We start from the raw sequence: 130,001 nt of genomic DNA, 5'->3' as shown, positions 1-130,001 counted from the left end.
TTTAAATCTCAATGTGTAATCTTAAAATCTCAGTATGTAATTTTAAAATCTCAGTGTGTAATTTCGATTTCTCAGTGTGTTATTTTAGATTCTTAAATCTCAGTGTGATTTTTTAAATTTTCAGTGTGTAATTTTTTCGAAAAAATGGTTTAAACATAGTTTTTGACGAGAACGGCTTGCCATAAATAACGTTTTATCAAAATGCAATCTTGTTTTTATATTACATGATGTCCTCAATATATACAGCAACCAACACACAATTCAGCCTGAGGACACACTCGCTTGTTTACAATTCGTATTAACTTACATAAAATTGTGAAGTTCGTAGCCTGAAGACATAACTTTAGAAAAGAGTAATTATTTGGCCTTTATCTATTTAATTTTTTTTATATATGTATTTCTCTCGTCATTAGAACATACTCGCCCCTTCTCGTCCAATGGAACATCAGTATTTTCCCTTCTATTTTTTTTTTTATAGTATATGACTTTCAAAACACTATAAAATGCAAGACAAAATGGATGACTTTTCATTGTAGATTAATTATGAAAGTGAACTCTTAAAAACTGCACTAACGAGGAACTGGTTTCCGCCCTTCCTTTTTGTTTGGGGGTACGGTGCATTTATCATTCCAAGAGTAAAAGTTTGATATCTGTCACTGGACATTACAGAAACAATCAATCAATAAGTCAATAAACACGAAATATGCATCTCTTTATATGACAAAAAAGTCAATCAATAAATCATTCAATCAAGAAGACGACCAAACCTTTCAATCGATTGTATTATCGATTAATGAATGTGAAATTTTAACCAATCAATAAACCTACCTATCTATGGCACGGTATTGGTTGCAAAAATTTGATATTTTTCATTTAAATGCAATATTTCTTATTTAATTCGTATATTTCTTCATTTAAATGCAATATTTTTTTATTTGAATGGTAAATTTTTCATTTAAATGCAAGATTTTTTATTCAGATGGTATAATTTTTCATTCAAATGGTGTAATTTTTCATTCAAATGGTACAATTTTTCATTCAAATGGTATAATTTTCGATCAAATGCAATATTTTTTATTCAATTGGTATAAAATGTAATTTGAATGCAATATTTTTTATTCAATTGGTATAGTAGCTTTTTTATTTATATGCAATAATTGCATTATGGGAAATTCTTTGACGTCATAAGGTCAGATTTGCAACAACGTTTGTGATTGGTCGGTAATTGTTTGGATTTCTCCCCTTTCTTTCTAAACTTGAGTGACCAAGAATTAAAAAACGCGTCAGAATATCGCCCTTGAACTAATTTTGGCGTTCTTGCGAGTTCGTGCACTGACTGTTAATGCCAATAATGGCCAGGACGAGCAAAAAATGCGAGTGACAAGTAGTAATAATTAATTTGACACACAACTTGTTCATGGATAGAAACAGATGCATGGCAAAAACACCTCCAATGAAAACCTTTTCTGAAGAAACTCTCCTACAGTCTACACATTTAAATAAAAAAAAATACATAGCTAGCCCCCTCCCCCTTCTAAGTCCAGATACATGTAATCATGACGTTCTTTAGTGCTATATCATTTTTTTACTTTTCTTGATCATCAGAGACATTGCAGGAAGGCACCAATGAAAAAAGAATAAAAAGCATCCAGGACGTTACAATTATTTGGACTAAGCCCCCTCTTTTTTACTACATGTAGAAAAAAAATCACCTAATTACGACAGCAGAACCAGAAACCCACAAGTAGAGACATAAGCTGTTATACTCCGGAACTAATTCTTTATATATATGTGTGTGAAGGTTGAAAATATTTTCAATGTCATGGGTATCAATTTTCTGAATTACATTTAAAGCTCTCTTCAATTTCTTCGAGAAAAATGGAAAACAATACGTCAGACATGTTTCATAATTTTTTATATACATAAAAATATGACTGACTGATGTTAAAGTTGTTAGTATTTTAATGATTGTATCAAAGAGAAAGTTTCGCTTCATCAGTTCTGTGGACATTGATTCAATCGGCATGAAGGAAAATCAAAATTCTTTCTTCTACGAGCTTTCGTGGCTCTTAAATTTAAATTCACTGCCAATAAAAAAATACGTTTTTCAAAATATGCAAAGATTGTGGTTCTCTTCAATGATAAAATAACAAAAGGAAAAAAAATATATTTGTTTAAAGACAACTCTCTTGCAGGACTGTAGCCTCACACTACAGAATAAGTAATGTTAAATACAGTCCTATTGTTCACCGTGCTTGTAAAGCGACACTAATTTTGATTATTCCATATTGGTATAATATAAGTAGGTTTCTCTATATGAATTTGATTTTGAATATGGAATAAAACAATTATTGTCTTTTGTTTCGGTAAACATGTGGTTTAATTGACTTTTGAAAAACTGATATTCACTTCGGCCGTCGGCCTCAGTGAATATCAGTTTTTTTCAAAAGTCAATAAAACCGCATATTAACCTCATCAAAAGACAGTAATTGTATAATATTCCTAGCAAACATACATGGTTAGTGGGTGAATATTTCTATCTTTTACACCCAACCTAGTTTGTAATAGCAGGATTAATATCTAAAGCCTATTATTTTTATAATAATATACTAGTACTCGGAAGCTCAATAACAATTTACACGGAAGTCCAGTAGTAATATTAATGATGCTTGTTTCGATTGTACTTCTGTTTATGCAGGTGAAGAAGCGCCTCTCCAATCCAAGAAACTGAAGACTCCAGCGACGAGAATAATGATCGAAGCTATTATCACAAAAACAAACGCGAATCCATAGCTAGTTATAGTACTTTTGGCACCATATATGATCACACCTAGAAGGATTAGACCAACTGAAATAAAGAATTAGATAAATTATTTATTTATTCAAAAAGCTCTGAATCTTATTAAAAAAACAATGAAGAAAAAAGAAAACAACTTAAAATTGTTAACCGTGGCATCTATTTTAATTTAAAGATAATTACGCCTTTTCATAATCTAAGGACTATGGGCAATCTCATTGTTTGTGCACCGAAATGAAAATAACGCTACGTCATTGGTTGAATTTCCATTGTTTATGACGTTTTAAACCGATCACAAAGTTTTAATGTACTTTTTTTTCAAAATAATACCCAGATCGATTAGATTCTGAAACGGCGTGACCTCTTGATGAATTTTGGTTCATGGTGTTGTAGTGTTGTGGTCATACTGACGTATACGCAACATTTAGAAAATTTAGAATAAAAGGAAAAAAATAAGAATAGAGAAAATAGGCCAATACAATTAAGAATAGAGTATATTGATCAAAATCAATAGAGAATAGAGAAAGCTGCCTAAATAATAAGGAATACAGAAATGAAGAACCCCATTCAGACCCTCTTTTATAAATTGGTCGGTGAATAGATTTACTAGTTGACATAGACAAAATTTACAGAAAATTTGAACTATGTGCACAAAGGATTGACTTAATTAGTGACCTTAAAAAGTTTGTTATCAATCAACTAAATCTATTTAGCACATACTTACAACTTCTCGTCCAATCATATTGCTTGAATTTGCCTTCTAATTTTCATAGTACATACTTTTTCCGTGTACTAAGTAACCACGCATGAATGACCACAAGGTTAAGATTTCATTGTATCGTAATCGAGATATGAAAACAAAAATTGCCACTGGCTATTTTCCAAATAAAATGTTCCAAATTAAATTAAATAGTTTGTAATTAGTTTTCACGTTGATTTTTACATATCCTGCTATTAAAATCTTTGGATTTAAAAAATGTTTTTGACAATTGCAAGTTTTTTTTCATTTAAATAAAGAGTAACAAATATGGCTCTTTATACCTTGATTAGAGAGCAGGGCTATCTTAAAATTGTAATATAATTTATCATCAATGCAACTACTTTGTACACAAAACAAAAGTGTGTACTATGAATTATTGTGAAGGGAAATTAAGGCAATTTGGTGATTTTATTAACTTTCTTGGGGAAATTGATCTATTTCGTCATGAATTGATTGATTGATTACTGGTTGCTTAATGTCCAGTGGCAAATATTTCATGCATGTCTTGAATTGAAAAACCGTGATAATGTCTGAAGAGAATGTGCCACCCATATATATATATATATATATATATACATATTCTGATTAATCTTTTAGTTTTTACTTTGAAAAAAAAACACATAAAAAACACAAAACCTATAATCTCTGATCTATTGGTAGTTTCTTTTTAATGCTATCCGCTATACTATCTATGGGGACAAACTATCTATATGTTTCAAATAATCTTAATTTATTATAACTTCAGTTTTACTGTGAAATTGAAAAGTGTTTTCAAAACATGTAAAGCTTCCACTGCAATTTAATTATTGTCTGCTTTTGGTCAATTCATTTTGTCATCTTACCATGTAAAGAAGTACATGTATAGTAAAACACCGCTTTATATCAATATACATACTTACACCAGCAGCTATCATCTTTTCATTCTAGAGTCACTAGGGCCTTTTGAAATCACATATTTTACAATGATACTAGTGAGTACATTTACAAAACATAAAATTCGATAATGAGCTCCGTTTTACAAACACCTGTGACACAAGAAGTTAGCCAAAATAAACTATCAATAGACCAATTAAAAGATTACTCGAGTTGTAAATATGTGCTAAATTGGATAGTCTATGAAAAGGTATATACTATGAAGTTAAGAGCTCGGGGCAAGCCCCTCGCTCTAAATTTCATAGTATATACCTTTCCATAAACTAACCTAGACATAAAAAAACAGGTAAATGTTGGAGGCAGTTCGGTGATTGCTTAACCTCGACTCCTTAAACGCTTTGCATGGCAATGCCATTGAAATGAATACAGAAATATGGAAATTATGTTGCTAAATTTATGTATATGTGTATTATTTGTTAACACATTAACGCTTTAATAAGGCGAATTTTCTGTAAAAAGTAAATAATAAAAGACCAAACTTTCTGTTCACAGGCATGTGTTTCTAAAAAAAATGTCCTAAATACTTTTATCAAGGTAAACATGAAAAAAAATAACAGAGACAAGTGCCTGTGTTTCTGTTGCTTACAATACGCTAATGAGACATTTGAAATCTAATGATTTGAGACACAAAATAATGTCAATGCTAAATATAAGGTTAAAGTCCGAGTCAGCCTTATACCGCCATTACTTTTAAATTAAATCTCTCGAAAAGGAGTTACAAACTTATTTATATCTTCAGCTTATTTTGTTCATTAACTAATGCTTTTCTGATTTAAAGTAAAAATTTTAAATTCAATATTCTTTTTATTTCACCTGACTACACCCTGAAAAGGACAGTTACACTCTGAATTTAAAAAAAAAAAACTATTGTCTGTTTTAATTTTTTGACAATTAATGGTTATGATTGGATTTTGTTCAGTGTTTCTTCTTTACTACTAGTAAATGCCCAGAAATTTGAGAAACTTTGCAGATCACGTGTTTTCATCCTTTGAAAAGGTTATTATTTTAAAGAGAATCATTGATGAAATATACTTTACGCACATCTACACGCTTGTGTATTTTAACAAATCATAGCATTTTTCAGTCTTATTATACAGTAAATTGATTAACTAATTAATTGGTGATTGCTTTACGCCGCATCAGCACAAAAGGCTATATCGCGGCGAGAGCTATTTCAAATATTTTAACAAAAACAGCTTTAAAAATCAGACAAGCGGTCTTTCAGTTCACTAAAACTTTAGTTTAAAGCTAATTATATATTACTGTTAAAGTTATTTTCCCAATTTAACCCAAACGAAAGCAGTGAGTAAATGAAGTAAAATATGCCCGATCTGCCTATTTTTAGCATAAAAATATAAAAATAAGAAGATGTGGTATGATTGCCAATGAGACAACTATCCACCAATGTTCAAATGAAGTGGATGTAAGCAGTTATAGGCAACTGTACGGCCTTCAACAATGAGAAAAAGTATATTTGATTATTCAAAGCCCGGGATCGTTTACCTCGCACAATCTTGTGAGACAATTAAGAAAAGACGGTGACCGGTAAAATATCAGAGGAACTAAAAAATAATTTACGAGAAACATCACAAAGCTTAAAGTAACACAAATCACACATAATGACCCAAAAAGCTCAAACTGTTAATTGTAATGTGGTGTATATAGTTGAATACAGATTTCAATGTCATTACAAAGGTTTCAACTGAAGAGCTTCATCAGGTGGAAATACACAAAGATTGTCTGATAAAGGTCGGTTCAAACGAAAGTAAAATAAAAAAAAAAAAAAGATGTCAGTGTTCGGTCAACTAGCACAGACCCGTTAGAAATGTTCCGTCTATCTAAATATTACATATACAACCTGAAGCAGACTGAAATATTAAGATGACAATTGGCAATATCTTCTGCTCTTTCATGACTGTAAATTTTAGTCCCATAACCACTATCGTTGCAAGTATGGCTAGAAAGGCAAGTGTCTCGAAGGCTTGGACTGCCTCCAACCATCCTAAAAGCAAGAACTGTACGTGTAGTTATTTTCACTTCAAATTAAGACCATTTTGGGTCTTGTTAAGCCTCCTTTTTAAGTCAATGACTTAAACTCAGCTTGAAATTAACGTGTGTCGCCAAAACAAACTATATAATCATCTGATCTTGCAGATCTGAAGCAATGTTTCAAACATCGACAATAAAGAGTGAGTTATATTATAGAATACTTGTAAAATGATTTTTTTTTAAAAGACGCTTTCAACAGAAATTCGAAGAAATTAAGACGAAAAGAAAATTGTAATCATTTCTTTGAGATACAGTTATTGTCGACTTTTATCTTTCAGAAAACATATGCATTTCTTAAAAAATAAATTTAGTTAATAAAGGAATACAAACCTTCAATTGTAAATTTATCGCTAACGATGTCAATACACTCGCTTTTAAAACAATATTTCCAAAGTCCAATATTAAAAGTACCACTTTTTACCCAGTATGGTGCTCCATAACCGATCAAATGTACAAGAAATCCAACAGCAGTCAAAATTGCTGATATAAGAGCGAATTTCGAAATTCCTTCAAATAACCCCATTGTCCGATGTTGATTGCGTCCACACAAAATTATTTAAAGACCTGAACGAGCTTGTTCAGTAGATATTTATATTATTTAAATAAGTTAAAAATAGTAAAGAAGCGCGAAGAATAAATACTTCCTTATACTTGGGTTTTGTAATAGTTACATGACCGAGTTTTCCCGTCCGTAATAATAATAGTCGAAGAGTTGTCCTAGGTTTGAGAAAAAATTGTTTGGATCACATTGATTGAAGTAACAAATACCTTGCACTGAAGTAAACCATGGCAAAATAAAGGACTGCTTAGTCTGCAAAATCTGTTCCGATGAGTGGTTTGATATTTCAAGGCAAAATTTGTGTTTTACTAGTTAATACTTAAAACACCTTGCTCAAGGATATTTCCAAAAGCCAAGACGAATAACTATGGCAAGCCGTTCTCGTCAAAACTATGTTTAAACTATTTTTTGAAAAATTTACACACTGAGAATTTAAAAAAAACACACACTGAGATTAAAAAACCTAAAAATACACACTGAGAATTAAACATTACACACTGAGATTTTATAAAAACGCACTGAGATTTCAAAAAATGAAAAACACACACTGAGAATTGAAAATTACACACCGAGAATTGAAAGTTACACAATGAGATTTCAAAAAGAGACACTGAGATAAAATAAACTGAAAAACACACACTGAGAATTTGAAACTACACACTGAGAATTTAAAATTACACACATAGATTTGTGCGCACTTTTTATGCGCACATATTTAATTAGAATACTTAATTTGAATCTATTACAAGCTGAAAACAACTAGGGGACAGAACTCGTTAGTCCTTCAATTTGGCGCTATATGTTTTATAAAAAAACATTAAAAATACAACGTATAGAAAAACTACGTTATCAAAGACCAATAGAACAAGAAAAATACCCACTTACTCTCATTACAAAATATAACCAAATGGTGAAAAACTTTATTAAAATTATAAGAACACATTGGAACAATCTGCAAAAATACAAACAATGCAATGAATATTTTCCCAAGTGCCTATTATAGCATATAGAATGCATTCTAAACGTAACAAAAATATAAAAAAAGATTACCTTGCGAAATCAGGGTAACAGTTAAAAGACTTTTGAAAAGGGACCATGCTTAAACAGTTTATAGCAAAAACATCCCAATATACTGTTAGTATAGGCAACAAACTTATGAATATGAATTAGCAAAAAAGTTGTTAAGTCTTGAAATTTATTACGAATGTTGGTTGTAGGAACCGCATTTCTTTATAATGACAAGAGATCGGGAGACGAAGATATTAATCTGTTGAATTATTCATCTCATAGATAATCATTAGTAATTTGCATATTAATCTCAGTGTGTATTTTTGATATCTCATTGTGTAATTAACAGTTCTCAGTGTGTGTTTTTCAATTTATTTTATCTCAGTGTGTCTTTTTAAAATCTCAGTGTGTAATTTTAAAATTCTCAGTGCGTGTTTTTCATTTTTTTAAATCTCAATGTGTAATCTTAAAATCTCAGTATGTAATTTTAAAATCTCAGTGTGTAATTTCGATTTCTCAGTGTGTTATTTTAGATTCTTAAATCTCAGTGTGATTTTTTAAATTTTCAGTGTGTAATTTTTTCGAAAAAATGGTTTAAACATAGTTTTTGACGAGAACGGCTTGCCATAAATAACGTTTTATCAAAATGCAATCTTGTTTTTATATTACATGATGTCCTCAATATATACAGCAACCAACACACAATTCAGCCTGAGGACACACTCGCTTGTTTACAATTCGTATTAACTTACATAAAATTGTGAAGTTCGTAGCCTGAAGACATAACTTTAGAAAAGAGTAATTATTTGGCCTTTATCTATTTAATTTTTTTTATATATGTATTTCTCTCGTCATTAGAACATACTCGCCCCTTCTCGTCCAATGGAACATCAGTATTTTCCCTTCTATTTTTTTTTTTATAGTATATGACTTTCAAAACACTATAAAATGCAAGACAAAATGGATGACTTTTCATTGTAGATTAATTATGAAAGTGAACTCTTAAAAACTGCACTAACGAGGAACTGGTTTCCGCCCTTCCTTTTTGTTTGGGGGTACGGTGCATTTATCATTCCAAGAGTAAAAGTTTGATATCTGTCACTGGACATTACAGAAACAATCAATCAATAAGTCAATAAACACGAAATATGCATCTCTTTATATGACAAAAAAGTCAATCAATAAATCATTCAATCAAGAAGACGACCAAACCTTTCAATCGATTGTATTATCGATTAATGAATGTGAAATTTTAACCAATCAATAAACCTACCTATCTATGGCACGGTATTGGTTGCAAAAATTTGATATTTTTCATTTAAATGCAATATTTCTTATTTAATTCGTATATTTCTTCATTTAAATGCAATATTTTTTTATTTGAATGGTAAATTTTTCATTTAAATGCAAGATTTTTTATTCAGATGGTATAATTTTTCATTCAAATGGTGTAATTTTTCATTCAAATGGTACAATTTTTCATTCAAATGGTATAATTTTCGATCAAATGCAATATTTTTTATTCAATTGGTATAAAATGTAATTTGAATGCAATATTTTTTATTCAATTGGTATAGTAGCTTTTTTATTTATATGCAATAATTGCATTATGGGAAATTCTTTGACGTCATAAGGTCAGATTTGCAACAACGTTTGTGATTGGTCGGTAATTGTTTGGATTTCTCCCCTTTCTTTCTAAACTTGAGTGACCAAGAATTAAAAAACGCGTCAGAATATCGCCCTTGAACTAATTTTGGCGTTCTTGCGAGTTCGTGCACTGACTGTTAATGCCAATAATGGCCAGGACGAGCAAAAAATGCGAGTGACAAGTAGTAATAATTAATTTGACACACAACTTGTTCATGGATAGAAACAGATGCATGGCAAAAACACCTCCAATGAAAACCTTTTCTGAAGAAACTCTCCTACAGTCTACACATTTAAATAAAAAAAAATACATAGCTAGCCCCCTCCCCCTTCTAAGTCCAGATACATGTAATCATGACGTTCTTTAGTGCTATATCATTTTTTTACTTTTCTTGATCATCAGAGACATTGCAGGAAGGCACCAATGAAAAAAGAATAAAAAGCATCCAGGACGTTACAATTATTTGGACTAAGCCCCCTCTTTTTTACTACATGTAGAAAAAAAATCACCTAATTACGACAGCAGAACCAGAAACCCACAAGTAGAGACATAAGCTGTTATACTCCGGAACTAATTCTTTAATAAAGACTATTCAGGATAAATTGGAACCAGTTACTAACCCATGTTACAACAATAGTCCTATGACATAGGACTTCACTATATGAGGCGTGAACTTCATATTTAATACTATCTATAATATGTGCTCTCATGTCTTATGCTGCAAATCATTTTACATTTAGGATTCGTTGCAGAGCCTTTTTTAACTGTTCTCGTCTCCGAATCCCTTAAATAGATTTTTTTTCAAGCCCCACAGTAGTTCAATAATTACTATATGTCTTTGTATAAATAAGTATGCAGGGCATATTTCAAAACATATTTTATCTTCAGGACTTTTAAATGATTTACTTTTCAATACTGCATTGGGAAGGGGGGTATACAAGTTTATTTTGTGACACATTATATAATATAATTAGGTATCCAACAAATTATATGATTGTACGTTTAGCTATTATCTAGACCCGTACAAAATGTATATAATTAGACACATTTAACAGGGGCGGATCCAAAACCTCGGTGTCTAGAAGGAGGGGGGGGGGGGGGGGGGGGAGTATGTTCAAATTTAGATATTTGTATAGAGATGTATATATGCGAGTATTGGCAGTAATGGTTATGCTGTGTGTGTGAGAGTAGGGGTTTCAGATCAAAGATCGTTTCTATAATTCTATATCTTTTAGTTTTTACCATTTCACTCTATTCTTTATCCTTTGATCTCTATTATATTTGTCCTAAACATGCGTGACATATTTGCCACTGGACATAAGGCAACCAAAAGTCAATCAACGTATTCTGTATATTTCATCATTTCTTTATTATGTTATCTATAGGTTTGGTCCCTTCCCCTTGTCTATTTTTTTGCACATTAGGGACGACATCAAAAGTTCAATGTAGGATAAAAAAAACTTAATTCATATAGTTTTTTTCACTGACCAACTACCCCCCCCCCCGCCCCCCCCCCCCCCCCCTTTCCCCCCTCTTAACTTAATTTGGGAAAAATCGATTGACCAATAAGGATATATATAAAATCGATGTTAATTAAACAAAACTTGCAGCAATTTTGACCCCCCCCCCCCCAAAAAAAAACTATTTGAATTAAGTCTTTTATCCTCATTGATTTTCTGATGTCGTCCCTTATCCTCTCTATGTAAACCCAATTTATGTCCTGATAAATGGTGACTCATGAATAGCATCATATGTGGTTATTAAAACAAGAAACATATTCATATTATAATAATTAATGTATGCTAGGACTTATAGATAGATGTCATTAGTCCCAGGTCATGTAATAAAGTAGGTCTTATAAAAATACAATAGCATTTTAATTTTGATGATTATATACATGTTTATATATTTGATAATGCCATTTTTTTGGAAAAAAGGGTAGGGGCAAGGCGTTTTTAAAACATATCAATTGGGCGCGTTTTTTTTGTTCTTCGGAAGTGAGCCAGAAGAAGTCCATTTCTGTATTTTTTTGGCATTGGGAAGATCTTCTGGCTCTCTTCCACCTCTTCTTTTTTGATAGGTTGGCGGTAGAGGCACATAACAAACATGGCGTCGTTTAGTCTAAATGAAATTAATAAATTTATGAATGCAGATATATTAGAATGTGAGCTGTTTTATAAACGTTTTTATGGTATGACAGCCTTAGTAGGACATCCCTGTAGGACGATAAGCTGGATAAATATAAGAACTACACGGACAATAACAGTTAAGGGACGATTATTTGATATTCTAGGGAAGGGATTTTGATTGATTGAGGTTTAACGCTACTTTCAACACTATTGGGCTATTCCGTGGTGGTCAGTTTAAATTTATAGATGAAGGATTGGAAAGGGAAGAGAAGGCATTATTATTCATTTCAATCTGTCGCTAATCATGCCTATTTTTCAGATCTTACCAGGCAACCATATTCATATATGAAATCCTTCTGTCCCCCGCCCCAACAAATAAATAAATATCACATGGTTTTCCTCTTATTTAACATAAGTTCAAATTGATTGATTGTTTGTTGCTAATTTTAACGCCCAGTGAAAATTATTTCATGCTTGTTCAGGAAAACACGAGTGTAGAAGTCAGGTATATAATATAAAAATGAAGAGATGGTATATGATTGCTAATAAGGCAACTATCCACCGGAGTTCAAATATGAAGTGGATGTAAGCAATTATAGATAAGATAAGATAAGATAAGATAAGATAAGATAAGATCAGAAAAATTTATTATTTATTATTAACAGCCTAATTATACATTACAAAACAATTCACAAAATATCAAATATGAGTCGAGACAGGAACCAACGACAACCACTAAACTACAGGCTCCATCCCTGGGACAGGCAAATAAAGAATATGGCAGGGTGGATATAAAAACGAAGATGTGGTATGATTGCAAATGAGACAACTCTCCACAAGAGATCAAATGACACAGAAATCCACAGCTATAAGTCACCGTAAGGCCTTCGACAATACGCAAAGCCTACACCGCATAGTCAGCTATAAAAGGCCCCGAAATCAAAAATGTAAAAAAATTCAATCGAGAAAACTAACGGCCGAATTAATGTACAAAAAATGAACGAAACACAAATATGTATAACAAAGCAACAAACGGCAACCACTGAATTACAGGCTCCTGACTTAGGACAAGCACATACATACAGAATGTGGCGGGGTTAAACATGTTAGCGGGATCCCAATCCTCCCCCTAATCTGGGACAGCGGTGTAACAGTACAACAACATGTTTGTGAGCAACCCATCCCGAAGCTGGGACAGTGGTGTAACAGTACAATAAAATAACAACCTGCACAAATCAGCAAATTAATTCAAAAGATCGGTACGAGACACACAAAAAAACTAACATTAAGACAATAGACACAAAGCACCGACATAAGAGTATTTGCAATTACTGGAAGTTTGCTCAAACCTAGTTACAACTGGTACTGAAATAAATCTTGTTCTCCCAGACTGAGTTATCAATCAGTACACAACGCGCGACAAAGGAGTTATTAAATAAAGAAAATAGTCTGAGAAACGTCTGGTTTACGTTGTATATAGATATAAGAAGATGTGGTATGAGTGCCGATGAGACAACTCTCCATCCAAGTCATAATTTATAAATGTAAACCATTAAAGGTCAACGTACGGTCTTCAACACGGAGCCTTGGCTCAAACCGAACAGCAAGCTATAAAGGGCCCCCCAAAAAATAAGTAGTGCAAAACCATTCAAACGGGAAAACCAACGGTGTCTAATCTATTTAAAAAAACGATATACTTGCATATAAATCCATATATAATGAAACGGTTTTTGAAAAGTGGACCGAACGTTTTGACCATCGAAATTTTGCAATAGAAATACTAGTTATGACCACAAGATTTTAACAGCCAGTGCAGGACTCGCACGAACGTTAGATTTAGTTAGAGGGGCAATATTCTGACTCGTTTTTTAATTCTTGGTCACCCATGTTTAGAAAGAAAGGGGAGAAATCCAAACAATTTCCGACCAATCACAAACGTTGTTGCAAATTTGACCTTATGACGTCAAAGAATTTCCCATAATGCAATTATTGCATATAAATAAAAAACTACTATACCAATTGAATAAAAAATATTGCATTCAAATGACATTTTATACCAATTGAATAAAAACTATTGCATTTGAATGAAAATTATACCATTTGAATGAAAAATTATACCATTCGAATGAAAAATTATACCATCTGAATAAAAAATCTTGCATTTAAATGAAAAAATATAGCATTCAAATAAAAAAAATATTGCATTTAAATGAAGAAATATACCAATTAAATAAGAAATATTGCATTTAAATGAAAAATATCAAATTTTTGCAACCAATACCATGCCATACCTATCAACCAATCTATGTGAAACATGTGTCTCTTTATGTTATGCAACCAATTTATCAACTAACCTACAAAACAATAAATAACCATGTTATAAAAGGTGGAATGACCTTCACTCCCAATTTTTTTTTTATATTCATTGGTGTGCCGAGTAAAGCAATAATACGATCCCTTATTTAAATTTCTCGACTCTAAGACTATTGACTCTCACTTGTCAATTATCTAACATGTCTAATGGAATTTATCCCTTATGAATTGTCTAGATTATATAAATTATTCTTTTTTTTTCAAGTTCTATACAGAACAATTTTCAATTGGAAGTTTATGGTTACACATTCTGAATTTACAAAACGTCAAAAACTCTTTTTCGTCAAAATATTGAAATATTCTTCAAAACAGAAAACAGTACATAAATGCACATTCGATGTTTTTTTACTGCGAATTCTCTTCAGAAGTTAAAACAGAGAATGCAACAATAAAAAAATATCCAGATATGTATAATCTTGCCTAAAACCACATTGAGTTTCATGTAAAATCAGGAAATCGTCAGAATATGTGTTCAAACGCTTGGTCATCTTCGCTAGTCCAGGGTAAACTTCCACCCCCTTTCTCACCAGGAAGATCGTAACCCATGGCTAGCGGAGATGACACTTGGTTAAAACAGTTATACACACTTTACCTTAGCAGCCAACAATTGTTAACGGCCGAAAACATTTAGGATTAATTCTATATTTATTCTTTATTCTAATTCTTAAATACTGGTATAATACTACTAACTAGCCAATTTGCCCGTGCAAATCCGGTATCAAATATCAAATTGAATAACAAGTTTTATCATTTTTCATTTTTTTTTTACGTTTCAAAATTTCTTTCTTTTTCATACATTTCTACTCAGATCATAATTCGGTTAATTAACCTAATCTTAATCAACTCCATTATCATCCGTCGTAGCAGCATTTAAATCTTTAAATAAATAGAATAATTTCCTTCTTGGGATATTCAGTTGCTTTTCACACTTATCTTGGTTATGTATTCACCATTACACCTTATTGTTATTTGTCCGCCATTACTGGACACCACAAAGGTTCCAGTAAAATTGTGTCGTCACAATAGAAAATGTCTAAAGCCATAAAAGGAAAAGTGATTGTTGAATAACGTCAACAGAGCTGGAAGGTATCATTTATCAGTTTATGATTTCTAAATATTAGAAATATAACCCCGTTGAATTTGACAATATACACTAAAACTTTTACGAAAGTTTTTTTTTTTTTTTTAAAGTAGTACACTAAATCAAGTACTACCAAGATAGCACTCTCTGGTATCTATACTGTACATAACTGCAAAACATGAACACTTACAATTTATTACACACAAAAATGTCAAAACAATACATTAATCTTATAGATCCTAATTATACATACACGGTAATACTATATATATTTTTCTTCTAGAAGTAAGATTAAGAATCTTTTATAATATAAGTGAAGGTGCTATCTTTAGTCAAATTCAATATACAGAGAATCACAATTTACCAAGGACGTACGAGCCGCGGTATAATTGTATTAATGTATATACCATGTACGGGAATATGTCAGACCCCTTCTAGGATTTGCATATTTGGAAAAGTCAGATATGTCTATCCAAGAGTATTTGATACTTACAGTTCTCATGTATAAACAACAAACACACCTACTTACCAAATCATTTAATATTTATAAACAAAGCAGGCTATGTTACAAATAACAGAAAAATAAATCCACAATTTTTTTTTTCTTCTCACTATAAATTAACCACAAGATAATTAAGATAATTAAAATACACACCATAGTTCAGATTTAAATATCAAGATTAAATTTAAGGAAAAAAAAAAAAAAAAAAAAAAAAAAAACTCACAATTTACTATAATATGAATACATAATACAGGTTAAAACTTAAATAATAATAAATTTTAAATTTTAAAACATTTATTTGAAATGTTTTTATATAAGGTAATCTGGCGCAATACCCGCAAGGGTAGTCGCCATTAAACTCTATTTAGTAGTAGAATAACGTCAACAGTTTTTAAAGTGTCGCAGATTATCGGATCAAGTGTCGCAGATTCCCAAATAGCGATAAGATATTTTGAATAAAAATACATGGCAGGAAAGCAAATTACATGGAATTGAAGTGTTCAAAACCAAGATGGCTTAAAATGAACAAAATGTAGAATGATAGTATAATACACACCGTTTACTATACAAGGGAATAAAACGAATTTCAGTGCAATCGTCAATAAAATCATCAAAACAAAGCGCAAATACAGGGACTTATGTTAAGTTAAAAAGTAAATTTATTCATTTCAACATTGAATTCGAAATTGCAAAAAATATAACTTTTGAAATCAACGTAAGATACTAATATCCTGATTTATTACATGCTATACATGTGTTTTTGTTATTTTTGATGTCCCATTGACAACTACCCCCCATCTCATTTGTACACAGTATTTTCTGATATATTCTATTTATCCCAAACAGCATGTTATTATGTAAGTATTCATTAATTCTTTTTCCTGCTCTGGAATTCTTTGTTCTCAATTCTTTCAGATCTTTTTTTTTAAAGGTTATGCCGGCCGTATAATCTATGATTCTAGCTAAAGTGTTCTTATGTATTTGTTTCTGATTCAGCCAAATTTATTTTATTGATTGATTTTCGACTTTAAAAAAAATCATCTATATTTTCAATAATTTTGACTGATTGAACCAGTGTTTATTTATGATTTCAGCAAAGACACCAGGTTTATAATTTAATACGACAACTCAAAACTCACCAGAAGCGCTCGAACCAAACAGTTGTAAGAACAAATAGTTCCAGTCGTTTCTCCTTTTTTATAGATATTATTACTTGAAACTATTAGTTTCAACATCTCTTGGTATGTAGCTCTCCTGGCCCTATGGGACAAGTGATCTACTGGCACCACTTGGAGCAGTTCGTCTTAAACATTTTCAAAAAATTTTCTCTCGTGAAACAAATGGACCAATTTCAACCAAACTTGAAATGATTGATCCTTAATGTATCTTATATATAGTTTGTGTTTTTGTTCCGGTCAATCAACAAACATGGCCGTCATGGCTAAAAATAAAACATAAGCGTAAACAACATTAATTGTCTAATATCTTGAAACCATTGTATGACTCCATACTGCAATTATTGCCCTAAAATGACGCCCTTTTCACTACTTTTGAGTTTCTTTCTCTTATCTCGAAAACTATAATAGATATAATAACGTAGAAACTGTAAGCAACATTAATAATCAGCAAATGCTACATGTAGATCTAGAAAATTGACAATGTTACCGAACCCGTTTGATGACTCCTTATAGGAGTTATAGTCCTTAAATGATTTTTAAAAAAATAAATATTTTCAAATTTTTATTTGTCTTTTATCTCAAAAACTATAAAAGACATATATATATTCATAGAAACTATAAGCAGCAAAATTACGCAGCAATACTAGATCTTCAAAAATGTTTGTATGATCGAGATCATTGGAATTCCGATGACTCTTTATAGGCGTGCTTGAGTCGACAAAAATTAAATATTTTGAAATACCTTTGTTTTAACCATCACAACAGAGAAGGCGTGTTTTAAAAACGAAAAAAGCTTCGTGCTAATACATATGTTTAAACTTAAGATTCTTTCTTACTCGTTTTTTTTTAAATTTTGAATTCGTTCACTCATTTTTAAATGAAGTTCAAGCTTTTAAATTATGGTATTCGTAAATTGTACTACTAACAGAAAATTCATGTTCACTGATACCCCTTAAAATTTTGCAAAAAGCTCTTGTCGAGAAACTTTGCCTTTGGATTTTTAAGGTGTTGAACTTGAAGTGAACTTTTTTGTGTATGTTATTCAGGTAAGTAAGTATTCAATCTCTGAAAATTTCTTGGCTGCCCTTTCTAGGTATATTCAAATATATATTTAGTGTTTTATTAAACTTTAGGAAATTTCCCCTGACCACCAATCAGGCAAAATAATTAAGTTGACAAAATGCAAAACAATTTTGCTGAATGGCGTCTGTTTATCAAAATTATGTGATGTATATAACCAGGTTCAAGCTAGTAAAACAATCAAACTGACGTACAAATTTGCAATTAGCCAGTGAACAATTCGGAAAACGTGCAAAACTGAACATGCCTAAAAACGAACCTGAAGGCAATCTTTCCAAAAGGAAGACAAAATGCAATTAATTTTCATAAAGACAAAAATGATAATTTATATATTTATTCAAACCAACTTTTTAAGTTTTAACAGCTACATAACAGGGAATAGACACCATTCCTTATGGTCATGAATAAAGGGCTGTGAAAGGATATAATGTAAATAAAACCAAGTGTTGTTATATAGATGATGGCAAAGGAAATGATACAGATACAGATATTTTCATTAAAGTCACATGAAACTTCAAATTTAAAAAGTAAAGTTGAATATATTTTATACAGTTGAATGTCTAAGTTTTACTACAAAACAAGTGTACGTGAACTTTCTTGTAAAAGAAAATCCTTTATATTATCATAATCTTCATAAATGTGCTGTTCTTGAAATATTGTCTTCCTGTACACTAATTCACCGATATTTTTTCGTATGCAGTTACCTTAACTACCAGACCTCTCGAAAGAACTACCTCACAGCACAAGTGCGAAGGGACAACCGTGCTGAAAGAACGTTAACAAACGTGCACTGGAAGGTTAATAGTTCTTAACCATTCTTAAAGAACACTGATATTAAATATACCAAATAATTAACAACTGTTAAGGACATGCTTAATTAACAAATAGGAACGCATGGAAAATATCAAAATGAATTTCATGGCTTTTGGCAATTCGCTTTTTGTTTTCATGTGCTCCACTTGCTCTGTGTTGATTGTTTATCTCGATCCTGTAACCTTCGTCAACAATCTCGAAAATTTGAAATTAGCTTGCGATCAACAATCACTGAATGAAATATTATTTGTCGATGATACGTTATAGATTCAAAATATAAGTAATAAACGTGCATACAGGACTTAGTTTAGTATATATGCATGCATTGGTTCAATACTTTTGATAACATTATAATTACAAGAAACTCGTTTCTTACGACAATAACCAGTCAAGGTGCCCTTTGAAGGACAGATTGATTACAATCTAATTATTCTTAACATAACAAACTAACCAGACAGTAAGCTAATTAGACAATAATGGTTCATTAGAGTAATAATTGTATAGATTGTATAAAAACTTTTAACATATTAATGAAATATAAAAAAATGTCGACATTAATTATTAATGTATATGTCTTGACTATACTTCAATAACAACTTACAAAATGAATGCATTTAACCGCAAGACTGACTGAGCCGGCGTTTAATTATATATTTTATATATCAATATATATATGAAGTACATGTACATTTCAAAATATGAACATATATAAATATAAATTAACATATGAACAATGGCAATCATGAAGCACAAAATGCCCTTATCTCTATAAATGTATGTATATATCCGTCTTTAACGTAATCTCGTCTCTCAGGAAAAATTCGGGCAAATAAGAGTACGGAAAGACAAAAATTCAAAAGCAGTACAAGTCTGAATATTTGTTAACAAATAAGGGATTTTCTTTTAACTTTACTAAAAAATTCGATATGGAAAAAAATAAAATAACAAAAATACCGAACTCTAAGGGAAATTCAAAACGGAAAGAGTCCTTTAAAAAATGGCAAAATCAAAAGCTCAAACACATCAAACGAATGGAAAACAACTATGTTACGGGGCAAGTGCATATGGCAAGCCGTTTTATATTTATTCAATTCCAAGATATTTTATAAAGTAACCATTCTACAAAATTCGCAAATTGAATTTACAGTAATGAATATAGAAATAGAGCCAAAAAGCTTATTCTATAATCCAATACATGTAATACAACGTCAGATTGTACGATTGAATCCTACATGCTACCACCATTTCAAGGTTCGAACTGTCACATTAATGATTTAATAGTTTACAATTTTGATATATTCAGAGGGGTAACCATCTGATGTTGTCTCTAGTATGCATTTTGTACTTTACTTTTACAATGTAGCAGCCCGTTAATTTCTATTTTAATTTGTGTATCCTAATTTTCGCATTATTAAGATGAACTGCATATGATTTTGGAAGTTCCGACCTGTTTGTTCTGCTTTTTTTTCAAATTGTTACATGTGATATCAATTTCAATAAGAAAGGTCTTGACATGTAAAAGAAAGGTTCGTGATAACATTCTATAAAAAATAACTAATCCGAATGAAGATGTTTGTGACCCTAATATTGTTTCGGTTTGCATGCTTTATTTCTCTTTACAAAAATGGTATTTCTGCAAAAAGGGATTATAACTATAATTGGGACAGTCTGCACCATTAACCACAAGTCCAAAGGTCCAGACTAGAAAAATTTTATTCAGGCTAGTAAGTTTTTGCAAACTTAAATATTGGAATATTTGTCTTCGGGCTATAGTGAAGTCGGAAATGATTTTGGTGCAGACTGTTCAGGTTTAATTGGCAAAAGACTTACTCTGCACCATCACTTAACAAAAACCTAATAGTGGAATAACTCTAATAAAGCAAAACCCGTCCTTGGTACTTAAACTTGATCAAATGGTACCAAGATTTATTTGAAGTGTGCAATAGTAAACAGGTTAACTTGGAAGGAAGAAAAATACCCCAATCATTTAATTTCTTTATTTAAATTTATTTAGAATTTTGGCATATATAAAAGTTTTTATTGATTCTAAGTAATGCTTAAGCGTTGAAATTATTATCATTTACTTTTTGTTATGACTGCAGCCTGTCCCAATTAATGCTGCCATGATGTTGAGGCTGAGATGCAAGTGCAGGTTCAGCTTCATCAACTTAATTACCAAAGATTCCGAAAATAGCAACCTGGGTACGCTTTTAAGATTGAGGTTTATTCAACCTGCGTATCTTTACCATCTTTAATTTCATCATAGTACTTTTCCTTACATAAAACGTTCCCACTGCACACAGGGAACGTTCTTATAGTACCCTCAGTACACGTTCAGAACGTTAGTTGTGAATAAGTTCGGTAAAAAATTTAAACATACATGAATTGTGTTTTATTACCTTATTGGTGTACTTTCCTTACACTTATAGTGAGGCAACACTTTAAACAGTTAAAGAGATACATGTTTTCAAGGAGACGATTTGTTGACTCACTAGAAATTCTGTAATCTCAATATTCAATCAACATTCCAGCTGAATAAAGATATATTTTTGTAACCCATTTCAGAATTGAAAGAACAAAGTTCTCACCAATCCGTTAGTGTTTTAGTTGGTTCGATTTACTTTTGAAACGATGGCCTATATATTTCTCCCTAGATTATTCTGTCAGTTGAGGTTATTCCGAAGACCGCTGACGCCATTCAATGCATTCCGAAAAGTGAATTTCAACTAATTAGCGGAATTTTAATTTTGACCATAACTGTTTTTGATACAGATATTCAATGCGTTCCGAAAAGTAAATTTCAACCAATCATACGTTTAACCATATCTAGTTTTGGTGCAGATATGCTTTTAGTAGATATAAAACAGGGAATAATGAACTCTTTTAGCAAATAAAAAAGGATTGGATCGGGGTTCTGTTATTCACATGATTTGTATTCCTCTCCCTATTCTTGGATTTTTGGTGGTATTTTCCGACCCAAATGGTTCACCACAACATTTATCTTTATATATAGTATAGTAATGGTATATAGTATAGTAAGTAAGATATCTTATAAGATATATAAGACATCTTGTATTATATTTGAGATATCTTATTCAATATGAAGTTGATAAGATATCTTATGTACTTGAAAGGATATCTTATATACTTGAAAAGATATCTTATATACTTGAAAAGATATCTTATATACTTGAAAAGATACTTAATATACTTTAAAAGATTTCAATTAAATTTATAAGATATATTGTAAACTTCATAAGATATCTAATACAGTCTAAAAGATATCTTAATATATATTTTTAAAGATATCATTTAAACAAATGCTTTAAGAGATATCTTGTAAAGTTTATAATATATCTTTAAGAGTATATAAGCTATCTTATTTATTTTATAAGATATCTTAGTTAGTTTATAAGATATCTTATTTAGTTTATAAGATATCTTATTTAGTTTATAAAATATCTTGTAACCAATACATGATATCTTATATGATTGATTTATCAGATTTCTTATTTAATATATAAAATATCTTCTCTAATATACAAGATATTTTATCTGATAAATAAGATATCTTATTTAATATATAAGACACCATTTTTAGTTTTAAATATGTCTCTATAAGTTTATAAGAAATCTTATTTAGTTTTTAAGATATCTCATTTAGTTTTTAAGATATCTTATTTAGTTTTTAAGATATCTTATTTAGTTTATAAATTACCTTATTTAACAAACAAGATATCTGATTTAATATATAAGATATTTTATAAACTTCAGATTAAAGAAGATATTTCTTGAAGAATACAAGATATCTTATACACTTTATAAGATATCTAATTCAGTTTATAAGATATCTTTAAAATTAAATATATATAAGTTATCTTTACCACATAGTCCGTTCGACCCGGCAAACCTTAGTCAAAGGCCCATCATTTGTACCTAGTATGGACAAAGCTTTGCCGTAGCGATTTAAAAAAAAAATCAAAATTGAGAGGGTGTAGTATCGCGAGACCAAAACTTTGAACCAATAATGCCTGCCTTCGTTAGCATACCTTGGCCCTTTTGCAAGACAGACTTGGGCCACTGCCTATCATTTGTACCTAGTATGGATGAAAACTTAGACATAAGGATAGTTTTGTACTTTCTCGAATGAATTTAAAATTATTTATCGATAAAAGTTATTACCTATAATTTTTTCCCATATATTTATTGAAGGCTTATAATTTATGTACACAATCTATATTACGATTTTTAAAAAGTAAACACCATTTCAATATAAAGAAAAGAAGGATATGGGGTATTCCTCAAGGACACAAAATCAGTACATGCACAGCAAAAAAACACAAGAAAAACCTTTTCCTGTTAATTTTAAGAAGGAAGTAGACAAAACGGAAGAACAGGAAGTACTGTTCCTTTGCTTTTGATATCTTTTTTTAGTTTTAAATAGAAATAGAAAAATAGACAATGGTACTAGTATAAATATTCTTTGTCATAACCTTGAAGAAGATTGAAATATTTCCTTCTGCCGACTAGGACGAGAACGAACTGCTTCAGCTATCGCCACAGCTAAGTCACTTGTGTGTATTTAAGTCTCATTGTTCAACACCTCTTACAGAACTTATAAGATATATAACAAGTACTTACAATCTTGCCATGGATTGGAAAAGAAAGAATATAGAACTATTAAATGCGGAGAGAAACAGTCCCGTAGTCAGCACTTTTCAGTGTTGACAAGAAACATCATTTCTGAAAATTAACTGTTTATAGAATGTAAAAAAATTGAAGACTAAGGTTTTCTACCGTAAGGCATAGATTACTATAGTTGTATTTGGCACAGCGTTTAGAAAGAAATTTTAGGGTTTCAGTGCTCTTCAGTTTCGTATTTGATTGGACGTTCTAACAGTTTTGATTCGAGCGCTACTGAAATTCTTTGTCACGTGCTAGATAATGTTTGCCATGTTATTCGTAAGTCCTATTAATCGATTTTCGGTAGGAAGAAAGACAACTTTAATTCATTTAGTTTGGATTATACCACAATTCACTTCTAATGTTTAATGCATTATATAATTGCAATAGAAAATTATATCTTACCTTTTTACTAGGATGAGGTCATCCGAAGTAATGTTTTGGCAGTTTCTCGATGTGCTTTTAACCACGCTTTACTGCATATAAATAAGCAAAATTGAATTCTTTATCACTTCATTTCTATACATATATTAATATTATCAATGAAATTTCATGAAAATATATTTTCAAGACCATTTATTTGTTATCGACATATTTTGTCCGTAGAAATATATGTCAGTAAAAAATCATGAATATGATAATAACGAACAGGAACCTAATTAAGGATGTGCTATTGTTTGGTGTAAGTTTTTAAAGTTTTTTCGTCGGACAAAGTAGCATAACTCAGATCTAAATTGTGTGTTGCTACTATGGTTGTTATTCTCTGTTTAAGAGGTATCCAAAATGAAAAAAATTGAAGCAAAAATATTCTAAATCTGTGTGAAGGAACAGAATGATAAATAAAGGCAACAGTAGTATACCGCTTTTCAATAGTCATAAATCGATTAAGCGAAAACAAATCCGGGTCACAAACCAAAACCGAGGGAAACACATCAACTTAAGAGGAAAACAACAGAAACACTCACTTGCAACAAAAACTAACGATAATTTACATAGAAACGGACTATTTGATAACAACTGCCATATTCCTGAATTGGTACGGGACATTTTAAGAAAAAATGGTGGGTTGAACTTGGTTTATGGCTAGCCAATTTGAAACCTACCGCTTATATGGCAATGTTAAAAATACCGCTAAAATGACAACATGTCGTGACAGGAATACAGTACGAATAAACGCAAAAACACTCAGCACAGAGAAATACATAAATGAATAATATTATAGTACATTACAACATGTAAACCACAGAATAACAACAAACACCTCCCATGAATTAACGACAGTATACCAGGACACCACAATATAATTATAAACTGTGCGTCTCACTAATGTATGAATGCCACAAAAAGTGACGTTTTTTTTGTGACGTTTAAATTTCTAAGAATAGAATATAAAATTTGGATTGAGTTTGTAATGGTGTTATTTTATGTATTTTCTAACCATGACAAAAATATTAAAATGGAACTGTGTTTGTAATGGTGTAATTATTTGTATTTTCTAACCATGTCGGGTTTTCTTTTAAATCAAAACGGTGTATAAACAAAAAAATCCTCTGGATATAGTTGCTTAAGAACTAAAAATCATATAGATAAAGTTTGAAAAGCCACTATGTATTTTCGGTTCAGAATGCTTTCTATCAACACCATTTTGCTATTCCTGTTTTAACCTTTGAAGATTGAGTATACTTAATATCTTTTAATACTAAAATCTTACACTAAAAAATAGATTACCATGTTTGTTTTCTAGAAAATGAAGTTTTGCTATTTAGCTGACAGTTTCAGACAAATTTTACATTTTAAAAAAATAGATGGTTTTAATTCATGTTCATCAGGAAATAAAATAAAATTACATGTAAGTAGTCCTGTTTCATTTCAAAACTTGATTAATTTTCTAATAACATGCCAAAATATGTTAACTTTATCGACCTTTTATAAGTTCGTGTAATGTAATTTTCTTATATTTAATAGGACGTGCTTTCATGGTGTTTTTCTCAAATAATAACATAAAGAATATGCGTTACCTTGCTTTTTTCTCTATACCGATGTAATGCAATGGCTGTATGGGAATACAGATATTATAAAGAAAACGCTAAAACTTGTTCTTCAGAATACTTAAAAAAAATAAATATCCATGGAAACATAGTTTTGCTAAATTGTTGCAATTATGTGGTTTCATTTTTGCTCAAAGTAGTTCCGAAATGAATGAATCAGAAGATGAGCATAATACGGCGCCACATGCGTTGCTCTCATGCAATAAAATATCATGAATTTTGTCAAACACGGCATAACTATGTATTTAATTATGAATGAACACATGTTACAACCCAATCCATCCTGGATAAAAATAATCTTTGTAGTTGATTCTTTTCGCATATCCTGATCCTGGCTTGGCTGGCCATTTAAAGTATGACACCCTCCAGCTAACCATCCAGACCACCAACCAAAGCTTCCAACTCTCATGATTAAAATTGAGAATGGAAATGGGGAATATGTCAAAGAAACAACAACCCGACCAAAGAGCAGAAAACAGCCGAAGGCCACCAATGGGTCATCAACACAGCGAGAAAATCCCGCACCCGGAGGCGGGCTTCAGCTGGCCCCTAAATAAAAATGTGTACTAGTTCAGGACGTCATACTAAACTCCAAAACATATAAATGAACTAAAATTAAAAAACATACAAGACTAACAAAATCCTGGCTCCTGACTTGGGACAGGCGCAAAAATGCGGCGAGGTTAAACATGTTTTGTGAGATCTCAACCCTCCCCCTATATCTCTAGTCAATGTAAAATAAACAAACACACATCAATACGCACAGTAAAACTCTGTGAGATCTCAACCCTCCCCCTATATCTCTAGTCAATGTAAAATAAACAAACACACATCAATACGCACAGTAAAACTCTGTTTAAAAGTAGTCCGAGTCCGATGTCAGAAGAGGTAACAAAAGAAACTTAGCAAAATGACAATGATACATAAATTAACAAAGGACTACTAGCAGTTACTGACATGCCAGCTCCAGACTTCAATTAAGCTGATTGAAAGAATATGTCTTCATCATATGCAAATCAAGCACAATCCCTCCCGTTACGGGTTTAGTATCATACCATCATAAAATATATGAGAAGAACATAACCCGTATCATGCCAACAAATGGTTTTAGAACACATGTGTGTATTTCCGATGCAAAGACCCTATGAGTGAATCAATATTAATACCAAAATATGCCATTGTATGGTTGCAAGTTGCCAATGTTACCATGTCGGCAACAGCACTGTGTTGTATAAATTCTACAGATATATTTGAAGGCATATTTCTTTGTGCCCAAGACATGCCATTTGATGCAACAATAAATATGATATTTTGATATCTGTCCTTGAAATAATTGACAGCACTTGTGAGATATTCCAATGATGCAACATTAAAACTATTGTCACCCATATTAACCATATCACCTCTTCGTATATGTAAACCTACTAATGTTATATTAAAGCTAAAAATATTTTCGAATTTATCGAGAATTTTTGCTATATTTTCATTTGCAATTTTCAAAATTTCTTTTCGAAACGTAAGTTGCTCTCTAAGCTGTTTTCAAAAAGGAAAGAAATATTTCCATGATTGTAAGGCATTCTGTACTCTAAAACTTTTTTCTGGATTAAAATTTAAAAGATTATCATCGTATTTAGCTGTAAATTTTTCGATGCGTGTCATAAAACCGTTACAATCGCTTGAATCGTTTCTCACATCAACAGTCAGTTTGAAAACTATGCTAACGTTTACTTTTTCATTTACAAGGATATTCATATTTTTGGACTTGGCTATTCCGAACGTATAAGCAAATTGGAAAATATGATTTCCGAAACCTCCTTTAAAAACAGGACACAATGCACCATTGTTTTTCGGAAAGGAATTAACAAAGATTGCAGAAGGTTCTCCTTTTAAATAAATCGGATATTGTTGTCTACAAAATTTTTACCACTGATACTAAAAATGTATAAGACTACTACAACTACACAACCTGAAAAAAAATTAAGTAAATTTTCACGTTGATATGTAGTTTGCGGAAAGAGGATTGTACTAGTATTTAAATGAATTCTATCAAAAATTGTATTGGTTTGATTTTAGAATGAATTTCATAACAGTATGAACATGGACACCTGATATTTAAATGATATCGTGTCGGTCACTGGCTGTCGACAACAAATACTTCACGCAATTACAGTATGCCAGGGGCCTTTCAATGGGGATATACATAATTACTATTTTACACATTTCCATTCATAAAATCATTTTTTTTGCATGAAAGTTTATAAGAATTTGTTTGGAATAAATTTATATACTGACAGCAAAAAGTTTCTTTTGAAAAAATTCGTATATTCATAGATGATATCACCAAGTAATCGAGAGAGAAAAAAAAAACGTATATCCCCATTGAGAGGCACCTGACATACTGTAATTGTGTGAAGTCTTTATCGACAACCAGTGATAAACACGATAACATTTCCATGTCCACGCTGTTATGAAATTCATTCTATGTGTGCATACTGATAAGCGTCCGATATTTGTAAAAGGTTCATACCATGATTTGATGGATAGTTTCAGTAGGATAGTCATTTAGTAAAAAAATAAACTTATTTGACAAGCAAAAAGTGGAAATGTCCAACGTGACATCTATAATTAAGTTTATACTTTGATTCGAATATTGGAAAGCTAGTGATTGCCAAATGCATCCTCCGTTCCTGTTAATTAATTTTGAAAAAAAGCGATGAAAAATTAGAAACATGTATATTTTAAATAAATTGTATTTCTATAATGAATATTTAGATAAAATATGTTAATATTGTACGGATCTTAAAATGCGACGTGAAAGTGTATGGACTCTCGTTAATGTGTAATATTGAACTTTTAACTGTAAAGAAATAAATAAACGGGTATTCAAATAAGTTTTACTATTCAGTTCTGTCCATTACATTTTTAGTATCTTGTCGCAGATAAAATATTCCAACATAGTCTACTTCTGTACTGTAAGCAAATTTAGTATTACTAACTTGAGACATTTGCATTTGGTATCCTGAAATAATTTTTGCTTTATATTAGAATAGAAATTAATGTTTACAGATAAAAGCAGTCTTCAGAAAGAATATAGTCAAGAGATTTATCTTCTATTCTTCAATGGTCCGTGAGACTTCAATAGTGTTTTCATCAGGCACGAGAACTCAGTTATTTTGTAGTGCATTTCTTAAGACAATAAGTGCAAATTGAGATATATCCTTCCTACATTTTCTTAATAAAATTTTTACTGTGTAGTTTACTACTTTTCGGACAAATTATATCAAAATAGTAGACAAATCTACCTGCTCTAATTCAAAATATGGACAATTTTATGTTTAGGGGTCTATAATTGAGTTTGACGGCTTCAGACATATATATTTTATGTCACGTAAACAAGGGAAAAAGCTTAATTGCTAAGTAAAGTACATCAGAACTTTATTAATATTAGCCATTGCAAAACTTACACACGTAATGCTTTTTGGTCAAGTTCCCACAAAGAATCTGAAACAAACAAACGTATTTTTGAAAGATTCCGCTGTGCATTTTCTTCATTTATGGAAATTGTTTAACGTGTCTGGTATACCAAATTATACCGTATTTGTCGCAACTTTTTTGAAATTTTGGTATTTAATGCTCTACAACTTTGTATTCGATTTGGTCTTTCAGCTGTTTTGATTCGAGCGCCACTGATGAGGTTATGCAAATGAAATGCGCATCTGGCGAGAATAACTATAAGCCTGGTATCTTTGATCAGTTTTTGTACCTTTAAGGCAAAGAACCGTCCAGTTTATTAACATAGTTCCCAAATGAAAGATTGCAAGCCTGAGTTTAAGTTATAAGATATGTATGTTATGGAAGATACGTTAGGACATCGTTACTCCCCAAAAAAGGGGGCTCTCGGGGAATTGTGATATAAGCACAACAGTGCATTTTATCGTAAGCATCATGGACTTTCATTTCATTTTCAAAGTTTTCCCAAACTTTAAATGGTGTACGATTTGTATGTACCTTTCATCCTATACATTTACCGTGACTGGTTATTCTCAGATATTTCTTCCGAGAGCCTCCATTCCAAAATTTATTTTTAAACATGAAACATTTGTAATTTCAACCTTCAACCTTCAACTAAAAGGGTGAAAGGTTTTTGTGTCCCCGAAAAAGATGTTTATAAACTCATTATTAAGACGGTTTGTCAAAAAAATAATTTTGCAAACAATCACTGACGAGGTAGTAATCTCGGAACCGTCGCATACAAGAAGGGGCGAAACCAAACTTACTTTTATAATTACTCAAACCATAACAATCGGGTTCTTAATTAGGAAGAAGTAAATTGCCGAAAATATGAAGCCTAAAATTATCAAAGAAATGATATTAAAATTGAACTAGGAGAGTGAAGTGATATTCCACATGATGTCAGAGTTCAAATATATCAAACAAAAAAAAACCTCTAAAACAGAAGATTATATTACTTGGTTTAAGCTAACATTGACGTTTTTTTTATCAGTTGTTTAAGTATGATAGATTTACGTTATGGCCTTTTGCTGTTTATTGTTTTCATTGTGACTGCAATGGAGTCTTCTACGCTAACCATTGGATAATATCAGTATGTGCGGAATATACAGGTAAATACAAAGATTGGTATGTGTTTCTTAAAGTCCATGAATGTCTCCTAAAAGTTATTGTAGTTCTCCTTCTAACTGTCACTTGCTTGTTCGTTATGAGCTATACAGTTGTGAAGAGCTTATATGGATGGTACTATAGATTGCAATTTCTGTAAACAGAACTATCAGCTGGTTAACGAATATAAAACTAAACTTCCGGTGTCAATCGGGGTCAGTCGAATATAAACAAAATACATCCGCTGCAAACCAAACCTAACTAAACTGAAGATGATGCTATCGATGAGTGATCAGCATATGGGATTGGATTGCTAGAAGGGCTTATGTTATGTTTCTGACTACTCCTTATGCTTATCCATGTGAGAAAAGAACTAATTTACCTCAAAGTATATTATATTTTGAAAATATACCTAGCTAGTAGGCCTGAAAGTGAGGAATACAATTATCATTTGTTATAATGCATTTCTCCGCTATGATATTACACATATTACTGATCATTACTATTTTACGTTTTGACTGAGTGAGGATTCGCATGACGGATGATGCATGCATATCATAAGATGCGTACCCTGTCGATCCACACCGTCTAGCTTCTTTTTGAGTTCATGCGATTCCCCCACTTTGTGTGTTTTACCTTGAGTTGTCTTCTTAATCGATTAAGAAGCTTTGAACATCGGTAAACGACTGTTGTCTATATTACGTATTTGACTGAACTTGACCGTTTGTATTATTATAAAGTGTAAACGGTTATAGAATAAAGTTTTTGCAAAATCTGGAATTATTTTATGCTTGCAAAAATTGAACTTCAAAAAAGTGTCCTCGGACGTGGATGAGATTTTCACTTTGAGAAGCCGTTTCACAAAGGACTTTTCGGGGTTTGCTAAATTGACGAAAATTCAATCTCATAAGGTACACCAAAAATCGAACCTCGTACGTGAAGATGTCTCAAAGCATTTCTTAGTTTACAGATTGACATAAGTATTGTAGAGCACTTTAATAAACTATTAGAATTCAGATCTCTAGGGTTTAGTTAAGCACTTACCATCCAATAAATTTTTTTTTCACTATAAAAACTGACATAGACGAGGAGTTTGTATAATTAAAGAATTTATGTCATACATGGGAAATACATTCTAGCTCAATGTTGACTTAGAAATATCCAAAGCAGAACTAAAATCGATTTCTGGTGTGTAATTGTACACACAAATTTTTATATTCTCGACATTTAAGTTTATTATAGAAGTAAACGCCTTTTTAAATAAATTTATTTGTGTATAAACTGCAACTGACTAAAGTTGTCGTCAATTTATTTCCCAGGGAAACCATATAAGAAAAATTTCCCTGGGAAACTATTAGATTTCTGGTACAAAATAGCGGAAATACTTACACGTAATTTTTTTTTTTTTTGGGAAACCATTTATAAATACCACTTGAATATGTATAGTTTCCCAGGGAAATATTTTTCTTATCTAATTACTAAGGAAGTTATTCATTTTCATAAAAAAAAATAATCCTATATGAGATATTCCTTTTTGTATCACTGATTGTTCGTGTTATCCTCTGAAATTAAACTTTTACGGTAGAGATGATTTCATTAAGTAGTTTTGAATCATGTTCAGAAATCTATGCATTTTTCTTACATTGTATATGGAGGAAAGTCGAATTTTTATTGGTTTCCCACACAAAGCACGTTCTATTTGGAAATTAGTCCTTTTCTCAACAACAAAGAAGTAGTTTATTGGTGTATATTTTTTTCAAAAGTGTCTTTTACCTATTTCCAGTTCGTTATAAAATTCATCTCTTTGTATCCCTCTGAAATGATGGGAAACTAGTCAGTCAGAGATAATCGACGAACATGTATTATTTTCCAGGGAAGTTTGTTACCTGGGGAAACTAGTCAGGGGTAATAGATTAAAATGTATTGTTTCAAATGTTTTTGTTGTCTGTTTCTTGGGGAAATTATACATTTTCTACTATTATCCATGTATAACTCCCTTTGATACAGTAACAAACACGATTCCTTTGGAAACAATATATATTCATCCATCATCCCTGACTAGTTTCTCCAGGAAACCACCTAAAAAATATCCCTGGGAAACAAAACATATTCATCTATTTCAGGTTCCCCAGGAAACAATCCACCAAAAACACATTTACTTTGGACCGGTTAAATTTTCATCTCTTGTCCCTGACAAGTTTCCCCGGGATACTAAAATGTAATCAAACACATTTCCTTGAGAAACTTTGCATGTTCATTTTTTTATTAATGAATACATTCTCAAGAAAAAACAACGCAAAAAGTTTCTTTGGATAACAATACATTCTTAACTAATATCCATGTATAATTTTCAGTTAATCTTCATTGGAAACAGACAACAAAATATTTTTGTTTAACGGAAACTGTGTAGATTCAAATTTTGCTGGACCCAGATTCTGTCTATCCTTTAGAGTTTTCAAGATAATTAGCAAAAAGGATAAATGGGTTAAAATAATGATTATGGGGCAACAACTCCACTAAGGATCTCATGACAATTATTTGTGATGCTGAAGATTATTCATGTTTAAAAAGTTTCATTTCATCTACGATCATTTTCAAGGTATTCATTAAAAGCACTCAAGTTTGTCAAAAAACATCAATAAAGGGCAATAACTTCTATATGGAGTCAACTGATGATTTATTTGTGGACTTTATTTTGCTGATATTTTTTGCTTATTAAAGATAATATATTTATTATACTTTTCAAGTAAATACAGTAGCAAAAATTAACAAATTTTGATAAAAATCTTCATGTATGACAATAACTCCAATAAAATTGACAGCAGGTTGATGTTGAGTGACATTCTGAACATTTATGTAACTGTCAAATTTTCTCTATTTATAACAGTTTTAAAGTTAAGGATAAGGTTCACTTATGGCACAAAATGGCCTAAAATATCAACTTTATCATTAAACACCAAAAAGGTCACAATTTGGTTCGTAAATGGGTCTATTTCAAAAAAATAAAAAAATGTGACCTTTTTGGTGTTTAATGATAAAGTTGATATTTTAGGCCATTTTGTGCCATAAGTGAACCTTATCCTTTGTATCCTAAACTTTGATTTTTATCCATTATCCCTGACTAGTTTCCCCGGAAAATCGTTTCTTTGACAATACATTTTTAATTGTTATCTATGTATAACTTCCCATAAACACTGACAACACAAACATTACCTTTAACACAATACGTATAAATGTACAATCCCAGAAGATTCCACGTGAAACTTACAACAAAACAGCATTCCCCTTGGAAACAATACATATTTATCTATTATCCCTGACTAGTTTCCCCGGGAAAACAACAACCATAAAAACATTTCCCTGAGAGACAATACATATTAACCTATTATCCCTGACTAGTTTCTCCGGGTACTACCAACAAAAAAACACATTACCCTGTGAAACAATATATATTAATCTTTTATCCCAGACTAGTTTCCGCGGGGAACCAACAACCCAAAAAATATATCCCTTGGAAACAATACATATCAATCTATTATCCCTGACTAGTTTCCCCGGGTACTACCAACAACAAAAACCATTTCCCTGGGAAACAATACATATCAATCTATTATCCCTGACTAGTTTCCCCGGGTACTACCAACAACAAAAACCATTTCCCTTGGAAACAATACATATCAATCTATTATCCCTGACTAGTTTCCCCGGGTACTACCAACAACAAAAACCATTTCCCTGGGAAACAAAACATATCAATCTATTATCCCTGACTAGTTTCCCCGGGTACTACCAACAACAAAAACCATTTCCCTGGGAAAGAAAACATATTAATCTTTTATCCCTGACTAGTTTCCCCGGGAAAGTAACAACCAATAAACATTTCCCTGTGAAACAATACATATTAATCTATTATTCCTGCCTAGTTTCCACGGGAAACTAACAGCCAAAAACATTTCCCTGGGAAACAATACTTATTAATCTATTATCCCTGACTAGTTTCCCTAAGAAACTTACTGACAACCAAAAAGCATTTCCTTTGGAAAATATACATTTTCAATTTTTATCAATGAATAAATTCCCTAGAAAAAAAACAATAAAAAAGCGTTTTTTTGTGTAATGTTCAGGACCATATGAGTATTCGAACCATACGTGTATGGTCATGACCATATGCTTAAACTGGTATGGTCGGACCATATGAGTATTATACTCTTTTCGATATTAACGAGCCGAACTATGTGAGTATTTAGCGCACAAACTATGTATTTTAGAATAAATTCTAGCTTCCTTCGCTGGAACACATAGCTCATTCTCTGAACCAAGAAAGTTTTTAACTGAATTCCTTTATCTTTTACACATTGTCTGAATCTAGATGTATCTGTAATTTGGCCTTCACCAGAGTCAATGTAAATATTTGTTCGTCCGTAAGTAAAACCACAGAAATTTGGGGCATGGGCTTTTTTTTTCTTTTTTCTTCGTGTTTAAATTATCATTTCAGAAACAAAATTTCTTCTTATTTCTATTTATATTTTCATTATTTAATGTGCTATTGTTCCTATAGAAGCAAGAAAACATTAAAAAACTAAAAACATATAGAAATATTTAAGAGAATTGGATTTAATAAAAACAAATTAAAATACCAAAATAAATTAGTAAAATATGAGTTGAGCAGTTGACTTACTGTTCATTTAGATATTTCCAAAGTCGACATGTTGCGTTTCGTAAGGACAAATCGGTAATGACCATATTTTACTATAACTCTTAATTGTAAGTAAAATTTACTTTATTTCATTCATAATGTAATAATGATTACCAAATGATTGAATAAGTCAAAATTTCATTTTTTCAAACTCTTATAATTCAAAGTTTGTCATGTCAATTACCCTGACCATACGCGTATGGTCCAAATACTCATATGGTCCGGAACAATAACAATACATTTTCAACTGTCAGCCATATATGATTTCTTTTGAAAAGAGACAACAAAAACATTCTCTCTCAATTAACACACTAAACCAGTAGCGTTAAGTTGAGTTGTATTAGTAGTACTAAATCATAATCACAAATCTCTGCATATATCCTACATCATAACATGACAGTTGCAGAAAAATACAAGTCTAACAAAGGCCAGAGGCTCCTCACCTGGGACAGGCACAAAAATGCGGCGGGGTTAAACATGTTTTGTGAGATCTCAACATATTTAAGATAAATCATTTGTCTTAAATGTGAGGAAGTCTTTGAATCAGATACTACTTTCACTTTTACCAAAGGAAGAATAACTGTTCAACTAGTCAGACCAAATATCATTTGAAATATTTGCAAAGCATGTGACCATTATTAATGGACTTTGATAGTTAACAAGAAACATGAAACTGCTGTGAAAGACAGCAGAAGTATGTGTAATAAAATACAACACAATTATCGTGTATTTTATACACCATCCCTAAGAAGCACTGTGTAAATCTAAATTCTTACTCATAAAATCTAAGGGTTTCTAAATCCCTTATAGGCATAGTTCACTTTAGATGAACTTGGTTATTCTATTAATGTCAGGTATTGTCATAATCTGAAAAGAGTACTTTTATGAAGAAACTCAGAGTCAAAGTACTACTTTTAAGAAATGTTAAATGACTTTTTTACATTGTAAATATTTGTTCAACAAACCCCCATCAGGATTTTGATTTTATCTGTCTATTTTTCATCAGTAAGCATTATCATACCCTATTGCCAGTCATTCTTTGCCTGCGTTTATCTCCTGGAATGGTTCTTATTCACTTAAATTAACTGAAAATGTAATAAAATATGAGCGGATTAAATTATAATAAGAGAAGGAACTCATTTGATATCACGTCCAGACAAAACAAATGGAAGCACACACAAATCCCATTTAACTTCGCACTTCTATGTTATACTAACTTATAAAGTATTAATAATTTGGAGCCATACTTGTAAAATTAACATTCACACACAAAATAAGTTTAAATGGAGTTATGTTCCTTTATGAAAAACATTTATGTGCATATTCAAAGTTTAAGTAAATTGACATGAGCTACTAGTTATTATAATGTTTAGGAAATTATCGCAACAATGCATGCACATAAACTAAACTACGTCATCTGTGCATTTTTGTTTTTGTTTACATTTATAACGAATCAATAACATACAATCAACAACATATATTTCAATTGGTGATTGTTGATAGAAAACTTTGGCTGCTAGGTATCTTTCGTTTGTTGCAAAGTCAACTATAAAGGCTAATTAAACATATAGTTATTAATGTAATTGCTGAAGACGTCACCTGGATAAAGGTTTATTCTTAGTAAAGGTTACTTTACTTTGTTTTTACAGAAAATGACAAATTGTCAATTTTGGACAGTAGTACTTACATATTTTACAAATGCTCATGATGCCATTATGTATAGAATGTCCAACGTAGAATTTGTCTAAGGAGGGCGGGTGATAATTCGTACTTTGTAAGAAAAATCACTCTGGTTCAAACACACAAAATTCTCTGAAACTGACATTCTCAAGATGCTTGATTTCTTGATTGACAACATATTTTGTTATGTTTGGAGGACGTGTTTTTCAACAAACAATCGGCCATCCAATTGGAATCAACTGTGCTCTTTCTCTTACCGACTTGTTCCTTTATTCATATGAGTAGACTTTATACAGGAGCGTCTTATGAAGATTAACTGTCATTATCCTTCAACTTCTGCTACAAAGAAGATTTGTCTCACTAAGTAATTCAAAGTTTGGTGACTATGTTAAACGCATCTACCTCATCGAACTTGAAATAAAAGATACAACAGATACAGTTAAGTCTACCTCATATCTTCACTTACATGTAGAGATTCATATCATAGATTTTTACGGACGCCATCACAAGTTGGTTGACCGTGTTGGAATATCTGTTTTACAAATGACGACGGATATGTTCCAAATGTCGTGACAACAATCCCGTCTTCTTTTCCTCGAATGTAATCCATCGAATCATTGGATTTGTACTTTACATGAGCAACACGACGGGTGCCAAATGTGGAGCAAAATTTACTTGCCCTTCCAGAACCTGAGAGCATCCCCGGTTTTGGTGGGATTCTTGTTGATTAGTCTTTAGTTTTGTATGTTGTGTTTTGTATATTGGTGTTTGGTTTTTTTTGTCATTTTCCGGGTTTTACCATGGCATTGTCATATAAAAATAAGAAGCTATTGTATAATTGCCAATGCGACAACACTCCACCAGAAACCAAATGGCATAGAAGTTAACAACTTAGGTCGCCATATGGCCTTTGACAATGACCAAAAACTCATACTGTATAGTAAGCTATCAGATGATCCGAAATGACAAATGTAAAACAATTCAAACGAAAAAATAACGGCCTGATTTATGTACAAAACAAACGAACGAAAAACAAATATGATCAGTTTGCTTTCGTCTTGTGAGTTTGAATATCCCTTTGGTATCTGTCGCCTATCATTAACAAAGGCCCGTAATGCTATTATGTATAGGTTTCTCTTTGGAGAATACTGTGATGTCCTTCCAGATAATAATGTTTGATAGGAGTTATCACTGCTAGGATTTTTTTAAAGGCAAATTTTGATAAATTTGAACATTTAATCTAATAACCAAAACTCGTTTGAGTTGTATTTCACATTCCAACACTTGTGAGGTTTTGCTAAAATCCTTACTATCAGGAATCCAGAAATAAAAAAAAAATCAAAGTACAGTCCCTTTTATGATTAAACAAATTTTGGTGGCACTAACTCGATTTATTTCGTATTAATTCAGTGTTTAGGTGTAGGTAAGATTTGTTACGGAACATTTGTGATGTTTTTTTTTTAAGTTTAGGAATTGGCAAAATGTGTTTCTTACTTTGTTTGTAACTGAGGTAATAAAATGTACACCTAATGGATCACAAATTACCTCTCTTCAATTTGATATGGAAACTTTAACAAATCACAATGTTAAAAAAAATATTTCACGAAAGTAAAACACATTTTAGAGCTGACAGTCAGCATATCATCCATAGATAGGTATTCACTTTATTGAATAAAAAGGTTGATGGAATACACTCGACTGGTCTGCTAAAAAGAATCAAATCTATCTGTAATAGCTAAGCTTAGAAAATTGAAAACATCTCGTAGATATGAAGGAGCCGAAGCATTTGAGAAACAGCCACAACTCAAGAAAGATTCAATATCAAACCAAGAACAGCAACTATAGCCACAGCTTTAGACACACAACAACATAAAATGATCTTCCTGAAAAAAGTACCTGTTTTATATTTACGAAATGTATTGGCAAACGAGAAGAAAAACGTCAAACGAAAAAATGTTAAATGTTAAGAAAGGTGCCAAAATCAAAAACTGCATGTATGCAAACTGATGAGATTAAAACATTACCAAAAAGCAACAAAGGATCTCATTTCAACATGACAAGGCTAAATCCATTCCATAAAATTGAAGGAGGAAATTAGTTACGGGCAAAATGAGGTCATAAAATCCTACCAAAAATGCGCGAGTGATCAACCCGTATCATCAGATTTAAAAGCAAATACAAGAGGGAACCCATTCTTCCGTAAAAACGGAAATGTGTATGGGCATGCATTTCGAAAAAATGTGCTAATATAGAATAATTCCGATGTAATTGGCAGTATTTGAAAGATTACTTACTGGACCTGATATTGAAACTGTTCAAGAGGCAATTGAAAATTCAGACAATATTACATTAACGGAGGAAGCAACAACAAAACAAGCAAGATATTTTAAGGGCCTATAAAAACATGACAGTGAAGGAGAATTTACTTTAGGTATTTGATTTTACTTTAAGTTTGGAGCTATTTTCTTCTGGGTAAATATCGTTGAGAAAACAACAAAATAACCAAAAGATTAGAGGGCGGCAACATACAGTCGTCGACAAATGATATGTATCACTCATTCCATATACCAAATATAGTTGATTAATAATTGCTTATAGTATCTCATAAACAGACATAACCAAGAAAACTTAACACTGGTCAATGAACCATGAAAATGCGGTCAGCGTCAGATGAACCCTGCCAGACAAACATGTATACCTTTCAGTCACTCCATACACCATATCTATTTGACCTATTGCTTATAGTATCTGCTAAACGGACAAACCCACCGCCGTCGGGTTGTAATCCCAATGTCAGGCATTCAGGCGAGACAAAATGAACAAGAGTTATCACCATTGATAAGTCAATTTTAGGAAATGTCTGTTTGTTACTATATTCGAAAACCTTCAATATGTTCCTTAAAATAGCCTCCAATCAAAAAGCAATTTATTACCATTTGAGGTGAAGGTCTCCATGTGATTTTTTTGTGCATGGTGGAAAGTAAATTTTAGTAAAATTGATTTTTTTCCTGAAGTATGAAAAATTATCAAAAATTACCTTTTTGTCACAACTTATGATAATTCTATGTTCAAATCAGACCTACTGGAAATGACGTAAAATTGACTTGTCTTTAGCACCCGTCGGTGACGATGCGCGTAGGACCACACACTATATATATTAAACAACTTACGCTTCTAAATGGACTATTCTTTGCTAATTTACAGTAAACATGAGTCTTTACAACTCTTTGAATTTCATACATGAACCGAAAAATTGCCACACTATTCTGCAGTAAGAACTAAAACAGCGAGTCTGTATAAGTCCGCGTATTCAGTTAGAACTTATACAGTTGTTATTATTTATGTTTAGGTATGTTACATTTCAAATTTCAGTTGATCTTTTTAATTTAGGCTACCTTATTGGTTGAAGGCTTATGAAGTAATATATAAATATTAAGTAAAATCAAACACTTACTTATTTATAACAGCCTTCAAAAAGTAAGTATTCCTTCCAAACTAAATCTATGTTTTAGTATCGTTTCGAAGTTTTCGTTCAAAAGGTATTATATTAACAATTTACTTAACAATATGTAAAAAAATGTTTCCTTTTGAATTGACAATTATTTTACCAGATAGAATTATATGTAGACATTAGATATGTATAGGGTTAAAACTACATATATAGATAAAACCAGTTTGACGTATCAAATGGGTGACATCTGAGATGTCATTGGAAACTAGTTGAAAATAATTGTTATGCTTCGCATGCTATCCGTTTTTTATAGGACACGTGTATCATTACAGAGGTAATGTAAAACTTTAACAAACAAACTTAAAACGAAAAGAAGGTATGATCAGGCCACGTTTTCAGGGTCCTATAATTCGAAAATCAAAAGGTATCATAAATTTTACAAATAACATCTTTCAGATGTTTCTAAGACATAAGTCCGTCAGACATCAATATTTACATTATTCTGTCAGACATTCTAATTCATATTTTTAATGTCTTAAAGGTTTGCATTAGGGCATTTGCATTGGGGCTTCGAACTTCAAGCATTTTCGACCCAAAGCTGTACCACAAAACGATATTTTGCAACATAATGATGTATTTCACAAAGATGTTAATATGTGAATATGTGAAAAATATCTGTTGGGTAAGGCATTGGCTTTTATTGACTTTGTCACTCATTGTGCAATATGGCCATATCTAGTTAGACATGTCAATTTTGGCATTTTCATGAGATCATAGTGACATCACATGCATGTGGTCATTCTGCTCTTAAGTGTCCTGATTATTCTATTTATTTATCAATGAAATTACCGTAGTTTTGAAAGACTTGTATGTTTTAAAGACATTTTCTTTTCAATTTCGTGTGGGGGGGGGGGGGGGGGGGGTGGGGAGCAAATAAACAATCTTTTTATATTCCTCCTTTGAATGAGGATTTATCATATGCTATGAGCTCTGGGACCACTTCGACCTTTTTGTGGTAGGTGTGAGCAGCTGAGACATTGAGTACCCCACTCTTTTCATATATTTTGAATAACAGAAAAACATACCCTATCGTATATTTTTCTTTTTTCTACCATAATATACCTATACACATGTAGCTATGATGTTTACGATATTTCATGGAGAGATAAAAAGATTTGACAAATATATGATGCCTTTACGGACTGTACATAGTTTTAATCGCATCTATGAAAAAAAACTACATCTGATTAGTTTCAGATACTTGTGTTTCAATCAGAAACCTTGTCATATATTTCATCCTAAATTCTTGACCTTATCACATATATCATGGAACTGGAAAAAGCTACCTATTTCAGTGGCTTATCCCTACCACATATTACTACCCCCTCCCTTTTCCCCGTTTTTGAAAATGCAAATGCATATATATAATGTTTGGCTGGCTTTTTCAAACGGACAAAAGTTATCATACACTTCAGTGGGAAAAAAGGTTGCACAACCAAAGAGCATTGCCTATGTACTAAAATTATAGAAAAACGGTATAAGTATAGTGCCCGATTGGGATCGTGTTTGATCGTATGAATTGGTCGGTTTTTTCGAGTGTGTCCAAGTTTTTTCTTGTGAAAATGGTGCAAATTATAAACAACAGACATGTTTTTAAGTAAGACGTGAAACCGAAGCTTCAATTAAATATAAAAGGTATTCCCAGGCTAGTATGTGTGATAAAAAAACTTATTTATAAACCGTCTGCATATAAGATATATATGTATAATATCCATAGAACAACTTGAATATAAGATGCTACCTGATTTGAGAGACAGGAAACGATAGCCCGGGTTCCTCTTAAATAATACCACTTAAAAACATCAAAATGATCTATCAATAATGTTTTAAATGTTAACAATATATATAGGTTCAAACCTGACTATGATAACGTTATGACTAAAACATACAATGATCTACGTTGTTTAATAATGAGTTGACTACTAAGAACCTTCATCCGACATGGCAATGAATAATATGAGTCGGTAGATGCTACATGTTTAACAGGTTTAATTAAAACATTGGTATGTGACTCCGACAATTAATGATGGTCTCCTTAAATGTTGATTGCTATTTCTTTATAAAAACTAGTACTGTCTGTTGTCATGATTTTTAGAAGTGATTTTTCGAGTTGGTCTTCATACTGTTTTGCTTCGAGCGGCACTGATAAGCATTGTGTTATTGAAACGCGCGCCTGGAGTAAAAAAAAACATATGCCTGTTATCTTGGAATATTTAGGTTTTATATAACTATTTCAATTCAGGTGACATTCTGGGCCAGACAAATATCAACAAATTTCAAGTTGATAGATCCACATTGAAGCAAACCTACGCTTATTTAACGAAAGATGATACTATCGATGAGTGGTCAACATGTTCTAGTAAATTAGAAAAGGGGGTCGTCCATATTAGGCAGATGTTTGTACTAGTTATTTAGCGGGCTAGTCATGAATTGATATAATAGCTTGAAAAACAGTAACTTATTGAAGATTAGTGTTCGCCTTGAAACTTATGGCAACCAATTATATCATGCAGTTATATAAAATGAACCATCTGTTGAAAAGTTCCTAACACAAGATGGTTATGACAGAAATAGGAAAGAGAAAACTCTTTTTATTGTGAGGATCGTACTACATGTACCAGTCTATTGCGATTGACCTTATCAGTGGTTATTAGTGAAACCAGAAAGTTTTATCGACAAAACGAAACAAGAAAGTTTTGTTGACAAAACGAAACAGAATCAGAATATGTTCCGAAAAACAATATAGCAACTTCACAATAAAATAAAATAATATTAGTAATCTCACATTTGATTTTAGTTGCAGGTGACAAAAAAAATAATGAAGCTGTTATTAGTGTTCGTTTTAACTATTTTTTCTGTAATTTTAATTCACCTTGTAAACAATTTCCCGCGAAAATAAAAATAAGAAACCACCAGATTATATCCGAAAAAGTTTTAAAGAACAGACTGTGTAAAGGCTTGACGTTGTATGTAACAACTGTACAGTTCTATTTTTTAAAATATTTTCCCATAAAACATTGCCTAGTTCATGGTTCAGTCACTTTGAATTAATTAGCAACTTTGCTGTCCATCAGGTTGATTTTTTCTGAATTTTCTGCCGACGGTCGAGACATATCTCTGAGTACAGTTCATTTTATTACAGCTCATGATTTTAGGGGGATTTATATTACTGAAGTTCGGAAAAAGAAGACTTTTACTCTTTCCATTTGGAAAAGGAGTTAAAATTCAGCCCCAATTTACATTACAGATAATCCCTGAATCAATATTTGGACCAGATCAATGTTGTTTTATAATATTCACAGGTTTAACATGAGGAATTTAAAGTGAATCGTACAATGTAACAAAATTCCTTCAGTTTAAAGAATTACAAATATTGTACACCAAAATAAAATCTAGCAAGTTATGATTTCTTTAATATATATTGTACAAGTTTTTAATTATTGATACAGTACTTACAGAGAATCATACTTTGACAAATCAATATGATTTACATGTGTATGTGTAACAGTAAATTTGGTCCGGTAGTAAAATTTGTCCGCCAGACTTTTTTCCTAGTTAAGTCCATGACCATTATTTTACTAGGAATTTAAGTCCCAAGACAAATTTTCCGGGGTAAATAAGTCCATAGCTAGTAAAATATGTCTGGTACTTATTTTCCTAGGAAAAATTGTCCTAAGACTTGTTTTTCTAGTAATTTTTATTATATTATAAAAATTATTGAAAAAAAATAAAAAAACAACATATTTTCTTAGTTAAGATTGGAAAGTCATTAATTTTTTCCTATTTAAACAAAGGACATGGCCAGACGTTATAACCTAGGCATGTTAATGACATGGACATGATGTCCTAGGAAAATTAGTCTGGGGACATAAATTTTATTAAAATATTAATACAACTCTAAAACAATATTAAATCATAACATTTAAATTTAACTTTCAAAATAAAGGGAATGGACATTTTTACCTATGAATATTAATAACATGGACATGATTTTCTAGGAAAATTAGTCTGGGGACATGGATTTTATTAAAATATTAATGCACAACTCTTTAACAATATTAAAACATATAAATTGAATTTCCATTGTTTACATGTAAATAATGTGTCTCATTAAAATTTTCCTTTTAAAATAAAGGGCATGGACGTTTTTACCTAGGAATATTAATGACATGGATATGATTTCCTAGGAAAATTAGTCTGGGGACAAACATTTTAGTAATAAAAATTGATACACAACTCTTAAACAATATTAAAACATAACATTTATATTTACCTTTTGAAATAAAGGGCATGGACGTTTTTACCTAGGAATATTAATGACATGGACATGATTTCCTAGGAAAATTAGTCTGGGGACATGAATTGTATTAAAAATATAAGTACACAACTCTTAAACAATATTAAAACTTAACATTTAAATTTCCAATATTGTTTAAATGTTAATGATTTGATTCATTAATATTTTTCTTATAAAAAAAAGGACATGGACGTTTTTACCTAGGAATATTAATGACATGGACTTGAATTCCTAGGAAAATTAGTCTGGGGACATAAATTACTAACATCGGACTAAAAATTCTAGTAAATTCTATAACCATGGACTTTTTATACTAGTAATATGTGTCCGCCCGGACATATTTTACCAGGACAAATTTATCTCTTACATATGTACATTATTGGCTACCCTTTCAATGATATTAATATAACAACTTTCTATAGTACATGTATTTAGATGATAACATTCAACCCCATACCAATGTAGAATGTCTCTTTAGAACAAATGGAATAAAATAATCTATGTGTATTCAGTTAACTGAAGTACTGGTTCATGTACATGTATATCACAATAATTAATCTCTTTCTTTACTGTAATGAAATCTGCTAAATGATTATACATTAATTTTGTTGATTTGTAGATCTCTATTTTGAAAACTTTTATATTTAAGGTTCATAATGGTAATGCATGTAGAATTACAGGCCACGTGTAGCTCTCTAGGATATATTGAAGGGAACAAGTACGTCAAGGAACCAGACTGCTTAGGTATGGTTTGTACAGAATCGTTACATGTGATTATTTGAAAAACTTGAACATCAATTTAGTTTTTTAGTGCATTATACAAAAAAATGTCAAATGGGTAAAATGTGAATGACACATCAACCTTAACTTTGTTGTCTATACCTACTTATACCTACTGCAGTTTTGTAGTTGGGTGTTCTTCAAATTTGTATGAAAAGTAAAAGCAAGTGAACATTTTTCCAATTAAAAAATCAAACTTTTAATTAAAGACTTTCAGATTACCCACAACAAACAGTTTGCCATTAAAAATTATAAGAAATTCAATCAATCTTACTTTGGGTTATGTCTTGGAAAAATCACACTTAATTTTGGCTAGTCGTTGATTTCCAACAAGAAATCATGTTAAAATTTGTAAATTAGTGGTTATTCTTGGTTGCTGTCTGCCACATATGTTTATTATTTATTGTTCTAGCATAATATGGGGTATATCCTCCATGAGAGGTGTTGACATGAATTTTGAAATTCTTTATTATATAAATAGAACACCTCACAAAAAGGCATTCAAATGAGTTATCAGGGTATTTAAGCACATATTTACTCATTAAAACAATATAGTAGTTGATTAAGAACACGTATGACAATATTAGAGGAGCATAAGGTTATTAAAGGAGCATAAGGTTATTAGAGGAGCATAAGGTTATTAGAGGAGCATAAGAAGGTCCTCTTGCACTTAAAATCCCCCATGAAGATTTTGAAAAGATGGCAGGTATGCATAAATCAGGACCTTTTTAACATTGTTTACCTTTTTGACATGCTATGGCCTTTTCTAGCTTACTATACAGTATTGTTTTTGCACAATTGAAGGTTGTGAGGTGACCTATAGTTGCTATCATTCATGTCCTTTGGTGTCTAGCGGAAAGTTGTCTCATTGGCAATCATACATCTCCTTATTTTTTTTAAATCAGTGTATTGTATATTTTTTAGAGGCCATCAAGGACCTTATCAGATTTCTGAAACGTGAAGATGATTCATTTGAGATTCGTAGAGAGTTAGGAAATGCTCAGATTGTACAGAATGATTTACTTCATATCATTAAATGGTATTCAAATGACGAAAAGCTGTTTGATGCTGTTATAAGGTGAGTTGCACTACTGGTCAAGAACCAGTAACAGAACCAGTTATAGTCAGTGGTCATTAGCTGTCACCCAATAATTTATGCAATAATTTTTATAAAACATTCTGCTGTTACTTTTCAGATAAATATGTATATTTTGTTCATAAAAACTTGGCATTTTTTTAAATGGCAAGTTATTTGTTTTTGTGGTGGTAGGTTATACCTGCACTAACATGTCTGTTTTGATTTGAAGAAAACAAACCTTTCAGGCCAAGCAGTATTCAACTTTCTTTAGAATACCGCTTTTTTTTTTTAATTTCTTTTCTTTATTCTCTGCAGCATGGTACATGTTTTTGATTTTAAGTGACGTACATTCTTGATGAATTCAGTAAAGGGAAGACAGTAGATCTAGATTTATAAATAAAATGACACTATATTTCCAATGAGACATCATTCCAACAATAACAACAAAACATGTCTAGGGTCAACATATGGTCTTTTTAAGTTCAACTCTTAGGCCACAATTAAAAAAAATGTTTGTTTTCCCTCCCCCTACCCTTAGTATTGGAGCTGACCAGGCAGGTGGGCTATACACATTTTTCACTTCAAATTATTCTAAAATTGAATCAGATTAGAGAGGCTATCTGAATATCATCAATTCATTCTAAAAACTATAAACTGGAAGAATACAATTGTTGTACTCAGTTTCTTTACAATTCTGACAATCACAATAAAAATATATTTTTTTGGTGTGTCATTAATGGCCTCTCCTAATATTTAAAGCTGGTATCTTTTTAGTAATACGTATTGCCAGATACGTTGAAAGCCTACAACATATTTTTATGGTCATAGAACACTGAATTTCTAAGGTCTTTGATTGCTCTTCACCTCAGTGTCAGATATATACAATATGCCAGGTCACTGTATTAAAAAAGAATTGATATATGAAACAGAATATTTATTGAACAAGTGACTAGAATCAAACAGAATCAAACAACTATGACATCATGATTAGAATATTGTAAAACTGTTGCAGATAATTTTTTTTGGATTTCGTTTGGGAATGTTCCGTTGAGCAGCAATGCACAGTTGGCACACTGGCAGAACAATTTTTATACGACCGCAAAAAAATTTTGAGGTCGTATATTGGTATGACGTTGGCGTCGTCGTCGTCGTCGTCGTCCGAATACACAATGGTTTTCGCACTCTAACTTTAGTTTAAGTGAATTGATCTCTATGAAATTTTACCATAAGGTTCAATACCACAATAGAAAGGTGGGGATTGATTTTGGGGGTTATGGTACCAACAGTTAAGGAATTAGGGGCCAAAAAGGGGCCGAAAATAAGCATTTTTGTAACTTCCAGACATAACTTGTGTGTTAGCATATGGATCTCTTTGACATTGTACCACAAGATTCCATATCACAAAGGGTCAATGCTGGGATTGATTTTGGGGTTAATTGCCTCAAAATTTTAGGAATAAGGGGCCAAAAGGGGGCAAAAAACAAGCATTTTTCTAGTTTCATGACAATAACTTGTGTGTAAGTGTATGGATCTTTCTGAAATTTTACTACAAGGTTCCATTTCACAAAGGGAAAGCTGGAATTGAGTGTTGTGGTAATTGCCCAAAACGTTTAGTAATAAGGGGCCTAAAAAGGGGTTTAAAATAAGCATTTTTTAGTTTCTAGACAATAACTTGTGTTCAAGTGTATGGATCTCTCTAAAATTGTATTACAAGGTACCATACCACAAAGGCAAGGCTGTTATTGAGCTTCGTTTGGGGGGAAAGGGGGTGGGGGTGATGAATCATAAGGGGGGGCGGGGGTCAAAAAAGGGGTAATTTTTTTTTTTCCTTTTTTTTTTGTTTAAAATTTACATTTTAAGTTAGTTATTTTTTATCACGAAGAGAAAGTAGGAATTGAGTTTTGGGGTTAATTGCTCAAACATTTATGAATAAGGGGGGTGGGGGGTGGGGTGGGGTGGTTATGGCTCTAATGTTTAAGGAATAAGGGGAAAAAAGGTTAAAAAAACAAGGGTTTCCATTTTAATAGACAAATAATTGAGTAAAGAACATTATTTAAAAGCAGTGTAAGGTTGGTAATTCAAACTCATTTAAATATCTCATCTACACTGCTTTTAAATTATGTAAATTGGAAATTTGCCAATGACTTTATTGTTAATAAATGCATTGGAAATTTGCCAACAATTTTAGTGTAATAAACTTCATTGGAAATTTGCCAATATAAAATTTTGCTGATGAAGGTTTTTTGTTTACCTTTAGCCTTGACTATGAAGTCATTTTCTATTTTTATAGCCTTATGATGTAGTTGAATTATTTAATACTTTTATGATGTGTTTAAATGGGGTTTTATCATGTTTATGGTTGCAAATTTATTGTTTTAGTATAATAAACTCCATTTAAAATTTGCCAATAAAAAAAATTTTTGTTTATTTTTAGCTATGATTATGATGTCATTTTCTATTTTACTTTTATGGTTGCAAAGAAATTTTTATTTTTAGATATTACTGTTAAATGATGCTGATTAAGGTTTTTGCTATGTTTAGCCATGACTATGATGTCATTTTCTATTTTAATATCTGTTATGATGTATTTAAATGGGCTTTTATGGTTACAAAGGAATTTTATTTTTAGATATTACTATAAAATGTTGCTGATGCTGATTAAGGATTTTGTTTATTTTTAGCCATGACTATGATGTCATTTTCTAATTTAATACCTTGATGATGTAATTTCCATTTTTAGATATTACTGTTAAATGTTGCTGATTAAGGATTTTTGTTTATTTTTAGCCATGACTATGATGTCACTTTCTATTTTAATACCTTTATGATGTATTTAAATGGGCTCCCATGTATTTAGATTTTTTATTATTTATACATGTTACCAAATTGGTCCACATTGAACAAAAACGGTCCAAATTTCAACTTTATTACATTACATCAAACATTGAATTCTACATATTCTTTGATATATTGAAATTAACAAACAATTTAGTTTATGGATATTCCACCATAATAGGTAAATTAAATTTTTTCCAGTTCTTACACCACATTCATCCTGTGTCAGAAACCTATGCTGTGTCAAATATTTAATGACAATCCAAAGTCATAGCTGTATCAAGCTTGAATTTTGTGTCCATACTTGCCCCAACTGTTCAGGGTTCGACCTCTGCGGTCGTATCAAGCTGCGCCCCAGCGAAGCATTTTATTAAATTTGGTAATAAATGCAGGATCTTTTGGACAGTCAACTGATGCAGAATCTTTTGGACAGTCAACTGATGCACAATGTGCACAAATATCTTTCCTGCCAACATCAGAGGCATAGTAGGCGATTATATATGTGTCAAACAGTTCATGTGTTATAATACGTCCTTCCAAGTATCCCTTTTGGGAAAAGAATATAATTTGTTGTTGACACTTTTTTTTTATTTTACTGGTGTCTGAATATTGTATAATATCAACAGACGACGACTAGGTAATCTTGGCATCCATGTTGAAATGGATTTAAGAACACAACTGAGGACTTCCGAGAAATAGTTTTCATAAGGACCGATGTCAAACAATCTCCGATTTTTTTCCAGAAATTAAAAATAATTTTTTTTATAAAAGCAGAATATTTTTTTTTTACTCAGCCGCTTTTTTTAGACACGGCTGGGGCGAGGGGAAACAAACTGAATTTTTAATTTTGGCCCTATGGAGCAATATCTAATTTTGGTTTACCGTTTATATGTAAAAACAGTATTCCTAATGAGACTTTCTGTATCTACAAGAAAAATTAACATTCTGAGAGTGTTTGGTATCTTCTAGTAATGTTTAGAAAGACATACATTTTATAATATCATATTTTTTTTTTATCTCTGCATTCTTTTCACATGACAGCAGTTGCCTATATAAATTATGTTATTTGTACTTTTTCACGAATTCTTGAAAATTTTAACATTGTCAGTCATTTCTTCTTTTTCAGACTTCTTGTTAACTTGACACAACCAGCTATTTTGTGTTTCAACAATACAATTCCTACTGAGAAAACCATTAGGAATATTTACATAGAAATTGAAACCATTTTACAGAGTTACAAAGAGGTTAGTTTAACACAGTGTTCAGTGTAAAAGAATTTCCATTTTATTATTAGATGTATCTTTTTAATTATATTCCAAATGTCATTTTATATCTCAAATGTTTAAAGAAATTTTGTGAAGGATGGTGTCTGATTTTTTGTGTTGTTGGGAGTACCCAATTTATGTGTGCAATTCTTCCTAAACCCCTTATTAGAATTTATTGAAACTTTCTCAGAATCTTCTCCATATAATACCATTGTGCACCTATTTTGTTTTTTTGATCCACCTTATTTTTAATGTTTCATTAAGCAGATCATAGACTGCCATTGCTATATGTGAGAGGGTTACATAACTACAACAGGTACAGGATGAAATGTGCATTTTGATTTTATAATTTTGTATAGTTATGTATTTTTTTTTATACTTTGTAGGCTTTTGTTGATGAAGAATTGTTTAATGCTTTGACTCAGAAACTTGGAGATTTACTTAAACTGGTTAGTACTTGTATGACATGGTTAATTCATATTATACTGTAGCCCGAGGGGAATATTAAACAAAATGCTATTAAAAGTTATTATTTGTGAACTCATTATTTAATTTTTATCTTTTCATATAAAAGTAAGGATATGTGGTATGATTGCCAATGAGACAACTTTTCACCTGAGACCAAATGATGTAGATATGAGATTTTTGAATGAAAACCAAGAAGTTTACATCATGTCAACTGGTTCCTTAGTCATGTATTTCTCCTTACTGCTAAAATAATCCTATTACGACTGATCAATCAAATACAAGATTAAAAAAAAATATTTCCAAAATGGGTGAAATAAAATGATCTGACTTAAAAAACGTTGTGATATATAAACAAACAGTTTTATTGAAATTGCATGCCTTTTTGTTAATTCTCAGCCCACCTGGCACAACGGTTAAATCAGCTTTTCTCATCCCTTGGCGTTCATTGTCTGTCCTTATCTGTTAACTTTTTCAAAATTATTCTCATCTGAAACTACTGGGTCAAATTTAAACAAACACAATCATCATTGGGGAATCTAGTTTTAAAAAATGTGTCTGATGACCCTGTCTGCTATCCAAATTTGCCGACATGGCTGAAAATAGGACATAGGGGTAACATGCAAGTTTTGACTATTACCTTGAAAACCACTATAAATGACAAATCTTACCAATGTTTATCACTTTTCCCTTTCATCTTGAAAACTATAAGAGATAGATAGAAACTTTGAATAGGAAAAATGATTTGCACATGGCACAGGCAGTCTGCTATATTATGTCATATATAATTTTATATTAATTTATTGTAGGATTGGGAACACAGACAGGAAGAGGATCGTCTTCTTATTGAAAGAATTTTGATATTGATTAGGAATGTACTTCATGTTCCTCCTAATGAAGATCGAGAGCAGGTTGGTACTTATTATTATCTTTGCTAGAACAGTCAGTGTTAAATATAAATGTAATACATGTACTAGATGTATATAAGACAATAATCAGATGACATTTTAGCAAATATTCGCAATTAAAAAGAGCAGAACTGTCAGTATAAGGAAAGTAAGCAAAGTAATAAAACAATGAAAAGTATTGGTACAACATGAATGCTACCACCTGCATCTTTATTGCAAAAAATAAGTTAATGGGAAAACAAAAGGCATACTCAACCTGTTAGAATTTGTCATAGATTAATGTACAAAAATCGGTTCCAGATCTGCAATCACTACAAAAAATTGTGAGGAAATGTTTTTGTAATAATGGCAGATCTAGAGCTGATTTTTTGTAAATAAAAGTTTGATGAGTTGAAGTACATATGCGTTTTGTTTTTCAGGTTGACCAACTTTCTGCAGGCTGGAGCATTCATGTTTTACTGACACATCTAGTTGATATCATTCTGCTTACTTTTCCTTAGATTAGAATTCTGTACATTAGAATATTCAATGCATATAAAAACGTGATTTTATAGCCTCTAAAAACTCCGTCATATTATGGTTTAACATCATATGTTTAACATGAAATATATCTTATGGAATTAAATGCTCTATTAAGCCACAGATTTTAGTATTAACTATATAATGAACATTTATTATTTAGAGAACTGATGATGATGCTACAGTTCACGACCAGGTTATATGGGCAATACATTGTACAGGACTGGAAGATCTGTTGTTATATATAGCCAGTTCTGAAGAAGAAAGGAATTTCTCAATGCATATTCTAGAAATTGTCTCATTAATGTTCAGGGAACAGGTAAATTTTCCATTCTAAAAATTATCTCTACATTTGTATAAAATTAGAAATAATTTTCAGCATTTTTTCCTTTTTAAGGATAAAATTGCTGTTAATCTATCCAAGACTATAATCAAATTGTCAGTCAAATATTTATAATTTGAAGAATAAAAAAGAATCAAACCAGAATTTTTATGCCCCACCTACGATAGTAGAGGGGCATTATGTTTTTCGGTCTGTGCGTCCGTTCGTTCGTCCGTCCATCCCTTCTTCTGCTTCAGGTTAAAGTTTTTGGTCAAGGTAGTTTTTGATGAAGTTGAAATCCAATCAATCTGAAACTTAGTACACATGTTCCATATGATATGATCTTTCTAATTTTATTGCCAAATTAGAGTTTTGACCCCAATTTCACGGTCCACTGAACATAGAAAATGATAGTGTGAGTGGGGCTATGCACACATTCTTGTTTTATAATTTTCTTGGCATTACTGTTTACTTTGTTGATCTGTCTTTTAGATCATGTCTCATAATAATTCCAGAATGCCTTTTATAACAAATCCACACCAAATTTTCACACATATTTTTCTTGTCTAACTTAGAATTTTTTACACAATGCATATGTTATTAAGAAAAACTCAATTTTGATGATTTCAAATTAGAAGCCATTATTATTTGACTAAATTTGTCAGACACTAGGCAAATTCATCAATCAAGTAAAAATTCACTGAATCAGATTATATTTTTGGAGAATGGCACATTGGATAAAACTAGGCTTCCTTTTAAAATTGAAGATTTCAGATCAGTCATTTCATCTTTATGAGACTTTGTCAATAAATGCAACAATTTTTCATATTTCTCACAATAACATAAGAATTCATTCATGAATTCTAATGAAATATTTCCATAGTTTTTTTTATTAGATGAAGTGTATTTAATCTACATTCAATGTCTATTTTCAAGGTGTTGTCTATTACAAGATGAGTAAATTCATGTCTCATCACATTACTGTTTTGAATATGCAACTAATATTTGCTATTGGCCAATACCTAACTAATTAATCAGTCATGGTCTGGATACTGGATGTTCTGATCAGAACATGCATGGATGGATGATGCCAATTTTTTACCTCTTTTTATACTTTTTTTTTATAGAACCCAGAAATCCTAGCAAGCGCTGGTGTACAGAGGTCAATGACTGAGAAAGAGAAAGACGAAAGGTAATTAAATGTTATGTGTTAATACTGTGCAATCTTTGATTTGTATAGGTACGACATTGCAGTTTTAAAGAAAAACATATGTTTCAAAGATACCTAAATAAACAAAATCACTAGACCTAGTTATATACAAGAAGAAAATCTATAACACATAGTAAGCAATGTGTGTAATTTGGAGTTTAGTATGACGTCCATTATCACTGAACTAGTATACATATTTGTTTAGGGGCCAGCTGAAGGACGCCTCCGGGTGCAGGAGTTTCTCACTGCATTGAAGACCCATTGGTGGCCTTCGGCTGTTGTCTGCTCTATGGTCGGGTTGTTGTCTCTTTGACACATTCTCCATTTCCATTCTCAATTTTATTCAACACTCGTCTTAAAAAGGTATGCTCTGTTGCTGAGATTTGAATGTTAACTAGAAAATGTGTGTCTTAAAAAAGTGGAGAAGTCAAATTTGTCATCACAACTAAATAAATATGTCCTGTCTAACTCTAAGACATCAACACATTTATATAAATCATAATTACATGTTAATTCTGTAACTTTTATACATGACCTCATATTAAAGTTTGAAATTGAAACACAGATTTTCTGGACAAAGGATAGGAAAGATGGTTACCTATAAAAAACAAAGTAGACATCTTAAAATACAATCGCAAAAATATAACAAAGAAATTAAAATAAAATAGTTATGAACGCCTTAAAATAATCTAGAGGAGAACTAAGGTGCTATAGAGTTGTAGCGTCTGTCTTGTTGCACATGGCAAATTAGATTCAGTGGTAAATTACATTAGGTGATGTCATAGGATAGGAAAGAGGGATAGGATTGTGGCTACAATAAGAGGAATATACCCTTGGTTAACTGTGACCCTGATACATAAGAATATAAAATCATGATGAAGTCAACAGACCTCCTGGAGTGATGTCTTCAACTCCACCTCTACTATAAGAAGTCCATATTTCAACATTAGGTCAAAAAATTACACAGACTCATGGGGTGTTAAAAAAACACATCTTGACTATATTTAAAGGTTTGATGTAACTGGGTTTTAAATCTAATTTAATTTATATCAGTGATTTTGAAACCAGTTTAAATTACAACTGTTCTGATTGATACTTGTTTGACCATTATGGTATTAGTTGTTATATACCAGGACATTTATTGATGTGAAAGACTTTGACCTATTCATTTTGATGAAAATAAAAAAGTTTTTATGTTATAATCCAATTTAGATATGACAATATATATGTACTATGTATTTCATATGTTTTAGAGAGTTGGAGATGGTTAGAGAGCAGGAAAAGTTACAAAAACTAGCAAATGTGAAGAAATTTAGTACAAGGTAGAACTTTTAATTGTCAAGAATCAGGGGTTAAAAAAAATTGTTACAGCTCACTAGCCCAGGACTTATTGGTAGCAGGATTTTACTAGCCCTGTTGAAAGAGCTGCTAGCCCATCAAAACTGACCTGCTAGCCCGAGTATACCTTACAAATTTAGAGTGGGTGTCCTTTGTTTTGAATGCGGCATTATACATGGTATTTGATAAAATAAATCAAATAAATTTTTGTTTTATTAATTATAACAAGGATCTCTAGACATCTTTTTGGATATCCCTTGTACTATGGGTTGTTAAATATTAATTGAAAATCTCGGCATAAGCAATGTACAATACCCCCTGTACTGAGAAATTGATATTGAAAGTACGTGAATTGCGATCAATACATGATACCGGTCCACCCAGAGTTAGTTGTTCTATTTTTAAAACATGTACAAAATCGGTTCAAATTCTTGGAATCCCGGATGACGTTACGTAATTGAATCTGATTGGCTAAGATAGAATAGTGATGAGGGGATTTTCCACTTACTATTTTGGAAATGCCAAGAACTGTTTGTTACTAGTCCGTCGGGCATATTCGGTTACAAGTTTTAATTGCCCGAAGTGTAAAAGTCTAGTCCCGGGCGTCGGGCTAGTGGATTTTTTAACCCCTGAGAATAACTTTTAATATATCAATTTCCTTGCCACTGGTCAAATCTGTTTAGATGTCTACTGATACAGTTAAAAAAAATCTAAACAAAATTTATATTCTTAATTGTAGCTATTTACCCAGTTATTCCTGACTTTTTAGGACCTTGCTCAATGCAGATATTGGAGCTGTCTGCCTGAAAAGTAAAGGCATTTTGTGTATGAATATCTTGCATAAGACTGCTTGAATTTATTTTTTTTTTGCATTTTTCAAACACACTAAAAAACAGAAATCTGTTCCTAAAATTAAAAATATATAGGATACATATTATAACATCAGCTAATCCAATCCATAAAATAAGATGAGATGAAAGTTGAACCGTCTTCAATAACAAACTTAAAAACTTAAAAACTGAAAATAACCATTTTTATCATGTTTGAAATATTTTTAAGAATTTTTTTTATAGGCATTCTCGATTTGGTGGAACCTTTGTTGTACACAATATGAAGTCTATTAGTGACAGGGAAGTTATTTATCACAAACCACTGAAAGATGTTAATGAAATGACATTTGACACCACCAAAAAACCAAAGAAGAAACCTAAAAATAGACAACCAATCAAAGGTCAGGAGGTTAGCAGACGATCAACATTGAGTATACGTCTTGGATTGAAGGAGTTTTGTGCACAGTTTCTAGACAATTGTTACAACCCTTTGATGTATGCAGTAAAGGTAATTGCTTTGTGTTGTGTCGGGGGACAATAAACTTGCTATTGTCGGAATAGCCATTAAATAAATGTTTTATTATACAGAAAGTACGGGAAAAGGTTTTCCTTTAAAAAGACCAATGACGGGTTAATAGATTTGAAAACTAATAATCAGTTAATAGTCTTTTCACAGGAAAATGTTTGCTTCCAGCAAATAGTTCACATCCAGTAAATAGTTTCTGAAACTATTTAACAGTAAATAATTTTTATACGGCCGCAAACAAATTTTGGGGTCGTATATTGCTATCATGAAGTGGTTTTTGTATGCGTCGTTGTCGTCGTCCGAAGACATTTGGTTTCTGGACAATAACTTAAGTTTAAGTGTATGGACCTCTATGAAATTTAAGCAAAAGGTTCAATATCATAAAAGGAAGGTTGGGATTGTTTTTGGGGGTTATGGTCTTAATCGTTTAGGAGTTCGGGGCCAAAAAGGGGCCCAAAACAAGCATTTTTCTAGTTTCAGGACAATAACTTGTGTATAAGTATTTTGATTGCTCTGAAACTGTATTACAAGGTTCAATACCACAAGTTGAAGGTTGGGATTCGTTTTGGGGGTAATTGCCCAAACTGTTCAGGAATTAGGGGCCAAAAAGGGTCTAAAACAAGCATTTTTCTAGTTTTCAGACAATAACTTGTGTTTAAGTGTATTGATGTCTCTTAAATTGTACCACATTTTAGAAAAAGAAAAAGAAAATTTTCTTATGTTAATTTTGTTTTGGAAAAGGGGGGGGGGGGGGGGGGGGGGAGGTTGAGGTTAAAAAAAAATTGGGGTGGGGGGATTTTTTTTCTTCAAGATTTAAGATATTGTCAATCTTTCAAAGAAAAATTGGGGGTCACAATTGCTAATTCTTTGTATACAGTCTGAAAACAGATTTACTAAGTATTGTGCAACAGCACAGTGTATTGCACAAAAGCAAGAAATCTTCAATTGAATATAAATTCAAATCATATAACCAATTTTAAGTTCTTTGACTACATTTATTCTGTGTCAGAAACCTATAATTGTCAAATATTTAATTACAATCTAAATTCAGACCTGTATCAAGCTTGAATATTGTGTCCATTTTTGCCCCAACTGTTCAGGGTTGGACCTCTGCGGTCGTATCCAGCTGCACTCGGCGAAGCAGTTTATTTTCAGACAATTTTGTAAAAATAATAAATTTATTCGTCTATAATTTGATAAAGAAAACACATACTGAGGTATAATCATAATAACTTTTAGATGTGAGTGCAGATGTTATATGCAGTAGTAGAATTATTTACCAGTGTAGAAATAATAGATTTTTTGAATCGTTACTAGGAGATTTGGACAAATACTTTTGAACAGAATGACCTCATTGAGTTGTAATTTATGTAAACCTTTGGGATCTTTTGTACACCTACTTCCTGTTTTCTGATACTTTGAATTATGAATGGGGTATACCTAGCACAATAACACATTGAATTTTTGTCACAACCTACGAAAACATACATTCCATTGATTTCTTGTTAACCTATCATTTAAAGTAAGAATATATATTAACTAATTCTCTTATGACGTTTATTGAGTTTCTTTTCTTTTCTGGTTTTCAGGACATTTTAGCAAGAGAGAAAACACAGGATCATGATGAAACTTATTACCTTTGGGCCATGAGATTCTTCATGGAGTTTTGTAGGCATCATAGTAAACAAGTAGATTTAGTGAGGCAAGTTATTAAAGCTAATAACCCACTGCTCAAGAATAGACTTGAAATACATTATGATTTTTGTAAGCTCATTGACTATTTAAGTTCTTGAATCAAGGTTTTGAAAAAAAAAGTTCTGAAAAGGAATACAGAAAAAAGCTAGCATTGACTTAGTAATACAATTTTTGCTTATAATGGGCTTTAAAAATATGATTGTACAATGTTGATGATTTCAATATGATCAGATTTAAAAAAAAAACAGTATATAGCCTTATTTGATACCAAGTCTCGATGTGCACTTGCTAGAGAATAGGTCAACTAGACCAACTGTTCAGAACTAAGGTTAATCAAAACCATTTTGCAAATATGGCTGTGTTTACGCCTAAAAACCTAAAAAATTATACTGAGTACAGACATGACTATTTAGGCATGGATGGACCTAGATATAGAGTCGTTAAATGAACTTGTGCTTCATGAAACCTTTTGGGGATTTTGAGATCCTTTTTTTTTTCTCAATCAAACAAACACCTGAATTTATTTGATACTGTCCACTTATACATAGTTAGTTACTCTGTTTAAATCACCTATATTTGTACTGATATCTATTGTTTCTTTATTGTCCATACCAATCATTCCTGTTCAAAACAAATTTTACCTGGAAGATTTACAAAACCTATTTTTCTGACACCTTTTGTAGCAACAATAAAAGGATGTTCATCAAAACCCTGTTTTTTTCTTTTCTTTCTGAAACACAAACTACATTTAATTCTAATATGACGTGCTTCTTTAGCTTTGTAAACAACACCGTGATAAAATTCTCGATATATCTATACTTAGCGCAGACTCAGAGATATACATAATAATGGATGTTACAATATACCTCCCTCGTAAATCCACATGTATTGGAACCTATTTGCAAACACTATGCCGATTTTATTGTTTTAAAAATTGCAATTGAAAAAAGACTACAGAATTTTATTCTTATTCGGATGCATAATAAAAAGAATTAATGCACAAGAGCTCGGAGAAATCTACAAAATCAAAATCAAATAAAATTCCGCGAAAGTCCATTAATGCTTTTGGCGCATTTAGGTCATTTCAAAAAATGATGTCATACAAATTAAAACGCTAAAGCTGAAGGTTTTTCCGTTGCGTGAACCATCGGAATTCGTTTAATATTACATTAAAATGGATTTTTGAGGAAGGTGTTGTTTTATTTTCTATTTTATTCGATTATATGCATATTTACTGATTTCAGCAAGTCAACATGGCGGCTCCTTAGTTACGAAATGTCAACTTTGGATTTGACGGTAGCTTATGAGAAAAACATGTAAATTAAAAATGGCAAATGTTGGGTTTGAGAATTAAAAGAATTAAGCACATTTTTTCTAGCAGTTGTTTATAATTCATGCAAGCTACAGATTTGTTAGAATGCTTTAGCTTTATCTAACAGGGAGTAAAAAAGAACAGCCACACACACAGCATACCCACCCTTGCTTCAGTTTTTTAATGACCGTATTTGCCCTATTAGAATCGAAATAATTCATGGAAGTGGCTTTCATGAATTATTTCTTAAGTTTAATATATCTAGCCATGACTTTATACTTTTTAGTTTCACAGGTTTGTCTGCACAAGGAATTTTTTTTTTAGTGTCAACCAGGCCACATTTGCAAAATGTAATTCTGAACATTAAGATAAACAGCTTATAGGCTAGTAGAACAGATGTCTTTTTACTACTGGAAGATACAGTTTTAATTAAACTGTTTAAGTGCTTACTCCTCATGATATATGAAGTGGCTCAGCACTTTAATACAAACTATTTTTATTCAATGTCTAACTTTTGGTGAATTGCTGACCACAAAGAAGTTCATAATTTCATGAGTCCATATCAAAAGGTCAGGAGCCATTCACACCCCTGTATTTTTTATACCTACTCAAATCAAATTGAAAGATTTTGTATATAATGGAAGATGTTATATTTTACAAACAACTTTACTAAAATTTGAATGTCCTGTATTCTATTTTTAGTGAGACAATGTCAGTACAGACTTTCCACTACATTCAAGTCCAGTTGTTCCAGTATTATGAAATGATTATGATGGAGAAGAAAGAAGCAGTTATTTGGGCCAAGAGGTGGGATAAAACTTATATTTGAATACTGTAAATTCAGAAATTATTGTGTGCATTTATTATTGCAATTTTTGAAGAATTGACAAAAATGCGAGATTAATTATTGCGAATTCAGGAAAATCTGCATACAGACATATGCATCAAATTCAGACTGTGAGTTCTTATTATTACTCACCCAGTCGCATTATTCACATTAATAAAAACCTCACAATAATTTCTGAATTTACAGTACTGTTTGTTGGAAGAAGTAATGAGAAAGTTCTTCTTAAATACTATTTCATACAAAGTGAACATTAAATAGCTTGATTTTTATATTGGGTTTACCCATTCAATAACATTTGTTGCACATTGTATAATACATTTATATATTGTTCAGCTATTAAACTTCACAATAATTTTTTAAAATATTATTAGCGTCAAAATCTTGCATATTTTTACGCTGCAATGCATGTTCCTGTCTTTACTCACTTTGTTCAAAGGTATGAAAATATTGTCTTAATATACCATTGATACGTCAGATTAAAACTTTTCATGACTAAATTTTCAACAACTATTGCATCATATCAATTTAAATTTTGGCATTTAGCATGATATTGGTGAGTTGTAAGTTATGATAAAGTTTCATGTCTTGTACGCACCTGGCATAAAACATCACCGAAGGGATATACACCTGAAATAAAAATCTTGATTACAATTATCATTTGTAATGCATTTTTATAAAAACTAAAAAATCAGAGCTTCCTAAAATGAGGGGGTATGATAAGAGCCATTATTCAGTCAGGGGTACTACTTAAACAAGTGATTTCAGAATCACTTCTTCAAGTGATTTTGGCTGTGAAATATTAAAAATTTTCACAAAAATAGACACAGACTTTTTAAAATCACTGTAACAAGTAACTTGAGATGTTAAAATGTAATCACTTCAATAAGTTTTTATAACATTTTCTTGATATTTTTCCCACAAAGTTGATTTTTTTATTGGAAAAAAGACAAGAATTCCATTGAAAAAACAACTATGTACATGCAGAAATTGTGGATATTATCATAGATATGAGCTAAAAAGGTATTTTACACACATTAAAATCTGTGTAAAATACATCTTGTAGCAAAATATCTTTTTGTGTAGAGCTGATGCTCTTATCTTATTATTAATAACAAGATATCAAAATGACGTAATCATAGCAGTTTATGCAGTGAGTGGCCATGATGCAAGTATGCAATACACACAAAATTCAAAAATATAAATACTGATGTCTGACATACTAATGTCTTATGAACACCTAAAGAATGTTATTTGGGTGATTTATATTTTTTTATTTTCTATTTCAAACTGCCAAAAACATAGCCTTATCATACCTTTTCCTCTGTTATAAAAAAAAATGCTATTGGCTGCGATGATTTTTAACATTCATTGCTGTTCAACTTCCTGCTTACGGAATACTTATAGCCAGATTATCCTTGGTGAGAATGTTATGTTTATACAGGTACAGTTATAAAATAATGTGTTACTTCATTATATATATAATGTTTAATAATTTACTTTTATATAAACAGGGTACATTTGGCACTTAAAGCATACCAAGAACTGCTGCATTATTTAGATATGATGGACAGATCTAAAAATACACAATTAATGGAGAGTTCAAAGGTCATCAAAGGTAAATATTTTAAAAACTGAAAGTATAGTTTTATTTGCAAACTACAAAATATATTGGACAAAACAAAGGATAATAAGTTTTTCAGGTGAAAAGTGAGTGTTTTGTATATTATTGAAGGCATCACATATCTTTTTGACCTTTGAAAGTCATCAATGACCTGAAGAATTGCCAATGGAATTTTTGCAATCTTGTTTTATGATGCTGGATAAGCCAATCAAATTAAAGCATTTTTTCTTTTCTCTTATTTGTATCACACTGCATTGAACGAGAAATATCCCTTCATCTAAGGAATAGATAAACAGGCCACAACCATAAGAGAAAGATTTTATTTAATTATCAAAAGTATTTTTTCTTCTGAGCACTGTATTCAATCAGTAATAGCTAGGGATGATAAGTACCAACCACTAAATTAATTTGATTTTTTCTTATTTTAGGCAATATATTTTACATGATGGAGTTCCGTGATATATTTCTGACTTTATTAAAGAAATTCGATCAGAGTAAACAGTCAAGGTATTCATTGGTTTTAGCAGTGTTTTTTAGTTGTTATAAAAAAGTTATGAAAATATTATTTTGTGCTTGCAAACATGGAAGAAGCCCTTAAATAATATTCAAGAAAAATTATGAATGCAAATTCAATTTTTTTATATACTGTAAATTCAGAAATTATTGTGAAGTCTTTAATAATATGAATAATGTGACTGGGTAAATATCACATTAATTAGAATTCACATTCTGATATCTGATCCTTAAATCTCAATAATTAATCTTGCATTTTTGTCAGTTCTTCTAAAATCGCAATACTTTCTGAATTTACAGTTGAGACAGCAACCAAACTTCACAAACAATAAAAAGACCTATGTGTGTGTGTATCTGGTTCACCTACACTAGTGCTACAACATGGGTGTGTGAGTGTGCTGTCAACTGTTATTGACAGATAAAAAAAAAAACCATTCAAACATGCATTTAGAAATATTAAACAGTTTTAAAATGTTTCTTCTAATGTTTTAGTGTAATTGCAAACAATGGGTTTAATCCATTTGAGTCCAAAACAATAACATGGTATAACCAATGGTAGAAATGTTGATAAACTGTAATAACCTTAAAATTGAGAATGGAAATGGGGAATGTGTCAAAGAGACAACAACCCGACCACAGAACAGACAACAGCAGAAGGCCACCAACAGGTCTTCAATGCAGCGAGAAATTCCCGCACCCGGAGGCGTCCTTCAGCTGGCCCCTAAACAAATATATATACTAGTTCAGTGATAATGAACGCCATACTAAACTCCAAATTGTACACAAGAAACTAAAATTAAAAATAATACAAGACTAACAATGGCTAGAGGCTCCTGATTTGGGACAGGCCGCAAAAATGCGGCGGGGTTAAACATGTTTATGAGATGTTGTCTGTTCTGTCATTTATTGTAATTTTTGTTACAAATGATCCAGCTTCTGTATTCATGAATTATTTGATATTTTGTTGTGAACTTTATACTGTTGCATGGTACCTTGTACAATGTCAGAAAACCAAATTATTGCATTTTTCGCCTCACTTATTCATATCCTACCCCTTTCAGTGTGATACAAGAATTATCTCCTCATGCAAGAAATACATAACAGGGCATAAACAAAAGAGAATAGTCAATGATGTGTGGAGAAATTTTGAAGGCATTATTTTTCAAGACCTAGTTTCACTCTTAAAAAAAAAGAAAGAAAAAATTCCAATGAATTTTGTTTTCATGTATTTTATATTTTATGCTGAGTGTGCCTGTTATGATGTAAATAACAATCAATTATTTGATATCAGTCATTCATTTTGAGGAATAATACTTTGTAGGGCATTTTTGAAAGACTTGATTGAAACAACACATTTGTTTTTGAAAATGTTAGAAAATGCCACAAAGACAAATTCCCATCTTGTTGTGCAGAAGAAAAAGACAAAAAAGGGAAGGAAAAAGAAGAAACCAACAGCACAAGGTTATTTTATTATAAATTTATAATATTATTGATATTTTAGCCACACATGTATGCTTTAAAGATAACCCTCTTTTATTCAGTAGTGAGTTAATAGATAGTTTTTAGCTATTATAACATCTCCCATTCTAATGGATTTTGGCAGGAGTTGTGGGACTTTGACCATTTTACCCTATTAAAGTGTAATTACACCTTGTCAATGGTACCATCTCACTATTTTGATTTGACAATTTGGGGTAGAGTTATAGGAATTGGACATTTTTATGGCCCCCCACCCCACCGTAGGCGACAGGGGCATTAAGTGTTACCCTTGACTGTCCGTCATTCTGTCTGTCCATCTGTCTGTCCGTCCAATTTTTCGTTGCAAAGCTTGAGGCATTCGTGTCCTCAGACAAATTCTTTCATTTTGGCTTATTACGATGAAATGATTTCTTCTACTACTATACTGTCTGCCCAAAAGCTTTCAAATTGGAAAGAATTGTTGGTCATAGTGTGTGATTAACCATACTTTACAGTCTATAGACATACCTCTAAACAAATCGATATATTAAATCCTTGCTAAATATTTTCATTCTTATATTGTCGAACATTTAGGCAAAGATTCCAGTGAGTATTTCAAGCTCTTATGAGCCTCTTAGTGACTTAACCTTTTAGGCTTATTTGTAACCAAATAATTACCAACAGGGCTCACGCTAGCAGGCAACTGAGGTGACAAAGTCGCTTTACTGTTCGTCACTTCGCTTTGCCCGACTGTCAAAAGTGAAATCTTGTCGCCCTTTTGTTCACGATACTCGCTTTCAGTCGCTTTCAACATCGGCAATATTCAACATTTACCAAGTTGATGAAACAGCAATTTTTCATTTGAAAGTAAAGAAATTCAAAGACATAAACGATTTATTTTCTTTAGAAAAGAGATTAAAACATTGATTTTAAAGTTGGTTGCATGTTATTTTCATAAAGACAATTTTTTTATCACTTCCGGTAATTGTTACTCGAGAGCGTACATCAAATCATTCTAACTTTCAGCAAAATAAGCTTGTTACTTCATTAGAACGTGATGAAACGGACCAGCTATGACCGAAATACGGATTCTTGCGATATGACTACGGACGCATGAATGGCACAGCTGACAGAAGAAAATTGATCCCAAAAGGAAAAATTACGCATTCCACAAGCATTAACATACTTTTGGTTAGATCTACTTGATTAATATATATTTCCATGTATATGTATTGTTTCAATTTATAAATTAAAGTTGCTCAACTCTGGGACTAGTACACTAATATAATTCTACTTTCCAATGAATAGCTAAAAGTTTACATTTTCAACAACTTAGTAAAAATGTTATATTTTTGGGCCAAAAAGGTGTCTTACCATGGCCTACTCCATTTACATGTTCTTGCTAATGTACCACATTTTAGATCTAGTGTGAACAGCCATGACATACTACCAGCACTGTCTTATTTTTCTGTTGTATTGAGAAAAAAAATAGTTTCCTGAAAAACTGTACACTCCTTCCATCATAAGTCAGTGTTTGTCTCTATTATAAGCCAGTAGAATATTAATGTAAATGTAAAACCAGAGGAATACCTCTCTTATGTAAGACCAAGTGAATTTTCCCTTGAGGTTCTCCTCTTGAAGAAAACTATTAACTAATCTATTTGAGAAAGAAAAAGATTGGTATAATCTGAAAACAGGTAGAAAAGGCTCACTGAAACATATTTTGCAAGTTTAAATGTATATTTATGTAAGCCGTTACTTCAAATTGTCTTTCTTCAATTCTGCAGCACCAGAACCTGTGTCTGACCTTACACAGACAGAACTCGATGACAAATGGGATGAAGTGTCAGAGGAGTTGTCTGCCCTGTTCCAAGGAAGAGGAGAAATTCCTACTGATATATCACCATTTGACGCTGCTTCTGAAGTTCAAGAAGATCAACAAAGGTAAGAATTATGCAACACTCAATACAAGGAGCTTGTATGTGATAGGTTCTTCCTTTCTAATGACCACTTATATGTGTGATTAGCAATGAAAATAGTGTATATAGAGGTCTGAAGTTTCAGATTGGTTTAAAGTCTGTTGTTCATGACCTCATTTTGATGGTTCAATTTGTCCATAAAAAATATTATGGGCTTTTTATCTCAAGATTGTTTTCAGCTATGATGAGGAAAAAGACAAATTATTTTGGTGTTTAGAATCGTGCAAGATATAGTTGTCTGTTAGTCACAGTTAACATGACCTTTCATGATACAGTTGTGATAGGTGAGTTTCTCTGACAGTACAAGTTATATGTCAACAATATTTGATATATTGAATGATTATAAGTGGTACATGTCCTTCTGGATGGGTCCATTTGACCTTTACCTATTTTTATGCTTCATTGGACAGTGTTATGGGTATGTGCTGCAGCACTTTTCCATTTGTAGTAACATTATTGCAAAAATGCCCTTTGTCTCTCCTCCAATGCTGGTAAGAGCAGGGTTTCAGAAGAGGTTTTCTGTATTTTTAGTTCCCTCTCAATTGTGAGAGCCCAATGCCATTTTTAAAGGCAGTGCTTTAATGCCTTTCTAGTTGCCGGGTTAATCCTTCCTTCCGCGATATCCAACTTATCTACGTGGGGGGTCATTAGACTCCAAGTAGATCCGGAAATGTTGAATTCTCTCCTCTTCTTATTGCGATATAAAATGTTTTTTGTTTCATTTCATTTACATTGGGAAATAGAGAAACGATCATTGTGTTTTGTTAGTTTTAAAAACTTTTGATATATTAGTATTTTGCATTATAAGCAGTCAACCGATTGACAAACTAGAATTATTTGAATTCCGTGTGGAAAGAGCTCGGGTTAATTTCGAGTGTTATCTGCAATCTAGATGTTTATAAATCATTTCAGTCGTTGATATAATAATTAAAGGTCGACTGAACATGAATTATATTATACAATTTAAAGCGCATTTCTGTTTATGCACGTGAACCCGTCTAACGTTATTTTCGCAGTTATATAAAGTAGCAAATTATCGTTCCTGAATAGGTGGCGCCGTGGTAGCGGATCCTGTTCCTCTTCTTCCGGTTTCTGCACTGTGCAACTATTTCAGTTATATTTTTAATTAACGATGCCAAGTACTTGTTGTTGTGTACCTGGATGTCATTTAAGAGGAGGACATGCATTTCCAAATGACTTAAAAAGAAGGAAAAGTTGGATCAACGCCATGGCCCATACGCAGATTGGACGAGAACACGATGATATCGTGGAGTCCATCTCAATCAGCTGTTGTTTGCAAGGCACGTTTTACTGAAAAAGACTACGTGCAGGAAACTATTCATGGTAAAACTCTATTTTCTTTGTGAAATATATAGTTATATATGTAATCTCCATGCGAATAAACCAAAGTCTGTTTACAACCGCAATTATCGTTTTAGAATAAAAGGGGGTGGGTAATTCAAGACGTCATAATTTTTTGGATTACGATTCAATGTGATCTGTTTGAGATTTTTTGGTGATTGCTACAATTATAATGATTTCTTACAAGAGGTATATCATACTGAGAATTATTTTAGCAGTAATTATGCTAATGTAGTAATGACAGGAATGCATAAGCTATGCCTCATAGACTTTCTTGAAAAATATCAATGACAATGTTAACAGGAACAAAACAATGACATGCTCTCATCTATATTATAGTTATTTAGGTATAAACAATGTACGTTTGTTGCATAAGTCTCTCATTGTTTGTCCTTTGGATTTACATAACATACATTGAATCAGGCAAACATAGTTTTATCCAGATTCTAATGAATAGATCTAGTTAATATTTCGCCAGGTAGTACAAAGTATACATTGCTAATGGAAGTTCATTTAATTATAAAAAATCTAATGTTTTATAACCTTTTTCAGGGCGCAAACCCACCATACAGAGACTTAAGTCTACTGCAATTCCCAGCCTATTTTCCTGGACCAAGCAAGAGACTGAATCGTCCGCAAAAAGAAAAATCAGGGCAGTTTCCTGTGAAAACAAAAGAACTAAACTTGATGAATATTGTAGTAGAAATCTAGAGGAAAGTTTTGATTGTAAAGTTGGTTTTCCTGAAGAAGTCATTCATACTGCAGAAAGGATTTATGACTGTCCACCACCAACTGCCGAGCTAATGTTGAGCTTTACAGATGGAATTACGCAAACACCATCAATGCCTATGTTTTCAGCAGAGAATTTTGAAATGAAGACATGTGACACAGCCATGCATTTTTATACCGGTTTAGAGTTGTATACTAAATTTTTATTTGTTTTGACCACACTTGGTCCAGCAGCACATTGTTTGAGATACATATATTTTCAAATTGATAGGGTGTCAGTTGAAAATCAGTTTTTTTATGACTTTGATGAAATTGAGGCATCATACAACCAACTTTGAACTGTCTAGATTCTAGATTGAATCTAGTGTTAAGAATATTGTGTATACATGGATTGTTTTTATGTCTAAACAGTGGTGTGAGGCTAACACTTGGCCATCTAGTGGTTTAGTCAGGTATTTTTCACCATCCAACTTCAAATTAAAGTTTCCTACAACTTGGATTATTATTGACGGCACAGAATATCCCGTGATAAAACCTAAAGCTCCTAGAGTTCAGGCAACCTTTTCATCAAATAAAAACAGAAACACTGAAAATTCTTGAATATTCGACACCTGGTGGTTTAGTCAACTATGTCTCTATGTCACATAGAGCGAATTATTGGACTTGGCAAAACATACAAAATTCTAATAAATCCTATGAATGGAACTGAAACAAAACTTTCATCTGAAATAACATTTAGTTGTTTTATGTTGTGTAATTTTAGAACTTGTATTGTGCCAAAGGATGCATAAATAAAAGTGACGCAATGAATTTTGTTCTGATATATATATATTTACAATTACATGCACATGTAAATTGTAATGCATATAAAAATAAGGAGATGTGGTATGATATTCAGTGAGTTTATCAAACTAAAGTGCATAAGAAATGGGTTTAAGCAGTTACAGGTGTTACTGTCACCGTACAATCTCCAACAATGAGAAAAACTCGTACCCTGTAAAAAATTTCAGAGATCTTACAACTAAGTTTTGTTGTCTCACCTTGACTTTGGTGAATTTTATATATCTGTTGATGTAAATATAAAAAAGAAGATGTGGTATGATTGCCAATGAGACAACTCTCCACACATACACAAGAGACCAAATGACACAGAAATTAACAGCTATAGGTCACAGTACGGCCTTCAACAATGAGCAAAGCCCATACCGCACAGTCAGCTACATGTATAAAAGGCCCAGAAATGACAATGTAAAACAATTCAAACAAGAAAACTAACGGCCTATTTTATGTAAAAAAATGAACAAATATAACAAATATGCAACACATAAACAAACGACAACCACTGAATTACACTTTTATAGGCTCCTGACTTGGGACAGGCACATACATGTACATACAGAATGTGGCGGGCTTAAACATGTTAGCGGGATCCCAACCCTCCCCCTAACCTGGGACAGTGGTGTAACAGTACAATATAAGAAAGAACTATAAAAATCAGTTGAAAGAGGCTAAACTCATCAGATGGATAAATACAAATACAAGTGGACGTGGTCGGGTAGTTGTACATCTAAACAACAAAAAGACACTAAGTACAAATCTGAGAGTACTCGCAGTTACTGACAGCTAGTTCAAAGCCACTAACAACTGATAAAAAAATCTTGCATCTAAGACTAAATTATCAATCCGTAAGCTCCCTTTAGAATTTTATAAATTTTAGATTTTTTCTGAGTTATGGGGTTTTATTCATTAAAAAAGGGGGGATTTTCCAGTTTTTGGACAACAACTTAAAAATGCTTTAAGCAGTTCACATGAAACTTTGGTGAATTATTTATACATTTTGTAGCTATTGATGTAATCTCCCTATTGATTTTCATAAATTTCAAATATGACATTGAGAAGAAATTGAACTTTATTTGTTTATAGTCTGGCAACAGATTTATTAAGTATTGCACAACAGCACAGTGTATTGCACAACAGCAAGAAATCTTTAATTGAATATAAATTCAATTCATATAACCGATTTCAAGTTCATTGACTACATTTATTCAGAAACTATAATATGTCAAATATTTAATTACAATCCAAATTCAGACCTGTATAAAGCTTGAATATTGTGTCCATTTTTGCCCCAGCTGTTCAGGGTAGTACCTCTGCGGGTGTATCCAGCTGCGCTCAGCGAATCAGTTTATTTCTTAATTAAGAACTCCTTTTTATACGACTGCAAAAAAATTTTGTGGTCGTATATTGGTATGACGTTGTCGTCGTCGTCCGGCGTTGTCATCCGAAGACATATTAGTTTTCGCACTCTAACTTTAGTTTAAGTGAATGGATCTTAATGAAATTTTAAAATAAGGTTCAATACCACAAAAGGAAAGTGGGGATTGATTGGGGGTTATGGTACCAACAGTTAAGGAATTAGGGGCCAAAAATAAGCATTTTTGTAACTTCCAGACATAACTTGTGTGTAAGTGTATGGATCTCACAAGGTTCCATATCACAAAGGGAATGCTGGGATTGATTTTTGGGGGTAATTGCCTCCAAATTTTAGGAATTAGGGGCCAAAAAGGGGCAAAAAAACAAGCATTTTTCTAGTTTCATGACAATAACGAGTGTGCAAGTCTATGGATCTCTCTGACATTGTATCACAAGGTTCCATATCACAAAGGGAATGCTGGGATTGAATTTGGGGGTAATTGCCTCCAAATTTTAGGAATTAGGGGGCAAAAAACAAGCATTTTTCTAGTTTCATGGCAATAACTTGTGTGTAAGTGTATGGATCTTTATGAAATTATACTACAAGGTTCCATATCACAAAGGGAAAGCTGGAATTGAGTTTGGGGGTAATTGCCCAAAAAGTTTAGGAATAAGGGGCCAAAAATAAGCATTTTTCTAGTTTCCAGACAATAACTTGTGTTCAAGTGTATGGATCTCTCTGAAATTGTACTGCAAGGTACCATACCACAAAGGGAATGCTGGGATTGATTTTGGAGGTAATTGCCTCAAAATTTTAGGAATTAGGGGCAAAAAAGGGGCAAAAAACAAGCATTTTTCTAGTTTCATGACAATAACTTGTGTGTAAGTCTATGGATCTCTCTGACATTGTATCACATGGTTCCATATCACAAAGGGAATGCTGGGATTGATTTTGGGGGTAATTGCCTCCAAATTTTAGGAATTGGGGGCCAAAAAGGGGCAAAAAACAAGCATTTTTCTAGTTTCATGGCAATAACTTGTGTGTAAGTGTATGGATCTTTATGAAATTGTACTACAAGGTTCCTTATCACAAAGGGAAAGCTGGGTTTGAGTTTGGGGGTAATTGCCCTAAACGTTTAGGAATTTGGGACCAAAAAGGGGCCAAAAAACAAGCATTTTTCTAGTTTCCAGACAATAACATGTGTTCAAGTGTATGGATCTCTCTGAAATTGTACTGCAAGGTACCATACCACAAAGGGAAGGCTGGGATTGAGTTTTGGGGTGATGAATCATAAGGGGGTTCAAAAATTTGGGGGGGGATTCTTTTTCCTTTTTTTTCTTTAAAATTTTCCATTTTAAATTGGTTATTTCTGATTTATATATAAAAGCAAATAATAATGATATGGTTTGAATAGGTAAATTAAATTTTTTTAAGTATCTTAGACCACTTTCATTCTGTGTCAGAAACCTATGCTGTGTCAAATATTTAATTACAATCCAAATTCAGTGCTGAATCAAGCTTGAATGTTGTGTTCATACTTGCCCCAACTGTTCAGGGTTCGACCTCTGCGGTCGTATCAAGCTGCGCCCCAGCGGAGCATTTTATTTCATTCATAAATTACTTTATGCTTGGAAATATAATTTTGCTTGGAGTTGAAAGAGTTGACATGTTGCAATGTACATTTACTCTACATAGTTCTATGGTACCAAATCAAAAGTTTATATAAAGAAAGAAGTCAAAGGTTTCCCATCATAGTTTAGTTACATACATTTTTTTTGTACCTGAGGTCGTTGAATATAGATCATTATATAAATAAGGAGATGTGTTATGATTGCCAATGAAAAAACTAAGGATTTTCTTATCCAAGGAATAGATTTCCTTAGCCGTATTTGGCACAACTTTTTGGAATTTTGGGTCCTCAATGCTCTTCAACTTTGTACTTGTTTGGCTTTGTTACTATTTTGATCTGAACGTCACTGATGAGTCTTATGTAGACGAAACACACGTCTGGCGTATTAAATTATAATCCTGGTACCTTTGATAACTAATTTGACTATAAACATAGATAAAAAAGGTACAAACTGGACATTATGCACTAGTTCATAAACAAGTGAGAACAATCGCCTTCATATAGTGCTCAGAATATGACATTCATAAAACTTATTCAATATCATTAGAGAACTCTAAATCTTAAATACTGAAAGCCACCTCTGATAAGTACACTGTACTATGCAAGATAATGATATAACTGGACTTAAAATACACACAACCTGTAATTAACTGCCTTTACAGCGCTTTCGTGCTTTGATTGAAATGAGGATCCTTGAAACCATTGGTTTGATGTGTAGGAAGGGATTTCGGAAGCACAAAACTTGTCTTTTTATTTTGTTTAACTAATTTGAATAAATAGTTTTTGAGTTGATATATTTCTATTACAGAATTGATGCAATGATAAAGATACAGGATGCATTAAGAGAGAATAAACCAGGGGAAGCTATTGCTCTCATTAGATCTGCCAGGTAAGAAATTAAAAATAAAGGAGAACTTATTGCTAGTATTAGATTGGCTTAGTAAGAAAAAAATGAAAGGGAGACTATGGTTATCTTTATAGTTACCAGTAATATAAAAGCAGGCATTGGGTAATGGTAATCAGCAATCATAATCAGCTGTAATCGATTACATTTTGCAATGTAATCCCATGTAATCAGTAATCATGCAATTTCTGAATACAAGTAATCGTAATTTGATCGTTTACAATGTAAAAAACAGGTGTAATCATGATTACTTTTAGATTACTGTAAGATTACATTCATATGATTACTTGCTGATTTACAAATTTTGTATATGAAAATACTCTTATTAAGGCGAAGTATACGTAATTGCACGCCTCTAGCGTGATTCGCGATAAATAAAGTGCGTCGTTAGTTACGTGAGTTATCTCCTCAACTCCAAGAAAGGAAAAATGGGCACATGAAAGAGAAATGACTTCGTGCGGTCTATAACGAATCCAAACAAGTATTCCTTTGAAATCTCAAAACTTCAAAGAAATTATCAGAATGACTCCAATCAGAAATCTGAGCATCCTATTGTGAGTTAATATGACTCTATTACCACTGTTTTTTGTTTTAGACACGCAGGAGTAGGTACACTATACGACTCGTGTTTATTTCAATAAAAAGTAAAAACGCCTAACAACAAAATTATAACCAAATAAATAAATAAACCAGTACGTGACTATTCTGCTTTTATTCGTATCAAATTCTTTAAAATTAAACTAGAATTGACCCCACAATATTTTTTGAAAAACCATAGTTTTTAATGAAATTCACAGTGTACTGTAGCGTAAAATTGTAGGTAACGAATAATTATATTGCATGTGAATTTGTGTGTTGGACTAGAAAGACGTTGGCATGTCTCGTTTTTTATGCAATTGAAAATTTTAGGACATGATTTATATGTATGTAAAAAGTATAAAAGATACTAAGGGGTAATCGACCACTAGTGCAACATTTATAAGTTGAAGAACAAAGGCAACAGAAAAAAAACCCATCAGATTCCTTCCACAAAACATTATACACAGAAACTAAGAACTGAGCACTATAACATCTCAGAATAAGTCAAATCTATGTAATCCAAATCTCAGTTTTCAAGGTGCAGAAAATAAACAGGTGTCTTCTATTCCATCCGCAATTTTTGGGGAATGTAAAATCTAAATTTAGAACCATTGTTGAAACGGAAACTAAAATTGTTTGAAATTTCACAGTGACATCATACTTTAACTTTGTTTAAACCTGTTTATTTACTTTTGACTTTATTTATCCCTTGTAATTTTTTATTAACTGTGTATTTGCATTCAGGTGTCACAGGTCAAATTTATTCGTTCATTGTGTGTTAATTTACGTTTTTTGATTGAGTTAAGCCTTCCAATTGATATTTTATAGTGTGTTTTTCTATGTTGTGATGTTATACTATTGGTTCAGAAAAGGGAGAAGGTTTGGTACCATTAAAACATTTAATCCCGCTGCAAATGTTTGCACCTGTCCTAAGTCAGGAATCTGATTACAGTAGTTGTCGTCTGTTTATGTAGTTCATACGTGTTTCTCGTTTCTCGTTTTTATATAGATTAGACCTTTGGTTTTTCCGTTTGAATGGTTTTACACTAGTAATTTTTTTGGGGCCCTTTATAGCTTGCTGTTTGGTGTGAGCCAATGCTCCGTGTTGAAGGCCGTACCTTGACCTATAATGGTTTACTTTTATAAATTGTAACTTGGATGGAGAGTTGTCTCATTGGCACTCATACCACATCTTCCTATATCTATATATGTTAAAAATAGAACATGTTATTTTTTTCTTTGTTGAATTCCAATTTCAAAGGGATAGCGAAATTTGTTTTCTTTTGTTGTGCTTTTTTTGTGCATCATTCAGAAGTAGGGAATACACTTTTGAAGTAAAATTTGTCTTCTCAAGTCTCAATTGAAGATTATGATAGAATAGAGAAAAAGGTAGGGGAAGAAGGGAGAGGAGGTGAGGAAAATAATGTATACAATGTCGGGGCCTTTTATTGCCGACTGTACGGTATGGTTGCCTGTAATAATTGCTTACATCCACTTTATTTAAGGTAGCTGGGGTGTCTAAATGTTCGACGATAGATTTTTGTTGAGCCTTCGACTTTAGTTGAAAAAGCGAGACATAGCGATCCTACATTCTGTCGGCGGCGGCGTCCACAAATATTCACTCTGTGGTTAAAGTTTTTGAAATTTTTATAACTTTCTTAAACTATCCTGGATTTCTACCAAACTTGGACAGAAACTTGTTTATGATCACAAGATAGTATCCAGAAGTAAATTTTGTAAAAATAAAATTCCATTTTTTCCGTATTTTACTTATAAATAGACTTAGTTTTTCTGCCAGGAAATATTACATTCACTCTGTGGTTAAAGTTTTTAAAATTTTAATAACTTTCTTAAACTATCCTGGGTTTGTACCAAACTTGGACAGAAGCTTGTTTATGATCATAAGATAGTATCCAGAAGTAAATTTTGTAAAAAAATAAATCCATTTTTTCCTTATTTTACTTTTAAATGGACTTAGATTTTCTGCCAGGAAACAACACGTTCACTCTGTGGTTAAAGTTTTTAAAATTTTAATAACTTTTTATACTATTTTGGATTTGTACCAAACTTGGACAGAAGCTTGTTTATGATCAAAAGCTAGTATCTAGAAGGAAATTTTGTAAAAAAATAAATTCATTTTTTCCGTATTTTACTTTTAAATGGACTTAGATTTTCTGCCAGGAAACAACACATTCACTCTGTGGTTAAAGTTTTTAAAATTTTAATAACTTTCTTATACTATTTTGGATTTGTACCAAACTTGGACATAAGCTTGTTTATGATCAAAAGCTAGTATCTAGAAGGAAATTTTGTTTTCTTCCAGTTAACATTACATTCAGTCTGCAGTTAAAGTTTTTAAACATTTATTAGATTCATAAACTATCCTTGATTTTTACCAAACTTGGACAGAAGCTTCTTACAATCAAAAGATAGTATCAAGTGCAATATTTTTATTGATTTACTTCCTCATTTTTGTTGAGCCTGCAATTAACAGAAAAAGTAGGCGAGACACTGGGTTCCGCGGAACCCTTACGAATTTTTCTTAAACTTCTGTCAAAGACTTCTGGGTCAGTGAAATTTCAAATTTCAATATAAAAACTGGAGATCACGGACCTTGTTTTTTCGTAATAATACATTGAAATTAACAAAATTTGGGTTATTTTATATTGTTTATATAGGGGAAACTTAGTTTTTCCTTATCGAGGAAACATTAAACGATAGAATTGGCTTAAATTCGATGAGAGAATTGCTTTTCATTTATACTTCTGAAATATCAAATAAAAATAGGGGGTCATGGGCTTATTTTCTTGAAAAATCCCCCAAAAGTTTAAATATACTTTACGACACTTAATGTTTTGGTAGTTCAATCTTTAAATTTCAAGTTTTAGGTATTTTGTTGTATGTTGAATGATACATTTGGTAAAATATTTTTAAAACACAAAAGTATTTTTGCAACATGACCAGAGCGGACGCTCAGAAAAAAGACATTCGATCTACCTTAAACTGTGGCAGATAGGTGTCTCATTTGCAATCATACCACAACTCCTTATTTTTATAAAGCAATTCATTTGCATAATATCAGGCACAATTTGTATGGCACTACACTAATTAAACTCGTATAGCATTACATTATTAACAGTCTCCTTGCATTACACTAGGTACATTCTAATAAAATTACACTAGGTACATTCTAATAAAATTACACTAATAAAATTACACTAGGTACATTTTTTAGCATCATACTTGATGGATACATTCTCATAACATCAGCCCTTGGTACATTCTGATACCATTACATCTGTACATTTATAGCATTACACCAGTACATTTATAGCATATCACTATACACAATGCTTTACCATTACAATACACTCAATGCTAAGGCATTCACTGGGAATGATCTGTGCTACGGGAAGTTATACCAAAAACTCTGATCTGTTTTATTTTGCTGAAATTTATATGCGGGTTCTTCTTTTGACCTTATTACAGCCATAAAAATTCTCAAGATAATATGCAGATGCAGTTTTCTTATTTTTCGGGAGTCATGCATGTGGATATTTAACAAATTATGGTACAAGAAATTATTCCCTTAGTTACTGAAACTCCAGCAAACATTATAATTATATCATAATTAAAGAAAAGGGAAAGCGATCGAGACAGGAAATTTTTTAAATAGAATTACAGAGCTGTGTCACGTTCACGTGTGTGAACCAGACAAATTAAATGGGTTTTGTGCGCAATACCTTGAATAGCACCGGAAATGTTGAGGATGAAAAGATGCAGAAAATTATATTTATTTTTTTAAAAACAAACATGCAGAAATAAGATTAAAAACAAGACGTGTATACGCGATCCCAATATTATAACCGATCATTTAAATATGTATAGAATCATTCTGTCAACGCTGTGTTAACCGGGACAATTTCAAACTCGATATTTGATTCATATTTATTAGAACAATACAAGCATTTCAAAAAAGATGTGGAACCCTGTCTAATTTAGAAAAGACGGAGTTAAAGTCTATACAGTAACTTTCCTTCAATTGCAGTATATTTATTTGCCAATTTGCATTTTTTTTGGCAGCAGAAATATCCTTAAAAATTAGTCAGTTTATTTCCTTATTACTTGATTACGCTTGAGCATTTGCAATAATTAGGAAAATGGGTTATACACACTCATGATTGTGTTACGACACTGTACGGTGTAATAGCGTTATAGAGTAAAAGTTGTGGTGACATTACACTAGACATCGATTACGTCGCCGAATATTTTTTATTTTTTCCTCTAAAAATCAAACTTCCACAGGATATAGCTTGAAAATTAGCACGGTTGCTAAGGACTTTCTTTGCACCAATGGATTTGTCGTTCATTTTTGAATTGCATATCGATTTTTATAAAAATTCTGTGGACCAACGAATTAGAAAATCTTAATAAAGTAAAAGTATCTGCCGAATTTTATGATTTTCCCTATATATCCTTTGTATTTTTGGCTCATGATGCTGTTAATTTCAACAGCTTGTATCTGAAAAACGAAAACGGTTACCCCCTTTTTTTATTTTATATCTGATGTATTTTTACAAGCAGAATCCACATGTAAAATTTAAAAAAAATCTGTGGAGTAGCTAATTACGTACACTTCGCCTTAAGATGAAAAAATTAAGAATATTAAAAAAAAATTTCACCAAAGTTTACTTTTTCATGAGGATAAAAAGTTTATAAGAAATTCTAGTAGTTGTAATTTAATTGATTACATTTTAAAGCAATCGACCGCATCCCTGTATAAGAGATAAAATTACAAACAAATGGAAACTTGAAATCAACACTGATAGTTTGACCATTGGTTCAAGTAAATATCAAGTATACTCAATAATTTTTATTGAAACGAAATTAAATCATGTTGTTGCCTTTAATACTTTTAAGTGAAGAATTTCTGGAGAATTCTTTTTGAAATGTAAAGATTTTTATTAATACAAATTTCTACATGTTAGCAAAATATTTCTGCTCCAACACACTTCAAGTTTGACAAACTTATGGGAGTACAGAAGTTAGTACTTCCCACAATAAACATGGAAGGTGAAAATATAAGCTAAATATTAAATTGAGTTTTATTGACTCTGAAAGACATTTTGAATTTCATGACCCCTTTTTTTGTAAAAGAATGTACCCCTGGCTTAATTCGTTGATATCCAAGTTTGATTTTAATCTGATACTCTTACACACACAACTAACAAATTTTTTTTTTTTTTTTGATAGGGGGGGGGGGGGTATTTATCTGCAAAGCAAATATAGTCTGACAAAAATAAACAATCATCCAATTTAATTATGTTCTTTAGGGTAAAATGAGTGAATTCTACTCCAAACAATGTAAGGTTTGGTCTATAGAATCAATGCACAACTTTTATTGTTCCCCGTGCAATGACTTGCAGGGGACATAGAAATACCAGTTGTCTGTCCATATGTCCAGTCTTGTTAGCGCTCTTTGGTGTACAATTCTTGCCAGATTTTTATAAAACTTATTATACCATGCAAGATTTTTACGCCCCCACCATAGCGGAGGGGGCATTAAGTTTTACCCTTGTCCGTCTGTACGTATGTACGTCTGTACGTCCCAAAATTGGTTTCCATTCTCTAACTTGAGTTTGCCTCAACCAAATGTTATGAAACTTATACACAATGCTAAATACCACAAAACACAGATCAAGTTTGAATTTTGGTGGTGTCACTTAAACGTTCTAGAGTTATGCCCCTTTATAATTGAAAAAATTGCAAAATTTTTAGTTTCTGTTCTCTTACTTAAGTTTGCCTCAACCAAATGTTATGAAACTTATACACAATGCTTATTACCACCAAATACAGATCAAGTTTGAATTTTGGTAGTGTCACTCTAACCGTTCTAGAGTTATGCCCCTTTATAAATGGAAAAATTACAAAATTTTTAGTTTCCATTCTCTAACTTAAGTTTGCCTCAACCAAATGTTATGAAACTTATACACAATGCTTATTACCACAAAACACAGATGAATTTTGAATTTTGGTGGTGTCACTTTAACGGTTCTAGAGTTATGCCCCTTTATAAATAGAAAAATTGCAAAATTTTTAGTTTCCATTCTCTAACTTAAGTTTGCCTCAACCAAATGTTATGAAACTTATACACAATGCTTATTACCACAAAATACAGATCAAGATTGAATTTTGGTGGGGTCACTCTAACTGTTCTAGAGTTATGCCCCTTTATAAATGGAAAAATTGCAAAATTTTTAGATTCCGTTCTCTAATTAAGTTTGCCTCAACCAAATGTTATGAAACTTATACACAATGCTTAGTACTACCAAATACAGATCAAGTTTGAATTTTGGTAGCATCAATTCAACCGTTCTAGAGTTATGCCCCTTTAAAAATGGAAAAATTACAACATTTTTAGTTTCCGTTCTCTAACATAAGTTTGCCTCAACCAAATGTTATAAAACTTATACACAATGCTTATTACCATAAAACACAGATCAAGTTTGAATTTTGGTGGTGTCACTTAAACGTTCTAGAGTTATGCTCCTTTATAAATGGAAAAATTACAAAATTTTTAGTTTCCGTTCTCTAACTTAAGTTTGCCTCAACCAAATGTTATGAAACTTATACACAATGTTTTATTACCACAAAATACAGATCAAGTTTGAATTTTGGTAGGGTCACTCTAACTGTTCTAGAGTTATGTCCCTTTATAAATGGAAAAATTACAAAATTTTTAGTTTCCGTTCTCTAACTTAAGTTTGCCTCAACCAAATGTTATGAAACTTATACACAATGCTTATTACCACAAAACATAGATGAATTTTGAATTTTGGTGGTGTCACTTTAAGGGTTCTAGAGTTATGCCCCTTTATAAATAGAAAAATTGCAAAATTTTTAGTTTCCATTCTCTAACTTAAGTTTGCCTCAACCAAATGTTATGAAACTTATACACAATGCTTATTACCACAAAACACAGATCAAGGTTGAATTTTGGTGGGGTCACTCTAACTGTTCTAGAGTTATGCCCCTTTATAAATGGAAAAATTGCAAAATTTTTAGTTTCCGTTCTCTAACTTAAGTTTGCCCCAACCAAACATTATGGAACCTATACACAATACTTATTACCTTAAAACTCAGATCAAGTACAAATTTGGGTAGGGTCACTTTTATCGTTCTAGAGTTATGTCCCTTTTTAATGTTGTATGCAAGCGTGGGCATCATCTGTGTCCATGGGGACACATTCTCCATTTATTTTAAAACTTATTATACCATAGGTTTATATCAGCAATGTCTTAAACAATTTCACAAATAAGTGCTGATCAAGAAATATTTGTTTTAGTTATTGCCCTCGGACAGATAAGATATGTGCTGTGTCGGGTACATTACAACTCAGTTCTTTTATTTTATGATGTGGTTCAAAAAAGGCATTTGATACATTTTTGGAGGGCCTAAATGGGTGCAAATAATATTCTGATGTCAATTTTAAAAACTAACAGTTATTTTCTTTATGCTGTGATCACAACTTGGCTAGTGGATCCATAATGCTGCAGGAAGTTTTTGTCTGATAATATCTAAATAGTTCTTCTGAAGGTATTTATCAGAACTATGTTTGATGACATACAATTAGTATTCCTATAATACATTTCTTCTCACTGCGTCTTATGTAATGTATGGAAGACCGGTGAGTAATACAACCTCTATGGGACCTTTAGATGTAAAAACCAAACCAAAACTAATGTTATAACATTACATTAACTGAATACCCATTGTTGTCACAGAATCATTTACAAAATTATTAGACATGTTTTTACAGAGTTGTCCAGATTGTATAGATTCTTGATTTGTATTTCCTTGTCATATTATGAACAACATGCCGTGCCCCTTAGGGAGCAGGATCTGCATTCCCTTCTAGGGCACCTTTGATCACCCTATAGTCTTTGGTGGGGTTGACGTTGCTCGGACTAGTTTTCTATGTAGTATATTTTAGATTTTTTGTTTTTTGTCTTCTTAAGGTGTTTTTTGCCATGGTGTTTTCAGTATCTCTTCGACTTGTAAGTTTTGAATGTCTCCTTGTTAACTTCCACCTCATTTTTATGGAAAAAAAATATGTATATTACAGGGAGATCTGGCCAGAACGGGATGATTTTGGATCAGAAGATATATCACCAGAAGAAGAGTTTATGGCACTGCGGGAAATATTCATGGCAAATCTACCAAGTAAGTGTCATCGATAGTCAATTTGACATATATATAAACTTTCAAAATATGGGGATTGTGAGATGGTATCTATCCATATTATTTAATCAGCCAAAAAATATGGCTACCAAAAGGAAATATGGTCTTTCACTGTCTGTCCAATCAGCCAACTAAAGGTGTAATACCACCAAATCATAGTACGTCACATCCGGTTGCATACGAAAATAGGTCGAAAAAAAATATTCCCTTGAATTTGACAGTTGTAGGTAATTGATCCTACATTTCATTGCAGTAAAACATTTCTGAGTCATAAACATATATCTTGGGTATTTCAAAGCACCATTATTTCTTTATTTGGGGTTTCTATAGAATATTTTGGAAACTTGAGGTTACATGGTTACAAAAGCTTGTACACAGGTTAAAAAAGGGGGAAAATTTGATTGGTTAACTTCCAGTGATGGTTATTTTCTTATATGCAATGAAATGTTATGTGAAATTTTTGCTATAGTACTGGACAGGATAAATCTTTACTCATGCCAAGTATTTCTTTATTTGAAACAAAGATAAATTCTGCACAATTTTTTGAAAAGTGCAAATTTAACAAAGACTAATAGGGGGAAATCAATGGTGGTATTACACCTAAAGGTTCCTTGTGTGGCACCATCTGAGAGTTGTTACTTTGGTGCAATTTGTCAAGCGATATGGCCACTATTTTAAATCCTTTTTTACATTCGAGCCTTATGAGAAATAAACCTTAGTAAATAAAATCTTTTTACTTTTAAACAAGGAGATTCCTGAACATCTTAGACTTGGCTGCTAGGTGATCGACTAAGTTAGATCCACCTTCACAGAATCATATTCAGGGTAATTGAAAGTGTTGTTATATGATTCAGTTTTGACCATAATAATGTAGGCACTAATTAAAGCTACCATCTATTAGGTACTAAGGTACTATTGTTTGTTACCATTATGTGACAATGCAATTTATAGAATGTCTGTTTTTATATGCAGTGTGTGTAAGTTTTCAGAATAGTGTCCATGAAAAGATGATTGGGTAAAACCCCAAATTTTCATGATTCATGTCTTCAAATGGGTGAAATGCCATATATATGAGTGTCATGTAAATTTTCATCATTAGATTGATTGATTGATTGTTGGTCTTTAACACCACTTTCAGCATTCTTGGTTATTTTGTGGCAGCTGGTTTTTATTGGTGGAGGAAGCCAAAGTATTTGGAGGAGACCATCGACAAGGAAACTGGCAATGTAGTCAATTAATGATCAATGTCCAACGCACCTTGATATAAATCTGGATCAAACTCATCACCTCAATGTTGACAGGTTGTGATCACTGTAGATGAACTACGTAGACCACTAGGTCACCAAAGCTCCTACACAACCTCTGTGTTGACAGGCTAATGATCACTGTAGATGAACTACTTAGACCACTAGGCCACCAAAGCCCCTTCAGATATAAAAAAATATATTTCAAATATATACCCATTTCAGTTTATTTTGATTGGATGATAAAATATACAAGAAATATTAAAAGATGATCAGTTTGAAAATTAAATCCTTGAATGTATATTCTTTAATTTTTTTATAAGAATTTTATGAACTGTCATTGTCAATAATAACAACATTGTCACCATGCAGTAATGTCATGGGTTGAACTCACAGATCCTCTCTCCTTCTTTGTGGTGTTTGTAAGGGTCAGTTGGGGTGCTTCATCACTGATAACATTCAAAGTTAAATCATTGTCCGCAAAGATAATGTTTCTATTATAAGAATCCTTCTTTCGGTTGCACTTCAGACACGATACAGTTGTCACAATTACAGCAAATAACACAACAGCCAGGGTTGTCACTACAGTTATAATTAGAATTTTGTTTATTTTATCTTCATAGTCTTTGTCCTGTTGGTTTTGAGATCTTACTAAATCTTTTTGATTTGGGACATCTCCTGGAGAGAAAGAAGAGCTATCTGTATTTTCAGTAACAGTTTCATTTATCTTTTCGAAGGTTAAAACCTTATTTCCTAGGTTCGTGGAATTTAGTAAAATAAGCGGAGATTTAGTTGTTTTTGACAAAACCTGTCCTTTTGTTGATAACACCACAGGTTTAAGGGTTGTTGGAACAAATTGGTAGGATCTTAAACTCAAAAATGTGCTACCTCGTAGTTCAGGAGGAGAGTAACACTGTAGAGAGTCAGCATTTTCAAATTTATATTTTTGCATATCAATCCATTTCCATAACCAGAGCAGACGGCGATCACAGTGAAATTGATTTCCTTCAAATTTAATGGAATGCAGTCTTGGCAAATATTTTATGATATTTGAATTAACAGTTTTAAGATTATTATCCATTAAATTGATAGCCTCAACTGTAAATAAAGACTTCATCATATCCTCTGATTCTAAAACTTGGCTGGCAAGTTCAGGACTTTCTTGTAGGTTTAGAATTCTTAGGTTAGATAGGTGTTTGAATATATTTCCTTGTAAAGCATTTACACCAATTAGTACATAAGACAATGTCAGCTTTTCTAAGTTATTAAGTTTATTGAACACATCTTTTCCCAAGTAGTTGAAATCTATTCCTGTCAGACCGAGATCTTTTAGAAGAAGCAGTGGTTTAAATGCGTTATCTGGTAACACATTTATGTTGTTTCCACCCAAATATAAACTCAACAGATTTGTCAAATGTTCAAAAATTTCTGCATTAATTACGGATATTTGATTATTCTTAATAGATAATGTCTCCAGTTTAGATCCAAATTGAAAATCGTCTTTCTGAACATGTGCTATGTTGTTATTGTCTATATGTAATTTCTTAGCATTAATAGGTGGTATTGGTACTTCAGTTATTCCATTAGAATTAATCCATAATTCCTGTAAACTTTTCAACCCTATAAACGCATCTCTTTCAATGAACTGGATTTCATTCTCAGAGATGAAGAGGTTAACTAGACTTTCAACTGGTTCAATATCTTTTTTGGTTATAGACCTGATATTGTTCTGATCTAGATACAAAAATCTGGTCATAGGTGGTAATCCTTTAGGAAATGTTTCCAGCGAACAGTTGGTCAATTCTATAAAGGACAACACATTGTTTTTGATGAAAAGACCATCTACGTCAATGACAGGGTTCCCGGTCAGTGAAATAAATGTGATCAAGCTATTATCATTAAAGGCTTTATCTTCAATAGATTTTATTCTATTGGATCCAAGCATCAAATAGCGAAGGTTTGTCATGTTTCTGAAAGATTCACTAGATACCTTGTCTATTTGATTATTTGACAGATCCAAACGTACCAGCCCGTTCATATCAGTAAATATTCCATCAATATTAGTTAGTTCATTACCTCGCAGCACAATGTCACTGATTTTATTCAAATTCCTGAAAGAATTTTTATGAATTGTATTTATCCTATTAAAACTTAAGTCGAGTATTCTTAGATTCACTAATCCAATAAAATTGTTGTAGTTTATCTGGCTTAGCGAGTTGAATCCAAGATTTAATTGCCGCAACAGTTGAACTTCTGAAAATGGATGGTTCCATAACTCTGTTATTTTATTTTTCTGTAGATCTAACGATTTTGCTGCAATAGATATCCCTGACGGTATTACAGATAAGTCATTATCTGAGCAGTCATAAGTTCGTCCATCACAATTACAGTTATCTGGACACACAGTTTTTTTACCATAGAAGCCATGGCTGCAAATTATTAAAATCAAACAGGCTAGAAGACACCTGTACATTTTCTCTCGCTATTGTTTTATGTCAATGTACATGTAGATTGACAAAACATTTATTGTACTTCTAATGAGATATCACTGATGGTATTACAGTTAAGTCATTATCTGAGCAGTCAAAAGTTTGTCTATCACACAGACAGTCATGTAGACACACAATTGTTTTACCATAGTAGCCATGGCTGCAAATTATTAAAGTCAAATAGGCTAGAATAGGACTGTACATTTTTCCAGCTATTTTAAGATGTTTACATGCACGACGGGTGAGGTAATATTTATAGTTCTCCTGCTGAAAAATGAGAAGGTTCTTCCTGATGTCAAACATGAGTTTGTTTTGAGGGTTTTAAGATGTTCATGACCATTTGAAGGAGGTATATATTCATCTTTATAAAAGAAGAGATCTTATTTTCCATGTTCAAGGCATAGAAATCATCCAATCATACATTTTCTTAAGAAGGAAGTCATGTTTGGTAAAGAAAACAGTTAAAGGGTGCTTTCTTTTTTTTTGTATGTGTAAAAAAACTTTGGTAAAAAAAAATGTCTTTGGACTTTAGCCCTCTGCCCTCAAATTCTTGGATGACCATTGGAAATCTAAAGTTGTTGTCAATTAACAGTCCACAGATCAAAATTAAAATAACAAACTATGTAAAAACTCAGAAACTGTAGATTTTATGGAAAATTAATTTTGACTGGCATCTATAGAAATAATTGACAATGGCAAAATTAAAACTGCAAATACAGGTTAAAAATATTCATTGGGACCAACAGATTTGTTATTTTATCAGTGCCAATGATTGACAGGCAAAAAACTCGAGACATATTTCTCTGACAGGGTCAATTTAAACATGGTCTCATTTTCACATCTCATTGATATATGTTAAACATATTCAGGATTAGGAATCTTCCAATCCTATATTTCCTTAAGAAGGATGTTATGCTTGGGTTAAGAAAACAGTAAAAGGTGGTTTATCTACTTGTCAGTGAAAATAATTACCGGTATAAGAAAAGAAATCTGTTAAAAAGTGTGTTTCATTGGACTATGCCCCTCTACCCTCAGATGCTTGCAAGACCACTAAAAATATGAAGGTGTTGTCAATGAACAATCATCAGACCAACATTAAAAATAACAAACCATGCAACAACATTGCACAGAAACTAAAATTTAGTTATTAAGCAAATTTATCAAGAAATAGCATCTGAAGAAAAAATTTTGAATTTTACATATTTAACTGGTAAATGAACTTTATAGTTTATGGCAGTCATTGTTACACTTTTGCAATGACAACAGCATTTGCAGGCAAGAGACAGGGTTCCATTGAACACTTTACAATTTTTTGTTTAATCAACTTGAAAAAACCTTGTACCGTCAAACGAGCTGAAACGAAGGTCACCTCTGTTAAACAAATTTCTTTTTATCCCCTCTCCAATGTGTTCCAAGCCACAATATGGAGCAGGGGACATAGAAATGCTGGGTGTTTGAACATAGTATGGTCATATATTAAAGTGCTGTCATAAGTACAATTTTTGTCCGTAATTTATGAAATTTACATCAAAGGTAATATTTTATATAAAGTTACATTACTGTATGTACATCTCAGTTTGTCAATCATTTCGATCTGCCCACTAGTTCATTGTCCAACAACTTTGATTTAATTAGCAATATTACATATGGTTTTATGTTTCTTGTTTCTCATTGGATTATTTGGTCACATGTTTTCCAATATATATTTTGTATTTTTTCACTATTTTGACATTGACTCGACGTTACTATTTTTAAAAATGATATTGATTCCATGTTACTAAAAATAGGAACAGAGTCAATATCATTTCCAAAAATAGTAACATCGAGTCAATATCATTTCCAAAAATAGTAACATCGAGTCAATATCATTTTCAAACTAAAACTATTTGCATATGTAATAAATATATAAACTAAGGACTTTCACTCAGTCAATGCGTTATATACGGACCTGTTAGATTATATTGACTTCGTCCTCTGACAATATAATCTGAACAAGTCCATTATTGATAAATGTTGCTGTCCATCAGATTGTCTTTTTCTGAATTTTATGCCAACAGGCAAGACATATCGCTGTGTCAACAGTTTATTACAAGAGTTATGTCCCTTTAAAAGTAAATTATATGGAAAATTGCATTGTAAGTACCATCATATAAAATAAGTATATAACACAAAATAATGAAAATTGTGCTTTCTGCATATAACATTGATAATAAATCTAAGACGTGAAAATAAGAATTTTACAGAATAAGCATTTACTTTAACAATAGATTATAGAGAAAAATGGTCCAAAAATTAAAAGAATGCAGAAACAGACACCCTCCACCCAGACCCTCATATATGGAGAGTGTGGTATCATTTATAGTACTTATGCTTCTAATGCATGTAATGAGAAATGATAAGCCACTTTCTGATGTCAATTAGAAGATTTCTTAATAGGTTTAAGATGTTCATGACCATTTGAAGAAGGTATAAATTCATCTTCATTCGAGATCTTTTTTTCATATTAAAAAAATAAAAAAACAAAAATACCGAACTCTCAGGAAAATTCAAAACGGGAAGTCCCTTAACAAATGTCAAAATTGGAGGCTCAAACACACCAAAGGAATGGAAAACAACTGTGAGCAAAACAAACAGACATAATAGCATAGTTGCCAATTCACATGATATTCGCATGTAATAAACGCTTTTTCGACGGTTTACACGCAAGAATTTTGTCACATGGCGTGTACACGTTTTTCATCACTTTACACGCCATTACACGCTTTTTCGTTGTTTTGATTTTTTTGTCGTTAGTGAGATCGTGATTCACGGGTGTTTTCATTAATAGACGATAAATACCGAGAATTTGGAAGTAATTGTTGAGTAGCCATTGTTTATTTACGATATGGATGAACAACAAAAGCCTTTCACTTCAGGTAAGTTTGTAAGTAGGTTTTAAGATTTTGTGACTTCTTTCTCTCAAATTCACTTTAGGGAAATGTCCAGCAGAAAGAGGTCACTTTCGGGGGTCTAAAGAACCGATTGCTAAGCGAAAACGATACGTGTGTACGTACCAAACAAGTTTTGAGTCCATGTTAAAATGAATCAAAAGAAGGTGATCCGATGGCCGAACATTATGCATTGTGCACCCTATGTTACTTTCATATTTATATTGGATCATCTGCAAACATTATCAACCATTTTCAATCATAACAACATGTGTGAGAGGATGTAACTATTTGATAAAGCATTCAATGGTATTCAAATTATAAAATATTTTTCAGTTTCAGTTTCAAATCTAGCCAACAGATTTCCACAGGCCATACGGGAAGGGAATATCACAGAACTGTTGGATCAGTTCTCAGAGTACCAGCTGTCTTCTGATGAACTACCCAGTTTTGACCAGACAATAGCAACATATATAATTTGTGGGGAGCAATGGCAGACGTAGAATACATTTTTAATGGCAAAAATAAAAACGTCATGACATTCTTTCAAAGCTTGCTATTTAAACGTTAAAGCTAATTTAGTTTTGTCAAATAACAATTCTGACTGTGAGAGAGCATTTTCAATTATAAAAAAATTTACACTGAATTCAGATCAGAACTCAATGATATATTGTGTGCCTTGTTATCATGTAAATGTAACCAAACTGGCAGTTATTTTGAACATTTGCCTAGTAGTGTTGTTTTGAAAGCAGCAAAAATAGGCCACTGTTGAATGCAATAAAAGTTTACAGTAGAATATTCTTTTTTTTATATTAACAAATTTGGATAACATGTATAATGTTCATTTTAAAAAGTCCGCATCTACATCACGCGTTTTCACACGCTTTTTGACATGTCCTGTCATGTCATGACATGATTTTTCATTGTCAGATGTTGGCAAGTATGCAATAGGCAAAAATGTCAAAAAATTGGGGTACAGCAGTCAACATAGTGTTATATTCTTAATCACTATAAAAACAAACAATTATGTCAACAAAGAAATACAAAATAGCATGTAGACACTCTATATACAAAGCACATAAGCAAAAATGAAAGACAAGAATACAAAAAATGACCATAGAACAATAACACAATGGGGGGATGTATAAATACAGAGCCACACCTTAAGGATATTAACAAAAATGGACTAAACAGTAAAGGTTAAAAATATACAAAGACAAAAAAAAAAGAACACTATAATACGTTATAAAGATGATAAACAATGTCAGTACCTAGAATCTATACTTCAAGACCATCATGTATTATTTGTGAAGTTGATACGTAATATTTATCAACAAGGTCTTGGTATCTTCCAATGAACTTTTTTAGAAAAAGGACGAGTCGTTCTTTGACATGACCCTGGTTCATCAAATTTCTGCTCAGACACTGGTGACGTTTTATAAAGTCTGAGTAGCAGCTGCAAGCTCTTGAATACCGAATGAGTTGGGAAATGTATGTCCCATATTCAGGTGAAGTTGGTACATTGCTAAAGTGGAGGAAATTTATAATTCAATCATACAAACCTCCAATCATACATCTCCTCGAGAAGGAAGTCATATTTGGTCAAGAAAATAAGGATGCATTCTTTTTTTAGCTCACCGTTCCGAAGGAACAGTGAGCTTAAGCCATCACTTGGAGTCCATCGTCATCGTCATCCGTCTGGTGTACACTATTTCAAACATCTTCTCCTCTGAAACTACTGAACCAATTCCAACATAACTTAATCTGAATGATCCTTAGGGTATCTAGAATAAAGTTTGTGTTTTATTTTCTGTTTTGTCAAAAAAACTGGCCGCCATGGCTAAAATAGATCATAGGGTAAAATGCAGTTTTTGGCTTATATCTCAAAAACCAAAGCAGTTAGAGCAAATCTGACATGGGGTAGAAGTGTTCATTAGGTAAAGTTCTATCAGCCCTGAAATTTTCAGATGAATCTAATAACCCATTGTTGGGTTGCTGCCACTAAATTGGTAATTTTAAGAAAATTTGCAGTTTTTGGTTATTATTTTGAATATTATTAATGATAAAGATAAACTGTATACAGCAAATATGTTCAACAAAATAAGATCTACAAATAAGTTTATATGACCAAAATTGTCAATTGACCCCTTAAAGAGTTATTGCCCTTTAAGGACAATTTTACACAATTTGTTTATCATGTTTTCTAACTTTAAAAAATCTTCTCCTGAAACTACTGAACTTACTCCAACCAAACTTAAGCTGAATGATCCTTAGGGTATCTATAATAAAGATTGTGTTTTATTTTCTGTTTCGTCAAAAAAACATTGCCACCATGGCTAAAAATAGAACATAGGGGTAAAATGCAGTTTTTGGCTTATATCTAAAAAACCAAAGGAGTTAGAACAAATCTGACATGGGGTTAAAGTGTTCATCAGGTGAAGTTCTATCCGCCCTGAAATTTTTAGATGAATCTGATAACCCATTGTTGAGTTGCTGCCACTATATTGGTAATTTTAAGGAAATTTTGCAGTTTTTGGTTATTATCTTGAATATAATTAATGATAAAGATAAACTGTGAACAGCAAAAATGTTCAGCAGAGTAAGATCGACAAATAAGTTAATATGACCAAAATTTTCAAATGTGTCCTTAAGGAGTTATTGCCCTTTAAAGACAATTTTTCACAATTTATTCATCAAGTTTGCTTACTTTAAAAAATCTTCTCCTTTGAAACTGCTGAATCAATTTCAGCCAAACTTGGGCTGAATGAGTTTCAGAGTATCTAGTATAAATTTTGTATTTTATTTTCTTGTATGTCAAGAAACATAGCCACTATGGCTTAAATGGAACATAGGGGTAAAATGTATTTCTTTGCTTTTGAAGAAAATATGACAGATACAAAGAACATCTCAATGGAATTTTTAAGCCACTCATTAATATATAATAAAAAGCAAAAATAATCATTGATGAAAGATTAAAGCAAAAAATTACAGGTGAGCGATTCAGGCTCTTGAGAGCCTCTCATTTTGTATACATGTGTGAAAAGACTAATGTAAAAAAAAAACTTTTTACCTGCCCACAAAATCTGAAGTTGTCAATGAACAATCCACAGATCAACATTAAAACTCAAAAAACTGTACAAAAACACAGAAACTGTAGATATAGTTATTTGGAAAATTAATTTTGACTGGCATCTATAGAAATAATTGACAATGACAAAATTAAAACTGCAAATACATGTTACAAATATTCATTGGGACCAACAGATTTGCAATTTAATCAGTGCCAATGTCTGACAGGCAAAAAACTCAATTTTGAGAACTTGTCACATATTTCTCCGACATGATCAATTTGGTCTCATTTTTACAGCTCATTGGTAAACTTTAAGCTTTCCTGATTAGGCTCCTTTCTGAGATACTGTATGTAAAAGGTCAACTATATTTTGTGAATAAAATGATATAAGATGTATATGTCTGTCTTACAGTGTTAAATTGTACTCGACTTCAATTTCATGGTTTATTGGTCATTTGTTTACTGTGGATTCATTTTTATTCGTGGTATTCCAATTTTCATGGGTTTTGTGGGTCACAGCAAACCACGAATTTAAAAATTCAATGAATAATAATTCAGAGAAATGAGAAGAGAGATGTTGGCCGTAGGTAATATTGTTTATGACCGTACAGGAACATAAATTTTCACACCTTTGACTTAAACAAAAATTATTGACAATTTTTAATAAGGTAACTCAAGCTTTTCCAAATAAAATTTCGGTAAATTGCCATTAAAGCATTCTTGTTTACTTAAATTTAAACAAAACAACAATTTTTTCGTAATTAAATTTTAAAGGGAGAATATCGGACACAGATTGCATTTCAAATCAAATTCCGACAAATTGTCGTTTAAGCATGTACTTTTAATTATTCTGGACAAAAACGACATTTTTTCACAATAAAATTTACTCAACAAAATGTTAAACCAATCATTGATATTGTTATCAGTAAATTAAAATCATACTAAAAAGTATTGTTATACACATATGCACTTTAATGGTACTGCAATCTGTCGATACCTTTATTTTTGGAATTGCACAAAGTCATGTTTTTCTCTGACTGTTAATGACATCTTTACACTAAATCCATTGGATGTTGGATGTGTACTGATTGATATTTTAGTCTTAGATACATGAACTTTTTTAGTCACCTACCGACGAAGTGGAAGGGGACTTTAGGTTTGCACTCTGTCCGTCCGTCTGTCTGTCCCTCCGTCTTTCCAGCAAATCAGTTTTCCACACTTTTTTCTTCATGCTTGAAGATATTGATTTGATATTTGGTACATGTATATAGTTTTATCATGACTAGGTATTTAATTAGTTGATATTGGCTTTGAACTAGCTTTCATTAACTGTGAGTACTCTCAGATCTGCTCTTAGTGTCTTTTTTGTTGTTAGGGATGAGGAGTGGATAAATACCCTGCCAAGTGCGGTCTATGATTTTGTTTGATATTTTTCTGCTTTGTATCGATCTGATGAGTTAAGCCTTTATCAACTGATTTTTGTTGAGCCTGCAACTTTTGTCAAAGAACACTCGGCATAGGGATAGTGATCCGGCGGCGCCAGCATTAACTAACTTCTTAAAAGCTAAATATTTCAGAAGGTAGAAGACCTGGGTGCTTCATATTTTTTATATAGATGCCTTATGATATGATGGTTCCGTCTGTCATATGTCCATTTTCCTTGACCTCATTTTCAGCATGTTCAGTGACTACTTGAAAAAAAAGTTAAGATTTTTTGTAATGTTAATTTCCCTCTTATTATGCCCCACCTAGGGGCATTATGTTTTTCGGTCTGTGCGTCTGTTCGTCAGTCCGTTTGTCTGTCTGTCCCCCTTCAGGTTAAAGTTTTTGGTCAAGGTAGTTTTTGATGAAGTTGAAGTCCAATCAACACACGTTCCCTATGATATAATCTTTCTAGTTTTAATGCCAAATTAGAGTTTTGACCCCAATTTCACGGTCCACTGAACATAGAAAATGATTGTGCGAGTGGGGCATCAGTGTACTATGGACACATTCTTGTTATGAGTAATAGGATAACTATATTTGGTATGTGCATACCTTGCCAGGTCCTCATGCCTGTCAAACAGTCTTCACTTGACCTCGACCTCATTTCATGGATCAATGAACAAGGTTAAGTTTTCATGGTTAAGTCCATATCTCAGATACTATAATTAATAGGTCTACTATATTTGGTGTATGTAATGATTGTTAGGTGTACATGTCCAACTGGCAGGTGTCATTTGACCTTGACCTCATTTTCATGGTTCAGTGGTAATAGTTTAGTTTTTGAGTTTTGGTCTGTTTTTCTAATACTGTATGCAATAGGTCAACTATATTTGGTGTACGGAAATATTTTACGATGTACACGTCAGTCTGGCAGGTTTTATTTGACCTTGACCTCATTTTCACAGTTCATTGCTTAATGTTAAGTTTTTGTGCTTTGGTCTGTTTTTCTAATTCTGTATGCAGTAGGTCAACAATATTTGGTGTATAGAAATATTTTACATGTATATGTCAGTCTGGCAGGTTTTATTTGACCTTGACTTGATTTTCACGGTTCATTGCTCAATGTTAAGTTTTTTTGTTTTGGTCTGTTTTTCTAATACTGTATGCAGTAGGTCAACTTTATTTGGTGTATGGAAATATTTTACGGTGTACATGTCAGTCTGGCAGGTTTTTATTTGACCTTGACCTCATTTTTACGGTTCATTGCTCAATGTTAAGTTTTTGTGTTTTGGTCTGTTTTTTGTCTAGCCTTGACGGAGTCGAGAAGTGAGACATAGGTATGCTGTTTCCGGCTTCGGCAGAGGCGTCAACAATGTATTAGTTTGTGATTAGGTCTTGTTCATGGTGAACCACTATTGGTAGGTCAATGATATTTGGTATGCAGTTGTATTAGCATTGGCACATCTCATTACCAAGGAGATTATTTGGCCCCGCCCCCTCAGTCAAGGTCTATTGACTTTGAAACTTTTCATAGTTTACATGTATTAGTTTGTGATTAGGTCAGTTCAATGGGAACCATTAGTGGTAGGCCAATGTTAATTGGTGTTCAGATGTATAAGCATTAGCACATCTCATTTCCATGGAGAATATTTGGCCCTGCCCCCTCAGTCATGGTCTATTTACTTTGAAACTTTTGCTTACTTTACATGTATTAGTTTGTGATTAGATCAGTTTAAGATGAACTGCTAATGTTAAGTCAATGATATTTGGTATGCAAATTTATTAGCATTTGCAAGTATCGTTTCCATGGAGATTATATAGCCCCACCCCTGATCATGGTTCATTGACTTTGAAACTTTTACATATGTAACCGGAGAGCATGATTCTACTTGCAAAATCGCAGGTCTCCACCGGGACTCGAACCCGGGACCTCTGTGTTACAAGGCAGCGCGTTAACCGACTGAGCTAAAGGAGTACTTCCTTAGCTCGACCGCTTACGGCTGACTAAGTATCTACTAAATTTCTAAGGGAAGCAATCCCGTCACACTTCCCCCACCTCAAGAGTCATTATACTCTATAATGATGATATCTTCATTTTTTTTATATTTATGTTTTAACCTGGCTAGGTATTTCTTCTAACCGTGGGTTTTTATTGTTGGGCGCCAATGTAACCGGAGAGCATGATTCTACTTGCAAAATCGTAGGTCTCCACCGGGACTCGAACCCGGGACCTCTGTGTTACAAGGCAGCGCGTTAACCGACTGAGCTTAAGAAGTACTTCCTTAGCTCGACTGCTTACGGCTGACTAAGTATCTACTAAATTTCTAAGGGAAGCAATCCTGTCACACATAGTTTACAAGTTAATGTTTGTGTTTAGGTTTGTTTAAAGGGAACGACTTATAATAAGTCAATGGTATTTGGTATGCAGTTGTATTAGCATTGGCACATCTCATTCCATGGAGATTGTTTAGCCATGTACCTTCAGTCATGGTTCATGGACTTTGAATATTTGCATAACTTACATGTTAAAGTATTGCTATTTTAATTTCAACATTTGCATTATCAAAATTACAAAAAGGCGAGACATATCTCTGTGATAACAGTTTATTCTAAAACTGTATGCAGTAGGTCAACTATATTTGTTGTATGGAATGATTTTAAGGTGTATATGTCTGTCTGGCAGGTATCATCTGACTTCACCTCATTTTCATGGTTCATTGGTCAATGTTCAGTTTTCCTTGTTAACTATGTTTCTTAGATACTATAAGCAATAGGTCAACTATATTTGATGCATGAAATGATTTTAAGGTGTACATGTCTGTCTGGCAGGGTTCATCTGACCTTGAATTTATTTTCATGGTTCATTGGTCAATATAGAACTTCCATGGTTTGGTCTGTTCCTTTTATACTATAAGCAATAGGTCATCTATATTCTGTGTATGGAATTATTGTATTAAAGGTGTACATGTATTGCCGGCTTGGTTTATCTGACCTTGACCTCATTTTCTTGGATCATAAATGTTAATGTCATACTTGTAGTAAAACTTTATATGTAGGACTATCAACATAAAATCAATGGTCAGTATAGTAGGCGAGACATTTCAGTGTGTGCACTTTTGTTATAGTTTGTTCTTATGTTGTGCTGTTACACCACTGTCCTAGGTTAGTGAGAGGGTTAAGCGCTCACAAAAATGTTTAACCACGCCACATTCTTTATGTGCCTGTCACAAGTCAGGAGCCTGTAGTAAAGTGGTTGTCGTTGGTTAATGTATCTCATATTTTTTTTCCGTAAATTGTTTTGTTATAAATTAGGCCAGTTAGTTTTCTCAATTGAATTGTTTTATATTTTTCATGTCGGGGCCTTTACAGCAGACTATACGGTATAGGTTTTCTCATTGTTGAAGGCCGTACAATTACCTATAATTGCTTAAATCCACTTCATTTGAACTTTGGTGGATAGTTGTCTCATTGGCAACCATACCACATCTCCTTATTTTTGAAAAGCATGTTTCTTACTTTTGGTCATTTTGTAATGACTGCTTATTATAATGTCTAATTAGGGAAATAGCTTTCAATCAGTTGTACATCAAAGGGCTTTGACCCACGAACATAAATGACTCTACAGTATTTTTCATGGTGAAATAAGTTCCTTAGATACTGTAAATAGTAGTAAATTTGTTAGTCTTGTATGTTTTTTAAATTTTGGTTCATTTATATGTTTCGGAGTTTAGTGTGACGTCCATTTTCTCTGAACAGGAACACATTTTTGTTTAGGGCCAGCTGAAGCCCGCCAATGGGTGCAGGATTTTCTCGCTGTGTTGAAGACCCATTGGTGGCCTTTGCCTGTTTTCTGCTCTTTGGTTGGGTTGTTGTCTCTTTAACACATTCCCTGTTTCCATTCTCAGTTTTAAACTATATTTGGTTACCGGTAATAAATGACTAATGTGTATATATCTGTCTTACAGTGTTCAATTGACTTTAACCTCTTTTTCATGGTTCATTGGTTATTGTTAAGCTTTCATGACTTGTCAGGTTCTCATAAACTGTAAGTAATTGGTTAACCATATGTGGTGCATAGAATGATTGTATGGCATACATGTCCATCAGGCAGGGCCAAATTGACCTTGACCTCCTTTTGGCAAATGCTCATTTTATAGTTTATGTGACTATGTCAGTTTATCAGATACTATAAATAATAGGTCAAGTGTTTTCAATATATTGAATGAAGGTATTGTGTGCATGTCAACTGACAGGGTTCATCTGACCTTGACATATTTTCGTGGTCCAAGTCAATAGTAAGATTTCCTGATTAAGTCAGTTTCTCAGTGGGTGCAAATAACTGAAAAACTTTCACACAAAATTTAATCATATTCAGGAAGCAGACAAAGACATTTTTAGTGTGTGCACTCTTGTTGTTTAATAGATTTTCACCTCTTAAGTACCGAATTAGTTACAACCAAATTTAACATGAATGAATTGTAATGTGTCAAAATTTAGAATATTGGAACTGTGGATTCATATATTTTCGTGAGCACCAATTTTCGTGGATTAAGGAAAAATTGTATTTTTGTGGATATTCGATTTCGTTGTTTTACATAACTTGATAAGTCTGAATACAAGCCTGTAGAAAATGTGCACTTAGTTGAACATTTAGATTAGTGGTTGACTCACTTGTACTCCCGAAATTTATGAAAATTGGCCATGGTATCCCATGAATAAAAATGAATCCACAGTAATGTGAGTTATTTTATAATAACATGAAAACTAGTTATAAGAGAAAATCTGTCAGCAGTGAAAATGCATAGGAAAATAAAGATCCACTGTAGATGCATCAAAACTCAGATTTTTTTTGAAAGTTAATGCACTTTAAATGTTGTTTTTTTTATATTTATACTTCTTGGATATTGCCTTGAAAACAGTAATGAATGGAGAGAACTCTAAATAGTAAAATTGATAAGCAATTAAATTGTGATCTTCAAATCATTGGCATGTTTTTTTTGTAAATAATATGTTTTGTCCAGATTTTTATATGGTTAATAAATAATGTCATTCTGATACTGAAGAATTTTTATTTATTGTCCTTTATTTTGATTTAATCAAAAAGCTATATATGGTCCAATTTGTTTTGTAAGGTCATCCTCTTTTTGTCCTGTTTTAGTAATACCTATGTATATTGAACCTTAATTCAATAACTATAAATTATCAATTCAACCAACTATAAATTATCAATTCAACCAACTATAAATTATCAATTCAACCAACTATAAATTATAAACATAGTTTTCTCTGATCCCTAGTGTGACCTGTGTTATACAGGTTTCACTGTATTTACAAATGAATTGTTTGTGGAATTGGAATATTTTTGCCAGGTTAGTTATTCAGCTAGTAGAGTCCGCTTTATAAAATAAGGAGATGTGACCATGATTAGCAATGAAACAACTATTCAACATACTCTAAAAGAAGTGGATATAAGCAACTATGGGTCACTCTGTGGTCTTCAACAATGAGCAAAACCCATACTGTATAGTCAGCTGCAAAAAGCCTCTACATTACAAAATATGAAACAATTCAAACGAGAAAAATATATTCTAATTTTACAAAAATGATTTCAATAGATCTTTATTTTAATGCCCATGAGATCTAAATGGTCTGATGCAAATAAAAATCACCATTTTCAGGAATCATGTCCCCAATAGGATGTAATGCAATGTATATTTTTAGAAGTTAATCATTACTCATGTAAAAATAAATATTGCTATAATATACAGTATATTTATATTGCCTATTTAAGTTTATTTTCAGTGGATGATAAACTATGGAAAACAATTAACATTACATAGAAAGTAATACTCCCTTTTCACGATTTAATGTTTCTCTTATGAGTTTTCACACTCATATTAAGCATGATCAGTCCAGTGTTTTGAAACAAAATAGTTGTATATTTATTCTTTTGTTTTATTTGAACATTATGAACTGTCATTGTCAATGATAAAGACATTGTCATTAGTAATGTCACGGGTTGAACTCACAGATCCTCTATCTTTCCTTGTGGTGTTAGGTGGGGGTAGTGGAGGTGCTTCATCACTGATAACGTAAAAAGTTACATCATTGTCTGGAAAGGTATCGGTACGATTATAAGAATCCTTCTTTTTGTTGCACTTCAGACACGATACAGTTGTCACAATTACAGCAAATAACACAACAGCCAGCGTTGTCACTACAGTTATAATTAGAATTTTGTTTATTTTATCTTCATAGTCTTTTTCCTGTTGGTTTTGAGATCTTACTAAATCTTTTTGATTTGGGACATATCCTGGAGGGAAAGAAGAGCTATCTATATTTTCATTAACAGTATCATTTATCTTTTCGAAGGTTAAAGTTTCATTTCCTAGGTTTGTAGAATTTAATATAATGTTTGGAGATTGAGTTGTTTTTGAAATAAACTGTCCTTTTGTTGATAACACCACAGGTTTGAGGGTTGTTGGAACAAATTGGGCGGATTTTAAACTCAAAAATGTGCTACCTCGTAGTTCAGGAGGAGAGAAGCACTGAAGAGAGTCAGCATTTTCAAATTTATATTTTTGCATATCAATCCATTTCCATAACCAGAGCAGACGGCGATCACAGTGAAATTGATTTCCTTCAAATTTAATGGAATGCAGTCTTGGCAAATATTTTATGATATTTGAATTAACAGTTTTAAGATTATTATCCATTAAATTGATAGCCTCAACTGTAAATAAAGACTTCATCATATCCTCTGATTCTAAAACTTTGCTGGCAAGTTCAGGACTTTCTTGTAGGTTTAGAATTCTTAGGTTAGATAGATGTTTGAATATATTTCCTTGTAAAGCATTTTCACCAATTAGTACATAAGACAATGTCAGCTTTTCTAAGTTATTAAGTTTATTGAACACATCTTTTCCCAAGTAATTAAAATCTATTCCAGTCAGACCGAGATCTTTTAGAAGAAGCAGTGGTTTAAATGCATTATCTGGTAACACATTTATGTTGTTTCCACCCAAATATAAACTCAACAGATTTGTCAAATTTTCAAAAGTTTCTGCATTAATTACGGATATTTGATTATTCTTAATAGATAATGTCTCCAGTTTAGATCCAAACTGAAAATCGTCTTTCTGAACATGTGCTATGTTGTTATTGTCTATATGTAATTTCTTAGCATTAATAGGTGGTATTGGTACTTCAGTGATTCCATTGAAATTAATCCATAATTCCTGTAAACTTTTCAACCCTGTAAACGCATCTCTTTCAATGAACTGGATTTCATTTTCAGAGACGAAGAGGTTAACTAAACTTTCAACTGGTTCAATTTCTTTTTTTGTTATGGACCTGATATTGTTCTGATCTAGATACAAAAATCTGGTCATAAGTGGTAATCCTTTAGGAAATGTTTCCAGCGAACAGTTGGTCAATTCTATAAAGGACAACACATTGTTTTTGATGAAAAGACCATCTACGTCAATGACAGGGTTCCCGGTCAGTGAAATAAATGTGATCAAGCTATTATCATTAAAGGCTTTAACTTCAATAGATGTTATTCTATTGGATCCAAGCATCAAATAGCGAAGGTTTGTCATGTTTCTGAAAGATTCACTAGATACCTTGTCTATTTGATTATTTGACAGATCCAAACGTACCAGCCTGTTCATATCAGTAAATATTCCATCAATATTAGTTAGTTCATTACCTTTCAGCACAATGTCACTGATTTTATTCAAATTCCTGAAAGAATTTTTATGAATTGTATTTATCCTATTAAAACTTAAGTCGAGTATTCTTAGATTCACTAATCCAATAAAATTGTTGTAGTTTATCTGGCTTAGCGAGTTGAATCCAAGATTCAGTTGCCGTAATAGTTGAAGTTCTGAAAATGGGTTGGTCAATAACTCTGTTATTTGATTTTTCTGTAGATCTAATGATTTTGCTGAAATAGATATCCCTGACGGTATTACAGTTAAGTCATTATCTGAGCAGTCATAAGTTCGTCCATCACACAGACAGTTATCTGGACACACAGTTTTTTTACTATAGTAGCCATGGCTGCAAATTATTAAAATTAAACAGGCTAGAAGACACCTGTACATTTTCTCTCGCTATTGTTTAATGTCAATGTACATGTAGATTGACAAAACATTTATTGTACTTCTAATGAGAAATGAGAAGCCATTTCCTGGTGTTAATTAAGAGTGTTTCTTAAGAGGTTTAAGATGTTCATGACCATTTGAAGAAGGTACTTGACAATTTTGAAGCTATTATTTTGTGTTTTATTTTATTCAATTGGAAGTTTTCAGTTTCATTATTGATGCTAATTTTGTTCACATAGAGAGAATATGATCTAATATTTATATTTTTATATTTTAAAACCTGGGAGTAAATAATTATATGAAGTATACGATCAAGCCTATTTTGACCTATAACCAGTACACATGATGTTGTATGTCAAAAAGTTTTTACTACTCATTATTACTGAAACCACAGGGCTAATGAATGATTGAGGGATCATCTTTCAAAGTTGTTTTGACGACACCTCCCAACAATGCCAAAATCACAAGTTCTATAAGGAAAACACTTATATTGATAATAACATTTTCTGTGAAATTGTGACAACTAATGGTGAAATAGGTCTACATTAATCATATTTCAGAATTATATAAAGCATATCAGACAAGATGACTCCCATGCTAGTACAAATTGGTATTAAGTCTCACAGTGATTACTTGTAAGATTTTGTCTAAAAGTCTAACCTAGCATCTATCAGTCTCTGTATCTATTAACATAATAAATATGGAAAATATATACTACTGTGTAATTTGTGAAATGAGAAACAAAATGTCAAACCTGCTAAAACTGTGGTGATGTCAAGCAGACAGGGAAAAGTGGTTACCTATTTTGTGTAAAACAGCAAAATGATCAGCTAGACAAGATCTATCAAAAATCAACATAACTAAAATCACCAGTCGACCCCTTATAGGAGTATACCCTTCATCCAGACAATATTTTTGCCGACAGTTTCCATCCAAAAGGAAACAATTATGTTGCATTGTATCAGTTCTATGCGATACTGCCAGGTGAGCAATACACGCTCCAAGGAGCCTTTTTTTCCCCCAATATTCTCCAATTTGATTTAAATAGGGCATTGTCACAATTTTACTTGTTGTGTGAAAGATGGCATTTTTTAACATTTTACTCAGTAACTAGAGTTGTGCTGGGATCAGTTTATTTTTTATTCGTTATTGTCAGTGATTGGGAATTTATTTTATTGTCAATGCTCTATGTTGGAAATGCATGCAAATTTTTTTTTCATGTTAGCTATCTAATCCAAATCAATATAAGGGTTTCTTAAAAATGTTACCATTTTTTTTGTCGAGCCTGTGACTTTTGTCGCAGAAAGCTCGACATAGGGATAGTGATCCTGCGGCGGCATTAGCTAACTTCTTAAAAGCTTTATATTTTAGAAGGTGGAAGACCTGGATGCTTCATACTTTGTATATGGATGCCTCATGTTACGAAGTTTCCGTCAGTCACATGTCCAATGTCCTTGACCTCATTTTCATGGTTCAGTGACTACTTGAAAAAAAAGTTAACATTTTTTGTAATGTTAAATTCTCTCTTATTATAAGTAGTAGGATAACTATATTTGGTATGTGCGTACCTTGCAAGGTCCTCATGCCCGTCAGACAGTTTTCACTTGACCTCGACCTCATTTCATGGATCAGTGAACAAGGTTAAGTTTTGGTGGTCAAGTCCATATCTCAGATACTATAAGCAATACCGTAGAAAGGCTTGTATAGTCCGCGGTTTTATTCTCCAAAATTGGACCTTCCAGACGGGGTGCGGACTATAGAGTACAATAAGCAAGAAATAAGAGAAAAATTTCAATTTCGCGGTCGAGGTGGTTTGTTTACGTTCCGCCATCTTTGTTATTTCTATTGTAGAGGGCGCTCTTATCATTTTTCAAACTAATAATTTTAACTCATCCATATTAATAAGTTATTTCTATTCAATATCAAATTAATACTGATAAATATAAAAACTAAACCTTTCATTACAAATTTCTCGTTTCTTTTCAATGCATTGGTTGAAATAAACTGGTATCTGCTCGATTGAAACGATACAAACATAGTGAAAAAGACAACCGTAAACCAGCTTAGAATTTGTAAACTACAAAACGAAATCGGTTATTGTTCGTTCCGTTTTGGTGTTTCATACTGACTAATATGGTTTGTATTAGCTTAAGACCCTTCAAACATTAATGATAGATATATTAAAGACTGTTTTACAAAAGGATGGAACTGTTTTACTTTCAAAGTCGTATTATAGTGATATCTGTTATGTACGGATTTCGACTCTCACCAGTTAATTTCTTCTTTTACACGTGCTTTTTAGACTTCCTGTTTAAACATACACAAGTTTCTAAATTGTTTTTTAAGTAAATTAAACTTATTTTAACAATCATGAAGCGTTCTAGAATCATTAACAAGCAGTTTCAGCTTCTGTTTGATGATGGAAAACAGGTTTTTCCAAGAAAATACCGCAAACGACCGCACAGGATTTGAAATTACCGGAGTTTCATTAGACCTTTTCTAACAGTTACAAAAAGTTTTTTTACCTAAAATTTCGTGGGGAGAAGGGGGTGCGGACTATTTACCACTGCGAACTATACAAGCCTTTCTACGGTAGGTCAAGTATATTCGGTGTATGGAAGGACTGTAAGGTGTACATGTCCAACTGGCAGGTGTCATCTGACCTTGACCTCATTTTCATGGTTCAGTGGTTATAGTTAAGTTTTTGTGTTTTGGTCTGTTTTTCTTATACTGTATGCAATAGGTCTACTATATTTGGTGTATGGAATGATTGTAAGGTGTACGTGTCTAGCTGGCAGGTGTCATTTGACCTTGACCTCATTTTCATGGTTCAGTGGTCAAAGTTAAGATTTTGAGTTTTGGTCTTTTTTTCTAATACTATATGCAATAGATCAACTATATTTGGTGTATGGAAATATTTTATGATCTATATGTCAGTCGCACAGGTTTTATTTGACCTTGACCTCATTTTCACAGTTCATTGGTCAGTGTTAAGTTTTTGTGTTTTTGTCTGTTTTTCTTGAACTATAAGCAATAGGTCAACTATATTTGTTGTATGGAAGAATTGTTAGCTGTACATGCCTGCCTAGCATGGTTCATCTGACCTTGACCTCATTTTCATGGTTCATTGGTCAATGTTTAGTTTTCTTGGTTAATGTTAAGTTTATGTGACAGTTGTAATAAAGCTTTTTATTTAGGACTATCAACATAATATCAGTGATTAGTTAAGAAGGCGAGACATTTCAGCTTGTGCACTCTTGTTACTTTAATTTTCAGATGGCTACTAATTGCAAAATTTATTATTAATTTGATTTAATGGGAAATCTAATTAGAGAACTAGGAGAGAAGAAATGTATCTTCCAGGCAACAATTTATCTTTAACCATACTTTATTTATGTTAGAAATAACTGCAATTAAATCATGCAAAAATTATAAATTCCACTTAATTTTAGGTCCAGCAAGAGAAGATAGTATTCCAGAGAATGTTGTTGAAGAGTATGACGAAGGGGGTGCTGAAGGTAAACTGTAATGTTAAGATTTATGTTGTCAATTGGAAAGTAGTACATCTATACAGTTTGTCCTATTTATTTATCAATATGAAATTTTCCTCAAAATAATTTGCTTGTTTCTTGTTTCCGGCGGAATGAATTAGTTTGTGATAGGTCAGTTTAAGGGTTGTCTTATTTCCTTGAAGATTATATAGCCTCATCATGTTTCATTGACTTCCAAATTTTTGCATATTTATATGTTAAATTTTGTGTTTAGTTAAGTTTAAGGGGTACCCAACGCTTTGATGAAAAAAGATTTGACTCTTTAATTTTCATAAAATTTTGACAAAATATTTACTTTGACTTGTTCATGTTGTTGCCAAAAACATAAAATTTCAAGAAATTTGAACCACAGAATTTACAGGAATAAAATTTCATTGGATATATAGCAGTTTGACAAACAATAATTTGTTAGCTTGATTTCTCTTTACTTATATCAAGTGATTTAAACGTTCAACTGATTTTTAAAGAGTTACCTCCCTTAGGTGTTCTGTATCCCCTTAAAGGGAACAATTATGATAAGTCAATGGTATTTAGTACAGTTGTTAGTACAAAAATGTATTCCATTTCTTTTCAACAGAGATTATTTGGCCCAACAAGGTTCATTGACTTTGAATGTTTTGCATAGTTTACATGTTAAAATAAAGAAATTTAAAAAGGAAAATGCTCAGCAGGATAAGATCTGCAAATATGTCAACATGACTGAAATTGTCAGTAAAGTCTTAATAGAGTTAGTCCCCTTTAATGGTGATTTTTACTAAAAGGTGGCCATTGTTGAAGATGCAAGTGAACAGCACAGGCTCTTTATAGCTTTTAGCTTAAATATTTTTTACTGACCATTCATGATGTCTAATAGGGTTATGGTTAGGAACCTCAGGTTGACATAGGACTTTATTTAATGATCATTTCATTTTATAAAATCCTGTTTGCAAAACTTTAGACCTACTGATACCAAAGTGGCAAACTTGTTGAATTGATGTGAATATTTCTTTCTGTTCTTGAGTCTGTATTGATTGTGTTCTTTGTATTCTCCTTGTGGCACATAGTTAACTTGTTTTTTTTGTAACATTGTTCATCATTTCAAATTTATTTGATAGTTGCTTTGAATTTTATTCATCTTTTTTATGCCCCACCTACAATAGTAGTAGGGGCATTATGTTTTCTGGTCTGTGCATCCCTCTGTCCCGCTTCAGGTTGAAGTTTTTGGTCAAGGTAGTTTTTGATGAAGTTGAAGTCCAATCAACTTGAAACTTAGTACACATGTTCCCTATGATAAGATCTTTCTAATTTTAATGCCAAATTAGAGTTTTGACCCCAATTTCATGGTTTACTGAACATAGAAAATGATAGTGCGAGTGGGGCATCCGTGTAATATGGACACATTCTTGTTTTTTTATGAAAGTATTAAAATTAATATGATACTGGGAAGTTTTGATTTTTGTTTTCTCAAAAACAGTTATATATATATACATGTATGTCATTAGTACATCACTTGACCTCCTTTTCATTCTTCTTAAAATGGGATTCTTATTTCCTTTACAAAGTGCCTTGGCAATGTATATATATACGTACAAAGTGCAGTTAACACTAATTAGAAAAAGTGCATTGTAACTTTAAAAAAAAATTATTGGCTAATGGTATGTGCATTTATGTGTACTGTAGAATGCATCAGAGGAAGTCGTTTTAATTGCTACACTGGCAAAGTGTTGGTAACTTTAAGTCAGAGGTCTAAGGTATTTCACCACTTTTAAATTCCGCTATAGAGAAAATATAAAAACACATTTTAAAAAAAATATTGTGGTGAAGTTATTCCTTGTTGGATTTGAATGAAATTTTTACAGTTAAATACAGAAATGTCTGCAGTTTCTTGCAATAATTTTGAAAAACTTGTTTGATTTATATTTTTAAGGAAATAATCTGAATTTCTGCTAAAAAATGAATGGGTATATTGGAAATAATTAAATTTGTATTTATATAATGATTCCTCATCAATGCCTTATCTTTAAAAAGTTTCATAATAACCATAGAAAACTGGACCTATTTATGAGTTTAAAAGTAAATATCAAACTGAAATAAGTTTTTGATCATTTTAAAACTAATGTTTTTATATGTACTTTATAGCGGAATTTCCTAGTGGTGACCTCTGACTGTAAAACAGTTATTGGCTAATGGTATGTGCATTTATGTGTAGAATGTGCCAGAGGAAGTCTATGTCATAATTGTTACACTGTCAAAGTGTTGGTTAGTCAGAGTTCAATGGTGTTTCACCACCTCAAAATTCCGCTATAGAGTAAAAATAAAACACATTCATAAAACAAATTGTCGTGGAGTTACTCTTTGTCCAATATGAATGAATTTTTTACAATTAAATACAGAAATGTCTGCAGTTTCTTGCAATTATTTTGATATGCCCTATCTACGATAGTAGAGGGGCATTATGTTTTTTGGTCTGTGCGTCTGTTCATCCATTGTCTATATTGGATTTAATTATATTTGTACTTATATAATGATTCCTCAGCAATGCCTTATCTTTAATAATAACCAAAGAAAACTGCACTTTTTAATGAGTTTAAAAGTAAAATTTGAACTGAAATAAGTTTTTTATAATCTTAAAACAAATGTTTTTATATGAACTTTATAGTGGGAATTTTTGGGTAACCTCTGACTGTACATTAAGTTGATGACTATTGAGAGAGAAAATCATGTAGAAATCTGTAGCATCTGATGAACCATCATTTAGGGGGCTGACCTTTATTTCACAAATAAATCTTACAACAAAATATTCTCATAAGCCATAAATAATTCTGTATACTTTAAACAATTTTAGTTGTAAGATTTTTTGTGTTTGAAATTGATTTGATATAGCTCTTGATTCAGATTTTTCCATTACTATTGCTATTAAATTATGTTTCAAAATCATTAGATATGAGTCCAACCCCTCTAATACTTGTCCTAGTTTTACCATTTTCATAGTAGATTTGGATATTACAAATTGTATAAATAATAAACTGACGTCTTAACAAGTTATCAGTATCAAAAGTAATCATTTATTTATTTTTATTTCAGTTGAAGAGGAGGAGATCGAATCTATTGATACAGCAGAGCAGGAATTTGATTTTAAACTATTTGTGAACAAGTAAATTTTTTTATTTGAATTTTGCATGTTAAAGGAATCTACCCAAAAAGTTTCAAAAAGATTTATATTAAAATCAGCCCCACCTTTACTAAGGAAAAGTAGAATTGGTCATTTGTGGATGCCTTCAAAAAATAACTTTGTCATCATAGTGCATAAAACACACAACAGAAAAAGATATATATTGTATATAACACTAACAGTAAATGATATATAGTTCATATAACACAAGCAGAAAATGATTTTTCAAAGGGTAATTATGTACAGTATTGATTGTATGAAATCTGTAAGCCTACATGCCTCAAGTGCATTCAGTAAATGAATATTAGAGTTTGATGAGTTCTTTTAAAATTTCCCACAACTTTCAATACATAAGGGTAGTGAACACAACCTCCTTTCAATAGAAAATTATTCGGTCTTGAATTTTCTTAATATTGATGATGTGAGGGGAATGTCAAGGAAACAGCAACTAAATAACATTAAAAAGTCATCTTATGTCTAGAGCATGTTGAGAATTACAAAGTTTATCCCCAATAAAAATATTTGAAAGCATTTACTGTGGATCCATTTATTTTCATTGGTATCATTTTTGTGGATTGAGGAAAATTTGTATTTTCGTGGATATTTGATCTTGTGGTTTTGCCAATTTCTGCATAAAAGCCCATACAAAATTTATACGTTGTACAACATTTAAATTCACAGTCCATGTTTACCAAGGAAATCCACAAAAATTCCTGAGATGGATTAAAAAAAAAATTTTGAGTCTGAAATTAACTATCACTGACAGATTCTACTGAAAATTTTTTTATGTATGTGAAGTCTAGTAATTATTACTTTTCAATTTGTTCCAGGTTTTGCAAAGGTGATGTTCTGAAAGCTTATGTACTGTTGTTAGCTGACTTCCAGAAGAATTCTACACACACCAATCATTGTATCATCAAAATGTTACACCGAATCTCTGTAGATATAGGATATATGGGAATGGTCTTCCAGGCTTCACTCTTCAGAGTGTTTCAGAAAATCCTTTTATCACCTCTGGCTAAGGCAGCACGGTATAAGGTAATGATAGAATTTATGATTGAAGCCTAGCTATGCAAAATGGCTAAGGCAGCACAGTATAAGGTAATGATAGAATTTATGATTGATACCTAGCTATACAAAATGGCTAAGGCAGCACGGTATAAGGTAAGGATGGAATGATACGCAGCTAGAAAAAAGAGCACAAAAATCTTTATTTGGAAGATAAAGAAATATAGCGATAAAATCATCAGCTTTTTGAAAGCAAACCACATTGTTTAAAATTTGTCATGATTGATCTTAATGTAATCTGAGAAAACCCTCCTCAGTTTGACTCTCTCAGTTTAAGCTTTTACTGTGTTGGTTCTCTGTACATTTTATTTTAACATAGTTACAAAAAAATTATTATAGAAACAGTAAGTTTTGCATGTCACCTCTGAAAAGTAAAAATGGCAAGGTGTTATTTATCTGTCAAAGGAGTTTGTTAGATAATATCAAATGAGTTTCATATTTGCAATACATAATTTAGCCTTCCCTGTGCACAATTGACATCTATTTTGAATAAAAGACTAAAAATTCATTTATTGTTGTAGGAAATAGTGAAGTTTGGCCACTTTGTAATTGGAAAATTTGTACAGTGTGCTGAGAAAAATAAGAAGATTTTCATGGAGATGCTGTTCTGGAAGGGAGGAAAAGAATCAGTAGAATGTGTAGATGGCTATGGATCTTATGACAGGTACATGTGTTTGTTTATAGTTAATATGACAATTAGATATGTCATAAGTAGCTTATATGACAGGTATATGTGTTCATAAATAGTTTGTTTGACAGTTAGATATGTCATAAGTAACTTATATGACAGTTAGATGTGTCATAAGTAACTTATATGACAGTTAGATGTGTCGTAAGTAACTTATATGACAGTTAGATGTGACATAAGTAACTTATATGACAGAAATTTGTACTCATAAATAGTATATTTGACAGTTATCTGAGTCATAAGTAGCTTATATGATTAGGTTATTGTGTTTTATAAGAAATTGTTATGACAGGTATGTGTACATGGTGTAGATATGAGTAAAATACCTCAACTGGTGGTTTCTAAGTGATAAAGATGGAGTTGCAATACCATCCATAGCATCTTACAGAGGATGGTTCCATCACAGTTTATTTGATGCATTAAATGCTTAAAACCAGGCTATAGAATTTTTTGTCTAAACAGACTCAACTTTTTCCTTATAATAAAAACTTATTCTACTCCTGACTACATTATGTCGACATGGACATTTGTGACCATAACATTCTGTTTATATTTTGATACTTCTGGAAAATAAATTCAAGAGCATATGATCATTGTTCTGTCTCCCCATATGTCTGGAACAGATGCGTGTAAAATGCACAATTGGAAAACTTATTTCTGTTTAGAAAAAAACATTTTAAAAGTTTTTTTAAAATTTTAAAAGTACCCAGGTCTCAAATTGGTCAAATATTTTATTCTTTCGTGTATTCAGTAAGTGAACAAATAAAATAAAACAAGAAACTGAAGAATTTTGTTTATTTATAGCAAGGGTACATCATCATGGACAGAAGATCTAGAGACAGAACTTAGAAGCCTGTTTGAGGAATATAGTCAGTTAGAAGATAATGGTAAGATGTAATTAAGATATTCTTTTGACAGTCAAGAGGAGTTTCTTGATGTTTCATGTCTTCACCTTATGTCAAAGTAAAAGGGCAATTTTTTTGTGGGCATATTTTATTAGGACAAGATCAAATTCAGTTTGGTAGATACCTCCCATCTTTTCTGTAAATTCATTATTTAAGATTAAAAGTTAGAAATCTTCCCACTCAAAGTTTTGACTGAAATTCATATTTAGAAATTAGCACAAAATGATGAGCAATTTTTCAAAATATTTATACAAGAATACATTACAGAAAAAGACATAGCTGAATGTATCATGGAACGTCTATCAGACAACAGTAAAACCAGAGGACAGATTATTCGTGAGTTAAAAAAACAAAATTTGATTGGTAGTGCTAAAGAACTGAAGAGGAAACAACCAGGGTAAGTTGTCAGACATCAATATCTTAGCCTCAATATCATTTCACATATACAACTGATATATCTCTATAAATATTTCATAAAAAATTAATAAATTCCCTTTTTAAGATTGTTTAACAATGTTTGTTAAACTGAATTGGTGGTGACATGAATTATGTTTATGCCCCACCTACAATAGTAAGCTGGCATTTGGTTTTCAGGTTTGTGCGTCCATCAGTTCTTTCGTCCTGTATCAGGTTAAAGTTGTTTAAGATTGTTTACCATAAAGTTATGGTGACATCAGCTTTAAAATTTGAACACAAGTTCATTATGAAGTGAACTTGAAAAAAAATATATACCAAATTAAGATTTATGGAGTTTGACATGGAAATAATAAAGTGAGATTGGGACATGTTGTCCAATAATCACATATTCTTGGTTTATGTCTTTTCAAGTTTGTTTTTATGCCACACTGTTCTAAATTCAACTTTTTCATTTGTGTAGATGTGATCATGTGTCATTAAATCTACAGTAAGAAAGTCCCTCAGGCATTGCTATGCTAACGCAGACTCTTGCGTTTAGAATGACATCCCTTTTGTCTAAAAAATATTGGTTTCTTCAAAGAGTTCAATGTCTGTGGCCTGTGGCTCTAGCATTATCCATGTTTTTTTTAGAATCTATGCATCACAATATAAACTACCTCTATATTAGTAGCTATTATGTAAATATTTCCTTTTGCATCATTCTTCTCGGCCAACTAGTATATAGTTAAACAGATTTGACTAGAATTCAATAGAGCCTCAAATGGATTTCAATGCTTTTCTGCATAGAGATGTCATGAAATGTAGGTGGACATCAAGAACCTTTCAGCTCTTTTACCGTGTTAATGCCAAAAAAAGCCTCTAAAGGCTGATATTACAGGTCTACAGAACAACAGATATTTAATACACATTTTTTTTCAGGAGAAAACATGCAGGACCATGGACAGAAGAAGAGGAGGAAGAACTGACAAATATGTTTCAGGAGTTCAAATCATCAGCTGGTAAGCTAAATGGAGATTTTTTATGTAAAATAGTTGTTCATATTCAGAATAATATAAAAATAAGGAGATGTGGTATGATTGCCAATTAGACAACTTAACTTATAGCCACCAGATTTCAAATGAAGTGGATATAAGCAATTAAAGGTTACCGTAAGACTTCAACAAAGAGAAAAAACGATACTGTTTAGTCAGCTATAAAAGGCCAGATATTGACAGACATGAACCAACGTCAACCATAGTCAGAAGTTGCTCATTATTTACAAAGTACAGATCGGTATAAGATTCATATGCATACATTTTCCACTACATACATGATAATTTCACATGTTAATCGTTGTATTCATTTTATAATACTAACTTGTACATAACAAATAAAGTCCAGATCTTATCACAGACTTGCTTAAGCCTATTGTTTTGAATCTGTTGTCTTTTATTATGTATATTATAACCAATTGACTTGATGTGAAAATGATCTTGTTTAGGGCTTATTTTTTACTGATTGCAAAAATAATTTTATTTAGATAAACTTTTTTTATTACAACAAGGTGTAGTTTCAGTAGTCAAAGTCTCCTATAGTTTGTATTGAATTGATTTGCTTGATCACTTGAGAATTTTATGCCGATTAGACATATTTTTTTATAGTTATTGTCCTTTGCAATATAGGCAGAAATTTGTTTGAAAACATGCACTGTTTTCTAATATTTAGATGAAAGAATGGGGGTCTCAATGTAAGATTGTGGATAAGACTTGCAGCTGGATGTAACCCCCCCCCCCCCATTCCTATTTTAAAGTTTTGTGAAAATTCCGTCCCACATATATATTTCGATGCAAAATCCTAACCCATTATACATTCTCAGTCATCTCATATACAATCTGTGACAACTAAAGGAGACTTTAAAAGGATTATTAATTAGATTTTAGCATAGTATATAAAGACATCTAATTGAAAAATGAACATATATGACCCATTGATATATTACCGTGATGAAATAGCACCCCATTGATATATTTGACATATAAAAAAGTGACCATTTCAGTAGCACATCTTTGTATAAGAACCTCCATGGATAAAAGCTGATAATGATACATTTGCTATTTGTGTGCTTTTTATGCCCTCGCCGTAGTGGAGGGGGCATTAAGTTTTACCCTTGTCTGTCTGTACGTCCGTCTGTCCGTACGTCCATCTGTATGTCCCAAAGTTGGTTTCCGTTCTCTAACTTTAGTTTGCCTCAACCAAATGTTATGAAACTTATACACAATGCTAAATGCCACAAAATACAGATTGAGTTTGAATTTTGGTGGTGTCACTTTTACCGTTCTAGAGTTATGCCTGTTTACAAATGGAAAAATTGCTGAATTTTTCGTTTCTGTTCTCTAACTTAAGTTAGCCTCAACCAAATGTTATGAGACTTATACACAATACTTATTACCACAAAACTCAGATCAAGTACAAATTTGGGTAGCGTCACTTTTACTGTTCTTCAGTTATGTCCTGTTATAACTTTATATGATATGCAAGCGGGGGCATCATCTGTGTCCCATGGACACATTCCCCATTTATCTGTTTTCATTTACTAAGAGTATAGTCACATACCTGTGTAATGCTTATAGTGATTGATTACCAAAATGTACAGTTAATTCTTCTTCAAGTTCTTATTAATACAAATAGAGTGAAATTTTTGTTTCAGATCCAGTGGGAAATATTATGTCAGCCATGACAGTTCATCGTTCTAAACAACGTGTTATTGAAAAACTGTTAGGTTTAGGACTTGTAAATGACCGTAGTGAGTTGTATAAGAAACGTGGGAAGAAATCTAAGAATGATGACTATGACAGTGATTCTAGGGATGGTTATGAGGAAGATGGAGGTTTTGTTGTCAGTCAGAGAAATGTTGAAAGTAGTGGTATGTTCCGTTATAAAAAATACACAGAGCTGCCCTTCAACTTCTATATTTTAGGAACAAGCATTTGGAAATATTTTCACACAATTTCGCTCATTTTGAGATGACTTGAAAGTTGAGTCCTTTTTTCAAACTGTTGAATTCGTACTAGATTCTTAGCATCAACCAAGTAGTATTGATGGTTTCACTGCATTCCCTTTTTTAAATTTCTTGTCGTTTTTTCTAAAAACATTCAAGAACGATTTATGGAATGTAGAAGTTTAAAATTGAATGATTTTAATGACTGTAAATTTCTCAGGAATCGAACATTAGGAGTTTCGAGTTAATCATAAGTTTTAAGTACATTGTGATTCTGAAATTCATCTACAATGCTTGTTCAGTTTATCAAATGGCAGGAAATCATCATATTTTTTAATTTTATTACCTGTAAAAGTATTTGAATAACTGATAATAATTTCACTCATTTAATTTTGCCTGAAACCATTTTGTATTTTATGACAAAGTGTCTAATATGGTGAAGACAATTGCATGCATGTGTATTACATAGTAAATAAAGCATAAGTTTGACTCATGAAAATTTTTTTTCTACATAATTTAATAAAAGTTTACTTTTTTTTTAATCAGAATTGGAAATTGCCTTTGCTGAAAAGATATTTATGTATGTTTTATTTATAGACCTTTATAACTCTTACAAATACATGTATACACAAAAACAGAGAAATGTAGGACCATATTTACTTATAGTACAGCTGTCAGTGTTAGTGTATAAAGGGAAGTAATTCAAGCTAGACTTTGATTATTTTTTTTCTAGACTCTAGTTCAGAAGAGGAAGAAGATACAGATTCAAATGTTAGTGACAAAGAAATGGACAGTGATAAAGAAAATGACAATACTCTTCATGATTCTCCAGACATGACTGCTGTTATGCAAAATCTTATTCAAAAAGGTGAACATGTTTTTATTTTCATTAAATTTTTTTAAGAAGAATGCTATAACCATGAATATGTTTACAATTAAACCACCTTTTTTATGAAAGAGACAACCGTGTGATTTTTCCTTTGGTATACTGAAATTTTCATTTCATGATTAAATCAAACTTGACACAGTATAATTCTAATAAGCTATTAAAAAAAAATATGATCTTTTACGGTTATCGCTATTTAACGAAATTTTCCTTTGATCTTACTGACTGATAATTTCCTTTCTCAGCACAGTAGAGTGATATGAAAAATTATCACTAGAAACTAAGGGCGCACGTGCCCGTTATCAATGAAATTAACAACGTTGTCATAGGTAAAATAGCGATAAACAGATTATCATTGGTCATCTAAACTCGATTGCTTTTCTCACTTTCGCCGTACCGGCTCAAGCGAGAAAATCAATCTCGTTGAGATGATAAACGATAATCTATAATTATCTATAGCCAAAATAAAAATTATGTCTTGTTTCCTACCTTCTGTCACAAAAAATTGGGTTTGTAGGTAGAAATCTTTTTTTTTAAACTATTTTGGACAAAATTTAGAAATATCACATGTTTTCTCCCAAGTCTGTTCTAAATTGACACTACACTACAGTAATATGTGCATGCACAATGCGTGATTTTCAATATCTAGTGTTATGACAACTTTTTCACTCGATTTTGGTAAATTTTATTACAGATTTGACTGAATAAGTCAGTGGAAATAGGATTCAAAGTCTTCTCTAACAAAACAAAATGCTATTTCTAAAATTATTTTTTTAGCAAGGCAACAAAAGGATAAAGGGTCAGTGATCAAACACATAGAGAGTGATCAGAAGACAGGAAAACAGACGTATATTTTCTTTTGCCTCGTTAAAACTTTATTTAATAGGTTCTTTTGAATAAATTGTTGTTTTCATCTATAATACAACTAACAGTACAATTGTTGAATACTTATGCTAGTTCTCAAAAATATGATGATGCCTTTTCATTTATTACATTGAAATAACAATATGTTAGAAACAGAAATGTTAAATATTTCATCAGTTCAACTTTTGTGTCAATAAATAAAAATTTTATAATGGGTTTTGTTATTAGTTTTTTCATTATTTTAGGCTATAGCTCACAAATACAGTGGATACAGAGAGCCCTGAAAAGAGTCTTAGAAAGTAGAAGTAAGTTAGTGAGCAATTTATATCATGCTCCTCTTTATGAATTATATTATTTTTATACCCCCATTCGTTAGGAATGCTAGTGTAGGCTCTTTCACATTCACCTTGTCTTTCTGTTCTAACAAATATGAGTGTCACTTTTCTCAGGAAATACTCAACAGAATGACTTCATATTTGGTCAGGACCTTCACATTGGTGGTTGTTACATGTGAGCAATTTTTTTTATGTGTCAGACACCTGCCTCATGTTGACTGATACTTTGATTTTTCTATATGTTGAATGAAATTGAAAAGTTCCCCACAAATTTCTCCAGTACTACACATCAGAATGACAATATTTGGTCAGCAGCTTGATGGTGAGCTGCAATGTTCCAGCGTTTTTCTGATCTGTCAGAATTGACCTACTGTTTTCTTTTCTGTGTACTTCAAATTATTTGTACGGGTATGCTTAGCTCAATATTACATGCATTTTTGTTGTTGTAAATAAGGAAAGGAAAATGATATAGAATTACAATATATTGAAATGAAGCATAATTTTTTATAACCATATACAGTCAAACTTGTATTAAGCAGTCACTCTTGGGAAGTATCAAAAGTGACCTATGAAATGAGGTTTCGAAAAAAATTCTGGTTCTGACATCACCTGTGGTCGGAACCGGGGCAAATTGTTTTAGTGTTTTCAATCGGTTGAGTTATAGTTCTTGCGTCAGTGAACTGAAAAATAGGTGACCACTGATTTGAGTTAAATTATATAGAGAAAATGTTTGGGAGGGTCTGAAAGTGACCGTTAGAGGCAGGTGACCGCTGAAACGAGGTGACCGTTAAGGCAGGTTTGAATGTACTCCCATTCATTAGTCATATATATTAAATAAATAGATGTTCTTATGCTATTCCTTATCACAACAAATACTAGAAGATCTTTTTTTTGTTGAAGATTGATTCTGAAATGTTTTTAATTGATTGCATATATATAGATAGACAGCTGGACTATTGACAGGATAACCTCCTGTATTCTTTCATAACATCCTTGATAATACGGAACATTACGAATTGTATGAGTAAAAAATATTATCTTACAGCTTTGTATTATTAAAGATCTGCACTTTTCATTCTTTCCTCCTGTTAAGCATCAGAAGTCTCTGTACCAATTGTTCCATTATCAGAAGAGAATGAAACAGCCATGGAAGATCAGATGTTTTTGTCATTTCTACAACAAATTGGTATTTCACCTCCTTCAAATGCACAGGTTTGTTCATTCATGCATAAAGAGTATATTTACTTTTCGTTTACAGAGATGTAATCATTGTTTCACAAGGTTTTGTAAAAGGATAGTATTTATGCTTATCAGTATCTCGACCTAATAAACCCATGTTCCTGTTTATGGTATAAACTTGTATGAAGTTTTCAGAAGAACTAGATAATTGTTTAATTTGCCTTTCTAAATACATTAAAAATCTGAAATTGGTCCAAGTTGGAGGAGAATTTTTGTTTCACTTAAACCATACTTTATAAAGTCCCTGGGAAGCTAATTGATTAGAATATGGTACTTTAAAAGTTATTTTTATGCTTGTAAAAAATTTGGGGAATCAAGCATAGGTGTTGCTTTCCAGTATAAGTAGCAACAAGGTCAACACCTTTATTCAATTTTAAGCGAAGTTGCCATGTTGTCAAAATCAGCTATATAATCTGATAAATGCCATCTGGGTTTTAATATTTTGATTTCCAGACAATTTCTTTTTAGCCATAAACAATATCTCTTATAATGCCTCATGGGGTGAAGAAGACCAAAAGTGAACCATGACATAGTGATCCTACATTTTGTCTTCTGCTGCTACACATTTAGTTTTAGTCTGTGTTAAATGTTATTAGATATCAATTACTGAATGGAATTTTACGAAACTTGGACAGAAGCTTTTTATTAGAAAACAGTATGCATAGCATTTTTTTTTTTCATTTTTCGTTTTTTAATGGTAAATTAAATTATGGTTTTTTTTGCAATCAAAATTTAGAGATGGTCTGGGGTTACATTTTTTTAGACATCAATAACTTCTTCAAACCTTTTTAGAATTTTATGAAACTTTACTTTGCCTGCAATGAACGTTACAAAATGTGCGACTTAGGGATTACTATCTGGTGGAAGCGGCGTAAACAGAATATTTTACTGATAAAAGGACTTTTTTTTAGCCAGTCAACATCATACTAGACACTGACATCAGCCATCCCAAGGTAGACACTGGTTTCAGCAGTACCCTTTACTTGAATTTTATTATTCCTTGCTATAGGTCATCAACTAATCAGGGGTGAAACTTAACTTTGTAAGGCCAGTAGCCAGCTGGGCTATTAGACTTGAAAATCAGTTAGCCCAGACAAAAAGTTAGTAGCCCACTTTATTTCACCATGAGTATCACCGGTGAAGCCAGCGAAGCGGGCTGAACTTGCTAGGGGGGTTTGAAATTTTAGACTCAAAACCCTGCATTCTGAGCATACCTGGAGGTGATTTAGATGCTTGGGAAAATGTAAATTTTGTCTTATTTTTGTTGTTGACTCCAATCAAATTTAATAAAAAAAAAAATCATTTACAAAATGGGAATCTTCATGCCCTGTGTACCAGTTTTTTTTTTAATATCTTTTTAAGACAACTAAAGAATTCTCTGTCCTTAAATACATGTAGATGATCTATGAAATATTTAATTTTATTTCTTTAATAATCTAATTTATTAAATATCTTGATCGATTTATTTTGCGTAACTACGTACATTTGTAAACAAATGACCCCCCTTTTTTCTCAAAAGACTTGTACACGTATTTCAAAATCATTGTCATAAAATTGATATCTCCTCTGATTTTCTCTTTTTTGTAAACTGTTCAGTAAGTAGGAAACTAAAATTCATTTTGAACTAATGTTATTTATTTGTGGTCGACAATATTCTACTTTCGTTTTTGACCTTCATTCTCTGGACACCACGTGGGCTTTGAAAAGGGAACTACAAAAACCAAGGTACTGTTTTCCAGATTCTTAACAACATTGTATATTATACGTTCTTTTATTTGACTGATATTATTTCATAACATGCTATTGTCATCTTCTCTGAATTTCTTCGCTTTCTTGAAGCCAAAACCGAACAGGGTATTTGATCGCCTATTGTAAATGACCATCGGAACGTCTCTCTCGTTATCCTTGCAAACATACGATACTTTCCGGACTTTAAATAGACGACCAATCAGTGACCTGAATTAACGTGAACTATATTTAGTCAAAGGTAAACACTGATTTTACATCCTTGTTTATCGCGACCGCGACTTTTGTTTTAAAAAGATTTTTTTTTCTTTTTGAATTTATTTTTTTGTCAGTGAAGTAGCCGGCACTTGGAGCCATGGTAAATAGCGGATTTCCTTCTGTCGAGTACTTTGTTTTCAATTCGCCACCTGGGCTACCACAACTGAATAAAAAGATCGCCCAGGTCAATTTCTGGTCGCTTTTGGCGACTGGGCGACCGTTAAGTTTTTTCCCTGTTAATCCTTTTCACTATGGTTTTCACCAATAAAAGAGACCACAATTGAATGTTCAGATGTATAGAAATTAAGGTTATATCCATACGAGCTGCCTTCAGGAAAACCAGACAGGCTTTGATGTCATCTGTTTTGTTTATCATCTAGTAAATGAAGAACTTGATTGAATTCAGATTTAGGGCTACTAGTTTTTGCACACAGAAATTACAACTGTTTTCTCAAATTTTATTATTATGAAGGAAGCTTTTTGGAGAATCCCAGCAGAATTACATGGTCAGGAGTTACAAGAAGTTATTGATGGCATAACTATTGATGATAATGGAGAAGCAATCAATGCTCACATGATTAAAGCTAAAAAGCCACAGAAGAAGGACAAGAAAAAGAATAAAAAGAAAGATAAGAAAAAGAAGAAGCATGATAAGGTTCAGAAAAATGAAAGTAGAAAGGAAGAGAAACAGAAAAAGTCGAAGAAAAAGAATGATATGCTGAAGGCTTTGGCAGAGAAAAGAAAGACTAAACGTGGGGGAGAAAGAAGGTAATTAATTATCTCATTTATACATTTACTAACAGTTTTTTTCAGGGTATTCAGGGAACTTGAAGATTCTATTGTTTAACTGTGACACATTTACAGACTGTTTATGATTAAGTTTACCATGTTTCAGAGGCGGATTTAGAAGGTTTTCCAGGGGGCCCGCCCCCCCCCCCCCCCCCCCCCCCCCCTTTTGTGGGAAAAATTTGGTTGATTATATAGGGAATCATTGAAGTATGACTGCAGCGGGCCCCCTCTTAGGCAGTCAATGGGCCCCCCTTATGAAAATTTCTGGATCCGCCACTGTTTGCATTGTCATGGAGTCACCCCAAGGGTCAAAGATGTGAACTTGACTCGTCAGATTGGTACTAAGCATACAAACAAAGAGCAGAAAGATAAAACACTGAGTACAGATCTAAGAGTACTCGCAATAACTGAAAGCTAGTTCAAACCCCCATTTTTAGCTAATGAATAAACCATGTTTTCCATGACTAAAACAAATATCTCCTTTTGCATTTATGGAATTATTGCAGTAGTCTCGAGCTCTAATTAATAGTGTTATGACTTGTGTATAAAAATCATAATTGAAAGACATCTATAGAGAATTTATTTATTGCATGAATCAAGACTTTTTTTGCATTATGGCTGGACCATATATTCAGGTCTTGAAAAATATTACAAAAATACCTTGATTTTTCATGTTGAAAAAAGATTCATATTTTTACTCGTCAGAGCCTATACGATTTAATCTGTACATGTTTCTGAAAAAGTTCTAAAATTATACTTTTCTATAAGATTACTATTATATGTACCTAAAAAAAGGGAATTGATACTGGCTTATATCTCTTTCTTCTAGTGAAATTGCATTTTTTGTAAGTTTTTGGAGATGTCTAAAAGATGACATGTTGTAAGACTAAATTTATTACCCTACCCGGTTTGCTCTTTTTTCATGGCAGTCAAAAATCTACATCCCTCCTATCTATCCACATTTGATATCCTTTGAATGATATCAGATATCTTTATTACATGATTATCCTGAATATGCATGAACGATTGCTTCTGAACGTTCAGCACATAATCAATTGAAAAATTGAAATTTGATAGGAGGCAGGTGATAACGTGATCCCTCCTGATCATTACCATTTTACTTTGACGAGGGTCTGGATGGGGGTCCTTCATTTTTTTATTCTTTAATTTTTTAGGCCATTTTTCTCTATTCTGTATACTTTTTGCCCATTATTCTCTATTCTTTATTTTTTAGCACCTCATTATTCGAATTCTCTATTCTTTTATTTTTTGGGTCCATTTTTCTCTATTCTTTATATTTTTTCCCATTATTCTATTCTGTAAATCCCCATCCACACTGTCCTTTATACTATCAAACTTTCAAGTTTGTATTGTTTAAAAACTCTTTAAACTATTAAAATTTATATTTTTGGTGAATATTTGAATAGGAAAGCAAAGATGCAGTCAGAACAATCTGATGAGGAAAATGAAGAAATTGTTCCACTAGAAAATGAAGAAAATGTTCCAGTAGATAATGAAGCTAATGTTGCTATGGAAACAGAGGTCCCTCAGTCACCTGTTGCTACCACACCAAATACAGAAATGGCCAAAAAGTCAAATAGTTCTTCGTCAAAAAAGAAAAGGAGGATCAAACGTTTAATTGATTCAGATAGTGAAGACAGGTACTCTTTAAATATTTTTGTTGATTTCGGTCACTACATTATTGTACAAGTCAATCATTGTCATGAGACTGAAGATTTGGCAATTTTTATTCATACACTCTCACAAGGTGGTGTCCAGCATCAGTTACTTGCTGCAATCATTTACATTTTCATTCAAGCTTTTGGTGGTCTACATGTCTTTGAAACCTTGGTTTAGAATATTTACAATGACTGATGTCATGCTCATAGAGCTGTCTTGTATTGTCTACGGATAAAATACAGTTCACCAGATAAGCTGAAATTTTGTCAGTAAGGAGGTGGTATGTATGATAAGAGCCATTAATTGGCCCCTGAAATTGTAAAAAAAAGTAAAATCATTCAAGTCTTTCAAAATTACATAAAATTTGTTGATAAATGAACAGCCTGATATAATCTGGACATTTTGGTGCATGTCACTTGCGATGCCATTATGATGCCATTATGACATCATAAACATGACAATTCAATGTACAGTCAACTCCACTTAATCCCATACGGCTTAATTGTATTATTTTCTCCTGCACATAACCATTTCCTATTCATCTAATGTTATAAAATCTTGTTATTTGCATAAGCCTAACTAGTTGTCTTTTGGTTAATTGCATATACAAAAATTGATATCTAGTAGAATAGAGAATGTAAACAGGAAATGTGTGAAAGAGACAACAACCTGACCAAAGAGCGGAAAACAGCCCAAGGCCACGAATGGGTCTTCAACGCAGCAAGAAAATCCGGCACCCAGAGGTGGGCTTCAGCTGCCCCTTAACAATATACTAGTTAAGCGAACTCCAAAACATGCATTTATAGAACATAGATATATTTAATTAAAATTTGACCATTTTCTTACCAGTAACGGAAATAAGCTTAGTATTTTGATTATAACATAATTCTTACATGCATTATATTTTTGTTTTTATTTCATAACTATTTTGCATTGTTTACCATAGATAAAGTTTGAACAGTTTCTTTCATGTTTTTATGATGCAATGTTGATTTATTTTCCCACAGTGTGTACTGGTAAATGTGTTCCCTTTCTTGTATTTTAAGCCTTGAGGTCAAAAAAATTGTCTGAAGGAAATTGTTGTTAAAACACAAAAGGTGTTAATTATGAATTGGATTTCAAACTGTGACCAGAGATTACATTCTGGATGAATTTTAAGAACAATGATTCCTATTGATTAAATTTCAAAGACCACCTGATGTTGTACACTCATGATTTGGCTTTGGGTGATTTGGTTTCAGTTTAAACATGACAGGCCTTTGATATATGATTGAAGATTTTATACGTTAAACATGTAAATTTAATTATTGTTAAAAAATGTTTTTTCTTCTTATTCTTATATTTTTTTATGTACAGCACTTGTGTCAAATTTAAAAATTAAAATCTTCTCTACAAATTTCTTGTTTCTTTTCACTGCATTGGTTATAATAAACTGGAATCTACTTGAATTTGACGGAACGAAAAAAGTATAAAGTCAACCAAGAATCAGTCTACGATGTATATACTACAAAACGTAATCGGTTATTCGTTCCGTTTTGGTGTTTCATACTGACGCATGCATTTTGTTTTAGCTTAAGATCCTTCAAACCTTAATGTGATAGATATATTAAATATTGTTTTACACAAAGCTAGAACTGTTTTACTTTCAAAGTTGTTTTCTAGTGATATCTATTAAGTATGAATTTTCCGTACACTCTCATCGTATTTATTTTCTTTTACACGTGCTATTGAAACTTCTGGTTTAAACATACACACAAGTTTCTAAATTGTTTTTGTGTAATTTTGACTTATCTTAACACTAGTGAAGTGTTCTAGAATCATTTACAAGCAGTTTCAACTTCTATTTGATGATGCTAAACGGGTTTTTTCCATGAAAATACCACGAACGACCACACACGATTTGAAATTACTGTAGTTTCATTAGATATTTTCTATCAATTACAAAAAGTTTTTTTACCTGAAATTTCATGGTGAGAAGGGGGGGTGCATACAATGTACCAGTGCGAACTATACAAGCCCGATTACGGTATGCAAATAACCTAAATCAACTGTATTTGGAAAATAGAATACATCAAGTACTCTGCTCATATCATGGAATCATATGGTATTACATTTTTCTTTGATTTCACAGTGATAACGAAAAGCTTCCACCAGTTTTATCTCTGGACAATACAGAGAATAAAGATTCTGATGTGGAGGAAGAATCACAGTCACAGAAACGTCCCTTAGTGTTTGGAGATAGTAGTGATGAAGAAGTACAACCAACAAAACGTCAGAAGATATCAGATGGAGATGAAAGTGAAGATGATGATACACCTCTTGCTACAATCAAACAATCAGGTAGGGACTTCTGTATGGGGATGTTTTTCAATATACTGAGAAAAAACATGTAAACACCAGTTATTTACTATTCGTACCGTAGAAATTAGGTTTCTGTAACTTGATATGATGATGTATCATGGGATGGGGGTTGTCATATATCAAAGTCAAGTCACTCTTACCTTGACTGTGACTCCTGTGATAGTAAAAAACTGTCTGATTTGTGTTCATTGCATAACTTTTGTACCACATAACTTAGATTGACAAGCATTTATAAGCAGAAGCATCATAGGATCGGGATGTGTCAAAAACCTAAAGTCACGTCACTCTGTCCTGGACCTCAACCCCAATGAGTAAGAGGCATACTGTTCTCTGGGGATAAAATGAATGACTGAAAGCCAAAATCTCAAAATGTCATTGGCTCAATACTGAATTTCACAGCATCAACTCTAAAATTCATGTACAGGGGGTATTAGTCCTGCTATGCAGACAGCTCTTGTTGATTTTGAACAAAGTATAGAGAGCTAGTGTTAAGAGTGGGCGATTGTTGGTTATTCCTCAGTCAATAAACTAAAATTTTAAAATTGCAATTTGCTACTGCTTTATTTATTGCAAGAGGGGGTATGTTTGGTTGTACAAAATATATAAATACAGTCAAATTTGGTCTGTTGAAGACTCTGGACGCACAAGAACACTGTCAACTATTCTTGATGAGGAATATCCACTGATGGGGATGTTTAAATTTACAGCTTCATCTGATTTAGTGTGGGGATGTATTAATGCCATGTTGGTTGGTCGGTTGGCAGGCGGTATCATCAGACACATTTTTTGAAACTAAATACACTAAGGATAATTATGGCCAAGTTGGTTCCATTTAGCCCAAAAGTTTTAGAGGACAAGATTTTTGTAAAAGTTAATGAACCACTCATCTTCCAAATTATTACCGTCATAAGAGGTTACAACTCAATGTCCAGATATTGTACAATGAATTACCATCATTAATATTGGTAACAAAGTAGAAACATTCTGTCTTGTTTCAGAGTCGTTCCCAGCTACATTATACAGTCAAGGTACATTAGATTCAGATGATTCTGAAGAAGATGATCATGTTCCATTACGTAGAGTTCTTCAGAAGAAAAACATTATTGAAAGTGATGACGAAGATTGATAATATGGCTGTAGCTAAAATTAAAGAATTGGCAAAACTTAAAGTAGAATAATCTATGTGCAATTCCTTGTCAAATAGAAACAATAAAATGTATCAATGGTGACAAGGAACAAATCATGTATTCATATGAAATAACAAGGATGAAATATTCGTTATGATGATGCTATCTGAAATTGCTGGGCAGAGTGCTATTGTTTCTTCTAATTTGTGTGTCAGCATTGTTTACTTGTTTGTATGAGAAATTTTGGTTAGACAGACACTTGGGAGTCTGACAAGTATGATTTTTTGAACAATTATAGTTGATGTCTGCATGTACTGTAAGCAGGTCTGTCAGCCTATTTGTGAACTCCCAACTGCAGAAGTAACAAAACAAAACCAATTATAGATTTTTTTCAGGATTGTTTGATGTCCTATGTAATTACATGTGGAATGGAATAATTGTGTTGATAATATTACAAAAGATAAAAGATTGAATTTTTTTTTTTAAATAGATAAAATGATTCTTCTTGAAACAGAAGAAATAGGAAGTCATTTTTGAGTTTATTATAGTGGTCGTGTAATAGCATTATCCTATTTATACATTACTTCAAATGTTATAATAACCAGTAAGTTAAAACAAACATTTTCCCTTTATTTTTCATAATATTTAATAATTGATTCCTTTTACATTGATTTTCAATTGAATGAAAGTGTATTTAAAGTCAATTAAAAAGTGCTTTGTAAACATTGCAAAATGCACTTATTTATGAATGAGATCATTTATTATATTTAATGTAAATATACCTGCATATTTTTATGATATATAGATAGAAATATGTAATGTGCAATTTGATTATAAATTAAACTGCTTAATAAAGAAGCTGTTAAATTTGATTTCTCTTTTATTCCAAGCAACAGATAACCTGAGATGATTCAGTTATATGTTCCTATATGTATGAATAAAACAAGGTGTGGGGTGGGGTATATGTCAATGAGACTGTCAACATATGGTATACAACAATAGAAAAATGTTTATTCAATATGTCAAACCCAAATTGCCTGGAGACAAGAAAAGTTGTGAACAAAGTTAACAAAGTCTATCAAAGATCTGCCACTTAGATCCCTTTTTATACGCCCGTCAAATTTTTGACGGGACGTATTATGTTATACAAATGTCCGGCGTCTGTCCGGCGTAAACATGTCGCACCGTAACTTGAGAATGACTTATCCAAATTTCATGAAACTTAACATAGTTGTTTCTTATGATGGTCAAACGATCTGTATACTTTTTGGTGAAAATAAGATTAAAACTTTTTGAGTTACGGGACTTAGTAACTAAAACAGGTGTGTGTTTTTTTTTCACATGTCGCGCCGTATCTCAAAAACAATTTATGATTATTGCTTAAAACTTTACACACTTCTTAGTTATATTAATCTTAAGATCTCTATACTTTTTGGTGATGATTCAAAATTTTATTTTTGAGTTATTGAGTATTTTGTTAAAAAAGGGGGAGGGGTTTTTCACATGTCGCGCCGTATCTCAAAAACAGTTTATGATTATTGCTTAAAACTTTACACACTTCTTAGTTATATTAACCTTAAGATCTCTATACTTTTTGGTGATGATTCAAAATTTTATTTTTGAGTTATTCAGTATTTTGTAAAAAAAGGGGGAGGGGTTTTTCACATGTCGCGCCGTATCTCAAAAATGATTTATGATTATTGCTTAAAATTTTACACACTTCTTAGTTATATTAATCTAAAGATCTGTATACTTTTTGGTTTTGATTCAAAATTTTATTTTTGAGATATTGATTTTTTTTTTTAAAAGGGGTGTTTTCACATGTCGCGCCGTATCTCAAAAACGATTTATGATTATTGCTTAAAATTTTACACACTTCTTAGTTATATTAATCTAAAGATCTGTATACTTTTTGGTTTTGATTCAAAATTTTATTTTAGAGATATTGAGTTTTTTGTAAAAAAAAAAGTGGGTTTTTGCATGTCAGGCCGTATGTCAGAAACTATTTATGCTTATTGCATAAAAATTCACACACAAGACGACGGGCGTATCATGCGCTCATGGCGCAGCTGTTTATTAACTTGATTACCAGTAGTGTGTACAAATGCTGAAAACCATTTCTCTAATTCTGTATGCATTTAAAGTGATTCCGACCAGTTTGATGAATTTTGATAAACCGCATGTTGATTAAACATCTTTAGTGCAGTTTCACGCCATATCCATTCGGAACACAGCACTGAGCATTTCCATTTTATATTTGATTTTGATTTTTGGTGTTTTAACGCCACTTTTAAGCACCGCTTTTGGACTATTTCGTGGTGGCCAGTTTTTATTGGTGGAGGAAGCCGGAGTGCCCGGAGAAAACCACCGACCTTCGATAGGAAAAGTGACAATCCTGGTCAATTAAGATTGGAGTCGGAGTGCACCTGCAGGAGCAGGGTTCGAACTCACAACCTTAGTGTTGACTGGCTAGTGATTACAGTATAACTACTTAGACCACTCGGCCAATGAGGCCCCCTCCATTATATAATGAGAGAAACAAATTCTATAACTTTAATCTGTTGACTACAATATTTTGTAAATTTAGCTATCTAGATCAGATAAATTATGATGATCAATGGGTTTTTTTGGTAGACTATGTTTATCATAGGTTGAATTAGGTCTTATAAGACTGTTGAAATGCTGATGTCAGTTGATGTAATCGTTAAAGCAATATAAGAAGTTTTCATTTGAATTGACGTGTATCAGTAGAAAAATGGTGGTCCAGATGACTGCATCCCATTTCTCCTCTACATTTTGATTCATATAATTACCTTTTTCTGTGTGTCACAGTGAACTGAGCATATACTAATTTTACTTGTTGGCAAGTAACAGATAATGACTTGGTTTCACTTCTATTAACAGCAAATACATACTTATTTCAATTTATTCATTCATCACCCAAATATAATGTCTTAAGCTAAATAGAGGCTAAGAACTGATGATCTAATAATTTTTCAGCTTTAAAGTGTCCATTCAGTAAGGCGGTTAAGCAGTAAATGAAATACAAAAATACATATTTATAAGGTGTAACATTTCTTTTACAAGTTGGTGCATTCATAATTTGATTCTTTCATTTGTGCAGTGACATATATTTGAAATGGTGCAATGGCGTGTATTTGAACTGTTGTCAGTCTCAGTCAAACATAATTAATATGATGAAACAGAATATGTATAAGGACAACAGTGACATATTCCTACATCAAACAAATGTATCTCAGCAAATACACTATGTAATAGTTTATAAATTTCTCACATTTTTATCACAATCAGGGTTTTCCATATGACATGCCCATGAAGCACTCAAGGCACGAGTAGGATATACCCCATCAGCTATCTACTAATATACTAATAAATTTTACTATTACACTTGTTATGAACAAAAGATTGTAAGGAAGGGGTTACAACACCATTTTGTAAGTTCTTCTGGATAATATTTTTATTTGTGTGTAAAAATCATATTCAGCTGTTCCAGCATTCTCTCAGTTCTTCTGGATAATATATGTATTGTGTGTTAAATCATATTCAGCTGTTCCAGCATTCTCTCAGTTCTTCTGGATAATATATGTATTGTGTGTTAAATCATATTCAGCTGTTCCAGCATTCTCCCAGTTCTTCTGAATAATATATGTATTTTCTGTGTTAAATCATCTTCAGCTGTTCCTGCATTCTCTCATAATCAGTTTTGTACTTCAGAAAGACAGTTCTACCAATAGATTTCCTGTGATTGTTCCATTTCTAGAAACTCATTGTTGTTACTGTAGCAAAAACAACTATGCACCCTATATTATTTTCATATGTTTCTCAACATTTGATATAGCTTCTTGTAAATGTACAACATGATCCTTCTCCAAATGAAGATATGATTCTTCATATTTTTCATTCTTGATATGCATCAAAGAACATATATCAGCATCTGGCATCCAGACAACAAGAAACATGTTTTTAAGATGAATGGTATTATGAAATTGCTATTCAGCCAAATTACACAATATATTATAGGTACCACCAGGTGTACTATTAACCTTTTATACTTTTATTAAATAAAACATTAAAACTGAATATTGTCCTGTTTCAGATCTTGATTTTAGAATTACTCAGAATAATTTGAAAACCAAAATTTATGACAAATGGAATCAACTTTTCCCTTTTGTTTATCTTTTTGTAAGCTGACGCTTTGTTCTGGTGTGTACATTTTTCAGCTGGTACAGTATGTGTATATTTGCAGTGACTTCAGTTTTCGATAAACATATTACTTTCATTACTGAAAACTAATTGGGTTTCAGTGGCGTAGCACCAGTGTAGCAATGTAAGCATGTGCTTACAAATAATTTTATAAAACCCTTTTTTTTCAATAAGAATTTTACTATAATCGTTCAGCTTCTGGAGGCGGAATAGACCCCCTGCTTACAATTTATAGGGTTTCAAATATTAAATTGGTTAAAAGTTTTATTAAAGTTTATAATGACTATATAGAATTATTGTGGAAATATAATTCCATTTTGAAAAAGAATGGTATTTCACACCCATCTTTTATATATTAATATTATTTTATATGGAGGTAAACAAGCACACTATCTAATATTAAATAGCTTATTGCTAACTGTTGTGAAATCTTTGTATCTTGGTTTTTGGTTAGGGGAGAAGGATAGTATAGACAGGGGCGGATGCAGCCATTTTTAAAAGGGGGGTTCCCAACCCAGGATAAAGGGGGGTTCCAACTATATGACCCCTTTCAAATGCATTGATTGTCAAAAAAAAGGGGGGGGGGGGGTTCCAACCCCCGGACCCCCCCCCCCTTTTATTCTTATTTTAGAGAATTGCCCACATACACTAACATTTACTAAAAAGTAACCACCAAGAGTGGTTTTTATACGACCGCAAAAAATTTTGCGGTCGTATATTGGTATTACGTCGTCTGCGTCGTCCAAAGACATTTGGTTTCCGGACAATAACTTTAGTATTTGTAAATAGAAATCTATGAAATATAAACACAAGGTTTATAACCACAAAAGGAAGGTTGGGATTGATTGTGGGGGTTATGGTCCTAACAGTTTAGGAATTAGGGGCCAAAA

General features: G+C 32.1%; 5 protein-coding genes and 1 long non-coding RNA gene across 6 annotated transcripts; 2 read left to right on the top strand and 4 right to left on the bottom strand.

Annotated features, from left to right (window-relative positions):
- Nucleotides 1-1,898: 1,898 nt before the first annotated feature.
- Nucleotides 1,899-7,216, bottom strand: LOC127730091 (uncharacterized). Its single transcript, XR_007994961.1, has 3 exons — nucleotides 6,870-7,216; nucleotides 6,349-6,492; nucleotides 1,899-2,848 (listed from the first exon to the last, which is right to left on the bottom strand). It is a non-coding gene; the product is annotated as an uncharacterized LOC127730091 (long non-coding RNA).
- Nucleotides 7,217-25,907: 18,691 nt separating this feature from the next.
- On the bottom strand, nucleotides 25,908-27,555 carry LOC127728997 (uncharacterized; the record flags this gene model as incomplete). The annotated part of the gene is made up of 3 exons (XM_052236572.1): nucleotides 25,908-25,924; nucleotides 26,808-27,062; nucleotides 27,198-27,555. Coding segments are annotated over 3 exons (630 nt in total), but the record flags the coding sequence as incomplete, so codon positions are not given.
- A 15,468-nt stretch (nucleotides 27,556-43,023) lies between these two features.
- On the top strand, nucleotides 43,024-125,759 carry LOC127730088 (protein timeless homolog). Its single transcript, XM_052238143.1, has 33 exons — nucleotides 43,024-43,111; nucleotides 45,092-45,186; nucleotides 46,147-46,300; nucleotides 50,262-50,379; nucleotides 50,787-50,849; nucleotides 51,675-51,776; nucleotides 52,456-52,611; nucleotides 53,742-53,806; nucleotides 55,078-55,146; nucleotides 56,236-56,500; nucleotides 58,108-58,220; nucleotides 60,228-60,332; nucleotides 61,884-61,987; nucleotides 62,422-62,500; nucleotides 63,828-63,967; nucleotides 65,752-65,908; nucleotides 72,667-72,747; nucleotides 81,467-81,564; nucleotides 104,298-104,363; nucleotides 107,460-107,529; nucleotides 108,378-108,585; nucleotides 109,137-109,279; nucleotides 110,108-110,190; nucleotides 110,476-110,605; nucleotides 111,544-111,623; nucleotides 113,312-113,527; nucleotides 114,336-114,470; nucleotides 115,598-115,657; nucleotides 116,781-116,899; nucleotides 119,403-119,698; nucleotides 121,147-121,380; nucleotides 123,531-123,739; nucleotides 124,759-125,759. Exons 2-33 carry the CDS (start codon nucleotides 45,099-45,101, stop codon nucleotides 124,884-124,886), a joined length of 4,134 nt encoding a protein of 1,377 aa, XP_052094103.1. The 5' UTR covers nucleotides 43,024-43,111; nucleotides 45,092-45,098; the 3' UTR covers nucleotides 124,887-125,759.
- Nucleotides 66,692-68,844, top strand: LOC127730085 (uncharacterized). The gene is made up of 2 exons (XM_052238140.1): nucleotides 66,692-67,287; nucleotides 67,858-68,844. The coding sequence occupies exons 1-2, from the start codon at nucleotides 67,203-67,205 to the stop codon at nucleotides 68,370-68,372; spliced, it is 600 nt and encodes a 199-aa protein (XP_052094100.1). The 5' UTR covers nucleotides 66,692-67,202; the 3' UTR covers nucleotides 68,373-68,844.
- Nucleotides 83,104-85,519, bottom strand: LOC127730079 (leucine-rich repeat-containing protein 70-like). Its single transcript, XM_052238128.1, has one exon. It carries the CDS (start codon nucleotides 85,297-85,299, stop codon nucleotides 83,188-83,190), a length of 2,112 nt encoding a protein of 703 aa, XP_052094088.1. The 5' UTR covers nucleotides 85,300-85,519; the 3' UTR covers nucleotides 83,104-83,187.
- Nucleotides 98,305-100,917, bottom strand: LOC127730078 (slit homolog 3 protein-like). Its single transcript, XM_052238127.1, has one exon. It carries the CDS (start codon nucleotides 100,843-100,845, stop codon nucleotides 98,704-98,706), a length of 2,142 nt encoding a protein of 713 aa, XP_052094087.1. The 5' UTR covers nucleotides 100,846-100,917; the 3' UTR covers nucleotides 98,305-98,703.
- Nucleotides 125,760-130,001: the final 4,242 nt, after the last annotated feature.

Source organism: Mytilus californianus, unplaced genomic scaffold, assembly GCF_021869535.1.
Source record: "Mytilus californianus isolate M0D057914Y unplaced genomic scaffold, xbMytCali1.0.p SCAF_2, whole genome shotgun sequence".
NCBI lineage: Eukaryota > Metazoa > Mollusca > Bivalvia > Mytilida > Mytilidae > Mytilus > Mytilus californianus.
The sequence above is the reverse complement of the archived record's forward strand: the minus strand, read 5'-3'. Positions and strand labels throughout refer to the sequence as shown.

Excerpts from the sequence above, each read along its gene's own strand:
- LOC127730078 (XM_052238127.1), bottom strand. The coding sequence starts at position 100,845 with ATGTACAGGTGTCTTCTAGCCTGTTTAATTTTAATAATTTGCAGCCAT.
- LOC127730085 (XM_052238140.1), top strand. The coding sequence starts at position 67,203 with ATGATATCGTGGAGTCCATCTCAATCAGCTGTTGTTTGCAAGGCACGT. Across the intron at positions 67,288-67,857 it reads CGTGCAGGAAACTATTCATG|GGCGCAAACCCACCATACAG; the intron begins GTAAAACTCTAT and ends AACCTTTTTCAG.
- LOC127730088 (XM_052238143.1), top strand. The coding sequence starts at position 45,099 with ATGGTAATGCATGTAGAATTACAGGCCACGTGTAGCTCTCTAGGATAT. Across the intron at positions 63,968-65,751 it reads GAAGAAACCAACAGCACAAG|CACCAGAACCTGTGTCTGAC; the intron begins GTTATTTTATTA and ends TCAATTCTGCAG. Across the intron at positions 121,381-123,530 it reads GATTCAGATAGTGAAGACAG|TGATAACGAAAAGCTTCCAC; the intron begins GTACTCTTTAAA and ends TTGATTTCACAG.
- LOC127730079 (XM_052238128.1), bottom strand. The coding sequence starts at position 85,299 with ATGTACAGGTGTCTTCTAGCCTGTTTGATTTTAATAATTTGCAGCCAT.